The sequence below is a fragment of the Bos indicus x Bos taurus genome, chromosome 13, assembly GCF_003369695.1.
Source record: "Bos indicus x Bos taurus breed Angus x Brahman F1 hybrid chromosome 13, Bos_hybrid_MaternalHap_v2.0, whole genome shotgun sequence".
In the NCBI taxonomy this organism is placed as follows: Eukaryota; Metazoa; Chordata; class Mammalia; order Artiodactyla; family Bovidae; genus Bos; species Bos indicus x Bos taurus.
The window spans coordinates 5,658,211-5,802,389 of NC_040088.1; the positions used below are offsets into that span (position 1 = coordinate 5,658,211).

The 144,179-nt window shown below is 46.2% G+C and overlaps 1 protein-coding gene across 1 annotated transcript; it reads left to right on the forward strand.

Annotated features, from left to right (window-relative positions):
- Positions 1-4,372: 4,372 nt before the first annotated feature.
- On the forward strand, positions 4,373-81,638 carry B4GALT5 (beta-1,4-galactosyltransferase 5). Its single transcript, XM_027558296.1, has 9 exons — positions 4,373-4,626; positions 58,850-58,984; positions 70,269-70,382; positions 71,325-71,449; positions 72,548-72,664; positions 73,351-73,538; positions 74,461-74,583; positions 77,466-77,567; positions 78,452-81,638. Exons 1-9 carry the CDS (start codon positions 4,512-4,514, stop codon positions 78,597-78,599), a joined length of 1,167 nt encoding a protein of 388 aa, XP_027414097.1. The 5' UTR covers positions 4,373-4,511; the 3' UTR covers positions 78,600-81,638.
- The last annotated feature ends 62,541 nt before the right edge of the window (positions 81,639-144,179 follow it).

Genomic DNA, 144,179 nt, shown 5'->3' on the forward strand with positions numbered 1-144,179 from the left:
GTTGACTCGTTGGAAAAGACTCTGATGCTGGGAGGGATTGGGGGCAAGAGGAGAAGGGGACGACAGAGGATGAGATGGCTGGATGGCATCACTGACTCGATGGACGTGAGTTTGAGTGAACTCTGGGAGTTGGTGATGGACAGGGAGGCCTGGCGTGCTGCGATTCATGGGGTCGCAAAGAGTCAGACACGACTGAGCGACTGAACTGAACAGAACTGAAGAAGATAAAGAGTTCTGGGTGGGAGAAGGAAAATATTTTAGAGGAAAATCTCTTGGAGGAGGTAACATGTGAGCAGAGACCAGAAAGCAGTGAGGTTGTTTGACACAGAGACTGGATAGTGAATGAATGAATGAATGCTTGAGTGAGTTGGAAACTTGACTTAGAGATGAAAGGAGGTGTGGAGGAAAGATTTTACCATCTTTCCCCCCCTTCCATTTGAAAAAAGTAACCAATCAATGCTTTGTTATTTCAGATGAATCTGAGTGGAGATTGGTCATCAGTATATAGTCCAGATGTGGGAGGGTCACCCTATCTCTTTTCACGGGGAACAGGGGAATTCCTTGCCCACCTAGGCTAGGGTAGAGATGGATGGTAAGGGAATCCAACTGTGGAGGACACTTGTTCTGAGTCAGCTAGATCCCTGCCACCCACTTCCTAACTGGAGCCCATTTTGGATCTGACTCTTTGCAACCCCATGGACCATATACCGTCAGGGTCCTCTGTCCATGGGATTCTCCAGGCAAGAATACTGGAGTGGGTTGCCATTTCCTCCTCCAGGGGATCTTCCCAACCCAGGGATCTAATGTCTCCTGCATTGGCAGGCAGGCTCTTTACCACTAGCACCCCCTGGGAAGCCCACAGAGGGGCTCTCTTTTTTCCTGTCCCAGCGTGGTTAGAGGTACTCAAGTCCCTGAGATCTTTCCACCTAGCAGCACTCTGAGGAAGTCAGTCCTATGAGTGTCATTTACCAATGTGCAGTGATGCAGGGATGGGTTCCAAATAATTCATCCAAGGATGGTTATTGATCCCACTCACAAATTCAGGGGCACCTCTTCCCTCAGCTTCCAGAACACCCAGCCTCCAACCTCTCTGACTCCTTGGCAGAGTCACAATTTCCTGCTCTGCCATTCAAGGTAGACTTCCTCCAGGCTTGGCCCTAGACACTCCCTTTTTTCCTCTGAACCAGCAGCCAATGTTGTATCAAGGTGTGGTTTTAATTTGTATTTTTCAGATGACAAATAAATGCAAGCATCTTTTCATGGGCTTATTGGCCATTTGCATGTCTTCTAGCTTTTTCCTTCTTTCTTTCTCTTTGGCTGCACCATGGGGCAGGTGGGATCTTAGTACCCAGAATGAACCCATGGCCCCTGCAGTGGAAGTGTGGAGTCTTAACCACTGAATCACGAGGGAAGTCCCAAAGAGATTTTTTAAACCCAGGGGGAAATTTGGGAATTACTGTTGTTGTCCAGTCGCTAAGTCATGTCCAGATCTTTGCAGCCCCATGGACTGCAGCACACCAGGCTTCCCTGTCCAAATTTGGGAATGGATTGGATATTAGAGTTCACTGTAGTATACCTGTTCATTTTCTTAGGTGTAATAATATTTTTGTCGTTATGTAGGAAAATGTACTTTTTCTTAGGATTTCCTGTGGAAGTATTGAAGCATGAAGTACCAATAAGGCAGCGACTAACTTAAATAATTCAGAAAAAAACCTACATGTGAATATAGATAAATCTGAAAAAACAGGGGGAGGGGCAATGTAGGGATGAGGGAGTGGGACGAATAAACTATTGGATGTAAGATAGACTCACAGGTGTATTGTACAAGATGGGGAACAAAGCCAATATTTTGTAATAACTGTAAATGGAAAGTAACATTTAAAAATTGTATACAAATAAATTTGTTTTTAAATCTGGAAAAAGAACAGTCCAGGTGGAGAGTGTACAGTTGTTCCTTGTACTAGTCTTTGAACTTTTCTGTGTGTTTGTAAACATTCATTGAAGACAGAGTTGGGAGGGAGGCAGCGTTGCACGGTCCAAGCAAAAGAAATGGCAGGTCAGAGTATTCCAGTTAGTCTGAGAGTTCTGGTCCAAGGCCTCACCTCTGTACCTCACTTACCCTGCAGTGCATCCCTATAGGCTGGGCACCACTGGGCCCGTTTCACAGGTAGGGAATAGAGGCTCAAGGGGTGAAGTGACTTGCTCAAGGTCATACAGCCAGTTGAGACCAAGTTACGATTTGTATTCATGTCTGTCCGAGTCAAAATATTTGCTTCTCTCTTTTGTTGTTCAAGCCTCTTCTCTCTCATCCCATTTCTCAGGGGTACCGCTCAGCTGAGAACTAGTGTGCATGTATTACCCAAATTCTCACAACAATCTGATGCAGTCCTTACTGATAATATCCACCATTTTACAGAGAGGCAGAGAGGTTAAGTAACTTGCTTAAGGTCGTGTTCAGCTGAGAATGCGGGAGACAGGAGTCGATGGACCAGGACAATCTGACTCTAGAGCCCTCATTTAAAGAGCCAAAGAAACACTGTGAAAAGTATAAACCACTTTAGGAATACAAAGCAGGATAACTGTTGGTTTTCACAGAATCCCTGCAAAGTCCTTTCTTCCTCTGACTGCTCTGGCATTCCAAGGGGATACTTGGCTCCCCAGTTCAGCAGGCAGCCCACTGAGGCTGAGGCAGGTTCTACTGTGCCCACTGCCTCAGAGGCCTTCCAGCCTGAGACTGATTGTAAAGCGTTGTTTGGATATGGCCACATACTATTCTACACAGGAGGATATCAATTTGTCTTCAGGATAGGAATTAGGGTCCAGATGGAATGCTGAGGCACTTAAAATCTACAATCTACTGGTCAAGGGTACCTTGAGAGATGGATCACCTAAAACTTTTTTTATTAATTGATTCATTTTTGGCTTATGCGGGCTCTCTCTAGTTTCGGTGGGAGGGGGCTACTCCCCAGCCGGTGCACCGGCTTCTTGAAAGTGAAAGTGAAGTCGCTCAGTCGTGTCGGACTCTTTGCAACATCTTGGACTGTAGCCTACCAAGCTCCTCTGTCCGTGGGATTTTTCCAGGCAATAGTACTGGAGTGGATTGCCATTTTCTTCTCCAGGCGATCTTCCCGACCCAGGGATCAAACCCAGGTCTCCCGCATTGTAGACAGACGCTTTACCATCTGAGCCACCAGGGAAGTCCTAAATTGTGGTGCACGGGCTTCTTACTGCTGTGGTTTTAGGGCGCGGGCTCAGCAGTTGTCATGCACGGGCGTAATTACCCCACAGCATGTGGAACCTTCCCAAACCAGGGATCAAACCTATGTCCCCTGCATTGGTAGGTGGATTCTCAACCACAGTCCCATCAGGGAAGTCTGAGACCAGTCATTTTTTATTTAATCCCTTACTACAAGGCTTGGGTGGATTGCTTCTCCATCCAGGAGCCTCACTCTTCATTTGTACAATAGGAATAATAAGAGCACACATCTCAAGGTTGTTGGGGTGATTTAATAAGGTAAGTAAAGGCCAGAGTCTCTTAAGGGCAAGTCTTCCCTTTGGTGACTGTTATCATTAAGCTCCTTAGGAGTCTTTGGGATGTGGAATCTGCCCAGAGCTACAACCTGTCCTTGGATTTTATCCATGCTGGTCTTGAGTCAACCTGGGGTCAGATCAAGCTTTTTTAACCTCAGGGCTTTGGCAACTGCTGTTCACCCTTTGATGTGACTCCTTAGGGAGGGCTTCCCTGACGTTAGTCCCCCTCAAACATATTCTCCTGTTTTATTGTGTTCACATCATTTATCAGTACCTGACATTATGAATTGATCTTTCTTTTTCTCCTTCCATTTGAGTGTTAGGTTCAAGAAGACAGAGATTTTGCCTGTTTTGTCCTATGTAGCATCCCGAGCGCCAAGACATGCTCACGCACCCGTCTGACTTGCAATAAACGGTAAACCGAATTGAATTAAAGTGTGTACTGAGCCCCCTTGCCTACAGTCCGCGCTCTCCTGTCGCAGTGGGTGACGAGCCGCGTCAGACATTGCAGACTGTCCCTGGGCTCTCAGATTGGGGGCGTCCGACGGGCACTTCAGCGACGCTCCCCAAAAGCCAGGGCGGCGGCCGTTCCGGTGAGAGGGGCTGTCGCCATTTGGCGACGTTCCCCGAGGGCCGCCGCGGGGGGGCCGCACGGCGGGGCAAGCGCGCGGTGAGCGCGCGCGCGGGTCTTTTGCGACGGTGCCCGGCGGCGCTGGCCCCGCCCCCGCGGCCCGCCCCGCCCCGCCCCCGCCGCTGCGCTCTCCGCCGGGCCGCTCAGGCCCCCGCCCGCTTCATGTGGCCGGGCCCGCGGCGGCCGGCGGCTGGGAGGGCGCGGCGGCGGCAAGAGGCGGCCGGCGAGGCCGGGGAGGAGGAGGCCAAGGCCCGCGCGGCGGCGCCGGCGGCGGCGGCCCGGGAGGCGGCAGACGGGGAGCGGCGGGAGCAGGCCCGGCCCGGCGCCCGAGCGGCGGCCCGGCTGCAGCATGCGCGTCCGCCGGGGGCTGCTGCGGCTGCCGCGCCGCTCGCTGCTCGCCGCGCTCTTCTTCTTCTCGCTGTCGTCTTCGCTGCTCTACTTCGTCTATGTGGCGCCGGGTATAGGTAGGAGGGGGATCCGGGGCCCCGGGGTGGGGGGTACCGCTCTGATCTCCGCGGGGGGGGGGGGACTCCGGGAACCCACCGCCCCGCCCTGGGGGACCCCGGCTTTCGGAGGACACCCGGCTGGGAGGCGACTTGGAGCCTGGCGCTTGGAAGACTACGGGGACTCCGGCCCTATCCTCGGGAGACCCCCCCCCTCTCCCCGCCACACGCCGGGCCCTCGGGGGACCAGGACCTTCCCGCCCTCTGAACCCCGACGGGCTCCGGAGCCTCCACCCCACTCTCAGCCTCCCGCCCACCCTCTGCCCTCCTTCAGTCTCGTATCCCCGCGCTAACCCTACGGTGCCTTCCGCGCGCGCACACACCGACACACACACACACCCTCGTCGTGCTGGGACGCCCCCTGTTCTGGCTCTGGCCTCCCCAGAACCCCCACTTCCCGCTGCTCGCCTCGGGAACTCCCGCCCCGGGGTCTCCTCCAGCCCCGGTTCCCGGCATTCCGCGGACCCCGAACCCCCCAGCCGCCCGCAGCCCGCCCGCCCCTCCCCGCGGAGCCCCGGTGCTGGGGTCTCCGGCGTACCACCATCCCGGTTCCCATCCATCCTTCTCCTCTCCTCTCGCCGGCGACTCTACCGTTTCCTGCTCGCTCCCCCTCCCTGCCCTTTCTTCCCTCCACTTTCCCTCGTTACGTCCTCCTAGTCCTCCGCCCCAACGCACACATCCTCCTCCGAACGGCCAGATCCCTTTCCTCGCCGGGTGCCATCCCCCCGCTCCCCCCGGAATTCCACCCCCATTCAATCTGCAAGCCCCGGAGTGTCCCACGCCGCCACTCCATCCCCTCCCCTGCCCCGCCTACCCCCAAGGGCACACCCTTGTCATTCCCACTCCCTGCCCTTCTGCCTATCTTTCTCCAGCCCTCACCACCCCTCTCTGGTCCTCAGCCAGTTTCTTCTCCACTGAAGTCTTGGGGGAAGGGGTGCTGTGTCGCCTTTTCCTTTCTTCCCTTCTTTCACTTCTGGCCTCTGCTGGCGTTAAGGGTAGAAGGGGACCTGTTCTGGCGCCGGGGCGGGGGTGGACGGCCCTAGAGGAGGAGCTGTGAGGAGAGCCTTGGGGAAATGGTGCAGGTGGGAAGGAGGAGCGTGGAGAAAAGATGGAATGGATACTGATTCTTCTCTCAAAGGCTTAGCCTTTAAAGGAAAGGCGGCTCTGGAGAAACTGAGCCCTGCCCAAGTAGAGGCTGTCTAAGACCACAGAGCAGACATCAGGGAGGAGAAGAAAGATACCAGAAGGAAGAAGCAGGGTGAGGATTAAGGTCAGGGAACTTGGAGGTCAGACTTGGATTCTGGTCCCTTCCCAGTATGACCTTGAGCGAGTTACTTAGCCTCAGCTTTTCTCCTCTGTAAAATGGGGGTGTGCATTAGGATGAAAAAACCTCATAGGGTTTTAAAGCTAGAAGTAGATAAATACCCTTTTAAGGCGCTTACCATTGTACTTGATGCTTAGAGAGTTTTAAAATAAACAACTATCGTATGTAGCTTTTGAGAAAGAAGAGAGTAGATGGAAAGTTTAAGGTATATATGTATGTATTTGCCTGACTTGGCATGACCATGGGGCCATAAGAAAACCTCAGTTTAAGGTGAAAAATGATCAGAAGATGCTGTTGGAAGTGGGGCAGTTTTGCTCTAAAAAGTCTGGATTATTTGGATGTTGGGAAAGGGTTGATGGTTTAACTCTAGAGAAAAACCCTTTAGGATTGTAGTAATGATTAGTGCCTTTCTGTTGACCTGTCAACACTGAACTAGCTGAATAGAGAAATTTCCAGATACAGCAAAAGATTCTTTCCTGATTTTTTTTTTTTTTGAAGAGCATATTTCATTTGGCTAATAGTGATGACTTGAACTGCAAACTTGATCTCGAAGCTAGAACAGTTAACATCAGGGTGCTGTGACAGTGTTCTAGAAGAAGCGTGTCCCTCTGGGAAGGAACTGGGTGGCCGGGTGAGGAGGTAGGAATTTGGGCAGAATAAGAATAGGTGAGTAATTAGGGGAATTAATTGAGAAAAGAGTTCATTAGCATATTGGATATTAGACTGTAAAAAAATGAGTGTAAAATGATGGATTTGAACCCAGAGGCAATCTTGGAGCCATAAGCCCTTTTGTGAAAGAAACAGGTTTTTTCCTGGTGTGGTTGCATATATCAACTATGTCTAAATGGAAAAATATATCCCACTGGGTTGGTAATCACCCTGTTGATTAGAGAGATTAGAAGCAGGATTCTGAAACAAAATGGAACTTATCAACTTAATTAAAATTCTTCAGAGGTAGATTTTCAGGTCATTGGAACCCCAGTGTAAAGCAGTAGGCTCTACCACACTTCAGTTCCTACCTCACTGGTAACTGAAAAAGATGGAAATCACTGAAATAGTCACTAATTTCTCCTTAAGTATAAGTCTTCTAAAGGGCAGATCAATTTAGGATTCAAATTCTGTTAGTCGGAAAAGGGGAGTGGTTGAAAGGATGTGGAGTGATTTTCGGGTTCTCACATTGAGGAGTTTGGTAGTTTTATCTTGGCTTTCCTGTTAACTGACTTAATTTTTTAAAATCAGCTTTGGACAGAAGGTGGCAAATCTTTTCAAAAGGTTAAGGCAAACTAGAGAAAGAGAAGCTTTTTATATGCCTTGGGCTGTGAAGACCTTATTTGAGACAATTATTAAAATGAGCTTAGAAAATAATATTAGATGATATTCATGTGAAATTTCCATTTTTGCAGGTCAAAACCAGTTGTATGTCAGCAGTTTGATGTAGCTCAACCTAATACATTTTCAACTAATGACAATTCTGTGTTCTGGCATAACGGGAAGTATCAGACTTGTGTTTCCTTCCAGGTTTAATTTTTTCCAGTCCTGCTTTTGGTTTGCATTGTATACCCTGTGGCCACGTTGTGCTCAAGGGCTAAAGTGAAGTCCTTAATCCAAGAGTGTGTTACAGCTGTACTCAGAAATAGGCAGACTTGAATTTGAGATGTGAGAAAAATCACGTTAGTTATAAATATTTTAAAGTTGCTCACATGTAATATAGCCCAGCTACAGTTCCAGCATAACTATTGTTAATATTTTTGAGATCTAACGCTGGCTCTCAATATCAGTGACCCGTATAGTCTGAGAGCGAAGGGAAATTTTCCTGGGCTTGAGGGCCATCTGAAATGGGGGTCCTGGTACCATTTGACTTAGAAAATTGGATGTGAGGAGGATCACTAAATAGGGCTATAATGTGTTTGTAACAAATACAGAGTGCTCTTAGCTACTTTGATATCCCCATGCTGATCCGGTTTAAGTAATTTAAAAAGACAGCTTCGTTGGCCATTATGTTTTTGTTATTAAATCAAAAGTAGTGTTTTAACATTAGCAGCTTAAAAGTAGAAATGAAAAGGATGGGGCAGAAGTGTCAGAGAGGTAGGGGTTTTGAAAAAGGAAGAGGAAAGGAATGTGGTTATGAAAGTGCATACGTGCCTCTTTCTCTGCAGCCCCCTGCCCTCTCCAGCCTCAGTGGTTACTGTTGATTTCATCACCTGTCTCACCTGCACTTTTGAAATATCCCTGTTCCTTTCAGAATTCTGAAGAGAACTTTGGACATGTTTATGATCTTTTAACTTAGGAAAAATCCAAGAGCTCAGAGTCCCTCTGTTCCAGTCTGACCAGGTCTTTTGGAAGATAAGTGAAGTATTTATGGATGTACCTTTGAAGGGCTGATTTTTAAACTCTTATGAAGTTTATGGTGCTGTCACACGGGAAGGTTGTTACAGCAGTTACTCACGTTTGCAAATCGTTTCAGTTACTGATTTTGAGACATGCCCCTGCATTGTTAGAGCCGTAGTCTATATACTGAGGACATTTTATTAAAGTTCCTCTGTTTAATTTTGCTTTTGTTGAGGGAAGGAAAGGAGGAGTGATTTTTCCCTTTGGGCCTGCTTAGTTCCAAGACAAGTTTGATGTATGGCTGACTTTTGGAAGGCAGAAATCAGTCATTTCAGTCCCACCTGATTTGACCAGACGACCTTGAGCAAGTTCCCTTGATTCTCTGATCTTATCCTTGGCCACAAAACAAAGCTGTTTGAAAAACTAGAACTGCCTTAGCCAAACTTCTAGTGAGAAGTTTTTTTGTATAGAAAGTTGATAATTCATGCACATTCTATACGAGATTTGGACCTAAGATTCTAGGTAAGATACATGTTTTATATAATCAAATGCAACCTTTTCTAGTAACCCCAGGAAAATTTCAGATCCCCTCCTAAGTGTAGTATGAAAATTGTTGATCCTCACATGCAAGTGGCCTCAAAATGCTTTGGTGCACTTAGTTCCTGAGCTTTTCTGGAGTGAAATACGCACTGTGAATGTGGGTTATTTAGAGAAAAAAGGCATCACCCTGTTAAAGGACCTGCTTCTCCCCACTGGCTGGCTCACTCAGATATTTCCTCTGAGTATTACATTGTATCAGTCTTAGAAGGAAAGCACATTTGGAGAGCAGATTGAGGTTATAAAACTGAACAGCGGCACATTTGACCAGGATTTTGGTGATGTTTTATGTCTTTCTGCAGAAGTTTGCTATGTTGGAAACAAAGTCTTAGGTTTGAAGTTGAAGTCTCTTGAACAGTGAAAATGTGCTGGTTCCAGACAGACTTGGGAAGCAGTGTTCAGACAGTATCAGTTGCCATTCCAGGGCCTCAATACTCCAACCAGTAGCTAATTCTCCTCCGACCCTGACATTTCCCCCAGTGAGCTTGACAGGCCCGTGGGTAATATGGCAGGAAGGAGGGTCTTCTTGTGTGGCCAGGACTCTTTAGAGCTGGAGATCAGCCCTGGGTGTTCTTTGGAAGGAATGATGCTAAAGCTGAAACTCCAGTACTTTGGCCACCTCATGCAAAGAGTTGACTCATTGGAAAAGACTGATGCTGGGAGGGATTGAGGGCAGGAGAAAAAGGGGACGACAAAGGATGAGATGGCTGGATGGCATCACTGACTCGATGGACATGAATTTGAGTGAACTCCGGGAGTTGGACAGGGAGGCCTGGCATGCTGCGGTTCATGGGGTCTCAAAGAGTCGGACACGACTGAGCGACTGAACTGAACTGAACTGAAGACTGTGGAATACCAAAGCCATAGGAGCTGAAGTGCTGCTGATTTACTTGCTTCCTTAAGAATCTGCCTGCAATGCAGGAGACCTGGGTTTGATCCTTGGGTGGAGAAGGTTCCCTTGGAGAAAGGGAATGGCTACCCACTCCAGTATTATTGCCTGGAGAATCCCATGGACAGAGGAGCCTGGCAGGCTACAGTCTATGGGGTTGCAAAAGAGTTGGACACGACTGAGCGACTTCACACTAATTTTGCAGCTTTTATTTTTTTAAAGATTTTTCTGGTGTGGACCATTCTTAAAGTCTTTATTGAATTTGTTACAACCTTGCTTCTGTTTTACCTTTTGGTTGTTTGGCCATGAGGCATGTGGGATCATCTTAGCTCCCCAACCAGCGGTCAAACCCGCATACCTGGCCAGCGGTCGAACCCGCATCCCCGGCACTGGAAGGCGAAGTCTTAACCACTGCACCACCACGGAAGTCCCAGCAGCTTTTTAGATCATGGAATATACGTTGTGCACGTCCAGCTGCACAAAGCAAACAGAACTTCAGCAGGCGAGAAGTGGACACTGTGATGCTGCAGAGGCCTGCCAGAGATGAGAGAGAGCTAGTGGTTAGCACTGGTCAAGATGAAGGCTCGGTTCAGTTCAGTCACTCAGTCACGTCTGGCCCTTTGCGACCCCCACGGACTGCAGCACGCCAGGCCTCCCTGTCCATCACCACCTCCCGGAGTTGAAGGTTAATCAGAAGCAGAAGGCTAAACAGAAGCAAACAGATTGGGTGTTGGCTTCAAAGAAGTTCAAGGAGATAAGAAGAGGCAGGCCTGTGTACACTGTTAGTGAAGAACAGTTATTCTCTCAGTTCTGTTCAGTCGCTCAGTCGTGTCCGACTTTTTGTGACCCCATGGACTGCAGCACACCAGGCCTCCCGGTCCATCACCAACTCCCGGAGTTTACTTATACTCATGTCCATTGAGTCAGTGATGCCATCCAACCATCTCATCCTCTGTCGTCCCCTTCTTCTCCCACCTGCAGTCTTTCCCAGCATCAGGGTCTTTTCAAATGAGTCAGTTCTTCACATCAGACGGCCAAAGTATTGGAGTTTCAGCTTCAACATCAGTTCTTCCAATGAATATTCAAGGCTGATTTCCTTTAGGATGGACTGGTTTGAGTTATTCTTTAGTTTCTAGATTTTTCACTGCTTTATAATCCCAGATTGAGTCATTAATTTGTCCAAAGTTGAGAATTACAAAATATCCCTGAGGCACATACCACATGATTGAAAAGATAAGGTTCATCATGAGAAACACCTAGAGAAAAATTGAAGGTAGTATGTAATCAATTGATGCTTCCCTTGTAGCTCAGTCAGTAAAGAAACTGCCTACAAGGCAGAGAGCCAGGTTTGATTCCTTGATTGGGAAGATCCCCTGGAGAAGGAAGTAGCAACCCACTCCAGTATTCTTGCCTGGAGAATCTCATGGAGAGAGGAGCCTGGCAGGCTACAGTCCATGGGGTTGCAAGAATCGGACATGACTGAGTGAGTAAACCACCGCAACCAGCTAATCAATTTCTATATTCTGTGATGCTAGCTGTTAATGAGGTGGAGTTCCGACATAGGCATTCATTCACTGACTGAATAGGTAGTGTTTTTTGATTGCCGTCCCTCTTGTCAGATACTCTTCTGGGTATTGGGCAGTCTAGAGACGAGTAAGGCGGAACATTTCTGCCATCCTGGCGCTTTCATTCTGGTGGGAGGTTTTTCCTCTCTGTGGTGCTTTTATTCTGGTGGGGAGACAGCCAATATGCAAGGTATTTTTGGATAGTGGTAGGAGTAACTGAGGGTCTATTTTAGACTGAGTGGTTAGGGAAAGCCTCATTAAAGAGGTAATATTTGACTTAAAGGGTAGAACTGCTCACTCTGAGGTCTGGAGATTAGGGTGGTGATGGGGCTGTCAAGCGTATGTGAAGGCCCTGAGGCAGAACCCCTAGTGAAGGTTGGCTGGATTTTTATAAGTGACGGTAAGTGGTAGGAAGTGAGCTTAGAAAGACAGAGGGGTCAGGCCGAATAGGAGCCTGTAGGCTGGGGCAAGGGCCTAGGATGAAGGTGAATTAGAGGCTCAGACAGCAAAGAATCTGCCTCCGAGGAAGGAGACCTGGGTTTGACCCCTGGGTTGGGAAGATCTCCTGGAGAAGGGCATGGCTACCGACCCCAGTATTCTGGCCTGGAGAATTCCGTGGACAGAGGAGCCTGGTGGGCTACAGCCCATGGGGTCACAAAGAGTCGGCCTCCACTAACACTGGAGTTAACTGTTAGACATCAGTCAGACCTGGATTTGAGTCAACTCTGACTGAGTCGGCAAACTATTTTCAGTTTTCTCATCTGCCCAATGGAGGATACCATCTTCCTCAGGGTTGCTGTGAGAATTGAGTGGAATGTGCATGGAAGGGGGCTTGGCACAGAGCTGGGCACAACACTGGATAGGCCCAGAATTGTTACATTTTGTTGCAACCGTAGGAGATGTCGTGTAACAATTGTGTAAATGGTTGTAGCCATAGGAGATGTCCTCTTGGCCTCATGCTAGTGCTAAACTCAGAGGAGGACTGGGTGCCAGCCCAGCTTGACCAGTACCTAGATGGAAGCCTGTGTTTCAGTTTTAGTTTTCCCATCTATAAACTGAGGCAGTGAACTCAAGTACAGATTCCAGGGTCGCTCTCGGACCCGAAGTTCCACCGTTCTGAGCAAGTGTGAGTTGAACCTTTTAGGGGAAGGAGTAATGAGTTCTGTCAAGTAAAGATACCCCGTTTATTAATTAAAAAATTCAGACCTCTCATTCACTTAGTTCCCACCGTTAGTGAAACACTGAGCGGTGGGTTCCGTGAAGTGTCCGTGTAACATCAGACATAGTTGTAAGTGTGTAACCATCATGAGGACAATCTGCCCTGAAAATAAGACTTAGAAACGTCTGCACCAAAGTCTGTCTTTGAAATCATTGTGACAAAGAATGGTCAAAGGGAAAAAAACCCTAAAGAACTCTATGGAAATATCTTTGGGATGTTACAGCTTTTTTTTTTTCCTTCTTTCTTTCTTTTCCCCCTTTTTGTCCCCTGGGTAATCCTTTAAGTTTTAATCTGCTAAATCAGTTTTTTCCCCTCTGGCTTCACACTTTAGCTTTTAAGCATGAAACGGAGCCCTGGACTCATTAGCTTCTGCTCCATCTTCAGTCCTCTAGGTAATTGGATGTTAAATGAAAAATGAATATTACATTTTGACCCAGTGATTCTTTTTAATATTGTGGCTTATAGCGAAGAGCATTCATACCTCCTGCTGATCCCATGAATCCAGTGTTTTCCCAAGCCTGGGAATCACACTGAATAATTTAAAGTGGTGTCTCTTCTCAGATTCCACCCCTTCCCACCCCTTTTGTTAGTTTGAGTCAGTAATTATTAGACTATAAGTAGTGTTCCGCCTCCTTCCCAGGTGACAGAGATACCCAGGTACTTTGCCACGACTGGAAGGAAAGCTGGTCATTGTTCTGAAGTACCTTAGTTACCATCATCAATTATGAGCAGTTCTCTGAGGCAATTAGTAATTATAATGATGAAAAATGTTGTGGAGTGTCACGTACAGGGACGTGTAGATTGTAGGAAAGTTCAGTGTCGTGTTTTAAAACTTAACCTAGAGTTGTGCTAGTGAGCACAGCAGTTTATTATTTTTATTAAAGAGCTGTAAAACATTTAAATATCCATGGAGAAGGAATTTTTTTTCACCCCAAGTGGTCCTAAAAGTATGATTAATAGACACTTAAACTTTTTGCTTTTCAGTGTTGAACAACTGTATACTTGGAAAGATGGAAAAACAGGTTTTTTTTTTTTTTTTTTTTTTACTGCTCATGGAACTGCTAGTTGCCCCATTGTGAGGAGGTGTGCTTTTTAAGCACTAAGCTTAAATTATACTCACGATTGTGATGATTATTAGTATTTTCTGATTGGTAGACTATTGGCTTTTAAAGGTCAGAAAATAGTAGTTTCTTAAATGTTGTGTTGTGGTCTTGTTTGTTTAGTTTAAAAAAAAATAATCCTTTATTCTCTTGCAGAAAAATGAAAAAAAAAATTGCCAATTTAGGAAAGTTAAACCAGGTGGGCCTGAGGCGACAGCAGACTGACCTCAGGCTTCTGGATGTGCTTACTGTAAATCTTTGTGTTTAAATAAACCCATTTAATCATTTAACTTTGAAAGAGAAACTCGTTTTATCCCTGTCTTCGTAATTTCTGGAGTCGTGATGGGGAGGTTCTCTGGACTGCCTTGTCCTTGCGCTCAGCACGCCAGATGCACTGAAATATTAATTGAAATGAATGGAGAAGCTGTCGCGTGGTCAAACTGGCCTCTTGGTTGTTGTATTGCGTTTAACCTGGGGAAAGAGTCGCCTCTTCAGTTAATCCTTATTTTGAGTTTTAACGGGGTTGAGGGGAGGGAGTTGGAGAAGAGACACCAATTTAAATTATTCAGTGATTTTGTGATTTTTATATTCACCTTGCCCGAAACAACTCTGCCCTTTTTTTCCCCTTGCTATTTCTCTGTGGTAAAATATTTCTGACATGAAATTTGCTGGGTATTTTGGTAATTTAGATGTGCAATTCATTGGCATTAATTGCATTCACAATGTTAAGTAACCAGAACCACTATTTCCAAAAATTTCTGTTGCCCCAAACAGAAATTCGCTTCCCATTAAGCAATAACTCCTCATCCACGGGCCCACCCCCCAGTTGCTAATCCGCTGTGAGTGTGGCTGCTCCAGGCGCCTCGTGTAAGTGGAATCTTAGGATATTTGTTGCTTGGTGTCTTCCCTGTTCCCTTGGCAGAATGTCTGCATGGTTCACTCCTAGCATAGCACGTGTCAGAACTGTATTCTTTTTATGTATGAATAATATTGCATCCCGTGTATACCCCATTTTGTTTTCTCATCTGTTGACAAACACTTGAGTTGCTTCCACCTTTTGGCTGTTGTGAACAGCACTGCTGCAAATGTGGGCACACACGTATCTGTTTGAGTCCCTGCTTTCGATTCTTGGAGTCTTTACCTGGGAGTGGAAGGGTTGGGTCCTGTGGTAATTCTAGGGCTTCCCAGGTGGCTCAGTGGTAAAGAATCTGCCTGCCAAGCAAAAGACGTGGGTTCAATCCCTGGGTCAGGAAGATCCCCTGGAGTTATAAATGGCAACTCACTCCAGTATTCTTGCCCGGAAAATTCCATGGACAGAGGAGCCTGGCGGGTTACATTCCATGGTCGCAAAAGAGTTGGACATGAGAGAGCGACTAAACAGTAACCGCACAGCAACAGCGATCCTGTTTAGATCTCTGAGGACTGCCGGACTTTCCCCGGCGCCATCTTGTACTCCCACCAGCAGTGTGTGAGGCTTCTAAGTTCTCCAGTCTTGCAGCCAACACTCATTTTCTGCGTGTGCATTTTTTTAAGTGTAGGGCATCCCTTAGGTGTGAAATGGTAGCTCCATGTAGTTGTGGTTTGCATTTCCTTAGTGAGGAATGAGGTTGAACATCTTTGCGTGTGTTTATTGGCTATTTGTATATCTTGTTTAGTGAAAGGTCTGTTCAGCTTCCCTTACCCTTTTTGTTTATTTATTTATTTATTTTTTTCCTTTTACCCACCTTACATTGGATTGTCTATTGTTAAGAGCGCTTTATATTGTTAAAATATTAAACCATTACAGATACAGGATTTGCAGGGATTTTCTCCCATCCTGCGTGTTGTCTTTGCACTCTACTGGTAGGTGTCATCTGATATGCAAAAGCTTTTAACTTTAATGAGATTCAGATTTATATAATAAATAGAAATTTATTTATATTTTCCCTTTTTACTTTAAGAAATATACTACTTGGTAAGTTTTATGACTTAACTTTTGCTCCCTACATTGTACCCATTTCTTTTATTTATTTTTTGCTTGAGAAAGGTTTCCATAGGCAGCCTGTCAGTAACTTATGGAAGCCTTTCACGAGCAACTGAGCTGATTTTTGAGAAAGCAGGAGGCAAGGTTTTTTGGTTTATCATTCTCTTACTTTCCCCCCCACCCCCTCGTTTAAGTTTGATCTTTGTTTCTTGATTTCTGATTCTTGGTCTTCAAAATGATTACTCTCTTTGCCCAAGTTGACACGCTCTGCAGATTCCATTTGATATTTCAAGTATTTGAAGAGTCCTATGACTCTTCTGATAAAAGGGGGGAATGTAAATCTTTCTGAAGTTTGTTGATTATTTTGCTCAGTAAGACCAAAATGTCATTTGCATTTAAGTATTTTCTGTTTCTAATCGCAGTTCTCTGAAAATCCATGTAAGACAGGGCCAGCTGTTAGAACACCAAATTTTGGTGTTGGGGACAGTACACTTTAGTGGTTAAACATAAGAGTTAGAAGAGAAATTTAGAAAGTATTATAGATTGATAAGCATAGTCCATGAAACACTGGGCTCACTCTTTCTTCCATACAGAAATGAAAGTGTATGTTGATTTTGACGAAAGTGAAAAGTAAACTAAATATCACTTGGCATTTTGTTGGCCTCAGATCTGGATTAATCAGCACTTTTCATGCTTTGCTGTTTAACATGTGGTGATGCTTAGAGCGTAGACCTGGATGCATGGCTTTGAGTTTGATGGTAAATGTGATTTTTTTTTTTTTTTTTTTCCTTCTGATTGTTCGAATACCAGGGGTTCTCTATTCAGGAGAGCACTGTTTCCCCAGTCCTCGGCACAGGCACAGGATGGCAGGCGGTGACGACGAGCGACCTGCCAGGAGGGTGGCCTGGCTGACTAGGAGGTGTGTGATAGGAACACGTGATTTCTTTCTTTCCTGTTTCCTTTATAATATTATCAGAAAACGAAGAGAATGTTTAAGAATGAGGAAATAGAAGAGTCTAACATGTAGAACCTGCTGGACTTCTGCAGCAGTGACATAGTAAAATTTGGCACTTTGAATTTTTTTTTCCCTCTGGTATCAGCTGAGTCTCCAGTGTACTTATCCAAATGTGAGTGATAATGATAGTGACTTAAAACAGGTGGGTCCTTGGGAAATTTTTGTGTTTTGGAGCCTGTAATAAAAGAAAAAATTTACAGACTTGACTTTGCGTTTGTTTGATTTGGCTGTTTTCTTAAAGCTAACTTAATCTCTGTGTTAACTTCTTACTGTGTGCTAGGTCTGAGGATACAGTGATGAATAATCTGAACACCATAGCTCTGTTACTTTTAAATCTTCAACAAGGGAGCATGGCTTCATTTTAGTAAAAGCTTTTCAGAATTTTGAGTGATTTTTATATTCCCAGAGGATGTGTTTAATTAAGGGTCAGTTGATGTTAACATTCCTTAATTGCCAAGAATAATAGTGGATATATTTTATTGTAGATATTTAAGGCAGCAAAATTTTTAAAGAAATTCATGAAGACACATTTCATTTCTTAACACCCTCCCCACCCCACCCACCCCCGGCTGGGCCTATTGGTTGTACCTGGTTTTGGTGGTGTTTATATTTGTTATTCTTTAGTCACTAAGTCACACCAGACTTTTGTGACCCTGTGGACTGTAGCCCTGCCAGGCTCCTCTGTTCATGAGATTTCCCAGTAAAGAATTCTGGAGTGGGTTGCCATTTCTTACTTCAGGGGATCTTCCCAACCCAGGCATCGAGACAGCATTTCCTGCAATGCAGGTAGATTCTTTCCCCTTGAGCCACCCTGGGGTGTTTATATTTAAACATGGAATGTTTCCGATGTTTATCTCCTGAACAGAGTCATGGTGATGGAGGTGAGCAGTGACCACTTCGTTTCTTATAACGAAGTTTCTTAGATGCTCTCGACCAGCAGAGGGAGGATGTGTTTATATGCTGAGGTCTCTTCCTTTCCACCTGGAAGTATCAGTTTTAGAACAGACGTCTGGTACTTTCTCAGTGCCATAGAGAGAAAGTTCTCAGAGAGCATTTGTCAGATAAGGATTAGTCTGTCTTCTACCCTTCAGTGGCTTTCATGGCTTTTAGGATAAAGTTCAGTCTCCTTATGGTAGCTTAGAAAAGTTTTTGTGGTCTGGCTTCTACCTTCTTCTTCAGTTTCATTTATGCCTTTTCTCTCCCTCCAGCCCCATGGACTTCCTGCCTGGTTTCCAGCAAAGACTAGGCTCTTCCCTTAAGCGTTTCTCTGGCTGACGCAAATACTCCTGCCTGTCCTTGGATCTGTAATTCGGTGTCAGATGCACGGGCCTCGTCTTTCTTGTTCACTGTTGTGTCCCTGCCTAGAACGTTGGTTTGGCACACCGTAGTGTTAGCTGCTCAGTCGTGTCCGATCCTCTGCAACCCCATGAACTGTAACCCGTCAGGCTCCTCTGTCCATGGAGTTCTCCAGGCAAGAATACTGGAGTGGGTTGCTATACCCTCCTCCAGGGGATCTTCCTGACCCAGGGATCGAACCTGGGTCTCTTAACATTGCAGGCAGATTCCTTACCGTCTGAGACATCAGGGAAGTAGGTTCTCAATAAATACTGTTTGTTAAATTGATAAAGTAAGGTGGAGGTGGACAGATCTGCGGTCCTAAAAAGTACAATTAGCTGATTCTCTGCTCATTTGGGCATGTTGTGCTATTAAGACCTCAAGGTGAAGAATTAAAAAGGATCAAATGAAAGCACAATGGATTTGTAGAGATATTAATTGTAATAGAAAGTATGATTCCTAGCTGAGTTGCAGATTAATTTGCCCAGTTGAGTCAGATGTCTGATTGGAGCTGGGGGGTGTGGGTGGGTGCTGCTTTGTGGGCAGATGACGAGTGGGCTCTAAAGTTCCCTGTTTGAGGTTCAGTATAGATGACGAGTAGGCTCTAAAGTTTCCCATTTGAGGTTCAGTGTGGACTTTAACCCTTTGAGGCTTCGTATCTTACATGGTATGTGTAGGATAACGCTTCGAACCTGCACATCACAAATGAATGTATTAATGGTTTGTCTTGCTCCTTAACTTGAAATCTAGATGAAAAAATGATAAACAGGGAATTCCCTGGCAGTTCAGTGGTAAAGACTCAGCCCTTTAACTGCTGTGGGCCTGGGTTCAATCCCTGGTTGGGGAACCAAGATCCTGAAATCACATGGCATGGCCAAAAAAATGAAGATAAAATAAAAATCGATAAACAGGAAAACACTCAGTCCTGATTTAGGAAGAAGTAGATACAGTTTCTTGTATATTGCTAAGGGCGTTGTTTCTAATTTTGAATTAGAAAAATATTTAGGTTAGTGGTTTTGGTGTTTTCAAATTTGTGATCAAAGCTATACTTTTTGTTTTGAGTATGCGCATCAGCATTTAATTTGAGAGGTAGTTTTTGCCTAGGCAATGAGAAATTGTTTTATATTTTACTTCTTCCGAGGAGTGATAAGGAAGAAACACTTTCTGAAATTGGCAGTCCATATGGTTGTTATGAAAAGTAAGTCTGTTATTCTTAAGCAGCTAGTCTTGCTGATGGGTGGAAGGTGGAAATAACCTTGCCTCTGTTGCTAAGGTTATTTTGAGCTGACTTGTGTTAGGCTGGCACCCATCATTTGCTTTGTCTGCAAGGGACAACTGGAATCCCAGAGAGAGAGAGAGAGAGAGTGTGTGAATGTGAGTGGGAGGAAGCGAAACATTTAGTTTTGGTATTGGCTTGATTTTTCTGTTTCGCTGTTGACTTGGCATGCCTGGCTTTTTCATTCTGCTTTTAAGTATCCAGAAATCTTCAGGTCTGTGTGAATTGGAAGGTTTGGATTTAATTGAATTTCATTTGGCACTGTGGGAAATTAACTTTAGGTAAGAGTTACTTTTTGGGTTGGCTTAATGGGAAATAGATGGGGAAACAGGGGAAACAGTGTCAGACTTTATTTTGGGGGGCTCCAAAATCACTGCAGATGGTGATTGCAGCCATGAAATTAAAAGACGCTTACTCCTTGGAAGGAAAGTTAGGACCAATCTGTGTGTGTGTGAAGTTGCTCAGTCATGTCCGACTCTTTGAGACCCCGTGGACTGTAGCCCACCAGGCTCCTCTGTCCATGGGATTCTCCAGGCAAGAATACTGCCATTTGCTTCTCTAGGGGATCTTCCCAACCCAGGGATCGAACCCAGGTCTCCTGCATTGCAGGCAGACGCTTATCCTCTGAGCCACCAAGGAAGCCTATTACCAACCTAGATAGCATATTGAAAAGCAGAGATATTACTTTGCCAACAAAGGTCCATCTAGTCAAGGTTATGGTTTTTCCAGTGGTCGTGTATGGTTGTGAGAGTTGGACTGTGAAGAAAGCTGAGTGCCGAAGAATTGATGCTTTTGAACTGTGGTGTTGGAGAAGACTCTTGAGAGTCCCTTGGACTGCAAGGAGATCCAACCAGGATCTGATCCATCCTAAAGGAGATCAGTCCTGGGTGTTCATTGGAAGGACTGATGCTGAAGCTGAAACTCCAATACTTTGGCCACCTCATGAGAAGAGTTGACTCATTGGAAAAGACCCTGATGCTGGGAGGGATTGGGGGCAGGAGGAGAAGGGAATGACAGAGGATAAGATGGCTGAATGGCATCACTGACTCGATGGACATGAGTTTGAGTAAACTCCAGGAGTTGGTGATGGACAGGGAGGCCTGGTGTGCTGTGATTCATGGGGTCGCAAAGAGTCAGACACAACTGAGCAACTGAACTGAACTGAATGACGAAGATATTTTTTCCCTTAATTGTTTTATTTCATTATATACATAATACAACATGTATACAAAAGTAGAGTACATAGTATAATGGACTCCCATGAACAAAGGTGATTTTCGATGTGACCTTTATATTTGTGAAAAATGTGAATGTGAAATGGCCCCTTCCCCCAACAAGACAAAAGCCTAAGCTGAGGCTGATTAATAACCTGTACTTTTAAAACCTTTGGATAATTGAGTTTCATTTTTGTTCAGTTGTTTGCTGATCCAGTTACCTAAATGAGTGTTTCTTGATATATAGAAAGGGAAGACTAGAAGTTTATAAATATAGGCTTATTGAGAGGATTAAAGGAGAGAGTATTTGTCAGAGTTTGCGTGGTTTGGTACCAGGTAGATGCTGAACAGATAATTGTCCCCTTGCCTTCTCAAAGTTCCTCAAACAGTGCTCAACTGGAGTAGGGGGGGGAAGGGACACTGGGTGAACTTGTACCCAGTAGAGAGTTGGTTACAGTGCAGTTTCCAGAGGATTTATCTGTTTTTCTATTATCGCATCCTTCTTTCAAACCCTGGATATTTAGAGCTGGAAGAACAGAGGTCAGATTTTGCCAAGAATAGACCTTTCTGTGCTCTGGTGATACCTCGAAGGCAGCGCTGAGCTTGAGAAGCAGGTGGTGTGGTTGAGGATGCTGAAGTCTCCGAGGTGCCCTGGGAGCAGACGATTGCTGCTCACGTGTATACCACCTGTGTTCTTGTGGGTCTCTTGGCCTGTTTTTCTGAGAATATATTGCTGGGGTTTGCAGCAGCTATTTATGAGTCTGAGTGAACTCCGGGAGTTGGTGATGGACAGGGAGGCCTGGCATGCTGCATTTCATGGGGTCACAAAGAGTCAGACATGACTGAGCAACTGAACTGAACTTGACCAAAGCCAGGTGCCAACCTCACAAAGGAACGAATGGCAAAAATACTACTTTTAGGACTTGTGTTGGCACAGATTTTGTGATTTGTGTTTAGTAACATTCTCCAGTAACCACACACGAACACCACCACTGATTTAATTATAATATTAGTTATATTAATTTATTAGTTCTGTCATTAAAAGAGTAAAACAGTCGGCATAGGTGAAGCCATAGTTTTGGGTTCTGTTGTTTGTGTGAAGAACTGACTCTTCATTGTGAATTTTGAACAAACTCACCAGTAGATTATTTTAATAAGCTTGTGTCATCAGAAGCATTCCAGAATGAATCATGTTTTTTAGGATCTAACAAACGTTACCACCCTTGTTCTGTTGAGCAATATTTTTGAGCTATTTAATCAACTTTAAGGATGATAAAGAAGTTTACCGTAATTTATTCATAATCATCTTTTCATCCCAAGTGTTTTCATGTCATTGTTTCCTTCTCTTTATATACACGAACAGGTATTTAAAAATTTTATACCTTAGGAGTTGCTAGGCTGAGAGAATTGACGTTATAAGGGTGGCGGCAGTTAAATGAATGCTTTGAGTGTTTGTGTTGGAATAATCTTGTACCATCTCTTTGCTGTAATATCTTTTCCTGGTTAGTTCTGTTTCTCTCATTTTAACTAAACATAACGTCTTTATATAAGATTATTTCTGGCAGATGACTCTTGAAAGCTCTGAAGAAAACGTGTGGAAAACTTGATGGGAAGTCCTAGCCCTTGTGACGTCACATCAGTGTGGTCTCATTCCTAAACACTATTAATAAAGTTAAAATAGAAGGACCTCACATTTTATTAAATGTTATAATGTGGCTAATTTAATGAAAAAGCGTAATATTTGCTATGTCTCCTCCTTTGATTGGGTTCTACAAAACAGAAATAAAATCTTTCTTAAAAACCTATTAACGGACTTCCCTGGTGGTCCAGACACTCTTCATTAATGAAGGGGGCCCTGGTTCAGTCCCTGGTCGGGGCGCTAGATCCCGAGTGCTGCAACTGAGACCCAGTGCAGCCAACTAAATAAATAAGTAAAAGAAATATAGAAAAACCCTACTTGTACTTGGTTATTTTTCTCCAGTCTGATGTTTTTTTCTCCAGTTTGTCAAGAGTAACCAATCTTTCTCCACCCTCTTTTTCCCCCATTCCTATATGTACATAAGGGGAACACCATTGATGTCACGCAATTTATTCTTTTTGGTAAAGATGATTATATCAAATGCAGTTAGTTCTGTTGTAACATGACTTACATGTTCCTAAAAATCACTATGCTGTACAAAACTGTTGAATAAAAACCATAGAGCTTATGGGCAAGATAGGGTTAGGCACACAACACTTAAAAACTAAATTAGTGTCGTATTAACAAAAAAAATACGGAACCTAATGAAACCAGCAGTTTTACACAGGTTAAATGGTTAAGAAACACCGAAAAATAGGACACTTTGTTTTGAAAAAGACCTGCAATTTGCTGGTGGAAGTGGGCAATCCGAAGAATTGCAGCTCCAGAGTTCCTGTGAAGTGTGCTGAAAGAGCATCGGATGGTGTAACATCCAGCGTGTATGGGATGCTCGCTCGAGATGAACCGAGGTCGCTGGCAGATGTTAGACATAGGTGTGTGTCTGTTCAGTCGGCTCTCGTTTTCTGGGTATCGCTCATGGACTAAATTGCACATAAGCAACACAAAATTCCAGCTTTCCTCAGGTTGTTCCCAAATACGTCAGTTGTGTTGGAACAAATGTGTGCTTTCAAAATAAGTCTGATAGCGGAACCGACTGTAAGACAAAATAATGATGGAATTTGAATAAATATGTGAAATAAAAAAAGATTTTTTATTGAAGTGCGGTTGATTTGCAATGTTGTGCCAGTCTCTGTTGCACAGCAGAGTGACTCAGTTATACACATACAGACATTCTTTAAAAATATGGTTTTAAAAACGTTTTGAAATCTCAAGCTTCCAAAAGAGTTGCGTGTGTAGTTTAGTGACTTTTTCTTGAACCATCTGGTGACATTATGTCCCCTCACTCCCAAATATCAGAGTGTGTTTTTCAACAAAGAAGGATATTCCAGCCAAGGACAGTCCACCCGTGAACACTGACGCTCTACCTCCGTGGCCATCGACTCCCTGACCCCACTCAGGCTTTGCCAGGCGGCCCCAGTCGTGTCCCTTGTGTCGAAAGGGTGCAGTTCAGCATCACCCACTGTGTCCACGCAGCGTTGCCTTGGTCTCCTTCAGGAAGATCTGGAAGGCTTCCTCAGTTTCTCCTTGAATTTCATGACCTTGACACTTCTGAGGATGACAAGCCAGCTCTTTTGTAGCCTGTCTCTTACTTTGTCTGATGTTTCCTTGTGGTTAGATCCAGGGTCTGCATCTTTGGCGGTAAAATCGCAGAAGTGGTGTGAATGTCCCTGTGATGGGTGTCGGAGGACACAGGAATGTGATTTGCCCCATCGCCGAGGATGTTTGCTCTTATCCCTCGACTGACGAGGTTTCTGAGGAGGGTTTCCACCATAAAGTGACTCTCTTCCCTTCTGTATTCAGTATTCAGTATGTATTTTGTGGGAAGGTCCTTAATAAATTTAAAGGAAAAGAAAGGAAAAAAACTATATAAATATTGTTCTTCATCAGACTTCTCCATGTATTTATTTATATAAATATATATGAAATATATATATGAAAAATGTGTTATCAGCATGGACGTGTGGCTTTAATCTGTTTACTCTTATTATTTGTATTCATGCTCATTTGTCTGATCAGGCCAGGGGGGCTCCCTTGCCCTGGTGTCGGTCCTTCTGTCTCTCTCATTCTCGAGTACTTCCTTACTTTCCGGAATAACAAGTTGTTCTAGGTACACTTTGTGCTTTCTTTATCCCAGACCTGGAATCAGCTATTTATCTAAAACATGGTGCTTTTTAATGGAGAATGGGTTCTTAGAAGCCAGGATCCTGCTTCTGGATGCACTCATTGCTGTTGGAGTGTTGTGACCTCTAGGTTTTCTTATCAATGCATAGAGCTCTGGAATATATGTAGGTACACACACACTGTTACACACCCACACACTACATCTGTATTTATTTCTCCGTGTGTGCGTGTGTGTGTGTGTGTGTGTGTGTGTGTGTGTATAAAATGGTGAGTTCACAGCAGTATCCACAATTTAAACCTAACATCTCAGGGTTCATTTTAGTTTTGTTTTGTTTTTTTTCTTTCCATATTTGTAACTCCTTTCTCTAACAGTGAGAGTCCTAACTCCCGTTTTCCTTGCTGTTATTAAAATTTACTTATTTGATTAATCCCCTGTATGTAACCCTGGCCTTCCCTGGTGGCTCAGACGGTAAAGCGTCTGCCTACAATGCTGGAGACCTGGGTTCGATCCCTGGGTCGGGAAGATCCCCTGGAGAAGGAAATGGCAACCCACTCCAGTATTCTTGCCTGGAAAATTCCATGGATGGAGGAGCTTGGTTGGCTACTGTCCATGGGGTCGCAAAGAGTCGGACACGACTGATCGACTTCACTATCACTATGTAACCCTATATTCCTCTGTGTCCAGTCCCTGTTTGGACATGTTTCTCACCCTGAACATAGTTCAATTCTCTCTCTTGGCTGGGCTGTCTTCCCTCATCATCGCACTAGGGTTCTCTACAAGCCTGCCCCAGGCTACTCCCTCCAGCCCTGCTTGGACTCTGGAACCGCACCCTGGCGTCCCCTCTCCTCTGTTGGATGCTTTTCTCACCCTTCCTGGCTCTGACACTCCGTTCAGAGCAGTGTCCGCACCCTGCTCGGCTCAGACATCCCTCTGTGTCTCCCCTGTCTGTACCTGATACAGGCATCTACGTAGCTCGGTGTGGTGGTGGTGCTCAGTCGTGTCTGACTGTGTGACCCCGGGGACTGCAGCCCACCAGGCTCCTCCGTCCATGGAATTTTCCAGGCAAGAATACTGGAGTGCGGTGCTGTCTCCTTCTCCAGGGGTCTTCCTGACCCAGGGATTGGAACCTGCATCTCCTGCACTGGCAGGCGGATTCTTCACCACGGTGCCATCTGGGAAGTCCCATTTAGCTTGGCCCCATCTAATGGCTTCCCTTAGGACGGAAATTTTTTTTATTTTTATTTTTTAGAAGGAAAGGGAAAGGAGACGGCACTGTATAAAACTTCTTGATAAGTAAATTCACATTTTTTTGGAAAAAATTATTTGCCTTGACCATGTCACCTGAGTTTTGCATACTGAAAATGGTGTCACTATACCTGTCTGGATTTCTTTTTAGACTATTTTCTATGTCTCTTGACGCACAAGCTACTCTTGATTTCTTCCTATAGACTCCACATATGTAGCTAACTAGAGGCTGACGAAATGACATTTAGTCCATGTAATTGTGATGACTCTTCTTTCCCTCTTGAGTGTTTCTTCTGACTGAGGGGCTGGGTGTTGGAGAAACCGTCTTCTGCAGAAGTGACTATCTCTTCAGTAGCTTGTGTTTCTGGCTCACTGTCTCCCAGCTCAGCAGTCCGTCTTTCTCTGTCTCCCAGCCACATGGCAGCAGGTGCCACTTCCATTTGTTGAGCCTTTCTAAAAGTGTTTTGCATTTATTGTCCTCTTAATTGACACTCTAGCTCCATGAGACATAGATGTTTTAGAAATGAGGAGACCAAGGCTTGGAGAGGTTAGATAATCTGTTCAAGGTCATAGAACTTGTTTTGAGGTCACGCCTGCTTTTTCTTTAGAGGTGATGCTCTTGGATAATCCCACGCTGCCAGTGGACATGAATTTGAGCAAACCCCTGGAGATAGTGGAGGACAGAGGAGCCCAGCGCGCCGCTGTCCGTGGGGTCCCAGAGTCCGACATACCCAGCAGCCGTGACGCTGCCCCTAGAGGAGGAAGATGAACTTGATTATACTGAGTTCTCCAGTCATCGTTTTTCATTCCTTTTGATTTAGGAGGAGGAAGTATGAACTTTTTATAGTTCGAAGAAGAGAAATAGATGTCATTAGCTGTGTGGAAATACTGACACTTAAATGACTGTATTACTGGAATAGGCCCACAGAAGTGGTGGGTGTGAAGCCTAGATAAGCCCTCTTTTTTTTTTTTCCCCCTGATCTGGGCACAATTCATCTCTTTGTACTTAGAAAGGGACTTTGAAGTAGGAGGATCAAAACTTCTTGAACTTCTCTTTGGAAACTAATGTGAAAATTAAGGTCTTCAAAGTATACTTTAAACTGTCTGTTGCTTTTTAAGGAAGAGCAGCTTAGACTTCTTACTTATCAGGCCATCTCTGTGCCGTCATTTCTTGGCGAATGGAATGATGTGGCTAATTGTCAGGTTGACAGTGGGTTTCCGTCCTGTGGTTTTGAGTTATTTTCCAGGTACAGAGACTGTTTTGTGCCTTTGTCCCCATTACTCTAGCTCTCCCTCGTGACTGGTGTTAAGTATGAGGAACACGTCAGGAACTGGGGGACTTCCCCTAGGGCTTCCCTGGTGGCTCAGATGGTAAAGAATCTGCCTGCCATGAGGGAGGCCTGGGTTCGATCCCTGGGTGGGGAAGATCCCCTGGAGGAGGGCATGACCACTCACTTCAGTGTTTTTGCCTGGAGAATCCCCTGGCGGGCTGCAGTCCGTGGCATTGCAAAGAGTCGGACACGACTGAGCAACTCAGCACAGCACAGCACTGCACCCCAGGCTCCTCCTCCTGCTCAGAGTTTTTCTGTCTGCAAAGCTGCAGGCCTGCCCTGGGGGTCAGACTGCCACCGTAACCTCGTTTACACTGCTGTCTAACGGCAGAGCACAAGCACAGTCAAGTCAGTCAGGCTTTTGGAAGACGGTGAGGAAAGGAAGCTTGTTTCTTGATAATGTATAACCATGAGACTAGTGAGGATGTTTATACTTAGAATTCCTAGAGCGCTGGCAATCAGGTACAGAATTCGTTCTCTCCTCTCTCTCCCCCTCTTTCTCTCTACTGCTCCTCCCTCCCGCCTCTCTGTCTCTCTCCATCAGCCAGTCAGTCATCTTTCTCACAGCCCTTTAGAAACAGAGTAACACTGTTCCGCCTGCCGTTGTGTCCTGTTTAGGAGGACGAGAATTTGCCTGCCCCGGGAGATACAAACCCACAATGAGTTCTGGAGTCACACCTTCTAAGCTCTTGCCCCACCTCTGCAGTCTGCTGGTTTTGTGACTTCAGGCCAGTTTATTGAACATTCTGTACCTCCTTCAGTTTCCTCGCTGGATAATGTCAGTTTCCTACCTCACAGTGAAGTGCTTAGTGAGGTCCTTGGCGATGGTGAACATGCCCAATAAATGTTAACCAGCTACGATGGTGGATAGTCTGCCTGTTGGGAGATTGTAATCTTGGATGTGTTTTCTGGACTAAGTCACAGTCACAGGGTCAGAGCGTGAAAGAGTGGGAGAGGACGTTCAAGGTCACTGCAGCAGCCTCTGTGTTGCACAAGTGGGGGATGGAATCTGAGAGACGTTACAGGGTTGACTTAGTCTCTCTGCGATACCAAGACTAGAGCTGATTCTCAGTCTCGTAATTCTGGGGACTTTTCATCAGTTTTATCAGGGAGTCTCATAAACATGGCATTGAATGATGGTGCTATGATGATACCAGGATTTTTTTTTTTTCCTTTTTCTTTTTTGGTGGGGGATGAGGCAGAGAGAGGTTTGTGTATAAATAGAAAAAGCACACTCAACATACCTATTGTTTTTTATAATGCAGACTACAGTGAATAAGTTAAAAAAAAACAAAAAAACTTGGCAGGTGGGACTGCACCAAAGATAGAAAGCGTGACTGCAGGGGGACATGGGTGTAAAACAGGTGCATCGCTGCTGCCCCTACAGACATGGGCTAGGTAGGGTGTCATATTGGTTTGCTGCTGGGAGAACCAGGCTATATGCAGGTGAGCAGAAAGATAAAACAGATACAAAGGGCATTGTAGATCTGTAACCAGGGTGAAATGGGGCATTGTTACAGGTCAGTTGCTGCTATAGTTTTTGCTTGTTTTATTTTTTTAAGTATGTATTTATTTTGGATTGTAAAACTAATACATTCACTGTTTAAATCTGGAAGATACAGCAAAGCACAAAGAAAATAAAGACAGCCTAAGATCTCAACCCAAAGATAAAATGCTATTAACATTTTGTGCTATTCTTTCTCTCTCTCTTTTTTTTTTGTATGTGTGTAATATTTTAAAAACATATTCGACCTCATATGATATGTACAGTTTGATATACTAACTTCAAGTGTTAAAACAATCCAGAAGAAAAGTGGCTGTCGTGTCTCAGTCCTGTGAGGAAATCTGGACTTCACCACCTGGCGTGGAAGAACATTCTTTATTGGGTGCTGCATACAGTAGCGACGTCTGAAGTGGCCTGTCTGTACTGCACCTTCGCCTTTATCCGAACGACTCGTATTTCCTCCAGAAATAGATGGGGAAACAGTGGAAACAGTGTCAGACTTTATTATTCTGGGCTCCAAAATCACTACAGATGGTGACTGCAGCCATGAAATTAAAAGACGCTTACTTGTTGGAAGGAAAGTTATGACCAACCTAGATAGCATATTCAAAAGCAGAGACATTACTTTGCCAAAAAAGGTCCGTCTAGTCAAGGCTACGGTTTTTCCTGTGGTCATGTATGGATGTGAGAGTTGGACTGTGAAGAAAGCTGAGTGCCGAAGAATTGATGCTTTTGAACTGTGGTGTTGGAGAAGACTCTTGAGAGTCCCTTGGACTGCAAGGAGATCCAACCAGTCCATCCTGAAGGAGATCAGTCCTGGGATTTCTTTGGAAGGAATGATGCTAAAGCTGAAACTCCAATACTTTGGCCACCTGATGGGAAGAACTGACTCATTGGAAAAGACCCTGATGCTGGGAGGGATTGGGGGCAAGAGGAGAAGGGGACGACAGAGGATGAGATGGCTGGATGGCATCACTGACTCGATGGACATGAGTCTGGGTGAACTCCGGGAGTTGGTGATGGACAGGGAGGCCTGGCGTGCTGCGATTTATGGGATCGCAAAGAGTCGGACACGACTGAGCGACTGATCTGATCTGATCTGATCTGATTGGAAGGCTCAGAAATGAAAAAGATAATCATCCTCAAGGAAGTTTTGCCTGGTTCAACAGGCACCACTTGGTCACTTACTTGCTCAGCTCTTGTCTGCTATCTGTCTAATAATATTCCAGGACCAGAGTACAAGCATAATCTGTTAATTTATGTTAAATTAACTGGTTGCCAGATACCGCCAGGTAGCGCCAGTTCACAGCAGAGAGAGCAATCAGTTCTTGCCACAAGAAATTCGTTTTGGTCACATGCAGAAAGGAAAGCCAAATATTCATGGAATGTACATTATAGATACAATGGAAGTCTGATGGTAAGGATTCTTCCCTAGAATATTTTGTGCTTCCCTAGATTCATAAAAGTAGAATTTTAGAAAACAAGAACGGTTGTTAAATAATGGCTATATACGTTGGACTTGGCAATCAATGTGTCTTCTTTGGAGCTAAATATGATCATACTGAGAGATACTGGCAGTAAATTAGCTATTATTAATATCACACTTTAGTTTATTGGAATTGAAAGATATCACTTTCTTTCCTACTTGTGTAGATACATTTAACTTCAGGAATGTGCTTCCATTTAATATTGTATAATTAAAATATTCATCCTTTTAATTTTTGTCCTTAAAACATTACTGTTCTAAGACTGACTCTTTACACTAGAAGCTTTTGAAGATGTTTAAAATGCAGTTCTGAAAAATAGTGGGTTAAAAGTAGCAGTTGTTCTGGGATTGGGGAGTGAGCATGGGGACTGACTAGGAGGGTCTCAGGGAAACTTGAAGGGTGATGGTTGTGTTTCATATCTTAATAGGGATTTGGGTTACACAGGTATGTGCATCTATGAGAACTCAGCAAGTGACGTGTGCTCATTTTATGGAATATTTATGTCGATATTGATCTCTTATTAATGATATGTATGCTGAAGTATTTAGAGGGCAGTATACTGATTTGTGTAATTTGCTTGGAAATGCATGAAAAAAGAAGATGAATTGATGAATAGGTAGATGGATGTATTTGTGATGAGAAAGTTAAGAGTAAGGGAGGGCAGGGGAGAGATGAACTGAGCATTTGGGATTAGCAGATGCAAACTATAATATGGAGAATGGATAAACAGCAAGACCTTGTTGTATATCACAGGGAACTATCTTCAATACCCTGTAATAAACCATAACGGAAAGGAATATATGCATGTATATATGTATGACTGAATCACTTTGCTGTACACCAGAAACTAATATAACATTGTAAATCAACTATATACTTCAAAAGAAAAAAAAAGTAGAATCAAGATGGTGAGTATCTGGGTGTTCACTGTAAAGTTCAACTTTGCTGCATGTTTGAAATTTTTTGCAGTAAATATTGGTTGGAAATGTTATAAATTGGTATTTTTAAGGTTGTAGTTACCATAGGGCAGAAATGGAGCCATTTGAATCTGACCACTGACTTGATGATTTTAATTTTGAGACCGACGGAGAGCAAGTGAAGAATTGTTAACCTCTGTGTCTTCACCACATGAAAGCACTCACAGTCTCTCTCACTGAGTCCACAGATTATTTTTCTGATTATCCTACTGTCCTGGAAATGGCCAAGTAACATAAACGCTGTATAATTGTCAAAGGTAGCACCAGTGTTCATTTCTACATATAATATCCAGTGGGTTCATAAACACTACTTTGCTAAGGCACTTTCTAAGGCTAGTGCTCAGTTCAAACCTATATTTTTCTAGTCTCTTCCCCTACTTTGCAAGCTTCAGTCTGGATGTTTTCAGTTGTCATGACTTGTAGTTCATTAATTCTCCTTTTGTTTTTGCTGTGTCTATGCTGGGAGGGATTGGGGGCAGGAGGAGAAGGGGACGACAGAGGATGAGATGGTTGGATGGCATCACCGACTCGATGGACGTGAGTTTGAGTGAACTCCGGGAGTTGGTGGTGGACAGGGAGGCCTGGCGTGCTGCAATTCATGGGGTTGCAAAGAGTCGGACACGCCTGAGCGACCGAACTGAACTGAATCCAATATTAAACTCACATAGTAAATTCTTAATTTCTTAGTTTTTGAATTTTTATACTTAAAAAAAAATAGATTCCAATTTATGGTGAAATTCTTTTTTCTCCCCATCTTTTTTCTTAATTTTTTTTCTCTCTTTTCTCAAATGTACTTATTTTGAAAACTCATGACTGATGATTCCAATACCTGTATCCCCTGTGGATTATTTTTCCTGTTGTCTGGTTCTTTTGATATTCAATCATCTGGTGTCCTGTCTCTTGGCATGCCTGATAATTTCAATTGAAAATTGGTTGTTGTGTGTAAAAAACTGTAGTTGGCCTTACATGATTTATCCTATGCCTGGCAAATCTCATGGACGGAGGAGCCTGGTAGGCTGCAGTCCATGGGGTCCCTAGGAGTCGGACACGACTGAGCGACTTCACTTTCACTTTTCACTTTCATGCATTGGAGAAGGAAATGGCAACCCACTCTAGTGTTCTTGCCTGGAGAATCCCAGGGATAGGGGAGCCTGGTGGACTGCCATCTCTGGGGTCGCACGGAGTCGGACACGACTGAAGCGACTTAGCAGCAGCAGCAGCAGAGAAGGCTCTGGAGAAGGAAATGGCACCCAACTCCAGTACTCCTGCCTGGAAAATCCCATGGACAGAGGAGCCTGGCAGGCTGCAGTCCATGTGGTCACTAAGAGTCAGACACGACTGAACGACTTCACTTTCATGCATTGGAGAAGGAAATGGCAACCCACTCCAGTGTTCTTGCCTGGAGAATCCCAGGGATGGAGGAGCCTGGTGGGCTGCCGTCTATAGGGTCGCACAGAGTCGGACACGACTGAAGTGACTTAGCAGCAGCAGCAGCAGCAGAGAAGGCTAGCTTCATTTGCTAGGCAAAGCGGATGGGAGCTGATCCCACTATCCTGCCGGGTACCTAGCTGACCACAGCTAGGGTGGGGTTTACTTCTGCTCACCTGCTCTTAGGTCGTAGTCCTGCAGGAGTTCCAGCTGAGAACCTGGGCTGTTTACCTTGGCCCGTCCTCCACGATGTGGCCTGAACTTTGATCTTTGAATCCTCAGCAGAGGGGATGGATAAAAACCCAGCTGTGCTCTTCAGAAGCTTTCTGCTCTCTCAGCCTCTGGACCTGTGCACCTTTGGGATTCTACTGTGCAAGTCTCTTACAGGGAAAACTGGTGCAGTCTTTTTCACTGGGATCCTGGCCCCTTAAGACTCGATTCTTTAGATCTGAGATAACAGCCAGGAGCTCTGCTGATTCCTCTGCCTCTTCGTGGTGTCTTCGTTCCTTTGCCCAGACTGTCTGCCTCCTTTTTCAGCCGTGTTCTTGGTACCCAGAATTGGCAAATACCCTGAAGAACAAACCAGCTTCACTCTGTTGGGCTCACACTGCCAAGGGGTTCTCCCCTTTCCAGGATTTTGTCTCCTTGAGTCCTGGTTACCTCAGCAACTCTCTGAAGTTTTCAACTTTTTTTTCTTTTTCTTTCTTTTGACTTTTCTAGCTGTTCTCTGAGGAATTCCTGGTCTGAAGTAGCTACTTAGTAATAGTTGGAAGCAGACACTTGTTTATATAAATCTTGCTCAAGTGGTTTTATTTTGTAGAAAAGATGGTATTAGTCTTTGCTCCGTTTAAGGAAGACATGTCCAGTTCAAAGGGAATTGAAAAGAAATATGACCTGTTGATTAATCTAAAAGTGAATATATAAGTAAGTTCTCATCACTAGCGTGCTTTTTGTCTAACAGTATTAATGGTTAATTTAAAAGTGTTTTATTTCAGTTGCTAAGTCCTCTCTGGCTCTTTGTGACCCTAGGGACTGGAGCATGCCAGCCCCTTCTGTCCTCTTCTGTTTCCCAGAGTTTGCTCAGATTCATGTCCATTGAGTCAGTGATGCTCTCTAACCATCTCATGCTCTGCCTCCCACTTTTCCTTTTGCCCTCAGTCTTTCCCAGCATCAGGGTGTTTTCTAGTGAATCAGCTCTTCTCATTAGGTGGCCAAAGTACTGGAGCTTCAGCTTCAGTATCAGACCTTCCAATGAATATTCAGGTTGATTTCCTTTAGGATTGACCAGTTTGATCTCCTTGCAGTCCAAGGGACTCTCAAGAGTCTAATCCAGCACCACAATTCAAAAGCATCAATTCTTTGGTGCTCCGCCTTCTTTAGGGTCCAACTCTCACATCTCTGCATGACTGCCGGAAAAACCATAGTTTTGACTATAAAAAAAGAAAATAAATGTTTTATAACACTTATAAGCATTAATCTTGCTGCTGCTGCTAAGTCACTTCAGTCGTGTCCGACTCTGTTCGACCCCATAGACAGCAGTCCACCAGGCTCCCCTGTCCGTGGGATTCTCAAGGCAAGAACACTGGAGTGGGTTGCCATTTCCTTCTCCAATGCATGAAAGTGAAAAGTGAAAGTGAAGTCGCTCAGTTGTGTCAGACTCGTAGCGACCCCATGGACTGCAGCCTACCAGGCTCCTCCATCCATGGGATTTTTCAGGCAAGAGTATTGGAGTGGGTTGCCATTGCCTTCTCCGAAACATTAGTCTTAGGCACAAACAAGTTAAATGGTTTATGTAAGGCAGAGTTTCTCAATACCTGCACCAGTGACATACTGGGTTGGGTAATTCTTTGTTGCTGGGGGCTGTTCTGTGCAGTTTGGAATGTATAGCAGCGTCTCTGGCGTTTTACTTAGTAAGATCCCCTAGCACCTCCTCCCCCAGCTTGGACAACCCAGAATGTCTCCAGATTCTGCCAGGTGTCCCCTGGAGAGCAAAGTCACTCCTGGTTGGGAGCCACTGGTCTAAGAGGAGGGCTTAGTTATCCTAATTTGATATTTTGCCAGAGAAGTGGAATTGAATTTTGATTTACTGGAGTTATTGTCTTTCACCACTGAACTGTTTTCCAGCTGCATTCTTGCCTAATCATTCAGTGGTAGACCCTGGGGCCCTTAAATGGTTATAAGAAGAAATATGTTCAAGAGGGAGGGGGTATAAGTATACTTGATGGCTGGTTTAGGTCCTGATGTGGCAGAAACCAACACAACATTGTAAAGCAGTTATCCTCCAATTAAAAATAAATATAAAAAATAAGAACATCCACCTAAAAAAGAAAAAGAATATATAGATTTTATCACCCTTGGCTTGCCTGTTGTGACTTGGGAGCATAGGTCACTCTTGAAGACAGACTCTTGACTTGCAGGTGATGGTAAGGGGTCCAGCCTGTGTGTGGTGGCTCCTTGGGCTTCTGCAGAACAGTACTGTGGCCATCTGTTTTAACTGTGATCTCACACGTGGCCAGTCTAATCTGACAGGAGCAAATTAACAGGGAGAAGTCTGCTCAGAATGTAAACAGCCCTTTAGAATCTAAGAGACAAAGGGCACAAAGCGGTCAGAATTAGGGCTGAAACTACGGGGTAAAAGTAGAAAAGACAGCTTAGAAGAAAAGTGAGCTGCAGTGGGCTTTCTGACACTGGCAAAAATGACTTAAGCTCTTTGCTTCTCTTTGTCTTACTTGCAGACATTTTACTGTTTTCCAGTTCATTCTGCTTTGATGCCAAGGCTCTTATTAATAATGCATGGCTTTTTTTCTGGTACTCCCTGCCCATCGAGCCTCTTAGGTGCTGAGTCAGAGAAGATTGTTGCGGCAGCTCAGCGCCGTGGAGAGAAGCCCCGAGGCGGTGCTCAAAGGCTGCCCTCTTCCCTGTAGCCGCTCTCACCTTAATTACTCTAAACCTCCTGTTCAGAGGTTGCTCTTTTCTTTCTCTTAAAGGCTTTCAGAACTATCCGGAAATGTCTATGACAGAAGGTTTTTGAGAGCTCTTAAAAAGCTGGGTCTGAAAAAGAAAAAAAAATTGGTCTGAATGTTAATGTGAACTGCATTTGATTTCTGGGACAATACTGTCCTTTATTTCAGCACTTTTCTAGCTGTTGCCTGGATACGTCGATCCTGAGATCCCTGATATCTGTTTTGTACGATTTAAAATGATATTTTCGCCTAACCTTTTTATAGGCAGCTGCTAGGAGTCAGACAGACGTAAAAGAACGGGACAAGTAATTAATTGCCCGGGGAGCACTCGGGTGCAGGCTTGGAGCCAACATTTTCCTCCCCGCCCTTTGCCAGCCCACGGCCTTCTGGATGGCCACTCAGAGCCTGACCTTTGAGAGCCCAGCCACTGCTGTGCCTGTGGTTGTCAAAGGCAGGTCTGTCCGGGCCACAGTTTTATTTCTGGTCGGTTAGGAAGTGGCCGTGTTGGTATGGGCTCTGCGAACAGAGAAACTGTGGAAGCTGCGGGGTTTGTGGTGCAGGTGGAGGGGAGAGCGAGGGTGCACACCTGCTGCCGCTCTGGTGCAGGCAGTCACGTGGGGAAGGGCTGGCGAGGGCTTGGACATGCCCTGCAGCCTCTTTCTCAAGTCAGCCTTTAAACCACGACACATCTGAACAAACTCGTTAAATCAGTTTATTGACCCGCTGCGGTGCGTTTTTAAATGCTGATTTCCCCAGAATGATCGTCCTCTTTGTTACCCCAGGTTTTAAAGGTAGCTTAGAAGTTATTTACCTCTCTTCACAATCAGAAATAACAATATGGATAAAAAGAATACTCGAGTGTAAACTCACAAATAATCATCACAGTTTTTTTTTTTCTGGAAGATTATCCTAAAACAAAAGGCTTACGAAAATAACAACTGGGACTCATGCGGAAGGCCCACTCCGTTCTAATCGCTAACTTTGGAGTCTGAGATTTGTTCTTTCCAACCTTCAGCAGGCCTGTGAGATGCCCAGTCTTGAGCTGCAGACCACACGGCCGAGCTGGGTGCAGACTCAGCCATTGGTCTTAGCTGAATGGAAGGCTAATCCTACCCCATTTCGCTTCCTCTCTGTTCACAGAGAAAGGAGATAGCGTTATTTGAACAAGCTGCTCTTCAGTGTGTCATTTAAGTCTACACGGAAGCCTTGACCGTTTTCTGTTATAGCACCGATAATATTGCACAGCACATCATTAATTTGCACGCTCATGTTCTTGGTGTTGTATGTGGCCTCCATCAGTTCAGGGACCAATTTTTTTTTTTAATTAAAAGAAATTCTAAGCTAGCATGTGAGTGCCAACCATACACAAGGTCCTGCTCTTCGAGCTTTGTGGGTGTTACTCCTCTTCCTTACCTGATGGGGTAGGTGTTATTTCCTTCATTTTACAGGTGAGGAAACTGAGGTATAGAGAGTCTAGGTGACTTGACCGTGGTTCTTTTTTTCTTTAATTGGTTAATTGTATTTTTGGCTGTGCTGGGTCTTCGTTGCCGTGCGCCGGGCTCTTGTTGCAGTTGTGGACTTCTCTTGTCATGGGTCACGGGCTCCAGGGTTCTCGGGCTTCAGTGGCTGTGGCTCATGGGCTGAGTTGCCCACAGCATGTGGGATCTTCCTGGACCAGGGATCGAACCTGTGTCCTCTGCATTGGCAGGCAGAGGAGTCCTTGATTAAAGTCAGCACGCAAGCCCAGGTTATCTTATTCTGGAGGCCAGGCTCTTAAATGCTAAGATATAGTCCCATTTTAATGTGTTTGGATCCCCATTGCTTTGTAGTACAAGCTTAAATATTGATGAGTGGTTAGATTAAAAAGTTAATGAATATAAAAGCAACTCCTTGGAGGCTGGGGAGAATGAAACTCTGATTTTAGAACATATTTTCCTTTTTCAGGTAGATGAGAGGGTATAAATGCTGGTAAGGACTGGACAGGCCCTGATGAGGATTAGAGTCAATTTAGAAGATGTATTCTGTTGAAAGGGGATAGCCAATAGGCTACGCAGCACTGAAATTTCAAGAGAATCTAGAAATCTGGATTGAATAATAATAATAGCAAATATTTAAATAAATCTAGTGTTTATTATGTTCTGGGCTTTATTCTTAGTATGTGACAAATGTTAACTCATTTAATCCTAAATGAGATAGGAGTATTATTATTCTTATTTTATAGATGAAGAAACTGAGGCACAGAATGGTTTTTTGTTTTTTTTTTTTTAATTTGCCCAAGGTCATTTAGCTGACTGGCAATTATCCCTAGGTAGTTTTCTTCTGAAATTGTTACTTTTAACCACTAAATTGTCTGGCAGTTAAATCACGTTCGAAAGTGAAAGGAAAACCAGAAGACGTCTGATCAGCCAGACAACACGTCTGCGTGTAGATAATTTGCAGCTTCTCATCTGAACCTTAGCTTTTTGTGAGATGAAAACAATTTATTTCTAAGATAATTGCTTTCCTTAATCATTCTTAGTTGGCAATTTTTATCTGTTGTATACAAGCTTACTTCTAAGTCATTTCAGGTATCCTAGTGTTGTTAAATATCAAAACTCTGTTAAACCCTCTACCAGTAGGGCTGGTTTGCTACTGGATAAATTCAAAACCTGGAGTTCTTACAGATTTCAGGTTTCCTTGGTATTTTTGATAGTGGGGGAAAAAAGTTACCATCTTTCTAACATTTTAAACTTTACTTGCAGGATGCATTTTTCTTCTTTAAAATATTGCTTATAAAAACTAGAGTTTCCAATTTTGTTAGCACAGGGTTGGTCGATTTTTTTGTTGGTTTTCTTTTTTTTTTTTTTTGGCGAACGTCACTTCTTTACTTCTTTAAAACAGGATTTTTCTTCCTCTAGTTCTGGTCATTTCAGCTAAAAGGGTGATAATGGAAAGCAATGTTAATGGGCTATTGGAATAGAATAACCAGAAATGTATAAGTTAAGATGTTGATTTTTGAAGTTTAAAAATTGTTTAATAGGATATGAATAAATTGAAGATTTACAGCTTAAAACAGGTTTTGAATTGTGAGCACATATGGTATTTATTACTTAATTGAAACTCTAGGCTGGTGTTTCGATTATTGAGAAATTTAGCTTTAGAAGTATTTGTCTCTGTTTGAAATGTTAGAAGCCAGTGTTGTGTTTCAGATTCTTTTAAAGTATGGATCCTAATTTCCCCCCATCTCTTTTGTTAATTATTTGATTTTTACCCCCAACGATTAGAACAGAAATCTTGAATTTGGCCATAGGCTAACAAACTGTACCACACCTGCTCTTTGAACCATATTTAACAAAATCTTTATTGGGTTGCTACGGTATGCCAGGCACTGTTGTAGACATTGGGATAATAAACAAAACATACCAAAAAAAAAAAATCTCTGCCCTCATGGAGCTAATATTCTAATGTGTAGTTGGTCAAATCAGACAGAAAAAGAAAATCATGAATCAGATGATTAGTGATATGGAGAAAGATAATTGGTGGGGGGGAAGGCGTGGATATGTGGGGGTTTTTTGAGACGGGGGAGGGTTGCCATTTGAAATGAAGTTTGGTTCAGGCAGGTCCTGCCCGAGTTGGATGAGCAAGCCGTGTGGTTGTCTGCTGCAGAGCAGCCCCACCAGAGAGCCACGTGGGCAGGGCTTCAAGGGGCCAGCTTGCCTGGTACCCTTGAAACAGCAAGGAAGCCGCGGTGAGTGAGGCAGAGAGTGAAAAGAGATGGTGGCAGAAGGGTGACGATGAGATGCAGATCTTTGCGAGCCGGGATGGGCCGACTGACTCAGTGAAGGGCCAAGTGTGTGAGTTTTAGGCCTTGTGGTCCCTATGGTAGCCACTCCGCTCCGCCTTGCAGCTTGTAGCACTGAAGCAGCCATAGACAATACAGAAACCAGCTGGCCATGTGCCAGTAATACTTCATTTATAGAAACAGGCAGTGGCCCCCAACATTTGCTGACTCCTGGTTTAGAGCCTTGGAGACCATTGTCCGGAGTTGGACTTCTTCTCAGTGAAATGAGAATTCACTGGAGGGCTTTGAATAGAGAGGAGTGAGATCATTTGACTGCTGTTTCAAAAGGATCCTGCTGCCTGCCTTGACATCCCTGCCTATGAAGGGGTGATGAGGGTGAAAGGGTAGAGTTACCACTAACCAGGATAGGAGGACCACAGTGGAGCAGGTTCGTGGGGGAACGACCGTGCTTTGGCTTTGGACCAGTTGAGTTTGGACATCCAGGTGGAGACGTGGACGATGTAATTGGTATACGAACAAGGTGTTCAGGGAGCGTTCCAGGCTGAACTTACATGTGGTATGTGAGGTCCTGAGGCTGGATAAGCAAAGCAGCATGGTAGCAGCAGTTAGCTTTGTCTGCACTGCTTCGACACTTTGGGAGTTTTGACTCTTTCAACTCTTAAATGATTTGATTTTAATATTGTTTAAAAATTTTTTTTTATTGAGGTGTAGTTGATTTACAGTATCTTGTAGGTTTCAGGTGTATAGCACAGTGATTCAATTGTGTGTGTGTGTGTGTGTGTGTGTGTGTGTGTGTGTGTGCGCGCGCTTTTTCAGATTCTTTTCCCTTATAGGTTGTTACCTAATACTGAGTATATTTCCCTGTGGTATACAGTAGGGAGGGTCCTTCATTGACCTTAAATGAATTTTAGAGAAAACTTGTGCCCCTTTGGTTCGGTTTATTATTTATCACCTATAATTTTATTGTTATAATTCTGCTTTTTTACATACGGCTTTTTAAAAATTGTGATACAAGCAAAGTTAAAATTTACTGTTGTAACCTCCTTAAGTATAAAATCCAGCAGCATTAAGTACCTTCACAGTATTGTGCAGACACCACCACTGTCCATATCCAGAACCTTTTCATCATCCCAGAGACTCCACTCTTGAAACAAGTCCGCAGCCCCACTTTCTGCGGGCCCTTGGTCGTCACATTTCTGCTCTGTTCCTCTGAGTTTGTCTATCCCAGGTACCGCATGTAAGCAGATCATATGGCGTTTGTGGTTTTGTCTCTGACTTAGCGGAATGTTTTCCAGGTTTATCCTTGTCATAGCACGTGTCAGTGCTGTTATTACTTTTTGAAACTTCTTGGAATAGTTAATACAGACTTCTTGTACTGAGTCTTATTTCTAAGAGGAGTTCTTTGCTGCACAGCAGTCTCGAAACCCATCCTTACCATCCAGAACACCCAGGGTCCCTGTGTCTGGAACTTGGAGGGTTGGTGAGTGACTTCTGCAGCCTGTGCAGCCCTCTTTATTTGTGCTAGAGGAAGGACAGTGACCATGGCAGTGCTTAGAGACGGTTTCTCTGTGGCCAACATGACTTGATGATATTGTATGGCATGTTTAATCACAGGTTAAGCTTGTCTCATTTGGAATAGATAGAAAACCTGAAAAAGTGGCACTATAAAGGAAATGGTCAAGATTCCTTCTGGAAGAGGGTGGAGAGGTATTTGAGGGAGTGGAATTCTTCAACTGGCTCCTCTGACAAATTGCTGAGCTTGGGGGCAGGTCCTGTAAGCCTGCCCCTCCCGTCAAAGCAGTTACAGTGTCATTTGCCGCGTCTCCTGAGTTACCTCCTCACTGTTTGCCTGATGACAGCAGTGTTTATGGCACTGTGTGCATTGAGGAAGAATCTGGCTGTCCTTTGGGCTTGGGGGTTAAGTCCACTGTGAGCTCAGCCCACATGTGAGCAAGGTGATATTTGTTTAACCAGCATTAGGTCTCACTCGGAGAAGGCGATGGCACCCCACTCCAGTACTCCTGCCTGGAAAATCCCATGGACAGAGGAGCCTGGTGGGCTGCCGTCTATGGGGTTGTACAGAGTCGGACACGACTGAAGCGACTTAGCAGCAGCCAGCAGCAACAGCAGCAGCAGGTCTCACTGGTAAGGCTCAGTGATGTTCCTGCCTGTAGCAGCAGAGAATGACAGATAGAAGAGAACAATGAAGGATAGAATGAAAATGAATGTTCACCTTGACTTCAGAATTGGCAATTGCAGAAAAGCCTTAAGAACAGATTAGTTTAAAAAAAAAATTGAAGAACAAAATTGGAGACGAGGTCTTTTTCAAGACACAGTCCCAGTTTAGTGGCTACAGCGGATCTTTCAGGTCATTTCCCATAATTCATCCCAGCAGTGCTGAAAACAGTCAGCTATGATGAGAGGTGAAAAGGATGATCACAGTATCCATTGTTCTTTCCTTTTGAATCGTAGTTGGCTTTGGGTCTTGGCCCTGCTGCTGCTGCTGCTGCTAAGTCTCTTCAGTCGTGTCCGACCCCAGAGACGGCAGCCCACCAGGCTCCCCCATCCCTGGGATTCTCCAGGCAAGAACACTGGAGTGGGTTGCCATTTCCTTTTCCAATGCATGAAAGTGAAAAGTGAAAGTGAAGTCGCTCAGTCGTGTCCGACTCTTTGTGACCCCATGGACTGCAGCCCACCAGGCTCCTCCGTCCGTGGGATTTTCCAGGCCATTGCCTTCTCCAGTAGGGTCTTGGCCCTAGGTTTTAAATTTTTTTTTCTTCTTTTATCAAGTGGGCAAAGGATGAAATTATTGTATCTGGCAGGTTGGAGGGGCCTTTGCTTGGGGCTCCAGGAACCCAAGAACTTTTCATTTTTACCCCTGTTGGCAGTAACAGCAGTAACAGCGTGTGTTGAAGAATATATGGAGGCCAAGGGTCTCCACCGTCTTAGTGGCATGATGAATGGGAACTTTTAAGCCAGGTCAGAGCAGTGATGGACTCCCAGGTTGCTTTTCTATAAAATGGAAATACTAATACTTACTTGATCAAAATGAAATGAAACCCTCTGGTCCCTTCATTTTCTTCTCGATCAAAGCTTGTGCAAGGAGGGATTTGGGAGGGAGTGTGTCCTTCTTACCCTGTTGCATCTGTGTCACTTCACCCTTCCAAAGACCTGGGGAGCTCCTGGATGGCTTCCAGGGCTCAGCGATTATGTGTTTTAGCAGCCTTACGTTGGGAGGCATTTTTCAGGACCTCGTGGCCAGCTGATTATAAGTCTTGCCCTTCAGAGGCATGCCCGCCAGTACCAAAGGGTGTATCCATTAAGGATGCCCCGCTGGCGTCTAGCTGATGGCTACACTGGGAACGCACGTGCCTCCTTAGAACAGTAGGCGAAGAAACTCAGAAAGGGCCTAAACTCTTTTTCAGCCCAATTATATTCCACCTGTCCTGGGCTCTAATTAATGCCATGACATGCCTTCCATCCTGTCTGAGTTCCAGGTTCTGCTTTTCTTTCTTGCTTCCCTTGGGCTGTCTCTGGGAAATTAGTAACCAAGTTGACCTTCATCTTCTAATTTAGCCCAGGAGCCCTCGGCTGTATCTGATTGGCATCTGGGCAGGGGTAAGATCTAGGCTCTCTTCCAGTGCCGTCTGATTCTCTACCGGGCCGTTCTTGGCTCTGAAGAAATAAAATTTGTTTATTCTGAGTCCTAGGGTGGAAACGGTCTTTAAAGCACATGATCACATTTGTTTTAAAAGATATTTCTCCTGTCATCAAATCCGTATGTAATTTTGGAGAGTGTGACTTATTTTGTATCGTGTTCTGGTTATATTTTATTCTTTGTGCATAATAAACGATAAAAGGCTGCATAACAATAAAAAAAAGTTTCAACTCTTTTCCTCAGTAGACAGTTCCACTTCAGAAATCAGACAAGGATCAAGTAAAATTAAAAAAGCTTGACTTTAACATAATCACCAAGGGTTTCCACCTAGCATTTAGGATTAGAGATTTGTGTGTTTACGGTCTAAACGGTGTGAAATGGGATTCAGAAAAAGGTAGAAATGTTAGTGCACTTTAGTTAGTGTTGAAGTTGCTGGTGGATTGAAGATTTGTGTTGTCGGAAACACTGCTTTGGGGAAACTAGAGTGGAGTCGCCGTGCTGGGGGGCGGGGAGGGGTGGAAGGACCTCGAGAACCTTTTTCCAGGAGGGCCTACCGTGTGACCTCAGGGCCAGACTCTGGGGAGGGAGACTACTCGAAGAGTTCTCATACCCAGGACGAACTTGTGCTGGAGCTGAGTGTGGATCATCTTCGCACGATAGGTGGTGTGGTTGTGGTCATCTTTGAAGCCGGTGATTCCCTTTCTAGCCCACGCTCCCTGACTGACATCAGAAAGGTATAGCGTTTTCTGGCTGATACTCTTCAAAGTGCCTCTGAAAAGATTGCGTAAATGCCCCTGGGAAAAAAGACGTCATCAAAACTGAAGCATCTTTTTTAAAAAAAATAGGCACGCACACACCTCGTAGGCTGCTATTAGAAGGGCACAGCCCCAGAATTAGAGCGATGATGCCTTTGTGTTGTAGAGGAACATGGAAGTATTATAATTCTCTGCTTTCCTGGATGACTTTCCCTCCTTACTCACCAGAAAGCAGCAGGGACTAGTCATCTTGGAGAATGAATGCCATCGTGGTTCCTTTAAAGGGTGAAGACTATTGTTACTTGGCTTTTTTGTCTCTCCTTCCTTTGAGATGGGGCCAGGACAGGCTGGTCACAGCCTTGTGTCCCTTGCACCTGCCTCCCCTCCAGCCAGCTTCCTACTCGTTCTGCGTGTGGCAGCCCTAGCGCTAGTACAGAGGGCCTTCACAGACCTCACAGCCCCGGCGCAGCTGCCAGGGGCAAACAGTGTGCTCAGGAGAGCAGCGGGGCTTTTTAAAGGAGGAGATCAGTTCGCATGTACAGTCAACACTGGGTCTTGAAGGGACTCATTCATCCTTCTCTCTTTCTCTCTCTCTCTCTGTTTTTTTTTTTGGTGGCGGGCGAAGGTGATAAAGTTGGTACAATCTCCAGTCAGTAGCTTAACTTCATCTCTGCTTTTATTACCACTCCCAGCATAAATTATTTAATGCAAAGGCAGGCATAATCTCATAAAATTACTTAGCATTAGTATCCTGCTGTGAGCATCATATTCTCATGTTGTGCTCTAACCACAGATTAGCAGAAGACACTTTAAGAAATTCTTCTGTGGATCCACTTGGAGAGGTCATATGGGTAGAAGGTGACCATTGGAACTCCTGGATTTTTTTTTTTTCTTTTGGGTGAGTTTTTCTTTTATTCTTATGTAATTCATTGCTCTACTAGAACAGTGTTTTTTTTTTTAACCCACTTCTTACCTGATAATATTTCAATTCCTTAAAAATTTGCCAGTGACCCCATCTGTAGACTTGAGTCATTTTATGAGCAGGGATCCAGAAAGTGCAAGACTTTGTCTGGGGAGCTAGAGTTGGGGTAGGAGGAGGCAAGGCAGTAATAAAACTTCAGTCAAAAGATCCAGGGCCTACGGTTGAGTTCAAGAACTAGGTTTGTTTCAGGGTGGCCTCAGAGTACAGCGACCCTACTCTTAAGATGAAGTCACTCGCTCACTCCTTTAATGATCTGCCTGATTGCTGAAGTCAAGTCTGGAGCTGAAAATTATGCTCCTTTTAACAGGGATCTAATTGTGAAAAGCACAGATGGCCACTGACGGTTTACAAATGTTGGGCATTTGCTGATTTAAAAAATAACTGTGAGAAGGAAAAACCAAGGTGAGAAGAGAGACAGAAAACCAAGTGGGCACATTAGGCTTTGGATTGTCAGACAGCAAAAGACCAAAAAAGAAAACCCAGGCAGTACTGTTCGCTCAGTTAGTTCTCGCTCACGGTTCAGGTTTTCCTCCCGGTACGCTGAACCCCTAGTGCATCCACTGTAATAGTTTTTGGTCAGAGGCACCTACTAACAAATCCACAGGGTCATCAGAGGCACCTACTAACAAATCCACAGGGTCATAAGCAACTCCGAAGGCCTGGAGAGCCTGCGTAGTTGGGCGTGGTGGGAAATGGTAATTGGCCTCTGCTAGGATTCCTATCCCTTGATAAACTTACTCCCTCTGGCAGTCTTGTTAATACTTAAAGTGCTAAATCTATTACAGAGGACAATTTAATTTAATTTAATTTTCATGACATTTCAGTCCTATATGGTTGCCAAGCAGAACTATTGCTGTCTTTCAGTCGCTAAGTCGTGTCTGACTCTTTGCAACCCCAGAGACTGTAGCACGCCAGACTCCTCTGTCCTCCACTATCTCCCAGAGTTTGCTCAGATTGATGTCCACAGAGTCGGTGATACTGTCTAATCATCTCACCCTCTGATGCCCCCTTCTCCTTTTGCCTTCAATCTTTGTCAGTATCAGAGTCTTTTCCAACGAGTCGGCTCTTTGCATCAGGTGGCCAGAGTATTGCAGCTTAGCTTCAACATCAGTCCTTCCAGTGAATATTCAGGTTTGACTTCCTTTAGGATTGACTGGTTTGATCTCCATGCAGTCCAAGGGACTCTCAAGAATCTTCTCCGGCACTACCATTCAAAAGCATCAATTCTTTGACGCTCAGCCTTCTTTATGATCCAACTCTCACAGCACAGAGTCAGTGTCTTAAGGTCTTTGGGGAAAACTGCAGTTTTTTTATTGTGGGGTGTGCACACGTAGCGATTGGCCTAGAGAATAAATCCGATCTCAGAAATTAGTCAATTTTTCATTTGGTGAACCTTCAAATGTAACTGAAGAGAGCCACAATGTGTGAAGGGAGAGGGGAGGCACAGCTGGGTTTGGTCTTCCCTGAAATCTTTTCTCCTCCCCTCCCTATTCACCCCAAACACATGCTTTTTCTCAGTGAAGGTCCAGGCAGTGGAAGCAGCCCTGTCTGAGATCCTGGAGGACTGCTGATGTCCCTTGTGGCTGGAATTGGGGCGTGGCAAGATCTGAAATTGCAGCGACAGGGGACAGGTTTTATGAACACTGAGTCACCTAAGCATAAGGAATTTAGAACTTACCTTAAAGGCTGTGGAAAGCCATTCAGAGATTAAGTGAGGGAGCAACAGGAAGATTTACGTATAATTTCTCTTCGGTTCTCCTGAGATAAAGAATAAGTGCAATTTTGGGTTCCAAAAATAAAGAATTGGGGAGTGAGGGGCATAGAATAGCCACTGAATGCTCTAAGTTTGTATGTGACCATTACCAAGGTATTTATCCCTGTATTATAATTTATGACACGTTTAGAGAATTCTTAGTGCAGTATTACTATAACTTAGATTTAGTTGGCATTTTAGGTACATCCAAAATCAGACTTTGCCCCCAAATTTTTATTATGAAAAAAATTCAAGCATGCAGGAAAGTTAAAAGAATCACACAGTGAACACATGACCCTCCATCTAGAGTCTACAGTTTTTACCACTTTGCTTTTATTTAACTCTGGCTTTCTTTTTCCTCTGAACCATGTAAAATTAAATTGTAAGTAGACATCAAGATATTTAAATACCTCAGCAGACATCTCTTTAAAAAATAAGGATATTCTCCTGTATAACCACACTACTATTACTGCAACTAACACAATTAACAGTACTTTCATAATGTCTTCCAGTGTCTAACCCGTATCCCAACTGCCCCAGTGGTGCTGAAAGTGTTATTTACAGCTGCCCTCCCCCAGTCGCGTATTTTCATATTTGATTATTTATAGCTGCCCTCCCCCAGCCCCCTCCCCCAGTCGCGTATTTTCATATTTGATTATGTCTTTTTGGTCTCAGTCTGTAGCTGCCTGCCCCCTCCTCAACCTCCAGTACATTTTTGAAGAGTCTAGGCCAATTGTTTCATAGAATGTCCTACAATCTGGAACTGCCTGGTGTCCATTTGATGTGTTCCTTAATCCTTTGTATTTTTTATAAACCGGAAGATCGGAACTCTTGATTAGATGTAGGTTAAAAGTTTTTGGCAGGAATACTCTTAAAGGTAATGTTACCTTGTTTTAATGTTAGCGATGCCCACTTTGATCTCTTGGTCAAGAATGCCGGTCGGCTCTCCCCATTGTAAACGTGTATTTTTGCCCTTAGCCATCAGGTGACCTGTGGGAAGTGTGTGTAATGTTCCAGAGTAGTCTCACGAGTTTTGACCGCAGTTGACACGCTACAGCATTCCCTCATGGAGTGGGTTGGCCCTCATGTTTCTGTGGACTTGGTGGGCCTTGCATTGCTGTAGCACGTGAGCGTCACTTAGCTGGAGAAAGAAGAGTTAACGTCTGCTCATCCTGGGTCAAGCGAAAGACAAAGCCGTTATTACAGATGACAGAAAATGAGTGCTCAGAAGACCCCTTTCTAGCACTACAGTTTGAGTTTGCTAAAGACAGACCATCTGGTCTGGAGGAAGGGCGTCATACCCACAGGGTGTTAAGGAAAGACCTTATTCTGCTGAATGTTTATGCCTCCGAGTCAAGGCATTTCCATGTGCTTTCTTTGATAATTTTTGACCTTCTGTAGAAACCACGGCTCTGATTCCATGTATTTGACAACCGGGGTGCTCATTTCAGCTAGAACGTTGCCTTCTGGAAACACTTAAATTCCCAAAGAGTAGATAACCCTATTAGTCTATTACAATCTTCTAGGCTAAAAATAATATGATTATCGTATATTATCCCCATGGGACATGGAGAATAATCTCCTTTCCAAAAGAGGATCAGGAGGGGGGACCAAAGGGCTGTCTGCGGGAAAATACTTTGGGGTCGTGGGCTTGATAGAGAGAACTTGCTCGGTCACGTTATGACTAGAAGCCCCAGAAGTTTTAGGATGATAAAAAATCATTTGGAGGTAGGCGAAAGTAGAATAATGGTTTGGTACTGGAGAAGGCAATGGCACCCCACTCCAGTGCTCTTGCCTGGAAAATCCCACGGATGGAGGAGCCTGGTAGGCTGCAGTCCATGGTGTCACGAAGAGTCGGACACAACTGAGCGACTTGACTTTCACCTTTCCCTTTTATGCATTGGAGAAGGAAATGGCAACCCACTCCAGTGTTCTTGCCTGGAGAATCTCAGGGACGGCGGAGCATGGTGGGCTGCTGTCTATGGGGTCGCACAGAGTCGGACACAACTGAAGCGACTTAGCAGCAGTAGCAGCAACTGGGAAGATTATTTGGGTCTGGAGCAGGAAAAAGGGGGGGATCCTTAATAAGGCAAAAGCTTGGTTCTGTTTTTGTGCGCCTCACCCCATATAAATGTACGATCATTGTTTACAAAAATGAAAGAAAAAGACCATGTCCCAAGGCAGCATTCATTCCTAGAGGCTGTTGTTCCTAGACATTACATAGGTGCTGTGTGAAAAAGGCATTCTCAGTACTTCTGGAAACTTCATAATTTTGGATCAATTTGAACAGATTTGGTTACTGCAAGAATTTCTACCTTTATTCTGTTTATAACATTTCATAGATTTTACTTTTAAGGTTGTACAAGATTCTTCCAGGTATATATATCTGTTCTTTAGTTGTTGCTTTTGAGTTTTTGAGTTTTCCAAGTTTTTGTTTTTAGGAATAACAGAATTAAAACCTTTGTGCGTAGAATGTCCTCGTATTTCAGATAATTGCCTTAAAATTGCTAGATCAGAGAATATGAGTATTTTTACGGCTTTTTGTTGAACTTGCAAATAGTTTTCCCAAAGGGTTATACTGATTTACACTCACACCAGCAAAGTTTGTCAGGTATCAGTTTCATTATGTCATCTCCTGGCTTAGAGAATCTTTCTTGTATGGTTGCAGAAAAACCAGTCTGCTTCTAACTTGAGAAAACAAGGCTCCTCCACCAAATGGCCACAGCAGCAAGCTGTGTGCTGAGCTGTAATTCATTAATTTAATAAACAGATAAGTGTCTCCTATTTATCAGACATTGTAGATGGAGAAGAAGTAAGACAGTCTGTACTGGTAAGGAATTTATAGCCTGCTGGAAGAGATAAGCTCACATTTATAGGGATCATGGTAAGAGTTTATATGTATCAGTTGGGAAAGAATCAAGACCACCCAAGACTAGTCTTGGGGGTGGGATGGTACCAGGAAAACGTACCATTAAAAGCGCCATTAAAAATGAAAAGCGCCATTAAAGCTTCTTTGTGTGAACAGGTGTCACCCAAGCGCATTCGTACAGAGGCCAGGCGTCAGTAGCCACAGGAGGCGCTCTGCTCTCTGGCCGGTGGGACTGAGGCCAGAGAGCCTTGTTCAGGCCCAGGAGGTGGGCAGAGTCAGGCTCCCACCCGGGACACGTCTACTCACTCTGCACATTTACCCCCAGGGCACGGCCACAGTCTGTGCAGGCAACCCAGTGCCAACGGCCCCAGAAAGGTCATTTTTGATCGTCTCTGAGACAAATTTGGACATCCTTGTTTGCTCAGCCTCTCCTGCATGTGTGTGTTTCTGGAGGTTGCTAACTCACCATGCTGTTGAGAATATGGGGGGAGGGACTTCCCTGGTGGTCCAGTGGTTAAGCATCTGCCTGCTAACACAGGGGACACGGGTTCGATCCCTGCTCTGGGAAGCATCCCCCGTGCTTCGGCACTAAGTGCATGTGTCACAACTACTGAGCCTGTGCTCCAGAGCCGTGAGCTGCAGCAAGGGGCGCTGTGGCCACGAGAAGCCCATGCCCCACAGCTCGAGTAGCTGTGCTAGTAGCAGGTCGCCACAACTAGAGAAAACTCGCAGCAACAAAGACCCAGCACAGCCGTAACATAAATAAATACTCTTTTTTTTATTTTTTAAGAACTTAAAATTTTAGAAGAAAAATTGGGGGTGGGAAGCTGAAGTTAAGCGACCACCGTAGGCTACTCAGCTAGCTAATATCTCTCAGGCAGCACTTTCATTTCTAATCTCATGTACAGTTTAATAATTTAACAGATAACAGACTAACAGGTCAGTGGAAATGTTTACAGGGTATTTCAAAGCTGTTAATTTTTTACCACTTGGACTTTTTTTTTTTTGAATAGCTGGGGATAATAATTAGAGAGGGTGGAAAACAAAACCTGTGTTTGATTTGGTGGTTTGTCTGCCTCAAGTGGGAACAACCGGGAAAGCAAAAAATTCATCAAATGAAATTTTTCTCCTCAAATAACTGTTGGGATTCCTTATGGTTAATGTGTCTCATTGCCAGCCCCCCATTTTCTTTAAATACTTTATGTGTGAAAATTGTCACACAGTTGCTCCAGAACATTAAAATAGATGTGCCAAAGGGTGTAAATTTATTGTCAAAAAAAAAATTCCTTGTGTCTTAAAAAAACAGCTTTCTTTTCCTTCTTCAGTGCGTGTCACTGTACCCACAATTTTGGATCTTCATCTCTGTCTGTATAGTATGATTATCCAGCATTTTAAGTAGATCTGAAAAGCAGAAATTTGGGATTCATTCTTGAGCCTCAAACTGGTAACAATTTTAATAAAATGTTAGGGGATGTACCATACTATGCCATAATCAATGGTATCACCACTGAAGTGGAATATTGGAGGCGAGTCACTTATAAGAGTTTGACGTAAAGATTCAGATGGAAAGAATCAGTGAGCAAAGTGTGATGACAGCAGCGTCCCTGGGCGTCTAGAACCTGGGAGACAAGGGAACATATTTGCTAAAAACCTGGATTCTGGAGGCAAAGAGCTGTTGGGAAGTCTTGGCTCCAAATTGTCAAGTTACTTATCCACACCTCAGTCCCTCCATCTATGAAATGAGAGTAATAACCTATTTCTCCGTTTACTGTGAGGATGAGATGAGATAAGGCATGAAGCGTTTAGAAAGGCACTGGCACACAGACTCAAGACACGAATTGCTTTTTACAGGAATCCATCTCTTTATGAGCAGAATAAGTTGGCTCATTCTTCACAGAACACCTGTGTGTGGAGCAGTGGGCACTGACCGTCTGATCTGGGGGGGAGCAGTCAGTTTATTTTTCAGGTTCTGGTTTATCTCAGAAAATCGTGGTCCAGAAAGGCTGTGCGAGTTCTGCAGCTGATCTAGCATGACAGAAAGCAGACGTCAGCGCTCCCGCGACATACTCAGTCCTTGTTTCCCCTTGATTTTTGTTGTGTCTCCTTTGGGTATTTTATGGACGGGGGCAGGAAGAGGGAGGGAGCGGCCTTCCTGACGTCAGCACTCCCGTGACATATTCAGTCCTTGTTTCCCCTTGATTTTTATTGTGTCTCCTTTGGGTATTTTATGGACGGGGGCAGGAAGAGAGAGTGAGCGGCCTTCCTGTTTTCTTCTGTGTACTCCTTTTCTGCTCTGTTCCCTTTATATTCTCTCCCTTTCCCCATCCTTTATTTTGAAGTCACATGAATGTGAATGGGGTACAAGCCTTGGTTCATAGATCTGTTCCATTCTTTTCCTGGAATGTACTTGACCCTGTTAGAAATCACACATTGGGTGGGCTGTAGGAGGTGTTCAGAAGAAAGATGCCAGACGTGAGCCAATCCCCAGAAAACGCCTAGTCTGATGGGCCCACACTGGACACCAGACTCACCTTTGCGCCCCGCCCCCACGAGCTCTCCCCAGCTGTGTATCAGGAGTTGTTGTTCAGTCGTGTCTGACTCTGTGAGCCCGTGGACTGCAGCATGCCAGGCTCCTCTGTCCTTCACTATCTCCTGGAGTTTGCGCAGATTCATGTACATTGAGTCAGTGATGCTCTCTACCATTTCATCTGCTCTCTGCTGCCTACTTCTCCTTTTGCCCTCAGTCTTTCCCAATGAATCAGCTCTGCACATCAGGTGGCCAAAGTATTGGAGCCTCAGCATCAGTCCTTCCAGTGAATATTCAGGGTTGATTTCCTTTAAGATTGACTGGTTGGATCTCCTTGCAGTCCAAGGGGCTCTCAAGAGTCTTCTCCAGCACCACAGTTCCAAAGCATCAATTCTTTGGCCCTCAGCCAAAGTGTCTTTATGGTCCAACTCTCACATCTGCACGTGACTACGGGAAAAATCATAGCTTTGACTAGATGGACCTTTGTCGGCAAACTGATGTGTCTGCTTTTTAATACGCTGTCTAAGTTTGTCATAGAGTTCATTCTAAGGAGCAAGCGTCTTTTAATTTTGTGGCTGCAGTCACCGTCCTCAGTGATTTTGGAGCCCAAGAGAATAAAATCTGTCACTGCTTCCACTTTTTCCCTGTTTTCCATGAAGCGATGGGACCAGTATCAGTAGTACTGGCTTTATATCCTGACGTCTTCCCTCCATCTGCCCACTTCAAGATTTGGCAGACAGAGGAATGATTCCTCCTGCTGCTTCATCTAGAGCGAAAATATATTTTTGGTGAGATTTGGCACCCAACTTGTAGTAACCAAATGGGACTCTGCGTACGGTGCCTTGTTCAGTTCTTCCAAAGCGGTTCCTCCTGTTAAAGAGCTGAGTTCTGTCTGCTGAAAAGCTCAGTCTTTGATTCAGAGCCGTGAGTTTGAGCAGGGAGTGTGTATTCGCTGGTTTTGACTGATTCCTACTAGTTGGCCCCCCTGAAATCTGATCCTGGACTATTTCTTCAATGCCAGGCCCCTAAGTACAGTGCCAAAGCCCTTTGTGATCCGCTCCCCTCTGCTTTCCTCTCCACCCCGCCTACCCCAGCCTCCTGTTTTTGCCATACGTACCCTTCATTCCTGCCATACCCAACTGCTTTTCGTTCCTCAGATGCCTCTTTCTCGCTGTGTGCCCCTGCATCTGTGCCCTTCCCTTCCCTGTTTCAGCGTTCTTTACTTCTAGATCATCTCCTAGAGGTCACCTCTCCTCGGGAGTGTTTTCTGACACCCCGCCACCCTCACGGTGTGAGCTATAGCTCCTCACCCGGGCTCCCTCACAGTGAGCACCGGTTGCAGTTTCCTTGTCTGGCTGTCACTCAAGATTCTGGCAAGGACTGCATCTTATTTATAATTACCATTCTTTTCACATAGTAGAGGGCGGTTCCTGGCACGTGGCAGGGGTATAATGTTTACCTGGTTTGCCTTTCATCTCTTTCTTCCTATAAAATATGTATGTGCCTAAAAGTTCACCGTATTTCTGTATCAGCATAAGACATACATGCATGTGCATGCCCCTGCACACACATACGTACACGCTGTTGCTCTTTGCTTTTTTCCAGGTAACAATATATCCTAGAAATTAGTTCATGGGTTTTCCTCAATCCTTTTTTTTTTTTTTTTGGTAAATTTATCAAAGTGTAGCATACATATTAAATTGTGCACAAATAAATGAACAGCTTGATGACTTTTTCCAAAAGGAGTATACCTGTGAAACCAGTATCCAGGTCAGGAAATAAAAGGCGACCAGAAGCCCCCTCCCAAACCACCCCCCCAACACACCCCCACTCCTGCCCTAGATACCTCTTCCCAGGCTTCTGACACTACAGATTAGTCATGCCTCTTTCAGGCCCTGTGTACATAGAATTCATGTGTTGCATGAGAGACGCATCCGTGTGGTTGCATATAGTTGTAGTTGATCTCTTCTAGTGGCTGTGTCAGAGAAGGCAATGGCACCCCACTCCAGTACTCTTGCCTGGAAAATCCCATGGACGGAGGAGCCTGGTGGGCTGCAGTCCATGGGGTCACAAAGAGTCGGACACGACTGAGCGACTTCACTTTCACTTTTCACTTTCATGCATTGGAGAAGGAAATGGCAACCCACTCCAGTGTTCTTGCCTGGAGAATCCCAGGGATGGGGGAGCCTGGTGGGCTGGCGTCTCTGGGGTTGCACAGAGTCGGACACGACTGAAGTGACTTAGCAGCAGCAGCAGCAGTGCAGTGTGTTAAGGAGCATTACAAAACCAAGCAACTTAGCGGGGACCAAGCATAAGTGAAGTCTCTCAGTTGTGTCCGACTCTTGGCTATACAGTCCTTGAAATTCTGGGGCCAGATTACTGGAGTGGGTAGCCGTTCCCTTCTCCAGGGGATCTTCCCAACCCAGGGATCGAACCCAGGTCTCCCACATTGCAGGTAGATTCTTTACCAGCTGAGCCACCAGAGAAGCCTAAGAATACTGGGGTGGGTAGCCTATCCCTTCCCCAGGGGATCTTCCTGACCCAGGAATTGAAGCGGGGTCTCCTGCATTTTAGGCAGATTCTTTACCAGCTGAGCTACCAGGAGCGAGAGTACCAGAGAACATTTTTAGGGAAAATGTTATCTGTTTGGCAGCTCTGCTCGGTTGGTACAAAGGAATTGCTGAACTTTTCTTCGTGACCAGGTTCATGTAATGAAGCTGGTTAACTCAAAACATTTTAAGTTCCTCTCATAGTGGAGTAGAGAGCTAATCACAAGAGAAAAGCTTGAAATCCCATATCCATGCACAGCTGAGTTCAGAAGGCTCCACTGTTCGTTGTCCCAACTTAGATATTCATGTATTCAAGTACTTATTCTCCATCCTCTGTGTTCCAGACACACTGTTCCTGCCACCAGCGGCATAGATCCTGCCCTCACCGAGCTCACATTCTAGAGGGAGATAACACGACAGATTAAGAAAAGGTGTCATATGTTAAATAAAAGAATAAAGCCGGAAAGGAATGGGGGGTGCACACACACACGTGTTGGGTGTTGGCGTTAAGACACAGATTTTAAAGGGTAGTCAAGAAAAAGGGATGGCTTTCTTAATTCTGTTTACCTTACCCAGCCAGATGTAATGAACATTAACGATACACATTTAGGTTAAAATTATGAGCTTTTTAAGTATATAGACTCCAGTATATAGACTCCTCTAATTGTGTCAATTCCTCTTGGGTTCATTGTGTCAATTTATTTTGCTTTTAAGCTGAAATGTCAGATTTCATTATCTAGTGAGGAATTTTTTATGAGTCAGAGTCATTTATTAACCTGTGTGTTCAAGTGAGAACGGTGTTCCCTGACTCCTAAGGATGTGGAGGCCGCCTGGAATTCTGATGGAGGGAGGAGAGGATGCCTTTCCATTAGGGTGCCCACTGCTCTGCTCCCGGAAGCTCTCCAGTTAAAACCGTGGCCCAAGGCTGCCTCCATGGGCACCTGGATGGAAATTTCCGATTATGTAAACCTGAAAGGGGCTTATTTCTCTCAGCTGAGTTATGATCACAGGAGATACCTCAATCTAGAAGCGGGGGCAGGACAGTAATTACCGTTTCTCATGAAAGTGTAAAAAAGCTACAAGTAAGCCTGAATTTGTAGTAAATGTTATTTTAGCATGTATCACAGGGCAAGGGAGCTGCCCTGGGCAACGGTGGATTAGGTAATTCAGCATCTCTGTCGTAGGATTTCTTTGGCTCTGAGCTGTTGCATATTTGCATCTCCAAGAGGGGGCTCGAATTGTTGACAGCGCTTTGGTAACAGATGGCTCTGGGCCCATCAGACTGCACCTGGCTCACTGTCGGCATGGGCCACACACTCTTCGTCAAGTGTGGACCCCTGGGCTGAAATCCAGAGCAGCCCAGGACAGTGAGTGAAGTCATGGTGATTCCAGGAAGAGAGCGGGTAGGGTGGTTAACAGAGGAAGCGGGGCTGTTTAGCATGAAGTTACAGGTTAGGCGGGGTGGGTGTGAGCCTGGTTGACAGTGTCTGTTTTCCGATATCTGAAGGGTAGGAAAGGAACTTGACTCTTCCGTCAGAGGGCAGGATGAGAACCAGTGCTTAAAAGCGGCTGGAAAACATTTTGGACCCAACCCAAGGTGGAGTTTTTTCTGAAGATGGCTCTAATGTACAGACTGACTGCGTTCTCAGAAGACACAGTTTTTGGGTGGTGTGTCTGAGGAGGTATTGAAAAGTGTTCTTTAAAATCCCATCCAACCCTGAGTCTATGAATCTGTGATTATTTTCTTTGGCAAAAATTTGCTTCTCTGGCTTTTTTTTTTTCAGCCTTTTGCTAATTCCTGTGGAGAGTTTACAAAAAGCATCAATAATATGTGGTTTGTGTAATTTGTTAATTGAATGACAAGATGAACACATGAGACAGTTGTTAGCAAACTAAGACAAAATATAAACAAAAGGCACATTTTTGAATACCACAGAAATCCTAGAAGGGGAAGCCTGGAGAAGTAGCTACACTGGGGTTTGAAGGATTAATGAGATTTGCACGGCCACAGGGAGAGCAGAAGCATTGAGGATCAGCAGAAGCCCAGGCACGAAGGCCAGAGATGCAGAAGGCTTTTGAGGAGGAGCTGTGTGGGTATATCTGTAATTAAGAAAGATCCGCAGCTTTGTGTAGGAGATAAAGACTTGATTGCCATCTTCTTAAGAGCTATAGTTTAAGTCATGTGGGTGTGAAATCTCTGAAGGACAGGTGGCTAGAACACGGATGAGCAAGTTCTTAAGCTTAGCGGTTAGAGCATAGTTAGACCTGGTTCAGATCCATCCCTCAGTGACCTTGGAAAAGCAAGGTGGAGAAACTGAAGCCTAGAAGTCAACCCTGAGTCGGATAGTATTACTTGCCTCTTAGGTTATGAGGATTAAGTGAGATAAAGACTTAAGTGCTCAATATGTGTTACTCACTATTACTGATTATGTAGCTGAAGTTCCCTACCTAGAGCGGTGATTCTGGAAACGTGCTCCTCTGCCCAGCCACATGGGTGTCACCTGTGAGCTTGTTACAAGTGCAAGTTCATGGGCGCCACTCAGACTTAGGGAATTAGGGTCTGGGGGTGGGTGGGAGGTGTAGGAACCGGCTCTCCAGGTGATAGGCAGGGAAAGGTTTGAGAACAGCCCTAGGGGAATCGAACAGAACTAGATAGGGAGGGAGTTGTTGTTTTTCCCCCCTCATTTATTTATTTTTATATTGTATTGTTCTCTGCCATACATCAACATGGATCAGTCATAGGTTTAGAGTTTTTTAAAGAAGGGCTAACAATGGTATTCTTTACAGTGGAGAGGATAAAAAGCTCAGAGAAGATGAAATTTGGGGGAAAAGAGGTAGTGTGTATTTTTTGCAGTGCCTGACAGCTTTACACAGGTGTTCAATAAATATTTGTCTTTATATTATTGAAGACAGCTGGTTTAATAGTATGCTGGGGATGGAAGGAAGATTTGGTGTAATATGTATAATATACATAATATATAGCCTAAGTGATGAAAAAATATATATTTACTGCAGAACCACATGAGAAATACGATACTGGATGAAGTTTAAATCTTAGATTTAACTGCCTGCCTACTGTGGCCAGGCAAGCTGCTCTCTCGTAAATAGAAAGTGAGGTGCTGCTCTTTGTTTGCTGAGGCTTCACAGCATTGTACTTTCTTTGAGGATTTGAAGCTGTTCCTCCCCCGACTCTCCCACCCCCTGCCGCCCCGACCCGGGAAACTTTTTTATGCTACAAGAGAGTTAACACTGTGTCTGATCTCTCTGGCCACGCCAAGAGTTAAGCATGCCCTTGTCTTCCGGTCACTGCCAGGCCTCATGTGAAACTGCTCCCTCATTTCTGAACATTGACTTCTCTTGTTAATTATTCGACGGCTCTGGGTTTACCTTAGAGAAGATCAAAAGCTTTTAGATCCCGGTTACTGTGGGCCGCCTGGGGCTTTCCACATCCAGCGTTGTGCCGGATGACTTGTCCGTCCCCGCCCCCCATCGCCAGCACAAGCACCGACCACGTAGCTGGAAATAAATTGACTTCTAAGCTTCATCCACTTAGTCCTTATTTACTGCCCATTATGTGCAGGACGCTGTGATAATAATGAGACAGTGTCCACAAAACATGTCTTGCTGAAGAGCCAGGACCGCCTGAGGCCGTGTGGATTGAGTCTGGAGGAGAGGCCGGGGCTGTCTGTTGCGTACCTGCCTGGAGCCTGGTTGGAGGTCAGCCAAGTGTTCAGACGAGCCCTAGCACACGCCAGAGTCCAGACTTAGAAACATGCCGTCCCCTCAGCCCCTTTCACAGTGACTGGTGAGGGAAACGTGAATAAATTAGAATGGTTGGTGAAGAAGCTATGTTTATAAACCTTACAGTTTCTTTCAAATACATAGCATTTGAGATTGCAGACAGAGTGCAGGAATTATACTAGAGATGGGCTAATTTCATGCTGTAGAGAGACTTCAGGAAAACCCGAGGGGAGGTTGCTTTCCAAAGATGATGGTGATTGGGCAGTTAATCTGTTGAGTATATGTTTTTGTTTGTTTCGCCTTGTTTTTATTGAGCTGTAACTTGCATATAACATTCTTTTAGTTTCAGATGCACAACATGATGGTTGGATGTTTTTATGTATCATGAAGGAAATCTGTTTTAATTGACACCCAGATCAAGCCACTTGCTCCTTTTCCATTGCTGTGAACTTTGGGGCTGAGGCGGATGGATAGTGAGGACTGCTAGCATTTGCTAGCATTCTTTCATTATCTTCTCTCTCTCCAAATAGTGCAAAAAAAAAAAAAAAAAGTAGCTGGAGCCTTCATCACTGCTTTTAAAAGATAGCCAGGACCAGACCTACATCTAAGTGATTCCAGAAGGCAGGGCAGTTGGTGGTTTCCTTTCTCTGAGGATAACCAGTGAGTCTGAGAATGTGAATTTAAAAAGAGCAGAGATCTTTTTCAGAATGTTTTAATTGATCCAAAAGGTCTTTCTGATCATATCAGGGCTAGAACACTGCTTGGGTATTTGAAGTTCAGGTAGAATATAATTTTTTAAAGCTGTCGAATATGGATAGATATTCCCCTAAGTCCTACTAGCTACCCAAGGAAGATCAGTGCCCTGAAAACTTAGAACCCAGTATGGAAAAGAGAAGTTATGGCCTTGTAGAACCTTAGCGCCTAAAGACGTTTCAGAAAGAAAAGGGGGAAAAGGAAAGAAACTCAGAGTAATGCAGTTTTTTGGTGTGTTTTCTGTTACTGACTGCTTCTGAATTAACCCCCTTTCTGTCCCCTTCTGTTTCCACAGTGAACACCTACCTCTTCATGATGCAGGCCCAAGGCATCCTCATCCGGGACAACATGCGGACCATTGGCGCGCAGGTGTACGAGCAGGTGGTCCGGAGCGCCTACGCCAAGAGGAACAGCAGTGTGAATGACTCAGGTGTGTTTCAGTAAAGGGGGTCTGCTCAGAATGTCTCCTCCCAGAAGAGGGACATGTGTGTCAAATAATTCTCTTCGATGGAAAAAACGTGCATTGTGGAGGAGGGGAAGGTTTGACTGAGTCTTAGGTTATCATCAAAAGAAGCTCTTGCCAAAGGAGTCCTTGTTTGTTCTGTGGACAGTATGTTAAGGGTGACCAGTTGACTCCACTTTCACTTCGTGAAGAGTATCTTTCAAGAGCCCCCCTTTTTGTGTAGTTGCCCTAAGTAGGCAGATTAAGCATGTATCTTTAGGGCACCAGAAAGGCAGGAGCACCAAAAATATTTAGAAAATAATTTGATTTCAAAAAATATATCCATACAGTCTGTGAGGAAAAATAGGTTGGTTGGACTTGACCTGCACATATTTTATGGGTTAGCATCGTGGGGTTCGTTGGTTGGACTTGACCTGCAGTTATCTTACGGGTTAGCGTTGCGGGGTTCGTTGGTTGGACTTGACCTGCAGTTATCTTATGGGTTAGCGCTGCGGGGTTTGTTGGTTGGACTTGACCTGCAGTTATTTTACGGGTTAGCGCTGCGGGGTTCGTTGGTTTTGTTTTCGCGCTCCATGTGGTGCTGGTGTGCCCACGGTGCTTTCAGAGCTAGTCTGGTCCTGGCGGCCACACAGGAAGAATTGCACCATCTCGTCCCTTCCTTCAGATGCTCCTCGAACTTGGCCAGCCCAGTAGGCCCGGTTCACCTTGTTGTGTCTAAATGCTTTAGTTGAAACTTAACAAACTTCCATTTCGTAATCATCAGGCAGTCTGGGACAGGTTCCACAAATTATAAAAGTGACTTCAGGAAGAGAAATTGAATGGATCACCTAGTTTGCCTTCCTTGGTCAGGTGTGATTTTCACCTGGTGGTTGAATGCCAGTTGCATGCCCGTGTTTGGTGGTCAGACTCATTTAGCTTTGAAGAAGGCTTTTCAGATTATTCAGCTTAGCAGCAGTGACAGACCCCAGACTGAACATTTCCGCCTCAGTTTTTGGAACTTGGACCTGTAGCTTTTATTATCTTTTAAGTGCTAATTATGTAACAAGAGAAAAAGAACACCAAGGTTAGATGGCTTGCCTAACATTATATTGTTAGAACTTGAACCTGAATTGTAGGTTTGACTTTAGCTATTTTTTACAAAAGACTATACATAGCAAGTTCTTTTTGAGAGAAAGCTGTCTTTTTTTATGTCTTTTTAACTCTTCCAAAAATTGAACAGAGGAAGTATTTCCAGATGGTTAAATGGGTCTTCGTGAAGCATCTCCAATCTCCAGCCAGGGATGGTTTTTATTTAGAAAATGGATTTTGAAATTTCAGTTTACTTCGAATTCATGATTTACCTCTTATTTCTTTAACTGAGGACTAATGTGCTTTCCCTGCGGCTTCTTACTGATCTCACTCAAGCCTAGAATTATAAAACACATACATTTTTCAAAACACTTTGCTCCAACTCAACCCTTTGTTCCTCTCTAGTAAGTTCTAAGATTATCCGGAACTCACTGAAGAATGTGTAATTGCTTTGCAAATGTTGCAAATGAGAATTCTGTGGTGTTGGGATCTCAAGAGGAAGCACTGCCTCTGAAAGGGAAGTTCAGTCCTGAGAACTGACCACGTCCTAATGTATCAGTCTGCCCTGCTGGCCGGTTTAGCAGTGACCAAGCACCACAGATTAGTAAACTGATAAGCTTCGATACTTCCTTTCTTCTGGCGTGCATGCTGAAAGTCGCTTTAGAGATGTCCGACTCTTTGCAACCCCACGGACTCTAGCCCATCAGGCTCCTCTGCCCATGGGGATTCTCCAGGCAAGGATACTGGAGTGGGTTGCCATGCCCTCCTTCAGGGGGTCTTCCCAACCCAGGGATCCAACCTGTGGTTCTTAGGTCTCCTACGCTGGCAGGTGGGTTCTTTACCACTAACCACCACCTGGGAAGCCCTTCTTTCTTCTTAAAAGTTTGCAAAGAGCAGGCCGTCAACTTTTCAGAACTTTCCAGCCACGTTATGGCCTCAGGACGAATGGCCTGAGGCCTGCCCCGTGCCTAGAAGAGGAGTCACTGTAGCTCCTGAAGTCAAGGGAAAAGCTGAGCACGGTTCATCGTTTGTGGCACTCAGTGTGAAAAAGATCCCACACTCATCGTCTCGCTTGATTTGCATATGGTTCCCTTGGGTAGGCAGGATTTTACTTCCATTTTTCCCATGTACACGTAATCTTGGGGGTGTTGGTGTGGTTTGGTCACGTGACTGTCCCTAAATCCCGCCCCAAACCTGCTTCTGGTTGTGTGATGACTCTCTTGACTGAAGAATGAAGCCATTCAGAGCTCTTTCCCCATGTCACTCTGGATAACGAAGCGAGTATGGTATCCTGACCTTTACTCTGTCCGAGTATTCAGGCCTCTCCAAGGGCAGAGCGTGCTGGGGCTTCTCGCTGGGCCATTGACGAGCTGGTCTGCTTTCTCTCAAAGTTAGAGGGCGTGGAGCAGGTCTCTGTCCCCCCGCCACTGCCGGTCTTGCAACACAAGCTCATGTTAATTCCCTGAGGGCTTGTCACCCTAGAAGCTGAGCAGAGAGTGAGTTAGCCTCTTGGAAAGCTTATCCAGGGACCCATTATTATTTGAACTTGCACGTGTTTATCTTCAAATTCAGTTCAGTTCAGTCGCTCAGTCGTGTCCGACTCTTTGCGACCCCATGAATCGCAGCACACCAGGCCTCCCTGTCCATCACCAACTCCCGGAGTTCACTCAAACTCATGTCCATCGAGTCAGTGATGCCATCCAGCCATCTCATCCTCTGTCGTCCCCTTCTCCTCCCGCCCCCAATCCCTCCCAGCATCAGGGTCTTTTCCAGTGAGTCAGCTCTTCACATGAGGTGGCCAAAGTTCTGGAGCTTCAGCTTCAGTATCATTCCTTCTAAAGAACCATCCGCTAAAATCACTCTTCCCGGCATCACTTGGGTCAGACTAGGTAAGCATCCATTTTGAGTTTAACGTGTCTCTTTTCCTCGTAAATTGTAAGTCTTTGTCGTTGGGACCTGATTATGATGGGGTTCACACTTTGTTTGCATTATCTCATGGCCTCCTCACGAGAGCTCAGGAAGATAACTGCCGTGTCCCCATTTTAGGGGCAAAGGGGTCAGAGCATGCGAGTTTTAGGACTCCACGCCATGGCGGGGTTGGGACTCACTGACCTCTGAACCCCAGCAGCGCCCTCCTTGCCTGTGTCGTCTTTGTGCCCCCTGTGCCTGGTACCCTGCCTCAGGAGGCACAGAGTAAATGATTTTTGAGTGCACGAGTGGATAGATTTAACAAGGAAACCCACCTTTAAATGTTGTAACCTAGATCTGAGATTACCATCTTGATTGGCCTCTGCGTTATTGGCACATCCTTGGTGACTAAATGTTGAAGAGGAAACATCATTTCATTGCAGCTTATCCAGTAAAAACCAACTCTTTTTTAAAATTCATTTCAAAGTCGTTTTCTGCCTAGCACAGTCAGAGAGAGCGTTTGGGACCTAAAGCTGCTGAGATAGCCAGATGACCATCACTGCTGACCCAGCCACTCTCGCCAGGGGCTTGGTGAGAGTGGCCTGGCTGAGATAGTTGTGAACTGTGTTGACCCACCCCGAAAAAAGTGCTGTTGAACACATCCACGTTCAGAGGTCTTCAGGAGGCCAAGTGTGGCTGAAAAGCTTAGTGTATAGTTGAAGTAATGCCAGCTTTCTTTACCCTTGAAAGCAAACAAGGCTGCTGCCAAAAAAGAACATACCTTAAGAGATCAGGACCGTGACCTGGAAATAGCCTGAAATAGGGCTTCCCTGGTGGCTCAGTGGGTAAAGAACCCACCTGCAATGCAGGAGACCCGGATTCTATCCCTGGGTCGGGAAGATCCCCTAGAGGTGGGAGTGGCCACTGCCCCAGTATTCTTGCCTGGAGAATTCCACAGACAGAGGAGCCTGGTGGGCTGGAGTCTATGGGGTCGCAGAAGATGGGGCATGACTAAAACGACTGCGTATGCACGGAATGACGTGGAGAAGCTTCTTGTCACCGAAAGCCATGGGTATGTGAGACTGCGAGTCTGGCACGGTTTGCTCTGGGTGGTTGAGAGAGATGCTCAGGAGACTGTTGGCATCAGGAGAGAATTCTCTGGGTTCATCCAGGCCAGCCACTTTACTCATGTGTTTGAGGTGAGTGGTGGGGTGGCCTGGCATTTCTCATTCTTAAATACAAATTCCCAAGCACCATTCTACCCAGAGAGACAGTTCTTCCCTTTGTATACACGAGCACATACACACCAACCTCCCCACACTGATGACCTGAGTCCCCACACTGATGACCTGAGTCCCCTTGTGGTTACATACTCAGAAAAACGTCCTCTTGCCCACATCCTTCAAAACAGGTCTGTTGTTGTAGACAGATAAAGTCATTGCCAGGATGTTTTGTACTGTATTCAAGTAGGTGGATGTTCTTAACTTCCTTCTCTCTGGTTTTGGGTGGTCAATCCATAGTCGTAATGTCTCCTGTCCCAGCAGGTAGTCATTCTTAAGTGGGCTAAATCCCAAAGAATGCAGATTCTTTGTATATTACAAGTACTTTTAAAGATGTCCGGATGACATCTTTCTAAGTGTGAGTGTATGTGTATTCCACCCCCCCCCCAACTTTTTTCAAACAGAGAGGTGCTTGGCCTTTTCGCAAATGGGAAGAGAAAGTAGTGATTCCTCCTGGATCTGTTGGTTAGCACTGTGAAGTCCCCACTCAGCTGGATTTGGTAGTTTGAGGGAGAAAGCAGAATTTTAGCACCCCCACATATTGGGGTAGCCACATAAACCTGAGTGCATATTGGACTTCCCTGGGGGCTTTACAAAATACCGATGTCTGCACCTCACGCCCAGAGTTCTTATTTAATAAGTCTAGGGTATAGCCTGGGCACAAGGATATTTAAGAAGCTTCCTGCTGCTAAGCTGCTAAGTCACTTCAGTCAAGTCCGACTCTGTGCGACCCCATAGACGGCAGCCCACTAGGCTCCTCTGTCCCTGGGATTCTCCAGGCAAGAACACTGGAGTGGGTTGCCATTTCCTTCTCCAATGCATGAAAGTGAAAAGTGAAAGTAAAGTCGCTCAGTCGTGCCCGACTCTTAGTGACCCCATGGACTGCAGCCTACCAGGCTCCTCCATCCATGGGATTTTCCAGGCAAGAGTACTGGAGTGGGTAAAAAGCTTCCTAGATGATTCTAATATTCAGCCAGGACTGCCAAACCACTGATGTAAAGCAGAGTTGACCAAGTAGGCTGTTTGAATCTACAGGTAGGAAGCATGTCCTCTGTTATAAAAACAGTTGCCTTCTTTGGTGCCTACCTCCCTTGCTTGAAGAACATGTTTTGGTTCAATATGGTTTAGATTTAAATTAAAAAGTAAAATCATGGTCATAGAAATTCAGCAGGCTGGCTTTTTCTCTCAACGATTCCCTCATTCAGTTGGGTTGTACTTTAGAAGACCAAGAAATTGGTGTTTGGAACCCCTGAGGAGAGTAGGCAATATAGTCCTCCCATTTCCAGGCAGCTGGAGGAAGAGAACTAGGGCCCCACAGTAAGCAGACACAGTTTTTACCATGGCGTGCGTGCGTGCGTGCGTGTGAAGTGGCTTCAGTCATGTCTGATTCTTTGCCATGTCATGAGCAATTAATTTTCTCTGCCTCTTCCACTTTAAAAGGCTTCTACTGCTAGTGGGAAGGTAGATTTTGTTTAAATTTTTACGTAAAGAATTGAAAATTAGAATTGATGGAATTAGGGTTTGGTGGGGTGGGGGTTCTCCAAGGTGTAGGGCAAGGTTATGGACTTTCAATTAGGACTTGTATATTTGAGGCTTTCTTAACAATGACATTATTAATTTAGTAGCTGGAAGAAAAAAAATAAGTGGTCTTTTGTTTCCTGCTTGCTGCTGATGAAACAGGAGGGAAGGGGGCAGGGCACAGCCTTTAGAAGAATGACATAGCTGTTGAATACGACATAAACTGGTTAGAACCAACTGGATCCAAGACGGTGGATGAGTCGACTTGCGCTAGACTTTGAGCCTCAGTGTGGTTCATTGTAACTCATCAGCAAGCTGAATGACAAACCATGGGTACCATGACAGTTCTGGGGCTGAGCATAAAAGGTCAAAAAGTGGGCAGTGACCCAGTTCCTGAAAATCTCCACCCCTTCCCGAAAATAGTTGCAATAATCCTCCCATTCATTAGCCCATGAAATACCAAGCCCATAAAAACTAACCACCACGTATTTTGGGGCCTCTCATCTTCTGAGATGGGACTTGCCTGGTGGCTCACTGGTAAAGAATGTAGAAGGTGCAAGTTCAGTCCCTGGGTTGGGAAGATCTCCTGGAGAAGGAAATGGCAACGCACTCCAGTATTCTTGCCTGGGAAACCCTGTGAACAGAGGGGCCTGGTGGGCTACAGTCCACAGGGGTCACAAAATTGTCAGACACAGCGAGCAACTAAACAATAGGGACAAATGTCAAGGTCATCAACCCATAGTTTAATCAGGTCTCAGACTCGCACCAGGCACGTCTCCTCATAGGAGTTCTGTATACAGTGCCTCACTTTCCTTATCTGTAAAAAGATAAGAGATTGGAGGACCCCCTTCATACCTCCCTCTAGAAAAAAGGCATTTGCAATAAAGACATCACTGAAATAACAGTAGATATTGTGTGTATGTATGTGTGTTTAGTGCTGTAAACCCTTAAAAATGAGAAGCGCAAGAAAGGAGACCACCTCAAAAAATGATGGAAGTTGGAAAGCAGATGGACCAGTGATAAAGGGCTTAACAGACCTGAGAAAACTCACTGCTAATGTGCAACAAGGAAAGCCAACCACCCCATAGTTGATACCGCAGAATCGCTCAGAAGCTCAGAAGTTAGAATATCAGGTATTTCTGGAGATAAAAATAAAGGTGGCAACTAAGTTAAAGATGGGTTGAAAGCTGTTTAAAAAGCAGCCCGATATTCTATCCCCCAGCCTGGCAAAGTACTGGAGACTTGATAACCCCCAGCCAGAGATCATAAAACAGAGGGCCTGTCAGCTGGGGCACCTGGCTTTTTTCAGGGTGCCCCCAGCTTTTCCTCCTCCTGTTTCAGGATGCTTGTAACAAAGACTGTACCATTCTGGCAGGAGATTAGAATGACTTCTCTGGGAAACCTGACCGGACCAAGAAGAAAGATCCAAAGATACTGACCCTGGAGGTTTCCCATCCAAACCTCTGACCAGAACACCCTCCAAAGAAGAACCTCCATCCAGACGCTTCCAGTTAGCTGATTCCGAGCCCCACTCTTAAATGTTAGCAGATGGCCAAGCGTCACTGTGCTGGCGATCAAAACAAGTAACAAATTGGAAGAAACAGTTTGCTGGGAGGAGAAAACTTAACCAGCACACATGTTCTCAAGGGTCAGAGGAAAAGGATTGTAAACATGGAACAAGATATAGAAAAAGATGTACCTTCGGAAAATTAAAAGGACACTTAGAAATAAAAAAAAAAGCAGGAAATGATAATTAAAAGGACTAGATAAAATTGAGGAAATCTCTCTGAAGGTAGAGCAGAAAAATGGCAGGATAGAAAGTCAGGTAGAAAAGATGAGAAAATTATAGGGCCAGGAGGCCCAACATCTAAGTCATATTTCTGTTTCTAGAAAGAGAGCCCAGAGTACAGAAGGCAGGAAATCGTCACCACAGTGATACCTCCGAAAAATTCTTGCACAGGACTTGAATCCCCAGACTTCAGAGGCCACTACATTGCCAACGCAGTGGGGCAGGCACACCAATATCAAATTTCCTGAACAAAGAGAAAGTTCTTCACGCTTCCAGAAAGAAATTACTGTTACCTTTTACAAAGAATGGGAATTGGAATGACTTTGGACTTACAGGCCCAGGGGACTGTAGAAGGAAGTGGAACAGCACCTTTACAATTCCAAAGGAAAATTTATCTCCAGCCTAGAATTCTGTAAAACCCATGTATCAAGTGAGGAAGAATAAAAATAATCAGATATCCAAGGTTTCAAAATCACTTCCGTTTCCCCGCTTTTAGGAAGCCACTGGAAGACTGTGCTTTACCAAGTGAAAACAAAGAAGTTGAAGTTAGGAAAACTGAGGTTCGACACTCTAGGGAGATGAATGGACTCCCCTGGCCACTGATGAAGGGAGATCCCAGAGTAGCCCGAGTGAATCACGCTCCCAGGAACACCCGTCCACGTTGGAGTGGGTTGGGAGGCGCTGGACCTTCATAGCAAGAGGAAGACCCGATGCCTGTGTCTTGAGGGGAAGTGAAGTGGCGAAGGGCAAGACACCCACTGTCATCATTCCACGTAAAACAGAGCAAACAGGAAAACAAGACAGTCCGGGAGGGAGGGGGGGGAACTGCAGGAAAGGAAATGTAATCATCCTTTCCACATTTCTCAGCAACAGAGAATGCGTATTGAATCATCATAATAGAAATACTGAAGATTGTCCTAACCACAATCAGCATGTCTGACTGCAGGGTTACTGGAGGATAGGAAGGGCATGTGTGTGGTGGCGGCAGGGGAGGAAGGGTACGAAATCTTCATCCCCCATAGTGAGAAGTTAACAGACCTAAAAACAAAGCATCGAGATCAACTGTATACCGTAAAAAAGAACAGAACTGTGCCATTTGTAGAGATGTGGATAGACCTAGAGACTGTCATACAAAGTGAAGTCAGGCAGAAAATAAACAAGTATCGTACGTTATGAACACATATATGTGGAATCTAGAAAAGAATGGTACTGATCATCTTATTTGCAAAGCAGAAATAGAGACATAGAATAAATAAATAAATAAATAAATATATATATATATATATATATCAGATGAGTCGCTCAGTCATGTCCGACTCTTTTCGACCCCATGAATTGCAGCACGCCAGGCCTCCCTGTCCATCACCAACTCCCGGAGTTCACCCAGACTCACGTCCATCGAGTCAGTGATGCCATCCAGCCATCTCATCCTCTGTTGTCCCCTTCTCCTCCTGCCCCCAATCCCTCCCAGCATCAGGGTCTTTTCCAATGAATCAACTCTTTGCATGAGGTGGCCAAAGTACTGGAGTTTCAGCTTTAGCATCATTCCTTCCAAAGAAAACCCAGGGCTGATCTCCTTCAGAATGGACTGGTTGCATCTCCTTGCAGTCCAAGGGACTCTCAAGAGTCTTCTCCAACACCACAGTTCAAAAGCATCAATTCTTCGGCACTCAGCCTTCTTCACAGTCCAACTCTCACATCCATACATGACCACAGGAAAAACCATAGCCTTGACTAGACGAACCTTTGTTGGCAAAGTAATATCTCTGCTTTTCAATATGCTATCTAGGTTGGTCATAACTTTCCTTCCAAGGAGTAAGTGTCTTTTAATTTCATGGCTGCAGTCACCATCTTCAGTGATTTTGGAGCCCAGAAAAATAAAGTCTGACACTGTTTCCCCATCTATTTCCCATGAAGTGGTGGGACCAGATGCCATGATCTTTGTTTTCTGAATGTTGAGCTTTAAGCCAACTTTTTCACTCTCCATTTTCACTTTCATCAAGAGACTTTTTAGTTCCTCTTCACTTTCTGCCATAAGGGTGGTGTCATCTGCATATATGAGGTTATTGATGTTTCTCCTGGCAATCTTAGATTCCAGCTTGTGTTTCTTCCAGCCCAGCGTTTCTCATGATGTACTCTGCATTATAAGTTAAATAAACAGGGTGACAATATACAGCCTTGACGAACTCCTTTTCCTATTTGGAACCAGTCTGTTGTTCCCTGTCCAGTTCTAACTGTTGCTTCCTGACCTGCATACAAATTTCTCAAGAGGCAGATCAGGTGGTCTGGTATTCCCATCTCTTTCAGAATTTTCCACAGTTTATTGTGATCCACACAGTCAAAGGCTTTGGCATAGTCAATAAAGTAGAAATAGATGTTTTTCTGGAACTTTCTTGCTTTTTTGATGATTCAGCAGATGTTGGCAATTTGATCTCTGGTTCCTCTGCCTTTTCTAAAACCAGCTTGAACATCAGGAAGTTCACGGTTCACATATTGCTGAAGCCTGGCTTGGAGAATTTTGAGCATTACTTTACTAGCGTGTGAGATGAGTGCAATTGTGCAGTAATTTGAGCATTCTTTGGCATTGCCTTTCTTTGAGATTGGAATGAACACTGACCTTTTCCAGTCCTGTGGCCACTGCTGAGTTTTCCAAATTTGCTGGCATATTGAGTGCAGCACTTTCACAGCATCATCTTTCAGGATTTGGAATAGCTCAACTGGAATTCCATCACCTCCACTAGCTTTGTTCGTAGTGAGGCTTTCTAAGGCGCACTGACTTCACGTTCCAGGATGTCTGGCTCTAGGTGAGTGATATACATACACACCAAGGTGGGTGTGGGTGGACTGAGAGACCCGGGATTGCCACGTACACACTGCTGATAACTAGGCATGAAATGGATGACTGTGAAGCACAGGGAGCGCTGCTCAGTGCTCTGTGCTGAACTAAATGGGAAGGAATCCATAAAAAGAAGGGATATATGTAAATGGGTACCTGGTTGACTTTGCTGTTCAGCAGAAACTAACACAACTTTGTAAAGCAAGTATACCGCAATAAAGAAAAAAAGGACACTGCCCAAAAAAGAAAAGATTGGCTGTATAGGCTGATGGAGATAAATACTAAGGTATGCATATACGTACATGTTGGTTGCTCAGCTGTGTCCGACTGTTTGTGACCCCATAGACTGTAGCCCACCAGGCTCCTCTGTCCGTGGGATCCTCCAGGCAAGAATACTAGAGTGAGTAGCCATTCTCTTCTCCAGGGAATCTTCCCAACCCAGGGATCGAACACAAGTCTCTTGCATTGCAGGCAGATTCTTTACCATCTGAGCCATCAGGGAAGCCCCAAATACTAAGGTAGTTGATGAACAGAAGTGAGGACATTTCCTTTCAGAAAGACATGGGAGGTGATGCTGGTTTCTCTTTTTTATTTATGTTGCAAGGTTGTTTGACTATGAACTGACTGCATATAAAACTATAATAACAGTAAGAATAGAAACACTGGTGAAATAGTATCATCTGATTAACATTTCTATTGATGTATTGAAATTTTAGCTGAAGGGCTAAGTCAGCATCCTGCCTCACCGAAAGATAATGACTTAGAAAAATCCTTGTTTGGTGGACATCTGAGAATTGCAGAGATGATGACTTGTACCAATCGGAGCTGCCTTTTCTTTTCTTTCCTCTCTAGATTATCCTCTCGACTTGAACCACAGCGAATCCTTCCTACAGACCACGACTTTTCTTCCTGAAGACTTCACCTACTTTGCAAACCATACCTGTCCCGAAAGGCTCCCTTCCATGAGTGAGTAGAGTGCTTGCTTATCTTCCTCTGCGTTTAAAACCGATGTCCTTCTGTTTGATTAAAATAAAAGGGAGAGTGTTCCTGATCTCTCGATATGTCTACTTACAGAGAGATTATAAACTCCTGGCCCTTGGAAATAGGAACTATGAAGGTTGCATGTGTCCTGGCTCCTCTCCAGCCCTTCTGCAGGGCTGCCTATGTTCCTGGTGCCATTTCCCACCACATTTTTCACTCTTTGCTTTGTAACTTGAGGTCTGTTAAGATATCCTTGAGAAAGTGTAGGCAACCAGCTTTGTCTTTTACTATAAATCTCACACTGATTGTATAACTCATTTAATATGAGGGAAGTTATTTTCTTAACAAAGTGCTGGTTAAGAAAAATTCTTGCATCTTTTTTTTCTCTTCCTTTTTCCTCTTCCCCTTCCCTTCCTCTTTCCTTCAGAATCTCGTGTGTAACCTAAAGCAATGACAGTGTACTGTTACACCTTTCCTGTGCTTTGGGGCTTCTTGGACTATCTTCTTCCTGACTTGAGTTCGAGATGATGCATGTTCTGAGTTTGGCCATGACCAGTTAGGGTCACTGATCAGTGAATCGGGCAGCATGTCTGCACTCGGCTCAGGAGCACACAGAGATGCTACCAAGCTCAGCTGCTTTTCTCCTTCCTCTTTGAGAAGTTCAGCTGCTGTTGTACTTGGTCTTCATTTCTTTCTACATCCTTGGCAGAAGCAGAACTTCCAAGTCTTTATTTCCTGATTTGCTGCTTTACCCAGTAATAGGGATGAACTGAAACCCACTGGGTTGGGAAGCAGACGTAGGGACCCCCCCATCCTTGTTAAAAAACACAGCCCACTGAAGAAGCACTGAACCACTCCAGAGATTACAGCCCTGAATGTAGGAATTTCGTGGCCTCTTACTAATTTTTTTCCCCCATCTCTGTTCAGAGGGCCCGATAGACATAAACATGAGTGAGATTGGAATGGATGCCATCCATGAACTCTTCTCTAAAGACCCAACCATCAAGCTTGGCGGTCACTGGAAGCCATCAGATTGTGTGCCTCGGTGGAAGGTAGGGTGGGGTCAGACCCCAGGTGCTGGGAAGCCTCCCTGGCACTTGCTGTCATGTGAATCACCATGGATTTCACTCTGACATTTGGTAATTTGCACCCTACTTACCACTTATTGCAAAGGATTTGCATCTGATGGAAACATATTGGAGGAGTGGGTTTCCCTGAGGACTTTGCTGTAGCCGCAGACATACGCATTGTTCTGATCACTGAACCAGGACCCTTTTTCTTCCTTCCAGGAATATTGGCTAAGCAGTGGGGGGAGGCGGGTGGTGGGTCTCTCCTGATAGATTTGCAGAAGCCATCTTCACAAATTCAGCGCTTTATGCTTTATTTGGCATTGTTGCCATGAATTTAGTGGAGTAAAAAGCAGAACTATCTAGCCTGACTATGAGAATTGTTTAGTTTTTTTCTGCATGACTGTAATCAGGAGACATCAGTAGTGTGGCTCAAGCTTATGACAGTGGCTTAAGTCAATTCTTTGAACAAGTGTTGCGTAAAGTGCTTATTCCGTGCCAGCCCTGTGGATGCTATAGCGCAGCAGTGATCAAAGTGGATCTGGAACAAAGCAGTGTTTCCACCCCATCACTGGGATGTAAAGTCAATTTAATGATCAACGTTAAATATATATATATAAGTGTTTTTTTATGTCGGTTAAAAGTATTCATTTAGTACATGTGTTGATAATATGGGGCTTCCCAGGTGGCTCAGATGGTAAAGAATCCACCTGCAATGTGGGACAACCCCTGGGTTGGGAAGATGCCCTAGAGAAGGGAATGGCTACCCACTCCAGTATTCTTTCCTGGAGAATATACAAGACACAGAACAAGGCTTTGCTCTGATGTAAAGGAGTGTTAAGACATCTCACCTCCCCTCCTAATCTCTTAGTTAGTGGTTGGGACAAGCACACCCACGTTGTTCTAAAACAAGCTGCGCTAGAATAGAGAGACAGGAGATACTATTGACAAAAGGGCGACTGCAGAGAAGTGGAGGGTAAGGCAGCTTGCCGGAGCCCCCCAAGCGGGCCGGGCCCCAGTGCTGTGGGAGTAGTCGAGGGAGCTCGCTGACTGGGCGGCCTCTGTCACTGTGACCCGCTGCAGGTGGCCATCCTCGTCCCCTTCCGGAACCGCCACGAGCACCTCCCGGTCCTGCTCCGACACCTCATTCCCATGCTCCAGCGCCAGCGCCTGCGGTTTGCGTTTTATGTGGTGGAGCAAGTGAGTGGCTCTTTCTTCCCTCTTCTTTCTTTTCCAAGACTACAGTTGAGAGAGCTTCAGGCTGATCCATCCTTGGGGTTAAGAGCCCATAAGATGGAAAACTCACAATTGAGTGGCCCTGTGGGGGCAGGGAGCAGAGGGCGTCCTGCGCTCCTCCGTGGAGACGTTCAGTACCAGCAGGTCTGCGTGCTGCCTGGAACCTCGTTTGCGCTTGAACAGAGGCCTCTTGTGGGCTGGTGGAGATGTTCAGGACCAGCAGGTCTGCGTGCTGCCTGGAACCTCGTTACCCTTGAACAGAGGCCTCTTGTGGGCTGCTTTTCCTGGAACTGCTTTGGGTATTGTCTTCACATTTCAGACCCAGGAGATAAGGGGCTGCAGGTAGAGATGGCCATGTTGTTCTTCCTTTCGTGTAGGGGGCTGGGTACCCTTCTAAATGCCGTTACACAGCTGACTGTGCCTTCAAACGGCCTTGGAGAGAGAGGCTTAGGTTTATCCTTATCACCCTTTTTTATTCCTGAGGAAGTTGAGGCCAGAGGTCAAGTGATGGTGAGTCAGTGATGAACCAGGCAGGACCCACCTCCCTTCCAGCCCAGTGATCTCTCAATAAGGTCTCCTTTAGGCAGGGCTGAGGCAGCAAAGATTCTTCTTCAAGAGTCCTTTTAAAAATAAAGTTCTGCTTCTTTTAGGTTGGCACCCAACCCTTTAATCGAGCCATGCTTTTTAATGTGGGTTTTCAAGAAGCAATGAAGGACTTGGACTGGGACTGCCTAATTTTTCACGACGTGGATCACATACCAGAAAGTGATCGTAACTATTACGGATGTGGACAGATGCCAAGGCATTTTGCGACTAAACTGGATAAGTATATGTATCTGTGAGTTTCATTTCCTTTTAATTAAAGAGGTTAAATTTAGAAGGATGATGAAAGATCCAAGGATGACCAAATCAAATTAGCTCCAACGTGAATCGCAATCTACTGATGAATGGATAAACGAAATGTAGTATATCCATTCATATGATGGAATGCTATTTGGCAATAAGAAGAAATGAAGTACTGATACATGTGACAGCCTAGATGAACCTATATGCTCAGTGAAAGAAAACTAGCTACAAAAGACCGAGTATTATATGATTCAGTTTGTATGAAATGTCCAGAATAGGCAAATCTGCAGAGACAGAAGGAAGAACAGTGGTTGCATAGGGTTGAGGAGAGTAGGGAGAAATGAGTGACTGATGACGGGTGCAAGGCTGCTTGGTGGGGGGGCGGTGATGAAATTGATTAACACTGATTGTGGCCATGGTTGCAAATCTCCATGAATATATATAAAAAAAACCCCATTGAATTTACACCTTACATAAGTAAATTAGGGACTTCTCTGGTGGTCTAGTGGCTAAGACTCCATGCCCCCAATGTGGGGGACCAAGGTTTGATCCTTGGTCAGGAGACTAGATTCCGCATACTTCAACAAAGATCAAAGACCCCACCTGCCACACTCAGACCAAACCAATCAATCAATAAATATTTTTTTTAAAATAATAAATGGGTAAGTTGTATGGTATGTCAATTCTGTCTCAATAAAGCTGTGATTTAAAAAAAAAATGAGAAAAGAAATTTAATTAGCTACTTGGGTTGATGCATTTGGCCCGAGGAAACCATTTCAGGTGGTTTGGGGCAGTAGCACAGAGAGTATTGCTTTACTTAAGACTTAGTTCTCCCATGAGATGGCCTGTTCTAGGGGGAAAAAAGAGAACACCCTTTCATGCACGGATAATTGATGCCATACATCTCCTTTTAGGCTTCCTTATACTGAGTTCTTTGGCGGAGTGAGCGGCTTAACAGTGGAACAGTTTCGGAAGATCAACGGCTTTCCTAACGCGTTCTGGGGGTGGGGTGGAGAAGACGACGACCTGTGGAACAGGTATTGCCCTTCTTCTGATGTCTTCTAGAAACACTCCCTTAGGCTCTCCAGACCAGCACTGTCTAGTAGGAATATGACGCATTAAGCCATGTATTTAATTTTCAATGTTCTAGTAGCTCTATTTAGAAAGATTTTAAAAAAGGAAAAAGGTGAAATTAATTTATTATATTAATAAAAATATTTTAACAATTATACTTACTGCAGTATATCCAAAACAATACCATTTCAACATGCAATCCATATAAAATTTATTTTAATATAAAATATTAATGAGATATTCTGCATTCCTTTTTTTTTCTTACTAAATCTTAGAAATCTGGTGTGTACTTTACACACATAGCCCATTGCACTGAAACCTTCCCAAACCAGAGGTCAGATATGAGTTATACAGATTTATCCATGCCATCAGGTACGGCTCGTATTTTAAGTTTGTAGGAACAATCTCATGTGTGAGTAGTGTCAAATAGTATTTTTGTACAGTAAGTAAATAGTAGGGGCTTCCCTGGTGGCTCAGCAGTAAAGAATCCACCTGCCAGTGCAGGAGATGCCAGTTCAATCTGTGGGTCGGGAAGATCCCCTGGAGAAGGAAAAGGTAACCCACTCCAGTGTTCTTGCCTGGGAAATTCCGTAAACAGAGGAGCCTGATGGGCTACAGTCCATGGGGTCACAAAGAGTTGGACACAACTGAGCCACTAAATAGCAGCCCAGCAACTATGCCATTTTTACATAAGGGATTTGGGCATTCTCGGATTTTAGTAACTGCAGGGCGGGTGCTGGAACCAGTCCCCCCACGTGGAAACTGAGGAACGACTATATATCACAATGAGAGTATAAGTTGGATTCAGAGGAGGCTGGTAAAAATTCAGATAATACAGAAGTGTATAAACAAAAGGGGCTTCCCTGGTGGCTCAACGGTAAAGAATCCACCTGCAATGCAGGAGTCGTAGGAAATGCAGGTTTGACCCCTGGGTCGAGAAGATCCCCTGGAGGAGGGCATGGTGACCCACTCCATGGACAGAGGAGCTTGGTGGGCTACAGTCCATAGGGTCGCCAAGAATTGGACACAACTGAAGTGACTTAGCATGCACGCACGCATATAAACAAAAGAGTGTAAGTCCTAATCCCCATTGATATCCTGTTTCCTTCCCAGGAAGTAGCCATTTCAACAAGCAGTTTCTTTATAGTTCTTTCTATTCATACATAAACAGCCCAGACACATCCCTTCTCCCCTTCTAATCATGTCAGTACAGAGAGCCATTTCATTGTTATTACAATTATGTGGTATTTCCTTGTGTAGACAGACAGCAATTTATTTTTAATCCTGTCCTGTTGATGAACAGTGTTGTTTAATTTTGAGCATCTTCTGTTCACATGTGCAAATATTTCTGTAGGTTAATTTCCTGGTCGCAGAACTGCAGAGTCAAGAAGTAAATGCACTTTAAAAATTTTGATAGTTATTGTCTGATTTTCCTTCAGAAAAGATTGCAAAAGTATTGTGACCAACAGTACATAAGCGTACAAATTTTCTTAGCACACCACCTGCTTTTGGATATAAACGACCATTGAAATTTGTGCCCATTTCAGCACAGCAGCTCCTGGACAATTCTTTCTCGGTCTGTTAGGTAAAAATGGCATCTCATCCTTTTAATTTGGGTTTCTTAGGAACCTGGTGAGGATGAGCAGCCTTTCCATACTGGTTTGACTGGTTTCTGAATCTAGTTGGGCTCCCCTAGGACATCTGTTGGAGAACGCAATGGCACCCCACTCCAGTACTCTTGCCTGGAAAATCCCATGGACAGAGGAGCCTGGTAGGCTGCAGTCCATGGGGTCGCTAAGAGTTGGACATGACTGAGCGACTTCACTTTAACTTTTCACTTTCATGCATTGGAGGAGGAAATGGCAACCCACTCCAGTGTTCTTGCCTAGAGAATCCCATGGACAGAGGAGCCTGGTGGGCTGCCGTCTATGGGGTCACACAGAGTCAGACACGACTGAAGCGACGCAGCAGCAGCAGCAGCAGGACATCTGTTCTGCCGGCTCATCCTGTTCTTTCTCCAGCTCAGCAAGGAGTCCCTCAGGCCAGGAATGTGTGACTGTTTCCCCAGCACCCCACATAATTCCAGGCACACAGTAGGCATCTCATACATGGTTATCAAATGAGAGGGAGAACACATCTTCACCCTGTCAGCCCTCCACACCCGCGGGTTCTGAATTTGAGGATTCAACCAACTGTGGATTGGGGGGTGGGGTGCGGAATTCCGAAAAGTTCCAAAAATCAAAACTTGCTTGCTCCCCATAAGCAACTATTTACATAGCGTTGACGCTAGAGGTGATGTAAGGTCTGCTGGAGGATGTGGGGGTCATATGCAGATACTGTGCCACTTTGGGCTTCCCAGGTGGCTCAGAGGGTAAAGAATCCACCTGCCAATTCAGGAGACGTAAGAGACACAGGTTCCATCCCTGGGTCAGGAAGATCCCCTGGAGAAGGAAATGGCAACCCACTCCAGTACTCTTGCCTGGGAAAGTGTGTGGACAGAGGAGCCTGGTGGGTTACAGTCCATGGGGTCACAAACGAGTCAGACACGACTCAGCGACTAAACAACAAACAAGCTGACCGGGGGCGGGGGGGGAGGGCATGTGTGCACACATGGTTGCACCTGTCACTGAGACCCCATGTCAAACCTCGGGAATTTTTAATTTCTCTTCTTTTTCAAAACTTTTCATATTGTAGACTTCTTTTCTAAAACCATGAACTTATCCAGAGGGAAAGTGACTTGAATATATAGATGCAAAAGAAGCACTGTTGTTCAGCTTGGCGTTCCTCAGCCTTGGTCTCACCTGTCAGACTTGATCATTTTACCCATCTTCTTTGTCTTGGACAGAGTCCAGAATGCAGGCTATTCTGTGAGTCGGCCAGAAGGTGACACAGGGAAGTACAAGTCCATTCCTCATCACCATCGAGGAGAGGTCCAGTTTCTTGGAAGGTTGGTGCAGTTTGTTTATTCCTCATACAAAAGTCCTGTATTTCCAGGGTCCTCAAGCATTGCAGTCCCCGGGCTTGCTACTCACCCCTTCCAAGGTCTTGTTCAGACAGCTGTTTGAGAGTTCCTGTTTATCACTCACTGAAGTGTGAGGCAGGTGTTTGGGGGCAAAATGATACTATTGGTGAAAAATGTGATTGTAAGATCTTTTAAGGAAATCACTTCTCCTTAAGCTTTGTAGTTGTCTGCGCTGTAGCCTTCAGGGAGTTGGAGAAAAACCCATTCGGGTCAAAGTCTGTGTAACTGACGCTCATGTGACAGAGTTTGGCACCCTCTCTGCAAGCTCAGTTCTGGAAGGGTGTCCCTGAGCCTCTGTGTGGCTGCAGCTGCTGTATCACCCTGTACACCTTCAAGGAAAAGAACTCCAGGTCAGGCTGAGCAGAGGCGAGTGCATGGCGTGCATCTCCAGGTCCTCGGGAGTGGCTCTTTCTGTCTTTTGTTAATCGTTGGGAGGACTGTCCTCACGACAGTCGATCTGACTGCATGAACTGTTTTCCTGGGGAGTAAGAGGGCACTGAATACAGACGGAACTTTCTCGTCCCGCCATTTAACATCTTACCTCCGCTTCCCCGCTCAGTGAGTGATCTCGAGCGAGCCAGTTAGGACTGTGACCCTCGGTTTCCTCCTCTGCCGAGGGGCAGGCGCGTTAAATAAAGTCCAGCAGCTCGCGTGAAATAGGAGGTGTTTCCAGGTCTGATAATGGCGCGCAGCCTGGAGGAGCCGAACGGCAGATGACCCGCCCTGCGGGGCCGGGCAGGAGCGTGGTCTCCCCGGGTCGTGCTGCTCGGCCCCTCGCTCAGAGCCGCCCCTGTGCCCCCGCTTCACAGGTACGCTCTGCTGAGGAAGTCCAAGGAGCGGCAAGCGGTGGACGGCCTCAACAACTTGAACTACTTCGCGAACGTCACGTACGACGCCTTGTATAAAAACATTACCGTCAACTTGACACCCGAGCTGGCTCAGGTGACTGAGTACTGAGAGGAGGAGGGAACAGTCGTTGGCTTCCCCCACCGCCCCCGGGACAGCAGCCCGCCGACGCGTCTCGGGGGGCGCGCCGCAGAGGAAGAGAACAGGAAACCCAGCGCCTCCTGAAGGATCACAGGGTTCAAGGAAAAAAAAAATGTGAACAGAGCACACGCACAAAAACGCCTTCCCCGTCCGGACCCGCCGGGGTGGAGGGAGGCGCCCGGGAACTGACCGACGCCTGTCCTGCTGCCCTCCTCCCCGGCCTCCCGCCCCGTCTCAGCCACGGGCCTCCGCAAGCGGAACCGGAGCCGCCCCGGAGCCTCTTCCCCCGCGAGAACGGCCTGGGCAGCTTCTTGGCCTCCAGAGCAGAGAGGCAGACCCGCGCAGGGCAGCTGTGTTTTAGGAAGAGCAAAAGGAAACTCCACACAACTATCCTTCTACATATCTGGTGTTCCCTCTCTCTCTCTCTTTTTCTAAATTACCTGCTTTGGGTGGGGATTGAGGGTGGAGGGGGAGGGCTTGGGGAAGAGAAATAGACATGCAACAATCACTTCTTGAAGAAGTATAATTGTAAATAAGCCATGTAAAATGCCTTTTTTTTTTTTTTTTTTAATTTTCTAGCCGGCTCCAACTCAAACCGAGGGTTTATATATCAGATCCTGTATTGGTTTGGCAGATGCAGGAACTCGGCTAAAAGGGAACGACAGCCATCTCCCCGGTTGCTGTCACTGTGGAAGGGAGTGGACATAGAGCATGTCACAGCAGAACAAAACAGCCCAGTCATTATCACCAGTGGCCAGCTGCTTCTGCCTCACCTCGCGTCCCCTTTTCCGAAAGCGTTGCTCTTGACTTTGGCTTTGGTTTTCTCTTCCCTGTTGGGCAGTCCTTCCCGGTCCCAGCCTTGTGCTGAACAGGAAGCTGTGTTAGGATAGTGCTGTCCTGCTTGAAGCAAACCCTTCAGGTGGGCCCAGTGCACACCACTGGGTCTCTCACCTTGGTGTCTCATCCTTTCCTCGGCATCAGGAGAGAGTGGGGGTGTTGGTTTTTCCTACTTTCTGTTTCTCTCTCTCTCTTTCGCTTGCTCTTGTGGACCGTGGCCACAGTTTTTGAAATCTGTGCCTAAATTACCAACCAGCTTCAATGATTCCTCTGAATATTCCCCTTTTTGGTTTCTGGAAAGGTTTTTTTTTTTGTTGTTAACATTATTAACTAGTGTTGGGTTGGCCAAAAAGCTTGCTTGGGTCATTCTGTACCATCGTACGGGAAAGCCCAAATGAACTTCTTGGCCAGCCCAATATATAGAATCATGAGCAACTGAATGATGTGGAACTTAGCCAGGGAGCAGGTGACACTTGTGTGCTGCGGGTCAACTGGGATCCAGGCTAGACCAAATCAGAGCTTTGGGATTAGCTTAACAAAGCTGCCGGACAGACAGACACAGGAGCCCACATGCTCCTTTCACACCCCCATGTGCTTTTTTGAAGTCAGATTCTAAATTGCATTTGAATTTGTGCCTCTCTGTTTCCCTTGAGCCAAATCCCTCACCTCATAGTTCCCTTTGGCTCCTGCAGAATTCTGAGGAATACCAGGTTTCCCCCATCCTTTTCCATAAAACATATTTATGTATCCATACTAAAGAGTACTTTCTGAGGAGTACTTCATAGTTTTTTTTTTTAATTGCCTTGTTTGCCTTCAGTTTCCTTAATTTTCATGGTTTACATGGATGTGTGTGTAGGGGCTATATTTGTGTATATACACGTGGGTTGGGGTTTTTGCATGTGTGGGTTCCATGGACGTATGATCCCCACAAGCTGTGGGAGTGATTGGCCAGGCCTTGTTTTTTTAATGTGTGTTTTTGTTTTTTCGAAGAAGAGGATGCTATTTAGAAAAGAAACCGCATTGCAAACCTCTTACCAGCTCATATGAGAGAGCAGATTCCTGCCCTTGAGCACGCTGGTAAGTTGTTATCATAAATGTTTTAAAAGAGTTTTGAGCATTTCATGCTTTAAAAGACCTTCACAGGGAATATGACACACAAAGTTCTTTTGGTTTTCCTTTGACGTAAGGTGCATAAAGCAATAAAAATTTCTTTCCCCCTTCCTCCATGCGCCCCCAGGCCTCGTGCTGGCCTGGCCTCTTCTTTCTCTGAGAGCTGTGAGCTGCTTTCAGTGTGACAAAATTACTATGTCCTTTGGAAGAATTTGCCAGGGCAGACTGATCATTGGTCAGGGATGGCCCGTGTTTGAAGCCTTTCATTAGCATATTTGCCGTAAGAACAAATGCTGGCAGAAAGCTAACAACACCTAATTTGACAAAGAAAATGCTGGCTTGAGGACAAAAGGAAAAAGTCTTTCCAGGGCTGGAAGTTGGGTAACTTAAATCATCTTGCAATCATGTGTGAGTTTGTTTTATCTGTGTGAAGTCTCTTACTGTGCACTGTTAAATCATTTATCCACTAAACTGAGTGGGGAAACGTAAAAGAAAAAATGAAAAACCACAGCCAGCCCCACGTGCTGTTGATAGCGTGTTGATAGCGTGAAATTATCATGTTAAACAACAAGAACCAAGTGTGACCTTGCGCGTATTTTGGCAGCTGAAATTCCTTAAGGCTACCAAACGGATGACCCCTTAAATCAGCCTTGCCTTTCGATTGCAGTGTGCAAGGAAAAGTCTTCTTTCACACTGATTTTTTTGGCGGGGAGGGAGTGTCCACAAAGCTATTCATATTGACAACACAGGGCCTCCCCTAAGCCGCTCCACCACGGACACCTATAGCTGAACGACAGCCACGTGGACTGATGGTATCCACTCACCAATGACGATGACATTGAACTAGCTTGTTTCCATCACTACGATTTTTTGAGCTTGCTCTTATGTTTTAAGAGGTGCCAGGGGTACATTTTTGCACTGAAATCTAAAGATGTTTTAAAAAACACTTTTCACAAGAATATAGTCCTTTGTCATTACATTATTTACTCATGTGTTTGTACATTTTTGTATGTTAATTTATGAATGATTTTTTCAGTAAAAAATACATATTCAAGAACCAAACCTTGGTGGTTGTCTCTCTTTGTCCAGGACAGTTTGACTTCTTAGAGTCTTGGCTTCTGCTTTAGCCGAGCTGACCTCAAGGTGGTCCTGAGAGGAATACTGCAACCCAAGCCCTGCAGTCAGGCCAGTTGAGTGAAAAATGCTGCTGATGTAACCAAAGCGTTGAACCCCCTGTGCTATGGGGCATCTGCCCACACTTGGGTCTTCATTCAAGAACTGGCCCAGGAAGGGGATTCCCTGGTTAGGATTTCATGTTTCCACTGAAGGGGCCTCAGGTCCAATCCCTGGTTGCAGAGCTAATATCCTGTGTGCCAAGTGACCACAACAGCAAAAGATTTAAAAAGGGGCTTCTCTGGAGGCCTGAGCTTCCCTGGTGGCTCAGATGGTAAAGAATTGCCTGCAGTGCAAAAGACCTGGGTTTGATCCCTGGGTTGGGAAGATCTCTTGGAGAAGGGAATGGCGACCCACTCCGGTATTCTTGCCTACAGAATCCCACAGACAAAGGAGTCCATGGGTTCGCAAAGAGTCGGACACAACTGAGCAACTTAACGCTTTTATTTTCCCTGGTGATCTAGTTGTTGACTCCACACTTCCTCGCAGGGAGCACAGTTCCCTGATCCCTGGTCAGGGAACTAAAATCCTATGTGCCCAGAGGTGTGGCCAAAAAAAAAAAAAAAAGGAATTGGCCCAGGTAATGCCCATTAAGTCAAATCAGACACCTGGAGGGATAGGGGAGGGTCGATGGAGTTTGCCTCCAGAAGGTCCTCGGGCCAGTCCAGAGTTTGCCGTCTGTCTGTGCCTACTTGGAGGTTGTAATCGTAGCTCTTTTTTGTTGAAGGTTTACCGCTGACTAATATTCTGTGGAAAGTTCTGTGTTCAGGTCCTAGGGATATAACGATTAGCAAAATAATAGGTCAGCGGCCTCATAAAGCTTACTTGTCCATTTCTCCTCCTGCACTCCTGATGGAAGGTAGGATTTAAATGACAACACAGTAAGTGCCATAAGGGAGGTAACTGCAGACCGTGAGTGCACGGTAGGGAAGGCATCCCTGAGGTGCAGCAGGTGAGCTGAGCCGAGGTGAACAGGTAACCTGGTGAGGAGAGGGCAGAGAGGGCAAAGGGTACAGCGGGCAGTGTTGGGCTGGGGCAGTGGACAGGGCCAGACTGCAGTGCAGGCCCTGGGAGCCAAGGTAAAGCATTTGGGTTTGATCTTTACAGCAGTGAGTTCAAGCATTTCCAGTAAGTAAGGCTGTGTGATGTAAAGTGAAAAAGAAAACCAGGGAACGTGTTAGACACTCAGTCGTGTTGGACTCTTTGCGACCCCATGGACTGTAACCCGCCAGGGTCATCTGTTCATGAGATGTCCCAGGCCAAGAATACTGGCGTGGGTAGACATTTCCTTCTCCAGGGGGTCTACCCCACCCAGGGATCGAACCCGCATCTCCCGCATTGCAGGTGGACTCTTTACCGTCTGATCCACCAGGGAAGCTGATGTGATGTAAGTAGAGGGTAATTTGAACAGATGGCTGGCAGCAGGGAGAATGGCATATTATAGAGGAACACAGGAGACATGAGGGGACCGACAGGAGAATGCCGTCCTGGTGGGGGCGGGGTGTGTGGGATGGAAGGATGCTGACGTCATCCAGGATCCAGGCGCACGTTGCTGTTGGGGTGGAGGGATCCACGTCTGGCTTCCCCGCTTGTATGGATGGCAGGGCCATTTTCATGAGACAAGGGCAGTGGAATTGGACCAGTTTCATGACGAAGATGACAAGATCAATCACGAGTGTGTTGACTTCAGGGAGTTTTGAGAAAACCAAACCAAAACAGCTAACAGGCTGTTCTACATTTGCTGGTTTGGGTGGCTCAAAGGAATGGTCAGGACCACAGATGGATTTTTGCGTCTCTGGACTAGGAGGAAAGTGAAGATCCTGGCAGACTACCGTCCACGGGGCTGCAAAGAGTCGATCACTACTGAGCATGCGTGCAAGGAGTGGGTGAGACTGCTTAGCGAAGGAGTAGAGCAGGATGGGCAGAGGGAGAATAGTGTGGCCTTGACCCAGGCCTCTAAGATCTCCGTTAACAGTTGGGAAGAAGAGATTGAATGAGCAAGGCAGACAGGAAGAGTGGTAGGAGGAAAACAGGAGTGGCCAAGACAGGAGGTCAAGGGAGATGTTCAAGGCAGTGGTCAGCAGTACTGCATGAAGCAAAGAAGTGAAGCAAGATGAGGCGTGAAGATGAATGATGATCAGTGGGGAGGATGCTGGTCCAGGCCAGAGCCAACTTGCTGAATCGAGTCTGTGAGGGACGCCACCCTGGAGAAGACCAAGAAAGGAGGAGATGGAGTACCAGCAAATGTAGGCATTTCTTGAATTTCATGTATGGGGGTGAAAAAAGAAGGCTGGGGGCTGGAGGAAGTATGTGAGGCTCAGGGCAGGCTTTGATTTTCCAAGAGAAACTTGAGTGTGTCTTTGAACCCTAGGGAGATGCCCACCTAAGAAAGGTAGTTGAATATATGAGACAGAGAATAATGCAGCAGGAATGCTCCTGAACTAGTAACAGGTGAGTGAGACCAAAGCAAAAGCCCAAACCAGGAGGAATTAGAAGTCCTTCCAAGGCATCGCCAATAAGGTCTCCTGTGAAGACCTATTGCTATTAACAAGGATCCAGGGTCCAGTCCAGTGAGTCACCAGAATCGGAATTCAGCTGAATTGATCTCTGGTTCTACCACTTCCTCCCCACTGAAAGTTTTTTTTAATTTAGGGGAAGTCCAGTTGTAAAAATAGTAGTTCCCATTTATTGAGCACCGCTTCTGTGCCAGGGTCTGTGCTAATTAAGTGCCTTTTGCCCTCTCAGTCTTCAGACCTCCAAGGTGAACTCTGCCCTTTTTCAGAACGCGGTTTCTCAATCTCGCCTCTGGACCCTGACCTTTGGGGCCAGATAATTCCTTGGGCTTGATGGAGCAGGGAAGGAGGGTTGGCGTCCTCTCTGCAATGTAGCCGCACTGTGACCTCTACCGTTTAGAGGCTCGTGGCATAGCATGCCCTGCTCCCAATTGTGACAACCAAAAATGTCACCAGACATTTCGAGGAGACCACAGGGAGAGCAAAATCCCCCAGCTTTGAACCCCTGCTCTAGAGTTGAGGAATGAAAGCCACTAAAGCCACCGCTTGCCTGAGGTCACAAAACTAGCCAATGGAGCCCCCAGCATTTCAACCCCGTGTGGTTTTTACCCCAAGGTAATTGCTCTGAACCCCCAGGCTATTTCTGATGCAACTTCTTTTTTTAGTTCTTGCTAAATACTCTTACTAGCTTTTGTTCACAAACACACCTCACAGATATTTTTATTGTAAAAGTAATGCCTGAACACATGTTTGCTGAAAAGTCTTAGAAACTCCCTTTAGGTTAGCAGTTTAGCTCATGTCTGTATGCACCTAGATACCTATGTGCAAGTATAGGGAGATAAAGACAGGTATATTTTTAAAGAAATATAAATTGTAATTACTTTGGGCTTTCTACCTTACTATTTCCTGGAGATCTCGTCTCTATAATGAAGAGCTTTCGCACGTAAAGTTCAAATACCACCTCCTCCAGGAAGCGGTGCATGGGCACCCAGTCTGCAGTGCCTCGGGCCTCACTCACCTTTCTTTTGCTTCTCAAATTTCCTCTGAATCGTACTGTGTGCTTGTTCACGCTTTGTTCATTGACTGTCGACCCCATTCCAATGTAATCTCCGTGAAGGTAGAGACTGTTGTTCCCTGCTCTAGCCCAGGCCTGGCACATAGTAGGTGCTCAATGAATACCTGTTGAAGGAATGAATGAACACATCCGTATTATCTCTTTGAATGGTTGCATGTGGTAACCTATCATATGGATGGGTGTGATTTATTTAGCTCTTCTGCTCCTGATGGACGTGGCAGCTGTGTCCAGTTTTCCACGGTCACATTATATACCACAGTGAACAGCCACATGTAAATTTGGGTGCACCTATGTAAGCAAAGCCAAAGAATGCTCAAACTACCGCACAATTGCACTCATCTCACACGCTAGTAAAGTAATGCTCAAAATTCTCCAAGCCAGGCTTCAGCAATATGTGAACCGTGAACTTCCTGATGTTCAAGCTGGTTTTAGAAAAGGCAGAGGAGCCAGAGATCAAATTGCCAACATCTGCTGAATCATCAAAAAAGCAAGAGAGTTCCAGAAAAACATCTATTTCTGCTTTATTGACTATGCCAAAGCCTTTGACTGTGTGGATCACAATAAACTGTGGAAAATTCTGAAAGATGGGAATACCAGACCACCTGACCTACCTCTTGAGAAATTTGTATGCAGATCAGGAAGCAACAGTTAGAACTGGACATGGAACAACAGACTGGTTCCAAATAGGAAAAGGAGTACGTCAAGGCTGTATATTGTCACCCTGTTTATTTAACTTATATGCAGAGTACATCATGAGAAACGCTGGACTGGAAGAAACACAAGCTGGAATCAAGATTGCCGGGAGAAATATCAATAACCTCAGATATGCAGATGACACCACCCTTATGGCAGAAAGTGAAGAGGAACTCAAAAGCCTCTTGATGAAAGTGAAAGAGGAGAGTGAAAAAGTTGGCTTAAAGCTCAACATTCAGAAAACAAAGATCATGGCATCCAGTCCCATCACTTCATGGCAAATAGATGGGGAAACAGTGGAAACAGTGTCAGACTTTATTTTTCTGGGCTCCAAAATCACTGCAGATGGTGACTGTAGCCATGAAATTAAAAGAGACTTACTCCTTGGAAGGAAAGTTATGACCAAGCTAGATAGCATATTGAAAAGCAGAGACATTACTTTGCCAACAAAGGTTCGTCTAGTCAAGGCTATGGTTTTTCCAGTGGTCATGTATGGATGTGAGAGTTGGACTGTGAAGAAGGCTGAGCACCGAAGAATTGATGCTTTTGAACTGTGGTGTTGGAGAAGACTCTTGAGAGTCCCTTGGACTGCAAGGAGATCCAACCAGTCCATTCTAAAGGAGATCAGCCCTGGGTGTTCTTTGGAAGGAATGATGCTAAAGCTGAAACTCCAGTACTTTGGCCACCTCATGCGAAGAGTTGACTCATTGGAAAAGATTCTGATGCTGGGAGGGATTGGGGGCAGGAGGAGAAGGGAACGACAGAGGATGAGATGGCTGGATGGCATCACTGACTCGATGGACATGAGTCTGGGTGAACTCCGGGAGTTGGTGATGGACAGGGAGGCCTGGCGTGCTGCGATTCATGGGATCTCGAAGAGTCGGACACGACTGAGTGACTGAACTGAACTGATGTAAGCAGGTCAACTTGAGAGTCCAAAAAGTGAAATTGCTAGGTGAGGGGTTTGCATATTTTAGATGTTGATGGAACACACCAAACTGTCCTACAAAAAGGCAGCTTGGGGACTCCCCTGGTGGTCCAAGTGGCCAAGACTCCAAGCTCTCAATGCAGGGGGCCTGGGTTCAATCCCTGGACAGGGAACTAGATCCTGCGTGCCACAACGAGAGACCCTGCGTGCCACGACGAGATTGAAAAGCCCACGTGTTGTAACCAAGACCTGACGCAGCCAAATAAATGAATATATTCTTAAAGGCATTTTGGATTAATCCTTCTACCATCTGTGCATGACCATGCCCTTTGTATCTTGGTGTGTGTGTGCTAAGTCGCTTCAGTCATGTCTGACTCTTTGCAACCCCACGGGCTGTTACCCATGGGGTTCTCCAGACCAGAACACTGCAGTGGGCTACCATGCCCTCCTCTGGTATCTCCCCGACCCAGGATCCAGCCTGTGTCTCTTGCCTCTCCTGCGTTGGTGGGTGTTTGCCTTCCCACTAGCACCACCTGGGAAGATCGTAATCCCGTGAAGCTGATTTTGTGTGTGAGGTGAGATGGGGGGAAGGGCCAGGTTTTTTTTTTCTTTTTCTGAATGGACTGTTAATTGTCCCCATAACATTTGTTATAATATGTAATTTCCTCATTTTTGGAAATATGTCTCAGACATTAAATTCATTAGCAAGATTCTTGCATTCCACCAAGCTCTTTGTCTCATTCTGCTTTACATGGTTATATTTATCCCTACAATATATTTTAATGAGACAAGTGCCTCTCATTTTCCATTCGCTCCTCCAAACTTTTAGATGTAAGCTTTCTAGAAGTGGAATATACATACAGAGAAGTCCATAAATATATGTGAATAACTCTTTGAATTGTTAGAGTGACCATAACCATATAACCTCATCATTGTTAATTACTAAACATTTCTTGGCTATTTTTATGTATATTTTTATTTTGGATTGGGGTATAGCCAACTAACAAATGATGTTGTCATAGTTTCAGGCTAACAGCAAAGGGACTCAGCCATACATATACATGAATCCATCCTCCCTAAGTCCTCCTCCCATCCAGGCTGCCATGTAACCTTGAGCAGAATTCCCTGTGCTATATAATAGGTCTTTGTTGGTCATCCATCTTAAATATAACAGCGTGTACATGTCCATCCCAGACTCCCTAACTATCCTTTCCCCCTATCCTTCTTCCTGGCAAAATCACAAGTTTGTTTTCTAAGTCTTTTTCTCTGTGTATTGTAAGTAAGTTCATTGTATCCTGTCTTTTCAGATTCCATATATAAGGGATGTCATGTGATACTTCTCTTTCTCTGACTTACTTCACTCAGTATGACACTCTCTAGGCCCATTCATGTTGCTGCAAATGGCATTATTTCATTCTTTTTATGGCCGAATAATATCCCACTGTGTGTATGTACCACATCTTCTTTATCCATTCCTCTGCTGATGGACACTTAGGTTGCTTCCATGCTTGGCTACTGTAAACACTGCTGCAATGAATATTGGGGTGCCTGAATCCTTTCAGATCATGTTTTTCTCTAGATATACGCCCAGGTGTGGGATTACAGGGTCATATGCTAGGTCTGTTTTTAGTTTTTTAAGGAGCCTCCATACTTGCATTTTCTTAATTCAGTGAAATTTAGATTCATTTTGTCAAATTCTATTAAAAAATTATTGTGGGATTACAACTGACCTGACATTGAAGTATTAATTCGGGAAGACTTAGTATCTTTACAATATTAAATCTAATCTCCAGAATTACTAAATCCTTTTGCTCAGAGGAAACATGAACTATTCCCTCTAGCTGTGACCAAGTCATGACCCCACAACTGCGTTTTTACTAGTCGGTGGATTCACAACCAAAATCCCGTGAAAGAAAGAAAAGCCCCCAGGACTTCCCTGGTGGCCCACTTGTCGAGACTGTGCGTTTCCAGTGCAGGGGGCCCAGGTTTGATCCCTGGTTGGGAAACTAGAGCCCACGTGCCACACCGAAGACCCGGCGTGGCCAAGTAAATAAATAAAAACATTTTTTAAAAAAGAAAAATTCCTAAACGATAGGAAAGCAAATCTGATGGCATCTTTCTATTTTGTTGTATTATTTTCTATTTCATTCCATTCCAATTACTCTTTTGACAAAAATATCCACGATCTTTTCACCAACTAGAAATCCCGGCTCCAAGTACTTCTCTTGTAGGTGAGTTGGTCTTAAGAAGCAGGCTTTACTAATCGTAAGAGTGCCTTAGATTTATATATCCGCTTTATAGTGAAGCTGCCGTGATGAAGGAGGCTCTGTGGGCTGACCACTGACTATGTGACAAGCGCTGTGCTAAGTAACTCAGCTACATCTTTGCACTTACTCTTCAAAATGACCTCATATGGAAAGTACTGTCCTCTCCTTTTGCAAAAGAGAAAACGATCATAGATATGTGACTTCACTTAGGGCCCTACTGAGTGGGATTCAGTGCTAAGTGTGTCAGGCTCTTTCTACATCCAGCCTATCTCACCTCGTTCTTTCTCTGTCAAATTGAGATGGTTCATTTTTTTTTTGTTCACTCAGCAAATATTTGAGCACCTACACAATACCTTAGGTCCTGCCGTATACACGTCCTGGACTGAGTACTGGGGATCGAACAGTGTGAAAAACAGAATCCTTATTCTCCAGTACAGTTGGGAAGAAAGACAAACACAAACAGAACCTACTTCATAGTATCAGTTCAGTTCAGTCGCTCAGTCGTGTCTGACTCTTTGCAACCCCATGGTGTATATATATATATATATATATATATATATATATATCAATATATCATGTCAGGGAGTGCCAGGGTGCAGCTGAGGTTTCAGTTGTAAGCTGTTCTGCCTCCACTAAGTGTTAACAGGGATGTGGAGAAACCTGCAGCCCGTGGGCGTTGGTGGGAATGTAAAATGAAGCAAATGGTACGGACAACAGTCTTTCTTTGAAAAATTAAAAATAGATTCCCACGTAATCCAGCAATTCCACTTCTGAGTATACATAGCCGGAAGAATTGACAGTCTCGGAGAAAGAGTTGTACGCCCATGCTCATAGCAGTTTTGTTCACAGTAGCCAAAAGGTGGAAGCAACCCATGTCCCTCGACAGAGGACTGGATTAGTGAACTGTGGTATGTATAACGGAATATTATTCAGCCTTAAAAAGAAAGGAAATTCTGACACATGCTACAAAATGGATGAATCTTGAGGATGTTATGCTAAGGGAAATAAGCCAGTCATGTCGCAGATTTTGAGAATGAGCTTATGGTTGCTGGTGGGGAAGAGGAGTGGGAAGGGATGGTTAAGGGGTTTGGGATGGGCATGTACACACTGCTGTATTTAACATGGATGACCAACAAGGACCTGCTGTATAGCATATGGAACTCTGTTCATTCTTATGTGGCCCCCTGGATTGGAAGGGGAGTTTGGGGGAGAATGGATTCGTGTGTATGTACGGCTGAGTCCCTTCACCACCTGAAACCATCACAACATTGTTTGTTAACTGGCTACACCCCAATACAAAATAAAAAGTTTAAAAAAAAAAGAAGCCAGTCACAAAAAGACAAATACTCCATGTATATGAGCTTCCTGGAGTAGACAAAATCAGAGACCAGGGGTAGTTCCCAGAGACTGAGGGGATGGGAAAATGAAATTTTGTTGTTCAGTGATAACAGACTTTTCATTTTCACAAGATGAAAAGTTCTGGACATGGTGGCCCAGCACTCTGGATCTACTCAACAGTACTGAACTCTTCATGGGAAAATGGTTAGATGGTAATTTTTACATTATGTATATTTTACCACAATTAAAAATTTTTTAAAATAATTATCAAATTCTGCTTCTCTTTAACCTCATCCCATGGGAACTGCGACTATTCCCCACTCCAAGTCATGGTAGCCCTTAACATAGTAGGTCCTTGTTAAATATTTATTGAGTCAACTTGTAAGTTAAAAAAGAAAGACTGCTTGGGCTGTGTTCTGTTTTTGATCATCTGTTCAGATGAGAAACATAAACGTTTGTCAGACATCGAATGACAGACACAAAAATGCCATGGCCCCCATGGTCTGAAGCTCTGCTTAGCTCTCCCCAGCCGCCGGCCAGGACGGAAGAAAGGGCGGTCTCACTGTGATGGGCAGGCCTTCCTGCGGTGTGCCCTTTCTCCGCTGTCAGGCTTGCTTTTCCGTTTCTGTGTTATCTGTCAGTCTTCATTGTCACTTCCTCTTCCTTTGTGGAGACAGAGCCTAGTGTGTCTGGCTGCTCTTGCTGACTTCCTTCCATGGGATTGCTATTGTTACCTGGTGAAAAACCGGCCAGCACACGTTGTTGGCTTTATTTTTCCCGCACTCCTTTTGTATTCTGTGATCCTCCTTCATCATTCATATTTACCCTACTTCAAGGGTTGGCAAACTCTGGCCAGCTGGCCAGCCTCCGGTTTTTATAAATAAAGTTTTATTGGCACATAGTCATTCCCATTGGTTACAAAGACAGAACTGAGTGGTTGAATTGCAACAGGGACTACGTATGGCAAAGTCTAAAATATTTACTATCTAACCCTTTACAGGAAACATTTTGCCAGTCTCACGCCTAATTAATTCAGTTAAAAAAAATTACATTTAGTAGGTGAGTCTGGCATATCTTAGGTATCAATAACCTCAGATATGCAGATGACACCACCCTTATGGCAGAAAGCGAAGAAGAACTAAAGAGCCTCTTGATGAAAGTGAAAGAGGAGAGTGAAAAAGTAGGCGTAAAGCTCAACATTCAGAAAACGAAGATCATGGCATCCGGTCCCATCACTTCATGGCAAGTAGATGGGGAAACAGTGGAAACAGTGGCTGACTACTTTTGGGGGCTCCAAAATCACAGCAGATGGTGACTGCAGCCATGAAATTAAAAGAGGCTTCCTCCTAGGCAGGAAAGTTATGACCAACCTAGACAGCATATTAAAAAGCAGAGACGTTACTTTGCCAACAAACGTCCATCTAGTCAAGGCTATGGTTTTTCCAATAGTCATGTATAGATGTGAGAGTTGGACTGTGAAGAAAGCTGAGCACCGAAGAATTGTTACTTTTGAACTGTGGTGTTGGAGAAGACTCTTGAGAGTCCCTTGGACTGCAAGGAGATCCAACCAGTCCATCCTAAAGGAAATCAGTCCTGAGTATCCATTGGAAGGACTGATGTTGAAGCTGAAACTCCAATACTTGAGCCACCTGATTCGAAGAGCTGACTCATTTGAAAAGACCCTGATGCTGAGAAAGATTGAAGGCAGGAGGAGAAGGGGACAACAGAGGATGAGATGGCTGGATGGCATCACCGATTCAGTGGACATGAGTTTGGGTGGACTCCGGGAGTTGGTGATGGACAGGGAGGCTTGGCATGCTGTGGTTCATGGGGTTGCAGAGTCGGACACGACTGAGCAACTGAGCTGAACTGAACTGAACAAAGACCCATAGCCCTGGCAGCGAAGCTTGTTGGGACTGACGGTCTTGCTGGCCTTCTGGTCTTTGCAGACCTCTCAGGCCCTTTCAAATCTCTTGGTGTGCAGGCGAGATGAGAGCAGAGCTGTGATGGAAGAGAAGCAGCTCTCTGAAGCTGCCTTGGCTCAGCAAACTTACTATGTTATGTTGAGTGTTTATCTGGAGTGGCTTTGAGGGTGTTGAAGTTACAGGGAAGAGACAAGGCACTTCTCACAGCCCTGACGCTCTCACTAACCGTGATAACACCCCGGGCCTGAAGTGACAGATGCCAATGCTTTCTCCTAACCTGGCCCCAGGACCCAACACTATAGTAGGGACAAGCTGTTTCTTTAGTGACCCTGATGGCTGAGTAATGATTCATATTCACTGTCACCTGTTAATTAGTCTCTCGAGGAAAGACTGTTGCGGGTAATCTATGCCTCTTGTGAAATGAATTCTGCTCCTCGTTCTGGCAGAACACTTCCCTGGGAGGTTATGAGCTGTGCAGCTCCAGACAGCACAGGTCTGCGTTCTTCTCTCCTTCTTCGCCATCGCAGCTCCTGCTTTGTGGGGAGGCTGGGAGGGGTGGGTGGGGGAGGAAGAGGGGAGAAAGAGACTTAAATCTGCTGCTCTTCATTCTAGAAAGAAGGGTGAGGAGAGAGGCTCTATACCTGGATCCCGCTTCTACAGAACTCCGCAGCCTGTGAACTCTCGTGAGACTCCATTTCCTTAACAGGTTCATAGATAGATAGATCGATGTAGGGCTTCCCAGGTGGTGCTAGTGGTAAAGAACCTGCCTGCCAATGCAGGGGATGCCAATGCAGGAGACACAAGAGACGTGGGTTTGATCCCTGGGTCTGGAAGATCCCTTGGAGGAGGAAATGTCAACCCACTCCCATGCTCTTGCCTGGGGAATCCCATGGACAGAGGAGCCTGGCGGGCTATGACCCATGGAATCACAAAGGAGACACAACTGAAGTGGTTTAGTGCATGTGCGTGCACACACGCACACACTCACACACGTGTGTGTGTGCTAGGTCTTAGTCGCAGCATGTGGGATCTAGTTCCCTAACCAGGGATCAAACTCAGGCCCCCTGCATGGGGAGCAGGGAGTCTTGGCCACTGGAGCCCCAGGAAAGTGCCCATATTTTTATAAGAAGGACAAATTGAAAAGTCAAGAAGTCTGGATAGCTGGATAGGCCTCTCTCTCTCTCAGTCAACACATATTTTAAAACAATCTACTGCCACACCCTTCCCTGGAGGGCAAGGAGACCTGAGAGTCTTGCCCTCGAGAAGTTTACAGTGTAGAGAGGGAAGGAAGACAGTAAACCAGTGAACATACGGATTCATCTAGTGATGCGACGTAAAGAAAGATAACACAGAACTGGGACAGTCGGCTGCTCCGAGCAGGGCGTTCAGGGATGACAGCTGAGATTGAGGGCGTGCTCCCAGCAGAGGGAGGAGCAACCCTTCAAAACTAACATTCCAGTGTCAGCTTCAAATGCTTTCCAATTCCCATCTCCTTTAGGATGGACGGGTTGGATCTCCTTGCAGTCCAAGGGACTCTCAAGAGTCTTCTCCAACACCACAGTTCAAAAGCATCAATTCTTCAACGCTCAGCCTTCTTCACAGTCCAACTCTCACATCCATACATGACCACAGGAAAAACCATAGCCTTGACTAGACGGACCTTGGTTGGCAAAGTAACGTCTCTGCTTTTTAATATGCTGTCTAGGTTGGTCATAACTTTCCTACCAGAGGAAGCCTCTTTTAATTTCATGGCTGCAGTCGCCATCTGCTGTGATTTTGGAGCCCCCCCAAAATAAAGTCAGCCACTGTTTCCACTGTTTCCCTATCTATTTGCCATGAAGTGATGGGACCAGATGCCATGATCTTCGTTTTCTGAATGTTGAGCTTTATGCCTACTTTTTCACTCTCCTCTTTCACTTTCATCAAGAGGCTCTTTAGTTCTTCTTTGCTTTCTGTCATGAGGGTGGTGTCATCTGCATATCTGCAGTTATTGATATTTCTCCTGGCAATCTTGATTCCAGCTTGTGCTTCTTCCAGCCCAACGTTTCTCATGATGTGCTCTGCATATAAGTAAAATAAGCAGGGTGACAATTACAGCCTTGATGTACTCCTTTTCCTATTTGGAACCAGTCTGTTGTTCCGTGTCCAGTTTTAACTGTTGCTTCCTGACCTGCGTACATACATACAGGCTATGGGTCTTCGTGGTTTGGGTCAAAATCACGTGAGAGTGTGTTTTTACTAATCTGATGCTGCACAGCTCTTAGAATTGAAGGATCTGATCATTATCATTCAAATCAGCCCTTCCTGAGAGACACTGCTGGCTGATTGCTGGTAGGTTTCAAATTTTCTCTGTTATCACAGAGCCCTACCTTGACAAACACTTCTGAAACCCCGACCAGGACCTGAAACAGTGAAACTCCTCCTGTGTTCTAAATTTGGAAAAGTGCAGTTCTCAGTCTGAAGCCTCTAGGTCCTGAGCCCTCTCACTTGCTGGCTTCTCGAGTCACGCTCACTCAGTCTCTATTTCTTGCATTTCTTCATCAAACATCTCTGATGCGGCTGACCAGGGGCTAAATGCCAATAGACCAAGATGAAGATTCCCAAGACCCCAGTTGGCTTGTGGCCGGGTGGGGGAGGCAGGTAGACAGCCAGCCAGTCCACTTCCTAATGGGTCAATATGAATGATTTCTGGGTGTGCAGTGAGCACCCAGTCTGGGACCAGTTCAGAAACCCTTGAAAGTCACAAAGAAGAGTTTGCTCTCTTTTCTATAGATGGTGGGAAGCCAAGGAAGATTCTTGAGCAGGAGAGTGGCAGGATTATGACTTCCCTGGTGGCTCAGACAGTAAAAGCGGCTGCTTACAATGCGGGAGACCCTGCAATGGGTTCGATCCTGGTTCAGGAAGATCCCCTGGAGAAGGAAATGGTAACCCACTCCAGTACTCTTGCCTAGAAAATCCCATGGATGGAGGAGCCTGGTGGGCTACAGACCATGTGGTCACAGAGTCAGACATGACTGAGCGACTTCACTTTCTCTCACTTTCATTTTCTAGGTTGATTTGTCTCGCTACGTATGAATTCATCCATCCCTCCACCCGTGCAACAGATGTTTGCTAAGCATCTACTCTGTGCTACACACGGCTCTGGGTACCCGGCTTCCATCTACAACAGCAAACAAGGCAGATGAATCCCTGCCTTCACGGAACCAACTTTCTGGGAAGGACGAGTGGACAATTAACAAGTGAGCAAATATATGACTGAGTTCTGGATCTGCTAAGAGCTGGGAAGGAAATGACAGGGAGGTGGGGTTGAGAATGAGCAGGACGCCTGGTGGGGCTGTTTCGATTGGATGGTCAGGAAAGACACCCCCTGGGAAAGTGGTGATTCCCCTGGGGTTTAAAAGAAAGGCAGTTAATGACAAGACCCAGGAAAGAGAGTCTCAGGAAGAGAAAAGAGGAAGTGCAAAGGCTCTGAGGCAGCAGAGAATTTGGCTTGTTGGAAAAAGTAGAAGGAAGCCAGAGTAGCTGAAGGGGAGCGGGGGAGGCAAAGGCGGGGCCTTGCCAGCCTCAGCGAGAGCTGGGACGATGCCAAAGGCCAGCCAGGAGCCATTGGAAGGTTTTGGCAGGCGGGTGACACGTCTGGATTTACGTTTCTGAAAGTTCCCTCTTGGGGATTCCCTGGCGGCCCAGTGGTTAGGACTCTGCAGTTTCACTGCTGAGGGCCCAGGTTCAATCCCTGGTTAGGGAACTAACATCCCACAGGCTGTGCAGCATGGCCAAAAATGTTTTTTTTTTAAATACAAGTTCCTCTGGCTTACTATGGGGAGCAGAGTGGCCAGCAGAGACCAGCAAGGAGGCTGCAGGTGAGGGTGGTCATGGCTTGGAGCAAGGCGGTGGCCGCGGAGGTGGACAGAAGAGGACGATTCAGGACCCCTTTTGGAGGTGGTGGTGGTGAGGGGTGGGGAGGGATCCAGAGCGATGTCTAACTTTGGAGCCTCAGCCATCCGGGGGGTGTTTGAGGAGCAGAGACTGCAGGTTGGGGGCGGGGATGGCAGAGGAACAGTGTTTGGAGAGACGCACGATGTCTTTTTAGGATATTTCAGGCTGGCAATTAGATATGCAAGTCCAGAGCCTGGGAGGCATCAGGGTGCCTACGGAAATGTGAGATTCATCACGCGTGTTTACCGAAGGCTGTGGAATGGGTGAGGTCACCCAGGCAGGGGGCAGAGCATCGCTGGCAGGGGATCCGGGAGCATGGATGCCATGCTCAGACTTGGCAGCAGGGGTCGTGACGTCAAGGACCCTTTTGGGGGCACGGAGGCTGGAAGCCTGGCTGGGGGACAACAAGGAGGGGCTGTGGACGTGGGCAGGGAGTGCGGATGCTTCTCAGGTGTGGGGATGGGGATGAGGGAGGGGGCGCTCACGGGAAGATGCTGGGGTCGAGGAAGACACTTTATGCTTTTTAACGCAAGAGGTCCTGGGAGGGGGGGAAACTGAGGCTGCATCTACCCCATGGCCTAGTGGGGGTGATTTTATCCCTATTTCACAGAAGACACCGAAGCACAGAGGGGTTTGGTAACTTGTTGAAGGATACACAGCTAATGTAGAGGACTTGAACCCAGCAGACTGACCCAGATGCTTTCTTCTGCCATATCAGCCATTTAGCCGGTCCTTTCCAGAAACCCTTCCCGTTATCGGGGGACATCCTTTACCCTTCCCACCTGCCCTCCGGAGGCTTCCCTCTGAACCCACTTCTGTAACCAGAGTTCCCCATCCTTGGGACTTCACAGTCAATCGTCCTGTGTGCTGCTCTCATTATCCCGGTGCTGCAGGTGGGGAAACTGAGGCAAGGAGCAGGGCGATCACACCTGCCCCAGGCTGGAAAGCCGGAGATCTGGGTCAAACTCAGGCTGTCTGATCCAGAAAACCATGCTCCCCTACTGGTCTTCATACTTCGTCCTAGCATGGCCGGCCTGCTATCAACACCCGGGTTCCCCAGCGCCTCACTGTAAGGTCGGTCCTGTATTTCACCCTATTTTATTCATTTATTTGTTTGTTTGCACCGGGTCATAGTGGCGGCATTCAAACTTTTAGTTGCAGGATGCGAGATCTAGTTCCCTGACCAGGGATGGAACCCAAGGCACCTGCATTAAGAGCTCAGAGTCTTAGCCACTGGACCAGCAGGGAAGTTCTGGTGGTTCACCCCATGTTAGATAGAGGTGAGGGAACTGAAGCTCGGAGAGTGGGATGATGTGGCCAAGGTCACTCAGCTGGGGGTGGGGGCGGGGGCTGGACTTACAGTGGGGCCATGGGACCTCAAAGCCTTCACATGACTGCCCTGTGTGTCCAGGTGCCTGGGCCGCATGCATTTCTCTCCCCCATCCGGGGAAACTTAAGTCTCCTGGGAAGCTCCCGACTTTCAAATGTTGCCGGCCAGTGCTTCCTGGGAGCTGATAAGAAGGAGCTGCCTTCTTGGGCTGCCCTGGGTCCTTCCCATCTGGCTGTGAATGAGCCTTTGTGTGGCAGGTCCAGCCCAGCCCCTGTCTACAGGACACAGCTTCCTGATGACTCAAGGGCTCCTAGCCAGCAGCTGTGCCTGGCCCGGGAGCCCACACCCCAAATGAGCAGACAGGCCTGCTTGAAGTCAGGCACTAGGGCCTGAGCAGAGCCCCAGGGGTCTTCGCAAATGCTATTGCCTCTGTCAGGAACCAGCCCCTTCTCGTCCTTCAAGTCACAACTCAAAGCCACCATTCCAAAGAGAGGCCCTTCCCGACCATCTGGCTCACCAGAACATGTGCTCTAAGAGGGCAGGGATTCGCTATGCAAAGAAATTAACATTTTGATAAGATCTTTTCTGCTAGTGATACGTGGGGTAAAAATATTCAGGCAATTGGGTAGAGAGTGTCTGAAACAGGGAGTCTCTGAGGTGGTGATAGTTGAGCAGAGACTGGAAGGAAAGGAGCAGCCCTGCCGATATCTGGGGGAAACAGCAAGTGCAAAGGTTCTGTGGCAGGGATATGCAGATGAGTGGGAGGAGCTTCGAGGAGGCCAGTGTGTCCAGCACAGAGTGGCTAAGAGAAGAGCAGGGCTGGATTTTTCCCTCTAGGGCATGACCTGGCAATGTCTGAAGACAATTTTGGTGGTCACACAAGGGAGTTAATATTCCCTTGTGGCTCAGCTGGCAAAGAATCCACCTGCAATGCAGGAGACCTGGATTCGATCCCTGGGTGGGGAAGATCCCCTGGAGAAGGGTAAGGCTACCCACTCCAGTGTTCTGGCCTGGAGAATTCCATGGACTGTATAGGCCATGGGGTCGCAAAGAGTCGGACACAACTTTCACTTTCACTAGGGAGTGAGGGTATGCGGCTGACATTGAGTGAGTGGAGGCCAGAGATGCCTCAGTGCACTGGACACCTCTGGCCACAGAGGCCTTGTCCAGAAGTGGCTAGCTGAGAGAGGCTGGCCTCAGGGGTGAGGGCGGAGCCCACTGTGTCCCCCGAAGGCAGCCTCGGGTCTGCCTGCTGTGTGCTGGTGCCACCTGGTGGTCTCATGACACACTGCACCAGCTTGCGGCGGCGCTGAGCCTCCCGGCCACAGTGACACCAGTAACATCCGTGCAGTGCTTGCCAGTGACTCGCAGTGTGCCAGGTCAGTGCAGGATATTTTACTCCGATGAGCTCAGACTCCACATCCCCACTCCCTGAGCCTGCCCCAGAAGCGCAGGGAGTCCGTCATACCCAGCCCCTCTCTGTCTGTCACCCCTGCGTCCCTCTCCTGCTCAGAACATGGCTCCCACTTCTCATTCACAGAAAAAACCAAAGTCCCTAGATGGCTCCAAAGGCCCCTGCCCTCCTACTGAAAGTCAAAACACACTGCAGCCTGCTTTCCCCTCCTTCTCACTCTTACTTTTTTATATACAACGAGAATCACCAAGCGGCATATATTTGGCTTATTTATCTTGGAGAAGGCAATGGCACCCCACTGCAGTGCTCTTGCCTGGAGAATCCCATGGATGGAGGAGCCTGGTAGGCTACAGTCAATGGGGTCGCTAAGAGTCGGACACGACTGAGCAACTTCACCTTCACTTTTCACTTTCATGCATTGGAGAAGGAAATGGCAACCCACTCCAGTATTCTTGCCTGGAGAATCCCAGGGACAGAGGAGCCTGTTGGGCAGCCGTCTATGGGGTCGCACAGAGTCGGACATGACTGACGTGACTTAGCAGTAGCAGTATCTTGCCCATCTCCTCTAGGTGAACAGCTCCCTGGGGGCAGGAGCTGTCTGTTTGTTCACTGGTCTCTCTCTGGCACTCAGCCCCACACCTGGTACACAGTAGGTGTGCAACAAACATTTGTTGAATGGACAGGGATGGATCTGCCCAACCTTTCCCGCCTGGCACTTGGAACTTTGTGGGTTTTAATCTCACCTCCATCACCAAGGCTGTGTCACCTTGATCAGGCTCATTAACCACTCTGGGCCTCAGCTTCCTAAGAATAAAAACAGTACCCTCCTCACTGCATTCTGAAAGCCTGAGGTGCATTCCTCCACAAGGGTTTACAACAGTGTGGCGCCCAGTGGGTGCTTAATAAGGGGGCAGTCCTGTACCTCTGACCCCATTCCTGGCCCGCATCCCCTCCCCTGTCCACCCCAAAGGGAAAGGCCCGAGTCTCAGTCCCCTTCTTTAGTCCTCTGCGCAGTAGGTGCTCCTTAAATCCTGCATTGAGAGAAGGACGCTGACGATTGAGGGGCCTCCTGTTTGCCATGCACTATGAGACAAGCTCTCCTGCCCTGGTTTATGGGTGAAGAAACTGAGGCTTCCACAGCAGCAGAAGCAGGACCTGTCCCTCAAAGCTGGCGAGGTGACTTCCTTCCATCCAGCTCTGAGGGTGCAGTGTTAGTTGCTCAGTCGTGTCCGACTCTTGGCAACCCCATGGAGTGTAGCCCGCCAGGCTCCTCTGTCCGTGGGATTCTCCAGGCAGGAATCCTGAAGTGGGTAGCCATTCCCTTCTCCAGGGGATCTTCCCGACCCAGGGATTGAACCTGGGTGCCCCGCATTGCAGGCAGATTCTTTACTACTGGGCCACCTGGGTGAAGTCAGGGACCTTTGGGGGCAGAGGAAAGAAGTGTCATTCTGAGGAGTGATCAGCAGGGGGCAGCAGACATCCGGGTTCCTTTGCAACTCCCAGCATCTCTGGGTCTGCACCGTCCTGAGATGGAGCCCTCCTTACATTTCATACCCTAAGCACCTCACTAGCCTCGCCCTAGTCCCAGCCCTGATCTGAGAGGTCCCTTCTACTGAGAGATATCTTTCTCCTGCCCTGCGTTGAGCAGTGTGCTCAGAGCTTCCCACACACATTAACCCTCGCGGCAGTCAGAATGAAGTGGCTACGGTTATCGCCTCATTATTCAGAACTGAGACCAGAGAGCTGAGGCCATTGGCCAGAGGCAGTGCTGTTCCACAATGTGTATTTGGTGCATGGAGGCAGATCGCACGCCTTTGGATCATAAGCCGTGACTGTGTGTATCAGATATTTGCATGGTCTCCTTTGGGGAAGGGGTGAGGGCTTCTGCTGAGGAAAGGGAGGCCGATATTATGCCCAAGAGAGAATTACTTGTTTGCAGCGTTCATGGGTCCTCCATATGAGAAAATGGAGGAGCTGGGATGGCCCTGAGAGAGGAAGCTTGGCCCGGCCTCAGGGGATGCTTCAGGGAGGGCAGGAAGCCTACCTGATTTTCCCAGGAGAAGCAAAGGTACCCACCTGGAAGCAGCAGGATATTTCAGACTGAAGGAACCATGTACACAAAAGCCCCAGAGTGGCTCAAGGAACCTCAACAGCCAAGTTTGGCTGAAAGAGCATCAAGAAGGTGGGGTGTGGGGAGTCAGGAACAGGTGGAGAGATGTTGGGGTGCAATTCACTGAGGCCGAGAGGCAGGGATGGACCCAGGACATGCAGGGTGCCGTGGGGTCCCTGAAGGCACCTCCCACTTCCTGCAGGAACCTCAAGGGACTGCCAGTGGCCCCCTTTGACAGATGGGAAGCTGAGGCTCCGAGGTGATGAGGAGCCGGGAGCAGCAAGGGAGCTTTTCCCTGAAGTGCTCAGAGCAGCTGATTGAAGAGGATCCTTGTGGAGAAAACTCCTGCCTCTCTGGGACTCGACGCCCCACGTGACCTAGAACAGCCCACAGGCGTCAAGTCTCCCTGCGGCTCAGCCCCAGCTCCAAAGCCTTCTCCACTGTTCATCCAACCTGCCCCTCCCCGGGCCCTGCAGCCAGAGGCCACGCATCCAGGGTGGGATGGGTGATGCAGGGGACAGGGCCCAACTGTCCTCACCGTCTGCGCCTTCCGAGCAGAGTCCCCCAAGGAGGATATACAGCTGGCACTCAGCCAGACCTCTAGAGCCTGGCTGGCAGGAACTCAGCATCCAGTGTTTGGTCTCGTTTTGTTGTTTTTAATAGAAAAATGTTCCCTGCACCACCAACTCTTTCCTGGGCAGGGTTTGGAAACCATCTCCAGATGGGGAATAATTTTAGGGGAGAGGAACGGCTAAAATTACGGGCCAGTTTGCTGCCAGCTCCCACCGGGACGAGCCAGCCTTGGCCCTGGAACTTTCCGGAGGTGGGGCGGCTGGGTCTGAGCTGCGGAGAGAAGGGAGGGTGGATGGCTGAGCCTGGGTGAGCTGTGGTCTGGTCACAGGGGCACCTTGGGGAACCTTCCACCCACGCCAGGCTCCTCACCCATCCTTATTCCTCACGAACATCCCTAAACATCTGCACTTGACTGCCATTTTGCAGCAAATGCCAAGGCTAGAGCGTGTTGCCATCAGCCCCAGGGAAACTGACGAGTCAGACGGCCCAGGCTCTGCCACAGATAAACCACAGGGAAAAGGAACGAATGGCAGGGGAAGCAGACATTGAAAGACTGAACAGATATCAGTTTTGTTTTGGCCTCGCTGGCTTGTGGCATTGTAGTTTCCCCCAGCAGGGATCGAACCAGGGCCCTCAGCTGTGAAAGTACAGACTCCTAACCACCAGGGAATTCCTCATCAAAAAATTTTTTTAATGGGCAAGACAAAATATAGTCTAGGGATACATGCGGAAGTGATAAAACTATAAAGAAACACAAACGTTGACTCTAGAAGTCAGGGTCCTTCTGGAAGGAGGGAGGGGCTGTCCCTGAGTGGGACAGGGCTCCTGTGGGGGCTTCTGGGGTAACTGCCCGAGTTCTGCTCTTCCCCTGGAGATGGTCACAGGGACGTCCAGCTGCCTTATCAGAATCACGCAGGTACGTGTTTGCACCGTGTGCTTTTCTGTATCTGTGTTTTATTAAAAAAAAAAGATTGAAGGGAAAGACTGAAGGCAGGAGGAGAAGGGGACAACAGAGGATGAGGTGGTTGGATGGCATCACCGACTCAGTGGACATGGGTTTGGCTGGACTCCGGGAGTTGATGATGGACAGGGAGGCCTGGCATGCTGCAGTCCATGGGGTCGCAAAGAGTCGGACACGACTGAGCGACTGAACTGAAAAAAAAAAGTTTTTTTTTTTTTTTTAATGGAAATGTCCCCATGCAGATCAAGGAAGGGAGGCTTGGCGGAGTGGAGTGGCTTTCCCAGGGGTGAGTAGAGACCTGAGATCGGAACCCAGCCTGTAATCCAAAGGTCTGTGCCGGGGCCTGGGGGTGAGAGAGAGGCGCTCCCACCTCCCAGCACTGGGAGGATGAGCAGTGGGGCCGATCAGGAGTCTCTCCCACCAGGACACCCAGAGATTCTGGATAAAACATTGTACGGAGCCTTGTAAGGGGATGACTAGGCTGGCAGAATTGAAGGGAAATACCTCTTCAGGGGCTACTGGCTGGGGGTGGTCTAGTAGCTAGGTTGAGCCTGACTCTTGACCCCGTGGACTGTAGCCAGCCAGGCTCCTCTGTCCATGGGATTTCCTCGGCAAGAATACTGAAGTGGATAGCCATTTTCTTCTACAGGGTATAATTCCCTGTGCTACACAGACCTTGTTCATTTCATCCCTTTTCATCTGAGATTCTGTCCTTAATCTTGATAGTTTTTGAGGAGTACAGGCCAGTTATTGAAATAATTATTAATCATCATTAACATTTACTAGTGATGTTCAGTTTGATCAGCTGATGGCTGGTGAGGGTGCTGAGGGTGGAAGCAGGGAGGCTGAAGAGGAAGCTTATGGAAGTTGTCCATGCAGTGGTGGCAGGAGAGGTGCAGGGACTGAGGAAGGTTAGATTTGGGACTCTGGGGGAAGGGACCTCCTTTGGGCTCAGGGGTGCATCCTGCCTGCCCCCTGCATCTCCCATAAGCTGTGAGTTGGGCAAGTTACTTCTTCTGTGACTTAGTTTTCTCATCTGTGAAATGGGGATGATGGCACCTCTCTAGAGGCAGTTATTAACACATCTAAAGCACGTGGCTTCTAGTAAGTGCTAGGAAGTGTCCGCTGCTGTTACTCATTATTAGAATCTTATCATCTCCCTCCAACATCCCAGCTGCGAATTCAGCCTCCAGAACTCCGTGTAAACCTGGAGTTTAACTCTTGAAACTGAGTTTCTCATCCACGAAACTTGCTCTGACCCTGAAGGTCCCAGCCCCTAAATCCAGGACTCCTCGAGCCCCGTGACCCCCATCACTGAGCTTCTGACCCTGACTCCAGTCTCCTGTGTCCTGACGGAGACCAGCGCGTTGGTGTCCACTGGACGTGGGATCACGGCACGTCTTCCCTTCTGTCCCTACCCGCCTGCACACTTGTCCCTGATACTTGTCTTCCGCCACTGGCCACTTCACTGTCTCCACGGCCTGTCCAGGTCAACATCTTTCCTCACCTTTATTACTACAAACAGTTCCTTGCCCATTATCTTGAGTTAAAAAGAAAGTGGTTGTATGTTTAACTTCAAGTCATGGTACCTCTCATACATACAGAAGCATGTCAGCATTTAAGTTGTCGTTCATTTGCCGCATCGTGTCCGACTCTTTGTGACCCCATGGACTGCAGCTCGCCAGGCTTCCCTGTCCTTCACCATCTCCCAGAGTTTGCTCAAATTCATGTCCATCAAGTCCATGATGCCATCCAACATCTCATCCTCTGTTCTCCCCTTCTCCTCCTGCCTTTAATCTTTCCTGGCATCAGGGTCTTTTCCGAGTCAGCTCTTTGCATCAGGTGGCCAAAGTATTGGAGATTCAGTTTCAGCATCAGTCCCTCCAATGAATATTCAGGACTGATTTCCTCTAGGATCGACTGGTTTGATATCCTTGCAGTCCAGGGGATTTTCAAGGGTCTTCTCCAACATCACAATTTAAGATCATATATTAAATCTGAAAAGTCATTAACGGTAGTGATGTGTGTGTGTGTGCAAGGTGGGGAGGTACATGCATATATTTTCCTATGATTCCACTTTCCCACTTAATTTCCAGAGCCCAAATAGGGGTCAAGAGACATGAGGAGGTCCTCCTTTACTGGAATCTTGGTCAGGCTGCCACTTTTTGCTCTTGTGTCAACGTGTATCATCTTTTTTAGGTTCCATGCGTAAGCGGTATCATATGTTCGTCTTTGTCTTAAATCCCATGTAAACTTACTTCACCCAGTATGACAGTCTTTAGGCCCATCCACATCACTGCAAGTGGCATGACCCCATTCTTTTTTATGGCTGAGTAATATTCCATTGTGTATATGTGCTGCACCTTCTTTATCCATTCATCCATTGATGGACATTAAGGTTGCTTCCATGTCCTGGCTGTTATAGTAAACTTCTGTTTTGACCAGGGGTTCCCTGATAACTCAGCTGGTAAAGAATCTGCCTATAATGCAGGAGACCCCGGTTTGATGCCTGGGTCAGGAAGATCCACTGAAGAAGGGATAGGTTACCCACTCCAGTATTCTTGGGCTTCCCTGGAGGCTCAGCTGGTAAAGAATCTGCCTACAATGCAGGAGACCTGGGTTCCATCCCTGGGTTGGGAAGATCCCCTGGAGAAGGGAACAGCTACCCACTCCAGTATTCTGGCCTGGAGAATTCCATGGACTGTCTAGTCCATGGGGTCACAAAGAGTCAGACATGACTGAGCGACTTTCACTTTTCTGTTTTTAAATTGAGAGTGAGGCAGACACCTTTTATTTGTTGAGTTAAACATGCTATTATTGGTTTGTAGCAGGGATCTCCATGGCTTTACTTTGTTTTGTTGTGTTTTCTCCCCTCATCCTTAAAACCCAGGACCATGACAGCTGTCTCTGGTTGTGTATGTGCTTTTGTAAAACAAGTAGCATTATTTTATGCATGGGTGTTTTTAATTTAGAGACAAGTTCTTCTGTTTTCTCTCCTCTTTCATTCAACATTCTGTCTCCAAGATCTCTGCGTGCTGCTATGCTGAAAAGTCATTTATTTCTGCTTCCTTCCTTTGCTCATGTCCTTTGGCGCAGAACATTTTTTTGTCATGAGAAAACCTGGGCCCTGAGCCTGCCTCCTTTGAAGCCAGGAGGGCGCGCATCGCTGGGAGGAGGAGAAATCTCCAGCTGCTACGTGACTAATGGCGTCCTGCTGGGCCAGGGCAGCTGTCTGCACCCGCTGGAGGCCGTGGGAGGGGGCTTCGGGAGGATTATGGGGTCAAGCAGAGATGGGGTCAGGGCCGGGACAATCCGCCCTCAGAGCTGCCCAGACCTCCGGCCTTCTCTCTGGGCCTGGCAGAGCCACGAGCAGCCGGTCCAGGAATGGGCAGAGCCAAGCGGTGAGGGAGGGAGACCACGCACACCCATCCCCTCTTTGTAGGGTCGGGATGACTTCGCGGGACGCGCTCTGGTGGGTATCGCGAGGCCAGGGGCTAAGTCACGGTGCCCAGCCCTAAGTGCGTGGGCTTCCTCTGGACCAAGGTCTCCTGAGTAAGATAGGGAGGACCCCTGGGTGTCCGAGTCGCCTCCCCCGCCTCCCTTTCCTTCATTTCCCCATAGTCTGCTCCATTCGGCCATCTACTCACCAAATGTTATTGAGCTCTGATTAAGCACCGCACACTGGGCATAAAGTAGTAAACCAGATGGACAGCAATCTGTGTCCTCCTGGAGCTCTGCTGCATGTGTGTGTGTGTGTGTGTGCGTGTGTGTGTAGTAGGTAGACCAATAGTCATCTCACCCCCATCCATGTCCTAATCCCTGGAACCAGCAAATACGTGAGGTCACAGGGGGAGTTAAGGCGGCAGGTAGAATTAAGGTTGTTGTGCAGCTCACCTTGAGCTGGGAGATGGTCCTGGATTATCTACTGGGCCCTGTTTTTATTTATTTACTTTAAATATTTCTGTATTTGGCTGTGCCAGGTCTTAGTTGCTGCACATGAGATCTTCGATCTTTGCTGCAGCGTGCGGGATCTTTAGTTGCAGCACGTGGCGTCTAGTTCCCTGACCAGGCATCAAACCCTGATCCCCTGCGTTGGGAGCGTGGAGTCCTAGCCACGGACCAAGGGAAATCCCTACTGGGCCCAATTTAATTGCAAGAGTCCTTGTAATCCAAGAAGGAAGGAGGAGAGTCAGAGCCAGAGGGACGCAGCAGGAGACAGACCGGACCGCCTCTGAGCTCTGAGGACGGAGGTGGGGCCACGAGCCCAGGAACGCAGGCAGCCTGGAGAAGACGGAAAAAACACAGAAGCAGACGTTTCTCTCTGAATCTCCCCGAGGAGCTCAACCCTGCCCCTTAATGGTGGCCAAAGAAGATCTCACTTGAACTTCTGACCTCCAGAATAAGATAAATAAATAAGATAAATTTGTATTGTTTTAAGCAACCAAATTGTGATGCGTTACAGCTGCAAAAGGAAACTCATACCCAACAAACACATGAGGCATCTGATACATGAGATGGTGGTAAGTGCTGTGGGGGAAAATAAAGCCAGGTGGAGGACAGGGGATGTCAGCATGGTTTGCAGTTTTGAGCAGAGGGAACAGGCAGGCGGGGCCTCCCTGAAAAGGTCACACTTCACGGAGGCCTGAAGGAGGTAAGGACGTGAGCCAGGCGGTTAATGGGGGAAATGGTACCAGCTGGAGGGACAGGCAGGTGCAAAGGCCCTGAGGTGGGAGTGAGCTTGGTATGTTCGAGGCACAGCAGGGCAGCCACCGTGAAGGTGGCAGAGTGAGCTGGGGGGATGGAGGTAGGGGAGGTCAGGGGGATTGTGGGCGGCCAAGTGACCTCTGGTGAGGGGGCTTGGCATGTAGGAGCCGCCCTCCCTGGTTTGAAAAGATCCCACATGACACAGAGTAACTAAGCCTGTTGGCTGCAACTATTAAGCCTGTGCTCTGGCCCAGGAGCTGCTACTACCGAAGCCTGCATGCCCTAGAGCCTGTGCCCCACAACCAAGAGCAGCGTCAGCTCGTGGCAACTAGAGGAAGTCCGTGAGCAGCAACAAAGACCCAGCACAGCCAAAAATAATGAATTAATTAATTAAAAAGAAAAGATCAGCCTCTTTCCCAGGTCTGCCCAGGCTGCTGCCATGATTTTCCGCTCACTAAAGTGAAGAAGGAACGTGCCCACCCCCTATGCCATCATCCCATCCCAGGTCTTGCTTCCTAGGTCAGCCTGTTGCTTGGAATCCTTCTCTGAATCTCAGTGCCTGATACAGCCTGGTCTAGGCGGGGTGGGCAGAGACACCGTGCCCTCCATCTCACCCTAGAACTGCCAGGCCTGGGAGGAGACGGCTGCATTGCCTCCCTTGGGATCAAGGCCAAGCAGGACCACCTGTGCCCTGGGCTTGAGCAGCTGGGCTGGCGATCAGAGGATGAGAGTCACCAGCCACCTCCCCTCCACTGTCTGTGCTCCATGACCTGGGGCTGGTGGCTCACCCTCTCTGGGCCCCAGTCCCCACATCCAAGGGCAAAAGAGATTGGATTAATCAGGGGTCTTGAGCTGACAGCCTGTAGCCACATCCTGCCCACAGACGTGTTTACGTGTTCTAGATTAATGGTCAGCACTTCAGAGTTGAGAAACTTCTCGTAAACTCCAGATTCCTGGCTTCTTTTAAGAAATGAGAAGGTCTGGCAGGTGGTGCCTGGAGCTGACTCTGGGCTATCATGGTCAGCGCCCCACCCACTCCGTCATTTCTGACTTGTGTGTTGAGATGCTGGGATGTCTGAGTTTACAGCCCTGGATGCTGCGGCCCTTCCAGCTCCAATTTCGTTCACTCAACAGCTATTCCTTGAGCATTTAGTATGTGTAGGACCTACGAGAGAAGCCTGACAAGCCCGTTTTACAGACGAGGGAAGTGAAGATCAGGGAAGGGGGGACTGTGGTTTACTAGGCTCACGGAGTCGGCATTGAGGTTGCATCTGAGCCACAAATGATTGACAACTGATCCCAAAGATCTTTCGCCAAAATGTATTAAGTACTGACACGGGCCGGGGCCATGGCCCTGAACTGGACAGACCAGGTCCTGGCTTCATGGGCTGATGTAATTCCTGGAGCCACAGCGATCAACCAGGAAAACCTGGAATTCCAGGAGAAAGGTAGATGAGCAGGGGGGTGGCAGGCCCAGGAGGGAGGAGGTGATGCTGGAGCTGCTTCCCATGGAGCAAGGGCTTGAGGCTCGAGCCCTGAGGTCCCCCTTCCTCTTCCTGTGACCATCATGGACACTTCGCTGAGACCCAACCCTCTCCAGGCACCGACTTTCCACTAAGATTCTGGTGACATGTGGCTCTGGAGTCCCACACTCACTGCTTACCTGCTGTGTGAACTTTAACAAGGGGCTTAGCCTTTCTGTGCCTCAGTTTCCAAGTCTGTAAAATGGAGACAGCATGGGTATCTACTACCCAAGGGCGTTGGTGGTGATACAAAATGACAAATTACAGTCGCCTAGGATGTAGCTGGGGCTCAGTAATCAGGAACTGTGATCAGAAAGTCCTTCCACTAGGGAGAGTCCGGAGGCTAAATAGACTACAGAGTATCTGCTCCCTGGAGGATGGGGTAGTGGGAGGAAGACGGGGTTGCAGGACACATTCCCAGGGAACCCCATGCACAACAGTGGGATCGGAACCCACCACTGACTCTACCTGTGGGAATTTTCCATCCAGAGGAGGGGCCCGGGCAGCCCCTTGGGCAGACAGGAGGCTGGGGTCTGGTTGGGACCCTCTGCTGTTCACTCCCACCAGGAAGGTGCCGGAGGAAATGTTTTCACCACCCATGTTTTTACCTTCAGTGTCCCAGGAGCCCAGCCCCACTGGCCTCAGGCTTGGGAAGCAAATGCAGGTTTCCACCTTTTCCATGTGCTGAGAGGGGCCAGGACCTCTGCAGAGAGACACCATGAAGCTCTGACGCAGCCTCCCGCAGCTCCTCCTAGTCCCCGGGTCTCCCGGGACAGGGATTCTCCCAAGGAGAGGATGGAAGCAGAGATGACGGGGGTGGGGCTGAGAAAGGCCTGTGTAGTCCCCACCTCTTTCACAGAGTGCAGACACATAGTAGGTCTTCAACAATGTTCCAGCAATGGATGGATGGGTGGGAGGGAGAGTGAGAGGGTGGATGGATGGATGGATGGATGGTTAGGACTTAATCCTGAGAACACTGATCTTGGAGGAAAGTTACTGGGTCATCACGATCCTGACCACAGACTCATTGAGACCAAGGGCAACTCCCCTCCCTCCTGGCTCCCTCAAGTCCAAGCACCTCTCGGTGCACCTCCCTTTGGAGACTGAGCCATGTGCTGCCCTGGGTCCTGTGTGGGTTTTAACTCCCCTTGATGCTCAGTGCAGTGCGTTTGTGCCTGTGACATGCTGAATAAACAAACACACGTGGAGCCCACAAGCTTAATCAGGCAGCTCTGGTGCCCAGGTGTCAGTCACAGGGGCGTCTAATCACAGCCAGCCCATGAGAGGTGAGATTACTGACATTCTGCAGGTGGAGCAAGTTGAGCCTCAGCGATCTCACTAGGAAGGGATTTTAAAAATAAATAAATTTTTTTAAAGAATGAAAAGTCACTCAGTTGTGTCTGACTGTTTGAGACCCCATAGACTGTAGCCCACCAGGCTTCTCTGTTCATGGGATTCTCCAGGCAAGAACACTGGAGTGGGTAGCCATTCCCTTCTCCAGGGGATCTAGGGATGAGCTCTTTCAGCTGTGTCTGCTGGTCTCAGAATGACTTCAAGACGAGGTCTGCTCTTTTAGGCGAGGGAAGGGGAGCCATATAAGCAATCACAATGGTGTTGGTATTTCTTGAGCATTTGTTTTGTGCCAGACTTTCTAAGTATTATTTATCCTTCCTGAGTCAGTCAGGGCCCACCAAGACACAGAATGTATCAAATAGATGAATAAATGATTCCGTAATGAATGAAAAACCTCCATCCCAGTCCTCCCCATCCCCCAGACCTGGGGGACTGGCGCTACCAGGATCTAGTGGGTAGAAGCCACGGATGTTTCTAAACGTTCTGAAAGCCCAGGACAGTCCCCAGTGGAAAATTATCTGTCCCAGATTGTGTCCCAGTTGAGAAACTTAGCCTAATTCTTATTCTGTGCAGCCACAAAAATGTATACAGACATGTAGAAGATACAAAGATTTTTTTTTTGGTGGGTGTTTTAAAATAAGTGGCATAATACTGTATCTATCATTCTGAGATTGATTTTCTTGCTTAAAAATACATTTTGGAGATTTTTTTGGATCCGCATATGCAAACTTTCCCAATCTTTTTTTTTTTTTAAACAGCAGGACACATGAAGATTGGTTCCAGTTTGGGATTATTACAAACATTGCTTCAATAAATATTTTTGGATTTCTCATTTCTATGAGGCAATAAGTCACTAAAAATTTTTTTCTGCTTTGGCTGGGTTGAGCTAAGATTTTTGCTCTTACCACTAAAGCACCTGGAACTCTAGGGAGGGTTGAGGAGATTATTTCAAAGATCCTTCAAGTGTAGACATTTCCTGAAGCCTTAAGTGGAGTGCATACCAGCTGGAGGAGATGCCCTGTATAAGAAGGTAGGGAGCTCACGGAGAGGTTTAGCAGAGAAAGAGAGGGCATGCCAGGCAGCAGGGGCACAAGAAGCATGCTTGGTAACCAATGATAAAACTTGCCCTGGCAATGACCTCAAGCTTCAAGCCAGGTGCTAAGGCACCCACCCACCCCTCCAGGTGCAGCATGAGCCCTGCCTAAGAGCCTATTGGAAAGGCAGAATCTCCTGCTCTGCTGCAGATCTACTGAGTCAGCTCTGCTTTTAACAAAACCCCTAAGAACTTCCCTGGTGGTCCAGCATCTGCCTTCCCGTATGGAGGAAACAGGTTCAATCCCTGGTAAGGCAACAAGAATCCCGCATGCAGCAGGTGTGTGCCATAACGCAATGAAGACCCAGAGCAGCCAAAATTAAAAACAAAACAAAACTGAGTCCTCCAGTCCAATGCACTTAAAAGATGGAGAAGGACCAGTTTCGGTTCAGAAACCTCCAGAATCATGCTTTTATTCTATAAGAGAGAAGAGTGGACTGAATTGCAGTGTCTCTCTGTTTTCACACCTCTCAAACACCTTTCAACATTTTCCACTTTGGTGGAAGAACAGAGAAAGAAAAGAAGATGCAGACACAGTCACCTGTGTGCCTGTGGACATGCACGCATGCACACAATGCAGGCAACGTCACCACCACTCACGTGATGGCTAACAGGCGCCTATTTCTTTAATGAACACCATTTCCTACCGAAGTAAGTGCAACGCTTCGTGCATTCTCCCACCAAGATCGTCAAGCTCTGGGAGTCACCCCAGGTGAGAAGTCAGAGGTGATGCTTCAGACACTTAAAGGACGGTCATGGTAAAACCGATAGCATGAAGGCCCTTTTCAGTCTTTTCATCGCCTGGAAGGACAACCCAGTGGCTGGGTCTGTCATCTCTGACGGAGGGCACAGCCCACTGTATCTTTCATTGTCAGGACCTTGACTCTAATTACTCAACTCACCCGAAGGCCCCTCCATCATAAATCCACCTTCTTCAACAGCTCAGAGTCACGTCTTGTATGGCAACCATCTGTATAAACAAAGTATTTTGGGGTCAAGAAAAGTGGTTCTTCTCTGTGCACCATTTTTTAGTATAATTGTCCCCTCACTTCTAACTCCCTGCAAGACTGGGCTTAAAGAAACATATCATTTTCTTCCACATCTCTTAAGAAAACAAAAACAATTTGAATTCCACAGCTCCCTGAGGGAGGTGACCGCTGGCACCCAGTTCTGCCCTGGAAGGCTTTGGATGTCAAACAGAGAAACAGACGTTTTTTCCCGGTCTCCAGTCTCCTGGCCTCTGGCCTCAGCTCTTTTTCCTTTCCCTGGATTCTGTCTCCCCAAATCTCCTGGACCACCTCTAAGTCTCCATCTGTCCACCCAGGAAGGAAAAGAGAGTTTACATTGTAAATATTTAGCCTGAAGGTCTCGGACAGAGTTTGGGGGAGGGCCCTAGCAGCAAGGTTCCAGGCTAGGACACCCTCACTGTTCTCCCAACAGCCTCATCTTGGTCCTCCCCCTGTCTTCATCTCCCTCGGCCCCATCATCCAGGGCAACCTAGAGGATGCTTGGTGATGATGGGTGAATCTGGCTCCCCTATAATCTGTATCACTGCTCCCAAAGCCAGCCCCATAAGCATACAGTCTAAGTTGTGACTCACCTCCCCAGCAGGCTAACCCTAGATCACCTCCCAGACCACTGCCCCCGAGACAGTCAATTCCTAGGCAGGTTGATAAGAAGTCCAGGGGTCCCCAAGGAGAGAGAGGTCTGGAATTCTCAAGGAGGAAGAAAGGACCATCGTTTTTTTTCTCTCTACATTCCTTAGGATTATATAACAAAATGTATCCTGCTTGAGGACAGTCTCTGGAAAAAACTGTCTGGCTAATCCTGTTATCTTAAAATGTAAATTATGGGAGTGGGTCTAGTGAGGTCTTTACAACCTCCAGGCATTCTTTTGATTCACTGTAATAAGTAATTAAAAAATATATAACTCTGTTGCTAACACTAGTGAGGGGGTACTCTTTCTGCCCCCTTCTGATGTCAATGTCAGAAGCTTTCTCTATCTCCTTTATACTTTAATAAAACTCTATTACACAAAAGCTCTGAGCGATCAAGCCTCATCTCCGGCCCCAGATTGAATTCTTCTCCTCCGGAGGCCAGGAATCCCAGTATCTTTTGTGATTCAGCAGCAACCTTTCATCCTGGGGGCTCATCCGGGATTCTTCAGGACAAGGTAAGGATGCTTGAAGCTCTGGATCTTTGTTCTCCTAGCAAACATGTTTTCTGCTGTACTTTACTAACTTCCCTGGTGGCTCAGAGGTTAAAGTGTCTGCCTGCAATGCGGGAGACCTGGGTTCGACCCCTGGGTTGGGAAGATCCCCTGGAGAAGGAAACGGCAACCCATTCTAGTACTCTTGCCTGGAGAATCCCACGGACGGAGTAGCCTGGTAGGCTACAGTCCATGGGGTCGCAAAGAGTCAGACACGACTGAGAGACTTCACTTTCACTTTCACTTACACCTACTAACTCTACAGTGTGCTTGTGTGAATGAATGACACGCCCTGCGCGAAGCAAGTGAGGAGCCCCGCTCTGCTGTTCCATGGTGACCTCATACGGCTTACGGCAGAAACCCGTCGGGGTTTATACTGACCTACCAATACCAAGAGACACCCAATGTCTCTTTCGGGGACTGACCAGAAATGGGCAAAGCATGTGGACCGAACTCTCCTTTCTCGGTCAAACTATCTGGTTTCTTTGACCATTTCGTAACTCCTTGGGAATTAGAACTACTAATCTAATCTGTTGGATCACAGACTTTCAAGGGACGTGTGATCTATGCTGTTAATGGACCGAACTCTCCTTTCTTGGTCAAACTATCTGGTTTCTTTGACCATTTCGTAACTCCTTGGGAATTAGAACTACTAATCTAATCTGTTGGATCACAGACTTTCAAGGGACTTGTGATCTATGCTGTTAGTGTGTACTGTTACTTAGGTCCCAAACTTGGGTTGGTAGTCAGGAAGCGCCTAGCCTCGCTAGGAATCGAAAGTTCGGAAGCTAGATGGAGCTCTAGCTCTAAGAGCATCTCAGAGGTTAAAGGTTACTCAAATTGGACGTGCAATGGGTTTCTTCCTTTGGTAATGCTAGCTCTTAGTGGACCAGAGGAGGCTTTCCAGTGGATTTTGTCCCAAACTCCTTAGATATTCTTTTTGTGGGATCTGTGGGAATGAACTGGAAGGACTGGCCCTAAAAAAACTCGAGGACAAAAATCGCTTTTTCCTCACTGGCCAGCCGTTCTCTTTTGCTATCGTTCATACTGGTATGGTAATCCTTGGAAGGAACATCTCAGTTTTATGTTCGTACTGGTCTTACTGTGGTCAGGAATATACTCAGGGTTGTGAACACACACTCAGGTGACGAATGTTTCCCCCAGCGGTCTTAGCTGGGGAGGCATTCCAGAAGGTTACTCTGATTGCACCCCGGGTGGCATCAGAGGCAAGCAAGGTTTTAATGGTGAGGAGCTAGGCATCAGTCTGGGATGCCATCAGGTCTACCCCTGATTCATCTCCACCCCGTCTCGTTGGTAGAACCGGGAGGAACAAGTACAGCACCTGTGTCGGTAAGGGACAAAGTGCTACCAGGGAAGGAAAGCTTTGGTGTAAAGTCTGTCTACACCCCCATCTAGAGCAGGGAGAGACGCCTCCGGTAGAATGATGGCGCTGGTCACTTTTTTTCTCTCTTACAGATGGGAGCTAACAATTCCAGCCTCACTCATTTGAACTGTGTCCTGAAAAACTGGGATAGATTTGATCCCCAGAGCTTAAAGAAGACACGCCTGGTCTTCCTATGTGATACTGCATGGCGGTGGTACCCACTGGAGGATGGCGAACGGTGGCCAGTTGGAGGGTCTCTTAATTATAAGACTGTTTTACAATTAGACTGGTTCTGTAGAAAACAAGGGAAATGGGTAGAAGTAGCATATTTGTTGTCCTTTTTCTCTCTTCAAAATATGCCAGACTTATGTCTTAAGGGTATAAATTTCAGTTGTTCTTTAAGCTATAACTGGGACTCTGTGCTATTTTCTGATCTTCTGATTTTCTGAGTTTCTGAACATGCCAGAGTCTCCCTCACCCCTTTTGGGAAGGGATATACTGAGCAAGGTCCATGCCTCATGGATTTCATGAATATGGACCCCTCCCTTTCTCTCCCTTTAATTGAACAAAATGTAAATCCTAAAGTACGGGCTGATGGAAAATCTGTGGGTCGAGCACAAAATGCTAGTTGTCAAGCTCAAAGACCCCCACTTATTTCCACATAAGAAGCAATATCTACCGAAACCTGAGGTTAAGGAAGGGTTAAAACCCATCGTCAAGAATTTAAAGGAGCAGGGACTATTAACTCCCTGTAACAGTCTATGCAACACTCCCATTTTGGGTATAAAGAAATCAAATGGTAAATGGAGACTAGTTCAAGATTTACAAATAATAAATGAGGCTGTAGTTCCTTTACACCCCGTGGTGCCTATTATACTCTATTGTCTGAAATTCCTGAATGAGCCAAATACTTCTCAGTAATTGATTTAAAAGATGCCTTCTATTCAGTGCCTTTGGCGGAGGAAAGTCAATTTCTATTTGCCTTTGAAGACCCTACAGAGCCAGCTTCTCAGTTAACCTGGACAGTTTTGCCCCAGGGATTTCGTGACAGCTCTCACTTATTTGGACAAAGTTTGTTACAGGATCTACAAAACTTTAATAGCTCTGAAGCAGTGGTACTACAATATGTAGATGATATTCTGCTCTGTGCTGAGACAGAGGAAGCTTGTTCACAAGCCTCAGAAGATTTCTTAAACTTTCTGACAGGCTGCAGTTACCAGGCATCAAGAGAAAAGGCTCAGCTTTGTCAACAATCTGTTAGATATCTGGGCCTAATTGTATCAGAAGGGATGAGGGCCATAGGCCCCAAGAAGATTAAACCTATACTAAATCATCCCCTACCTATGACTTTAAGACAATTCAGAGGATTTTGGGGAATCACAGGCTACTGTTGCATTGGATTCCGGGTTATGGGGAACTTGCCCGGCCTTTGTATAAACTGGTAGCTAAGACTCAGCAGTCCCAGACCAACGGACTGGTTTGGTCTCCAGATACTCAAAAGGCTTTTAAGATTCTTCAGACTGCTCTCCTACAAGCTCCCACTTTGAGCTTGCCCACAGGGTCAGAATTTAATTTGTTAGTCACTGAAAGAAAAGGTATGGCCTTAGGAGTTTTGACACAACCCCGAGGGCCTCACCTGCAACCTATTTCTTGTCTAAGCAGAGAATTAGACGTAATTTGTAATTTCACGTGGGTGGCTACACTGTCCAAGAATAATTGGGGCAACGGCTTTATTAACTCCTGAAGCTTTAAAAATAATCCATGCATGAGATCTTTCTGTATTGACTTCTCATGATGTGAGTGGAATCTTAAATTCTAAGGTTAATACTTGGATGAGAGACAGTAGGCTTCTTAAATATCAGTCATTGTTGTTAGAAGGACCAGTAACTAAGCTTAAAGTTTGTGTAAATTTAAATCCTGCCACTTTCCTTCCTGAGAAGGAAAATGAAACACCTCATCATGATTGTTCCCAATTCCTAACTTTATGCAGCTCAGGAAGACCTAATGGATACCCCGTTAGACAATCCTGACATGGAAATATTTACAGATGCCAGTTTTTTTGTTTGTGAGGGGAAGTGTAAAGCAGGTTACGCAGTGGTGATGGCTGAACAGGTTTTAGAAGCAAAATCTCTCCCGCAGGGAACCAAAGCTCAGCAGGCAGAGCTTGTGGCTCTGACCCGAGCTCTAGAGTTAAGCGAAGGGCAGCGGGTAAATATCTACACTGATTCTAAGTATGTTTATTTGACTTTACATGCTCATGCTGCAACATGGAAAGAAAGAGTTCAAAATGGCAACAGGAGAAGCTATTAATCATTTCAGAGAGCTTGAGAGACTTTTAACTGCTAAATATTGTCCTAAAGAAGTAGCTGTTATGCATTGCAAAGGGCACAGCAGGGATGCGAGTAAAGAAGCCAAAGGTAATCAGCTGGCTGACTGTCAAGCCAGAAAAGCGGCATTTTACTAAACCCCTTCACTCCAGATGCCTTTGAACTGGACAGGTCCTGTGGAACAGGAAAAACCACAATATACCGAGGAAGAATTAGAAAGATACTGTAGGAGGAAACGGACAGAACAGGCTCCATCTTGAAAGCAGGACTCCATCCTGGGCCAGAGTCCATCTTGGACTTTGAGCTATATGCCCAGTATCTATGGAAACGACATACCAACTGGAAAACCAGGCCCCCCAGATGGAAGAACCCCAGGGCTCATACCTAGACTCTCCATTGCCTAAAAGAATACCCTAATTATCTGTGTAACCAAATAGAATCATAAATTCTATTATGCTTATTGGGGTATGACCACAGGCCTATTGATAATTGTCCACTTGAAAAAGGAATTCACAGGGCCTGGACCCAATCTCAGGCCTGTTCATGCTGATCATGCTCTGCCACCTCTCCAATGGACTCTGGACTCTGTGCTTAGTGCCTATGGAAACTACAACAGAAGGATAAGACCCCTTCTGGACAGGGGAATCTTGAAGATCACATCCAGGTTACTCATTGCCTAAGAGAACACATACTCTAATCACCCCTGCCTCTGGACAGGTCATAAATGTTTTCTTTACCTTTTTTTTTTTTTGAGGCCAAATAATAATATTTAATAGTTTAGTCATTAAACAAAAGTCAGGGACCTTAAGTTCCTCATCAGGGGCTATAGATAATATTCTTTTTTAAAATTTAAATTTATTTATTTTAATTGGAGGCTAATTACTTTACAATATTGTATTGGTTTTGCCATACATCAACATGAATCCACCACGGGTGTACACGTGTTCCCCATCCTGAACCCCCCTCCCATCTCCCTTCCCGTACCATCCCTCTGGGTCATCCCGGTGCACCAGCCCCAAGCATCCTGTATTCTGCATCGAATCTGGACTGGCGATTCATTTCTTATATGATATTATACATGTTTCAATGCCATTCTCCCAAATCATCCCACCCTCTCCCTCTCCCACAGAGTCCAAAAGACTGTTCTATACATCTGTGTCTCTTTTGCTGTCTCGCATACAGGGTTATTGTTATCATCTTTCTAACTTCCATATATATGCGTTAGTTAGTTAGTTCAGTCGCTCAGTTGTGTCCAACTCTTTGCGACCCCATGAATTGCAGCATGCCAGGCCTCCCTGTCCATCACCAAATCCTGGAGTTCACTCAGACTCACTGGTTTTCTTTCTGGCTTACTTCACTCTGTATAATAGGCTCCAGTTTCATCCACCTCATTAGAAGTGATTCAAATGTATTCTTTTTAATGGCTGAGTAATACTCCATTGTGTATATGTACCACAGCTTTCTTATCCATTCATCTGCTGATGGACATCTAGGTTGCTTCCATGTCCTGGCTATTATAAACAGTGCTGCGATGAACATTGGGGTACATGTGTCTCTTTCAATTCTGGTTTCCTCGGTGTGTATGCCCAGCAGCGGGATTGCTGGGTCATAAGGCAGTTCTATATCCAGTTTTTTAAGGAATCTCCACACTGTTCTCCATAGTGGCTGTACTAGTTTGCATTCCCACCAACAGTGTAAGAGGGTTCCATTTTCTTCACACCCTCTCCAGCATTTATTGCTTGTAGAGTTTTGGATCACAGCCATTCTGACTGGCATAAAATGGTACCTCATTGTGGTTTTGATTTGCATTTCTCTGATAATGAGTGATGTTGAGCATCTTTTCATGTGTTTGTTAGCCATCTGTATGTCTTCTTTGGAGAAATGTCTATTTAGTTCTTTGGCCCATTTTTTGATTGGGTCATTTATTTTTCTGGACCTGAGCTGCAGGAGTTGCTTGTATATTTTTGAGATTAGTTCTTTGTCAGTTGCTTCATTTGCTATTATTTTCTCCCATTCTGAAGGCTGTCTTTTCACCTTGCTTATAGTTTCCTTTGTTGTGCAGAAGCTTTTAATTTTAATTAGGTCCCATTTGTTTATTTTTGCTTTTATTTCCAATATTCTGGGAGGTGGGTCATAGAGGATCCTGCTGTGATTTATATCAGAGAGTGTTTTGCCTATGTTCTCCTCTAGGAGTTTTATAGTTTCTGGTCTTAGGTTTAGATCTTTAATCCATATTTAGTTTATTTTTGTGTATGGTGTTAGAAAGTGTTCTAGTTTCATTCTTTTACAAGTGGTTGACCAGTTTTCCCAGCACCACTTGTTAAAGAGATTGTCTTTTCTCCATTGTATATTCTTGCCTCCTTTGTCAAAGATAAGGTGTCCATAGGTGTATGGATTTATCTCTGGGCTTTCTATTTTGTTCCATTGATCTATATTTCTGTCTTTGTGCCAGTACCATACTGTCTTGATGATTGTGGCTTTGTAGTAGAGCCTGAAGTTAGGCAGGTTGATTCCTCCAGTTCCATTCTTCTTTCTCAAGATTGCTTTGGCTATTCGAGGTTTTTTGTATTTCCATACAAATTGTGAAGTTATTTGTTCTAGCTCTGTGAAAAATACCGTTGGTAGCTTGATAGGGATTGCATTGAATCTATAGATTGCTTTGGGTAGTATACTCATTTTCACTATATTGATTCTTCCGATCCATTAACATGGTATATTTCTCCATCTATTAGTGTCCTCTTTGATTTCTTTCACCAGTGTTTTATAGTTTTCTATATATAGAAATTATTTAGTTTCTTTAGGTAGATATATTCCTAAGTATTTTATTGTTTTCATTGCAATGGTGAATGGAATTGTTTCCTTAATTTCTCTTTCTATTTTTTCATTATTAGTGTATCGGAATGCAAGGGGTTTCTGTGTGTTGATTTTATATCCTGCAACTTTACTATATTCGTTGATTAGCTCTAGTAATTTTCTGGTGGAGTTTTTAGGATTTTCTATGTAGAGGATCACGTCATCTGCAAACACTGAGAGTTTTACTTTTTCTTTCCCAATTTGGATTCCTTCTATTTCTTTTTCTGCTCTGATTGCTGTGGCCAAAACTTCCAAAACTATGTTGAATAGTAATGGTGAAAGTGGGCACCCTTGTCTTGTTCCTGACTTTAGAGGAAATGCTTTCAATTTTTCACCATTGAGGATAAAGTTTGCTGTGGGTTTGTCATATATAGCTTTTATTACATTGAGGTATGTTCCTTTCTATTCCTGCTTTCTGGAGAGTTTTTATCATAAATGGATGTTGAATTTTGTCAAAGGCTTTCTCTGCATCTTTTGAGATAATCATATGGCTTTTATTTTTCAATTTGTTAATGTGGTATATTACATTGATTGATTTGCAGATATTGAAGAATCCTTGCATCCCTGGGATAAAGCCCACTTGGTCATGGTGTATGATCTTTTTAATGTATTTTTGGATTCTGATTGCTAGAATTTTGTTAAGGATTTTTGCATCTATGTTTATCAGTGATATTGGCCTATAGTTTTCTTTTTTTGTGGCATCTTTGTCAGGTTTTGGTATTAGGGTGATGGTGGCCTCATAGAATGAGTTTGGAAGTTTACCTTCCTCTGCAATCTTCTGGAAGAGTTTGAGTAGGATAGGTGTTAGCTCTTCTCTAAATTTTTGGTAGAATTCAGCTGTGAAGCCGTCTGGACCTGGGCTTTTGTTTGCTGGAAGATTTCTGGTTACAGTTTCAATTTCCGTGCTTGTGATGGGTCTGTTAAGATTTTCTATTTCTTCCTGATGTAGTTTTGTAAAGTTGTACTTTTCTAATAATTTGTCCATTTCTTCAACATTGTCCATTTTTATTCATATAATTGCTGATAGTAGTCTTTTATGATCCTTTGTATTTCTATGTTGTCTGTTGTGATCTCTCCATTTTCATTTCTAATTTTATTGATTTGATTTTTCTCCCTTTGTTTCTTGATGAGTCTGGCTAATGGTTTGTCAATTTTATTTATCCTTTTGGCTTTGTTGATTTTTGCTATGGTCTCTTTTGTTTCTTTTGCATTTATTTCTGCCCTAATTTTAAAGATTTCTTTCCTTCTACTAACCCTGGGGTTCTTCATTTCTTCCTTTTCTAGTTGCTTTAGGTGTAGAGTTAGGTTATTTATTTGACTTTTTCCTTGTTTCTTGAGGTATGCCTGTATTGCTATGAACTTTCCCCTTAGCACTGCTTTTACAGTGTCCCACAGGTTTTGGGTTGTTTTCATTCATTTCTATGCATATTTTGATTTTTTTTAACTTCTTCTGTGATTTGTTGGTTATTCAGCAGCGTGTTGTTCAGCCTCCATATGTTGGAATTTTTAATAGTTTTTCTCCTGTAAGTGAAGTCACTCAGTCGTATCCGACTCTTTGCGACCCCATGGACTGTAGCTTACCATGCTCCTCCGTCTGTGGGATTCTCCAGGCAAGAATACTGGAGTGGGTTGCCATTTCCTTCCCCAGGAGATCTTCCCAACCCAGGGATCGAACCGGGGTCTCCTGCATTGCAGGTAGATGCTTTACCATCTGAGCCACCAGGGAAGCTCTCTTTCTCCTGTAATTGAAATCTAATCTTACTGCATTGTGGTTGGAAAAAATGTTTGGAATGATTTCAATTTTTTTGAATTTACCAAGGCTAGATTTATGGCCCAAGATGTGATCTATCCTGGAGAAGTTTCCATGTGCACTTGAGAAAAAGGTGAAATTCATTGTTTGGGGGTGAAATGTCCTATAGCTATCAATTAGGTCTAACTGGTGTATTGTGTAATTTAAAGTTTGTGTTTCCTTGTTAATTTTCTGTTTAGTTGATCTATCCATAGGTGTGAGTGGGGTATTAAAGTCTCCCACTATTATTGTGTTATTGTTAATTTCCCCTTTCATACTTGTTAGCATTTGTCTTACATATTTCGGTGCCCCTATGTTGGGTGCACATATATTTATAATTGTTATATCTTCTTCTTGGATTGATCCTTTGATCATTATGTAGTGTCCTTCTTTGTCTCTTTTCACAGCCTTTGTTTTAAAGTCTATTTTATCTAATATGAGTATTGGTACTCCTGCTTTCTTTTGGTCTCTATTTGCGTGGAATATCTTTTTCCAGCCCTTCACTTTCAGTCTGTATGTGTCCCCTGTTTTGAGGTGGGTCTCTTGTAGACAACATATATAGGGGTCTTGTTTTTGTATCCATTCAGCCAGTCTTTGTCTTTTGGTTGGGGCATTCAACCCATTTACGTTTAAGGTAATTATTGATAAGTATGATCCTGTTGCCATTTACTTTATTGTTTTGGGTTCGAGTTTATACACCCTTTTTGTGTTTCTTGTCTAGAGAGTATCCTTTAGTATCTGTTGGAGAGCTGGTTTGGTGGTGCTGAATTCTCAGCTTTTGCTTGTCTGTAAAGCTTTTGATTTCTCCTTCATATTTGAATGAGATCCTTGCTGGGTACAGTAATCTGGGCTGTAGGTTATATTCTTTCATCACTTTAAGTATGTCTTGCCATTCCCTCCTGGTCTGAAGAGTTTCTACTGAAAGATCAGCTGTTATTCTTATGGGAATCTCCTTGTGTGTTATTTGTTGTTTTTCCCTTGCTGCTTTTAATATTTGTTCTTTGTGTTTGATTTTTGTTAATTTGATTAATATGTGTCTTGGGGTGTTTTGCCTTGGGTTTATCCTGTTTGGGACTCTCTGGGTTTCTTGGACTTGGGTGATTATTTCCTTCCCCATTTTAGGGACGTTTTCAACAATTATCTCCTCAAGTATTTTCTCATGGTCTTTCTTTTTGTCTTCTTCTGGGACTCCTATGATTCGAATGTTGGGGCATTTAAAATTGTCCTGGAGGTCTCTGAGATTGTCCTCATTTCTTTTAATTCGTTTTTCTTTTATCCTCTCTGATGCATTTATTTCTACCATTCTATCTTCTACTTCACTAATCCTATCTTCTGCCTCCATTATTCAACTATTTGTTGCCTCCAGAGTGTTTTTGATCTCATTTATTGCATTATTCATTATATATTGACTCTTTTTTATTTCTTCTAGGTCCTTGTTAAACCTTTCTTGCATCTTCTCAATCCTTGTCTCCAGGCTGTTTATCTGTGATTGCATTTTGATTTCAAGGTTTTGGATCATTTTCACTATCATTATTTGGAATTCTTTATCATGTAGATTCCCTATCTCTTCCTCTTTTGTTTGGTTTGGTGGGCATTTATCCTGTCCCTTTACCTCCTGGGTATTCCTCTGTCTCTTCATCTTGTTTATATTGCTGAATTTGGGGTGGCCTTTCTGTATTCTGGCAGTTTGTGGAGTTCTCCTTATTGTGGAGTTTCCTCACTATGGGTGGGGTTGTACGGGTGGCTTGTCAAGGTTTCTTAGTTACGGAAGCTTGTGTCGGTGTTCTGGTGGGTGGAGCTGGATTTCTTCTCTCTGGAGTGCAATGAAGTGTCCCGTAATATGTTACGAGATGTCAGTGGGTTTGGAGTGACTTTGGGCAGCTGTATATTGAAGCTCAGGGCTATGTTCCTGTGTTGCTGGAGAATGTGCGTGGTATGTCTTGCTCTGGAACTTGTTGGCCCTTGGGTGGTGCTTGGTTTCAGTGTAGGTATGGAGGCGTTTGATGAGCTCCTGTTGATTAATGTTTCCTGGAATCAGGAGTTCTCTGATGTTCTCAGGATTTGAACTTAAGCCTCCTGCTTCTGGTTTTCAGTCTTATTTTTACAGTAGCCTCAAGACTTCTCGATCTATACAGCACCATTGATAAAACATCTAGGTTAAAGATGAAAAGTTTCTCCACAGTGAGGGACACCCAGAGAGGTTCACAGAGTTACATGGAGAAGAGAAGAGGGAGGAGGGAGTTAGAGGTGACCCGAATGAGATGAGGTGGAATCAAAAGAGGAGAGAGCAAGCTAGCCAGTAATCACTTCCTTATGTGCGCTCCACAGTCTGGACCACTCAGAGATGTTCACGGAGTTATACAGAGAAGAGAAGAGGGAGGAAAGAGACAGAGGTGGCCAGGAGGATAAAAGGGGGGAATCAAAAGGAGAGAGATGGATCTAGCCAGTAATCAGTTCCCTAAGTGTTCTCCACTGTCTGGAACACACAGAGATTCACAGAGTTGGATAGAGAAGAGAAGGGGCAGGGAGGAGACAGAGGCGACCTGGTGGAGAAAAAGGAGAGTCCAAAGGGGGAGAGAGCAGTCAAGCCAGTAATCTTGCTCCCAAGTAAAAATGGGTACTGAAGATTGGGTTCTTAAAGGTACAAAATTGATAACAAATACCAAAAAGCAAAGATTAAAAATCTAGAGTAGAGGTTGGATTTTCAAAAATACAATATTAAAGAAAAGAAGAAAAAAAAAGTCACAAAAATTATAAATATATATACATATACATATGAAGTTTGCTTTAAAAAATAGGATCTTTTTTTGCAAAGTAATAGTAGGTTATAAAAATGAAAATTAAAGGAGTAATAGAGGACTTAAAATTTTTTTTTAAATTAAAAAAAAGAATGATCATAAAAATAGTAAAAATATACCTAGGACTTTCTCTGGTGTTGTTGTGGGCAGTGTGGGGTCAGTTCATTTTCGGATAGTTCCTTCAGTTCAGTCCAGTCACTCAGTCATGTCTGACTCTTCACGACCCCATGAATCACAGCACGCCAGGCCTCCCTGTCCATCATCAACTCCCAGAGTTCACTCAAACTCACATCCATCGAGTCAGTGATGCCATCCAGCCATCTCATTCTCTGTCGTCCCCTTCTCCTCCTGCCCCCAATCCCTCCCAGCATCAGAATCTTTTCCAATGAGTCAACTCTTCGCATGAGGTGGCCAAAGTACTGGAGTTTCAGCTTTAGCATCATTCCTTCCAAAGAAATCCCAGGGCTGATCTCCTTCAGAATGGACTGGTTGGATCTCCTTGCAGTCCAAGGGACTCTCAAGAGTCTTCTCCAACACCACAGTTCAAAAGCATCAATTCCTCGGCACTCAGATTTCTTCACAGTCCAACTCTTGCATCCATACATGACCACCGGAAAAACCATAGCCTTGACTAGATGGACCTTTGTTGGCAAAGTAATGTCTCTGCTTTTCAATATACTATCTAGGTTGGTCATAACTTTTCTTCCAAGGAGTAAGCATCTTTTAATTTCATGGCTTGGTCCGGCTTATATTTCTCAAGATCTATAGGCCCCTTCCTATGCAGTCAGTACTAACTACAGGGTTTTAATCTACTGCATCTGTCACTTCCAAGGCAGTTCCCTCTGTTTTAGCTTCTACTGTTTGCTGGTCTCTTCAGTGTCTGATTTCCGCCCTGACACAGGGGGCGGTGGTGGACACTTTTCTAGGCTCCCTTGTTCAGTTGCGCAGTAGGGAGGGAGGGACGCTGCAAACAAATAACACTGGCGTGTGCTCACAGTGTCTCAGCTGCATTGGGCCTGCCCCCACTCACAGCGCGTGTGCCCTCCCTGCCCACACTGCTCAGGCTTTAGGTTGCTCCACTGGGAACCCTCCAAGGCCAGCCCTGGACTGCATGCACCTCCCAGGTCTAAGCCGCTCAGGTTCAGGCGCTCGGGGAGTCCTCAGAGGCAGAGACTCGGTTGCGCTGGCGTTTTGTGTCCGAGCAGCTCAGGTGATGAGGTGTTTGGCGAGCACGGTCGCTGTGACTTATCGCCTCCCCCATCCCTGCCACTCGGTTTTCTGGGTGTACAACCGGTGCACCTTCGCAGGCAGATGTCCAGAACCCCAAGAAGTCTTAGTTAGCAAAGAAGCCTGCTTGCAGTTTGGTAGATAATGTCTCTCTGGGGCTGCAAGTGCTCCCTTCCGGCTCTGGCTACCTGTCACCGGAGGAGGATGGTCTGCAGCCGGCTAGCTCAGTTCAGTCCTTTGTTTTGTGCTCTGGCCTGGCGGTGTCTTAGATTAGGGATTTGTGCGTGGTAGCTATCCCGCAGTCTGGTTTGCTAGCCCAAGTTAGTTAGCTCAGATTGCCCTCGGGGCATTCAGGCCTGGTCCTTACTCTAAGCAATGCAGCCCGCACCTCCCTGCAAAGCCCCCACTTGCTAGTGGTGGGTGCAGGCATCTGCGCTGCTTCTCCACTGGGGGAGTTACAATTGGGCTGGTAATCTGTGGGTTTTAATTATTTATTTATTTTTCCTCCCTGTTATGTTGCCCTCTGTGCTTCCAAGGCTCGCCACAGATTCGGCAGTGAGAGTGTTTCCTCGTGTTTGGAAACTTCTCTCTTTTTAAGACTCCCTTCCTGGGATGGAGCTCCGTCCCTCCCTCTTTTGTCTCTTTTTTTGTCTTTATATTTTTGCCTACCTCCTTTCGAAGACAATGGGCTGCTTTTCTGGGTGTCTGATGTCCTCTGCTGGCATTCAGAAGTTGTTTTGTGGAATTTACTCAGCGTTTCAATGTTCTTTTGATGAATTTGTGGGGGAGAAAGTGGTCTCCACGTCCTATTCCGACACCATCTTGGGACCGCCTTCATAAATCTTTTCTGTATCTATTGGAATGTAACCACAGGCTTATTGATTATTAACTGGTTGGAATGTAACCACGAGCTTATTGATTATTAACTGTCTGAACACATAAGACATGAATGATGGGGTTATTGTGATTGTGATTGTATTTACCCTTCCTTTGTTTATGTAAGTCTCAAGGAATTTGTGGTGGTGGGTTTCGACATGTATACATGGGGTATAAAAAATTTTCACAAATACTGGTCGGGGTCCTTGACTAAGAGGAGACTAAGAGGAGACTAAGAGGTCCAATGCCTTGGGTCTGCTGGTATACTAAACTGCATTCCACTATCTGCATTGTCCTTCTGAGTCAGTTTGCTTCCCGGAATGCATGGCTGTAACATTTGGTGCATTGGCTGGGAAACTCCTCGCTTTGAGGGACAGGTCTCATTTGAGGCCACCCTGAGGCTTTGAGGCTTGAATCTCCTAGAGGGGGGAAGGCGCCTTGCCCTGTGTAAGAATTCGGCCTTTCAATGCCCCATTTCTTCGCTTTGGCAGGTAGTGAATGGCAGCAAGGGAACTGAGCACTCAGGTGGGGAGGAGCCCAGCTGGCAGGGTGGAAGAGGGGGCCTGATCACCCCCCTGGGAGGGACCAGAAGGGAGACGCATAGGAAACTGGTTTCGGTTGGCGACAATAGCTGCTCGGCACTCAGGTCGACAGCTGTGCCAGGGATAAAGAAAGGGAACTTTAGGTTTAAGAAAGCCAGTTAGGAGGTGTGTCCACGCCGTCTTAGGGAACATGCCGAGCTGTCACCACAGGGTTTTAGAAAGAGGCCATCAATTTCCGCCGCTCACATTCTGCCCTCCCTAGGAGGTACCCATCTGCTGCGTGACCCATCATCTCCCCTGCCAGTGAAAAGGTAGATTGGCTTCTGGGGAAGGCCCTGGGACGTGGGAATCCAAGGGTTAAAAAATGGGAGGAAACGAATCTAAGGCCACTGTATTGGAGAATATGATTAAGAATTTTAAGAAAGGATTTGATGGAGATGATGGGAGGAAAATGACGCCCAGCTGGCTCCGTACGCTTTGTGAAGTCGAATGGCCTTCAGTGGGAGTTAGCAGGCCATCAGAGGGAATTATGGACTTAAATGTCATAAAGGCAGTCTATGGTAGAGTTACGGGAAAGCGTGGACACCCCGACCAGTTCCTGTACATAGACTCTTGGCTGGGAATAGCCCAAGAACCACCCCCTGCCCCCCTGCCCCAAATGGGCCTGTTTTTACACTCATGGCGGGGAAGGAAAAATCTTGATGGCCCAAAAGGTAACCAAGGATGAAGAGGAAATTTTCAGTCAGTTGAGTCACTCAGTCGTGTCCAACTCTTTGCGACCCCATGAATCGCAGCACGCCAGGCCTCCCTGTCCACCACCAACTCCTGGAGTTCACCCAGACTCACGTGATGCCATCCAGCCATCTCACCCTCTGTCGTCCCCTTCTCCTCCTGCCCCCAGTCCCTCCCAGCATCAGAGTCTTTTCCAATGAGTCAACTCTTCGCATGAGGTGGCCAAAGTACTGGAGTTTCAGCTTTAGCATCATTCCTTCCAAAGAAATCCCAGGGCTGATCTCCTTCAGAATGGACTGGTTGCATCTCCTTGCAGTCCAAGGGACTCTCAAGAGTCTTCTCCAACAGCACAGTTCAAAAGCATCAATTCTTCGGTGCTCAGCCTTCTTCACAGTCCAACTCTCACATCCATACATGACCACTGGAAAAACTATACCCTTGACTAGACGGACCTTTGTTGTCAAAGTAATGTCTCTGCTTTTGAATATGCTATCTAGGTTGGTCATAACTTTTCTTCCAAGGAGTAAGCATCTTTTAATTTCATGACTGCAGTCAACATCTGCAGTGATTTTGGAGCTCAAAAAAATAAAGTCTAACACTGTTTCCACTGTTTCCCCATCTATTTCCCATGAAGTGATGGGACCAGATACCATGATCTTCGTTTTCTGAATGTTGAGTTTTAAGCCAACATTTTCACTCTCCTCTTTCACCTTCATCAAGAGGCTTTTTAGTTCCTCTTCATTTTCTGCCATAAGGGTGGTGTCATCTGCATATCTGAGGTTATTGATATTTCTCCCAGCATCTTGATTGCAGCTTATGCTTCTTCCAGCCCAGCACTTCTCATGATGTACTCTGAAGGACCCTGAAGGAGATGAGCTTCCCCCACCTCGTATTGGATGATGGTTCTGCCAGCTAGTAGCACCGTGGCCACCAGAGGCCCATCCGGAGGAACCAGCCCCGGACCGGTAAGCCTCCCAGACTCCTCAACAGTCCCAAAGCTCCACAGATTGTAGAGCTGCAGCGCCGCACCCCCCCCCCCCCAACCCACCCAACAGGCTCCAGCCTCAGCTGGAGGGACAATGAGCCCACCGGACTCTACAAGCCCAGATGCTGCCCCTACGTTCCCTAAACTCTACCCTCCACTCCTGGTAAGTACTCCCAGACAAGGGGGAGGAACCACTGGGATTAAACAAAGGCTCCGCTCTGCCAAAGAGCCAGAGGAAAACATACCCTTGCAGATGCCCCTCAGAGAAGCTCAGCAACCCCCAGTGATCGGGGAGGACGTAACTATCACAAGCCCCTGTAACCTGTTACTATCAGCCCTTTTCATCACCGATACACTGAACTGGCAAAAGCATACCCCCTCTTACTCGGTGGAACTCCAGGGCGTGACTAGACTAATGGAGACCATTTTCCTCACTCATTGACCAACCTGGGACGATATAATGCAATTACTAGCATCTCTCTTCAGTACAGAAGAGAGATATAGGATCAACACTGAGGCAAGGAAATGGTTACAGGAGATGGTTCCTGAGGGCACTGCTAACCCACAGAGGTGGATAGAGCAAGGCTTCCCCACTGACAGACCTATTTGGGATTTCAATACAGAGGAAGGAAAAATCCAATTAGACAGACCGTACGATGATTACACAAGGACTTAAAAGGGGAGACTGGAGGCTGATGGACATGTCTAAACCGGCCGGAATAGTTCAGAAGGGAAACGAGTCACCTTCCGAATTTTACGAGAGACTTTGTGAGGCCTACAGACTCTATACACCCATAGGTCCAGAAGCTACGGGCTCCCAGATTGTTATCAATTCAGCATTTATCTCGCAAGCATGTCCTGACAAAAAACAAACGCTTCAAAAGCCCGAGGGAGTTCTATCCATGTCTAGTTCTCGGCTGATTGAAATAGCAGATAAGGTGTTTCAGAATAGGGACACGGAAATAGAAAAGAAATACGAGAAAAGGTATAAAGACGAGCAGAGGAGAACAGACGAGAGGTTTGCAATGTTGGCTGCTGTGCTTGGAAAGTCTTCCGAAGACTTTTCCACTGCCCAAGCAAAGAAACCCCCCCAGCTTCGAGGTCAGGACAGCCCTCCAACTGGTCCCAATGGAGGCCACTGGCTTCATTACAGCCAAATCAATGCGCCTGATGCCGTGGGTTCAGTCATTGGAAGAATGAGTGCCCATCAGGAAGAAGGGAGAATAAATCCCTCCCGGTTGCAGAACTCACTAACATAGAGACTGAATAGGGATGCCGGGGCTCAAAGACTTCAGGTCCCTGAGAGCCCATGGTAACTTTAAAAATTGGGAACTAAGACATTGACCTTATGGTGGACACCGGGCAGAATTGTCCGTGGTAACTAAAGCCGTGGCGCCACTGTCTAAAAGGACCGCCGCCGTAACTGGGTTTCGGGAGAAGAAATGGTTAAGTCGCTTTGCCAGCCCAGGAAATGTCAGATGGGGGTCACCAAGTGATGCATGAGGTCCTCTATATCCCTGAGTGCCCACTGCCCCTGCCGGGGAGAGACTTACTCTCCAAACTGGGAGCACAAGTGACTTTCTCTCCTGAAGAGAGGCCCACTTTTCGGGTGGGCACACCAACCTACTTACTCTCCCTCTCTGTGCCCCCTCAAGACAAATGGAGGCTACGTGAGCCCCCTGGAGATAAACAGGCCAGGAGACAGAGTTGAAGAGAAGGCTAACTCAGCTGTTCCCTGAGGTCTGGGGTGAAGATAACCACCCTGGGCTAGCTAGACACCAAGCCCCTGTAATAATAGAACTCAAAGCTGGCACCACCCTGGTGAGAAAGCATCAATACCCAATACCCAAAGGAGCCCGAATCGGGATTCTGCCTCACATCAGCAGGCTAAAACAGGCAGGCATCCTGGTGGAATGTCAAACAGCCTGGAACACACCAATCTTACCGGTAAAGAAGGAAGGAGGACAAGACTATAGGCCCGTACAGGACCTCAGATTGGTCAGTCAGGCCACTGTAACTCTGCACCTGTCTGTCCCAAAGCCCTATACCTTACTTAGCCTCCTCCCACCTAAGACAAGGATCTATACTTGCTTGGACCTCACAGAGGCCTTTTCCCGTATACGCCTAGCACCTGCATCACAACCCATTTTTGCCTTTGAATGGGAGGACCCAATCGGAGGCAATAAGCAGCAGCTCACTTGGACACACCTCTCGCAAGGATTCAAAACACACCAAACATCTTTGGAGAAGCCTTGGCCTCAGACCTGGAGCCTTTCCAGCCTGAAAGGTATGGATGTTGTCTCCTGCAATATGTGGACGACGTGTTGCTAGCCGCTGAGCCCTGGGTAGAATGCTGTGAAGGGACCCCAGGCTCCTCCACTTGCGGGCAGAGGCAGGATCCCGAGTGTCGAGGAAAAAGGCACAAATCTGCAAGGAGGAGGTAAGGTATTTGGGGTTTGTCTTAAGGGGAGGCACAAGGTTGCTAGACCAATCTAGAAAAGAAGTAATTCTGAGGCCCCGCACACCTAAGACTCACTGGCAAGTCAGGGAGGTCCTAGGGGCCACTGGATTCTGCAGGATTTGGATTCCAAGGTATTCTCAAATAGCCCAGCCCCTATTTGAGCTCCTGACAGGGCCTGAAGAAAATCCAATAAACTGGACTGAGAAACAGCAGAAAGCCTTTGAGGAGCTAAGACTAGCATTCACCTCTGCCTGCGCCTTGGGATTGCCAGACCTCCCCAAACCGTTCACCTTGTATATGACCGGGAAAGATGAACAGCCATGGGGGTTTTGACTCAGACCTTGGGAACATGGGACAGGCCAATAGCTTACCTTTCAAAGTGACTTGATAACGTTGCCACCGGGTGGCCTAGCTGTCTGCGGGCAGTGGCTACGGTCGCCTTACTGGTACGTGAAGCTGCAAAGCTGACTTTCGGCCAGGACCTGATTGTAAAGTTCCCACGTGAAGTCAACACCCTCCTTTGAGGAGACCCCCCAAAATGGCTGTCAAACCCCCGAATTATTCAATACCAGGGACTGCTATGCGAAAACCCCAATGTCCATATTGAGCCTTGCCAATGGGAAAGGTGGACCTACCCACGATTGCAAGAAGTCTTAGAGGAGGTCTATGCTAGGCGTCCAGACCTCTGAGCAGGCCAATTTCAAATCCTGACTGGACTCTGTACACTGATGGCACCAGCCTGGTAAAGCTAGGACAGTGACTGTCAGGCTATGCTGTAGTCGCAGAGAGGACTGTTATCGAGGCCAGCTCCTTACCACAGCACTGGTCAGCCCAGCGAGCAGAGTTATGGGCCTTAATCCAGGCACTGCAATTGTCAGAGGGTAAGAGAGTGAACATCTACACCGACTCCCAGTATGCTTTCGCTATGCTCCATGGACATGGGGTGCTATACCGGGAGGGAGGCCTTCTAACAGCCAATGGAAAGGACATTAAGAATAAGAAGGAGATTCTGACTCTGCTAGACACTGTCTGGAGCCCCACAGAGATAGCAGTCATGCACTGCCGTGGGCATCAGAAGGAAGACACCCCACAGGCTCAAGAAAATAGGCTGGCTGACAAGACCCCCAGATGGGCAGCTGAGGACAGAAATGAATGCAGGGAAATCCCCATGAGAACATTTGTCCTAGCTGAGCTACCTAAGCTGGCCCTAGACTCCCCGACATACACTGAGGCTCAAACCCAACTAGCTGAAGCGGAGGGAGCCACCAAAACAGACAAAGGATGGCGGGAGCTACCAGGTGGTGATCTGCTAGTGCCCGAGGAGATGGCCCCCTCTCTGGTGAGCCAAGCCCATCGTTCGACTTACCTAGGACATGACAAATTGGAGGAATTGATCCAAAGGTATTTTCTGGTTCCTCGCCTTGCCTCTCTGTGTAGAACGGAATCCCCAAATTGCAACACCTGCTCTCAGATTAACACCGCTCCAGGCTGCAGGCCAAACCCTCCAGGCATCCAATTAAAAGGTACCCTTCCTTTTGAACACCTGAAAGTGGACTTCACTGAGATGAAACCATATCGCCATTTTCGTTACCTGTTGGTCTTGGTATGTACATTCTCGGGATGGGTGGTGGCCTTCCCACCTGAACTGAAAGAGCATCAGAAGTGGCTCGGAGCCTCCTTAGGGAAATAGTTCCTCGATTTGGATTCCCCACCAGCACAGGATCAGATAACGGCCCAGCCTTCATATCAGCTCTGATACAACAAGTAAGTAAAGCCATGAAGATAAATGGACGTTACACACTGCCTAGTGGCCTCAGAATTCCGGAATGGTAGAACGAACTAACCGGACACTAAAGGAGACACTTTCTAAATGGATTATAGAAACTGACTGTTCCTGTGTAGATGTACTTCCCACGGCCTTGCTCAAACTCAGGATGACCGCACGGTCCCATGGCTACTCTCCCTACGAAATTGTATATGGGAGGCCTCCTCCCATAATAAGACAGGTAACAACTGATGTACTTCAGGTAAGAGGAGATGGGATATCACAGCAGACGGAACAACTAGGTAAGGTAATTAATCAAGTAACTAAGTTTGTGCAAGAAAGAATACCGTCCCCCTGGGGGAGCAAATGTGTGAGTTTATACCCGGGGACCAGGTATGGGTGAAAGACTGGAAACACGACCCACTAGCCCCAGGGGACAGGTCCTTATACTCTCGTTTTAACCACCGCTGCCACAATCAAAGTTGCAGGCATTGCCTCTTGGATCCATCACACCAGAGCGAAGAAGGCATACAACGCTGACCTGGAAGACGCCGAGTGGACCACCCAGAAGGACCCTACCGACCCACGGGAAACCAAGATCATTCTGAAGAGGAAGAAGAAAAGGAGGTCCCAGACGAGCCCTCTATAGGATGGAGCTGGGTAAGCGACTCCTGCTACTTGGCTTCACCAACGCAATTCTGAACCTGACCACTGTCCCAGTACAGGGCAACATCTTCATCTCATGGGCACATTCTTACGCGAACTTCCACAACTCCTCCAATTGTTGGGTATGTGGGGCTATGCCCCTGTCAGTAATGGACGGACTCCCCTGGTGGGTATCGCCACTTCATGATGGAGACTTTCTACCACTGTGTTCTTTCTTGGAACAACAGAAAGGAACTTTCATTTCTCTCAGCAATCATGATCTTTCTTTGCTCCCCTGGTGTAAGAAAGAGCCATCAATGGGCCTGGGACATGGGGTTACATTTAGCATGAACGCTAGTCTTAAGGCACTAACAAGTGCTTATAACTCATATATGAGCAATGGACAGAAGAACAGCACCCCTACAAAAGAGGAACAGACCTTCCGGTACCATGAGGTATACTACCAGGTCTGGGATGAATATTTCTGGATGACTTCTGAGAGAGGACAGGTGATTACTCGCGCTACAATTTGCTGGGAACAAAAAGAACACAAAATTGGATTTGGAGACCACCCCCTAAACCCAAAAGATTTAAAATATATGGGTTATTTGTCCGCTGAACAATGTAAACAAATCTTGGACGTAACCTATCACCCCAGTCGGTCTGCTCAGTGGCCCGGTTCCGACTGGAAATATAGTCCCGGAATCCGCTGGGTAGCCCCCAACGGGACCAAGTGGCTCTGTGGGCCTAACTTATGGCCATGGTTACCAGTTGGCTGGGTAGGGCGTTGCACACTAGGGTTTGTTTTCGCCCCTGGCAGAATTAAGCCTAGCCTACACCATCCTCCAGCAAACCTGCCCTATCTGCATGCGAGATGGACACGATCCACGTTCCAATGGTATGACTATCTTGCTGGCTTCTTTGTACCCTCTATAGGGACAGCGGATATCATGGTTAAGGTAGAGGCCTTAAATAATTTCACTAAACAGGCCCTCTTAGACAGTAAAAAAGCCATTGAAGCTTTGAACGAAGAACAATCTCAGATGAGGAAGGCAGTAATGCAAAATAGGATGGCATTAGACATACTCACAGCAGCCCAGGGGGGAACTTGTGCCATAATTAAAGTCGAATGTTGTGTATACATCCCTGACCTGTCTGGAAATGTATCTGCTGCCATGGAGGATATGCAAAAACAAGTGAAAGCCATGTCTGGTGAAAATATTCCTTTTTGGACTTTGATCCTGTCCTGGGTAAAGGGAGACTGGTGGAAAACTATTGTAAATGTTGTTATAGTATTCTTAATGATACTGGTTTGTGGGCCCTGCTTGTTACAATGCCTTGTGAATTTTGTAACCCAGAGGTTGGTAGCATTCTCTCATGTGGTTGCCCATAGGACTAACGTACAATCTACCTCTAAATGAATGATGCTCGTTACGGAAACTAAGAGCATCAAGAGTGGGGAATGAAGAAGGAATTCACAGGGCCTGGACCCCATCTCAGGCCTGTTTGTGCTGATCGTGCCTGGCCACCTCTCCAGTGGACTCTGGACTCTGTGCTTAGTGCCTATGGAAACTACAACAGAAGGATAACATCCTCTGGACAGGGGAATCTTGAAGATCACATCCAGGTTACTCATCGCCTAAGAGAAAACATAATCTAATCACCCCCGCCTCCGGACAGGTCATAAATCTTTTCTGTATCTATCGGAATGTAACCACAAGCTTATCGATTATTAACTGCTTGGAATGTAACCGCGAGCTTATTGATTATTAACTGTCTGAACACATAAGACATGAATGATGGGTTATTGTGATTGTATTTACCCTTCCTTTGTTTATGTAAGTCTCAAGGAATTTGGGGTGGTGGGTTTCGACACGTACACATGGGGTATAAAAGATTTTCACAAATGCTGGTCGGGGTCCTTGACTAAGAGGAGACCGTGCCTTGGGCCCGCTGGTGTAATAAACTGCACTCCACTATCTGCATTGTCGTTCTGAGTGAGTTAGTTTCCCGGAACGTGTGGCTACAACATTTGGTGCATTGGCCGGGAAACTCCTCACTTTGAGGAGACAGGTCTCATCTGAGGCTACCCTGAGGCCTTGTGGCTTGAATGTCCTAGAGGGGGGAAGGCGCCTTACCCCTCTTGAAGAATTTGGCCTTTCAACGCCCAGTTTCTTCACTTTGGCAGGTAGTGAATGGCAGCAAGGGAACTGAGCGCTCAGGTGGGGAGGAGCCCAGCCGGCAGGGTGGAAGAGGGGGCCTGATCACCCCCCTGGGAGGGACCAGAAGGGAGACGCATAGGAAACTGGTTTCGGTTGGCGACAATAGGTGCTCGGCACTCAGGTCGACAGCTGTGCCAGGGATAAAGAAAGGGAACTTTAGGTTTAAGACAGCCAGTTAGGAGGTGTGTCCACGCTGTCTTAGGGAATGTGCTGAGCTGTCGCCACAGGCTTATAGAAAGAGGCTTGATTTCTGCCGCTCATATTCTGCCCTCCCCAGGAGGTACCCATCTGCTGCATGACCCATCATCTCCCCTGCCAGTGAAAAGGTAGATTGGCTTCTGGGGAAAGCCCTGGGACGTGGGAATCTAGAGGTAAGAAAATGGGAGGAAGCGGATCTAAGGCCACTGTATTGGAGAATAGGACGCAGAATTTTAAGAAAGGATTCGATGGAGACGATGGGAGGAAAATGACACCCGGTCGGCTCTGTACCCTTTGTGAAGTTGAATGGCCTTCAGTGGGCGTTGGCAGGCCACCAGAGGGAACTATGGACTTAAATGTCATAAAAGCAGTTTATGCTATAGTTATGGGAAAGCTCGGACACCCCAACCAGTTCCCGTACATAGACTCTTGGCTGGGAATAGCCTAAGACCCCCTCCAAATGGGCCCGTTTTTATGCTCATGGCAGGGAAGGAAAAGTCTTGATGGCCTAAAAGGTAAGCAAGGATGAGGAGGAAATTTTACAGGACCCTGCAGGAGATGAGCTTCCCCCACCTCGTACTGGATGATGGTTCCGCCAGCTAGTAGCACCATGGCCACCAGAGGCCCATCCGGAGGAACCAGCCCCGGACCGGTAAGCCTCCCAGACTCCTCAACAGTCCCAAAACCCACCCCCGCCCCCACCCCGGCAGGCTCCAGCCTCAGCTGGAGGGACAATGAGCCCACCAGACTCTACAAGCCCAGATGCTGCCCCTACGTTCCCTAGACTCTACCCTCCACTCCCGGTAAGTACTCCCGGACAAGGGGGAGGAACCACTGGGATTAAACAAAGGCTCCGCTCTGCCAAAGAGCCAGAGGAAAAAATGCCCTTGCAGATGCCCCTCAGAGAAGCTCGGCAATCCCCAGTGACAGGGGAGGATGCAACTATCACAAGCCCCTGTAACCTGTTACTATCAGCCCTTTTCATCACCGATACACTGAACTGGCAAAAGCACACCCCCTCTTACTCGGTGGAACCCCAGGGCGTGACTAGACTAATGGAGACCATTTTCCTCACTCATTGACCAACCTGGGACGATATAATGCAATTACTAGCATCTCTCTTCAGTACAGAAGAGAGATATAGGATCAACACTGAGGCAAGGAAATGGCTACAGGAGATGGTTCCTGAGGGCACTGCTAACCCACAGAGGTGGATAGAGCAAGCCTTCCCCACTGACAGACCTATTTGGGATTTCAATACAGAGGAAGGAAAAATCCAATTAGACAGAACGTACGACGATTACACAAGGACTTAAAAGTGGAGACCAGAGGCTGATGGACATGTCTAAACCGGCCGGAATAGTTCAGAAGGGAAACGAGTCACCTTCCGAATTTTACGAGAGACTTTGTGAGGCCTACAGACTCTATACACCCATAGGTCCAGAAGCTACGGGCTCCCAGATTGTTATCAATTCAGCATTTATCTCGCAGGCATGTCCTGACAAAAAACAAACGCTTCAAAAGCCCGAGGGAGTTCTATCCATGTCTAGTTCTCGGCTGATTGAAATAGCAGATAAGGTGTTTCAGAATAGGGACACGGAAATAGAAAAGAAATACGAGAAAAGGTATAAAGACGAGCAGAGGAGAACAGACGAGAGGTTTGCAATGTTGGCTGCTGCGCTTGGAAAGTCTTCCGAAGACTTTTCCACCGCCCAAGCAAAGAAACCCCCCCAGCTTTGAGGTCAGGACAGCCCTCCAACTGGTCCCAACGGAGGCCACGGGCTTCATTACAGCCAAATCAATGCGCCTGATGCCGTGGGTTCAGTCATTGGAAGAATGAGTGCCCAGCAGGAAGAAGGGAGAATAAATCCCTCCCGGTTGCAGAACTCACTAACATAGAGACTGAATAGGGATGCCGGGGCTCGAAGACTTCAGGTCCCTGAGAGCCCATGGTAACTTTAAAAATTGGGAACTAAGACATTGACCTTATGGTGGACACCGGGCAGAATTGTCCGTGGTAACTAAAGCCGTGGCGCCACTGTCTAAAAGGACCGCCGCCGTAACTGGGTTTCGGGAGAAGAAATGGTTAAGTCGCTTTGCCAGCCCAGGAAACATCAGGGGGGTCACCAAGTGATTCATGAGTTCCTCTGTATCCCTGAGTGCCCACTGCCCCTGCCGGGGAGAGACTTACTCTCCAAACTGGGAGTACAGGTGACTTTCTCTCCTGAAGAGAGGCCCACTTTTCGGGTGGGCACACCAACCAACTTACTCTCCCTCTCTGTGACCCCTCAAGACAAATGGAGGCTACGTGAGCCCCCTGGAGATAAACAAGGCCAGGCGACAGAGGTGGAAAGAAGGCTAACTCAGCTGTTCCCTGAGGTCTGGGGTGAAGATAACCCCCCTGGGCTAGCTAGACACCAAGCCCCTATGATAATAGAACTCAAAGCTTGTGCCACCCTGGTGAGAAAGTGTCAATACCCAATACCCAGAGGAGCCCGAATCGGGATTCTGCCTCACATCAGCAGGCTAAAACAGGCAGGCATCCTGGTGGAATGTCAAACAGCCTGGAACACACCAATCTTACCAGTAAAGAAGGAAGGAGGACAAGACTATAGGCCCGTACAGGACCTCAGATTGGTCAGTCAGGCCACTGTGACTCTGCACCTGTCTGTCCCAAAGCCCTATACCTTACTTAGCCTCCTCCCACCTAAGACAAGGATCTATACTTGCTTGGACCTCACAGAGGCCTTTTCCCGTATATGCCTAGCACCTGCGTCACAACCCATTTTTGCCTTTGAATGGGACGACCCAATCGGAGGCAATAAGCAGCAGCTCACTTGGACACACCTCTCGCAAGGATTCAAAAACACACCAAACATCTTTGGAGAAGCCTTGGCCTCAGACCTGGAGCCTTTCCAGCCTGAAAGGTATGGATGTTGTCTCCTGCAATATGTGGACGACGGGTTGCTAGCTGCTGAGACCTGGGTAGAATGCTGTGAAGGGACCCCAGTGCTCCTCCACTTGCGGGCAGAGGCAGGATCCCGAGTGTCGAGGAAAAAGGCACAAATCTGCAAGGAGGAGATAAGGTATTTGGGGTTTGTCTTAAGGGGAGGCACAAGGTTGCTAGACCAATCTAGAAAAGAAGTAATTCTGAGGCCCCACACGCCTAAGACTCACCGGCAAGTCAGGGAGGTCCTAGGGGCCACTGGATTCTGCAGGATTTGGATTCCAAGGTATTCTCAAATAGCCCAGCCCCTATTTGAGCTCCTGACAGGGCCTGAAGAAAATCCAATAAACTGGACTGAGAAACAGCAGAAAGCCTTTGAGGAGCTAAGACTAGCATTCACCTCTGCCTGCGCCTTGGTATTGCCAGACCTCCCCAAACCATTCACCTTGTATGTGACCGGGAAAGATGAACAGCCATGGGGGTTTTGACTCAGACCTTGGGAACATGGGACAGGCCAATAGCTTACCTTTCAAAGTGACTTGATAACGTTGCCACTGGGTGGCCTAGCTGTCTGCGGGCAGTGGCCACAGTCGCCTTACTGGTACGTGAAGCTGCAAAGCTGACTTTCGGCCAGGACCTGATCGTAAAGGTCCCACATGAAGTCAACACCCTCCTTTGAGGAGACCCCCCAAAATGGCTGTCAAACCCCCGAATTATTCAATACCAGGGACTGCTATGCGAAAACCCCAATGTCCATATCGAGCCTTGCCAGGGTTTAAACCTAGCAACGCTTCTCCCAACGGGAGAAGGTGGACCTACCCACGATTGCAAGAAGTCTTAGAGGAGGTCTATGCTAGGGGCCCAGACCTCCAAGACAGGCCAATTTCAAATCCTGACTGGACTCTGTACACTGATGGCACCAGCCTGGTAAAGCTAGGACAGCGACTGCCAGGCTATACTGTAGTCACAGAGAGGACTGTTATTGAGGCCAGCTCCTGACCACAGCACTGGTCAGCCCAGTGAGCAGAGTTATGGGCCTTAGTCCGGGCACTGCAATTGTCAAAGGGTAAGAGAGTGAATGTGTACACCGATTCCTGGTATGCTTTCGCTATGCTCCACGGACATGGGGTGCTATACCGGGAGGGAAGCCTTCTAACAGCCAATGGAAAGGACATTAAGAATAAGGAGGAGATTCTGACTCTGCTAGATGCTGTCTGGAGCCCCACGGAGGTAGCAGTCATGCACTGCCGTGGGCATCAGAAGGAAGACACCCCACAGGCTCGAGGAAATAGGCTGGCTGCCGCGACCCCCAGACGGGCAGCCGAGGACAGAAAGGAATGCAGGGAAATCCCCATGAGAACATTTGTCCTAGCTGAGCTACCCGAGCTGGCCCTAGACTCCCCGACATACACTGAGGCTCAAACCCAACTAGCTGAAGCGGAGGGAGCCACCAAAACAGACAAAGGATGGCAGGAGCTACCAGGTGGTGATCTGCTAGTGCCCGAGGAGATGGCCCCCTCTCTGGTGAGCCAAGCCCATCGTACAATTTATCTAGGACATGACAATTTGGAGGTATTGATCCGAAGGTATTTTCTGGTTCCTGGCCTCCCCTCTCTGTAGAACGGAATCCCAAAATTGCAACACCTGCTCTCAGATTAACACCGCTCCAGGCTGCAGGCCAAACCCTCCAGGCATCCAATTAAAAGGTACCCTTCCTTTTGAACACCTGGAAGTGGACTTCACTGAGATGAAACCATATCGCCATTTTCGTTACCTGTTGGTCTTGGTATGTACATTCTCGGGATGGGTGGTGGCCTTCCCACCTGAACTGAAAGAGCATCAGAAGTGGCTCGGAGCCTCCTTAGGGAAATAGTTCCTCGATTTGGATTCCCCACCAGCACAGGATCAGATAACGGCCCAGCCTTCATATCAGCTCTGATACAACAAGTAAGTAAAGCCATGAAGATAAATGGACGTTACACACTGCCTAGTGGCCTCAGAATTCCGGAATGGTAGAACGAACTAACCGGACACTAAAGGAGACACTTTCTAAATGGATTATAGAAACTGACTGTTCCTATGTAGATGTACTTCCCACGGCCTTGCTCAAACTCAGGATGACCGCACGGTCCCATGGCTACTCTCCCTACGAAATTGTATATGGGAGGCCTCCTCCCATAATAAGACAGGTAACAACTGATATACTTCAGGTAAGAGGAGATGGGATATCACAGCAGACGGAACAACTAGGTAAGGTAATTAATCAAGTAACTGTTTGTGCAAGGAAGAATACCGTTCCCCCTGGGGGAGCAAATGCATGAGTTTATACCAGGGGACCAGGTATGGGTGAAAGATTGGAAACATGACCCACTAGCCCCCAGTGGAAAGGTCCTTATACTCTTGTTTTAACCACCCCTGCCACAATTAAAGTTGCAGGCATTGCCTCTTGGGTCCATCACACCAGAGCGAAGAAGGCATACAACGCTGACCTGGAAGACACCGAGTGGACTACCCAGAAGGACCCTACCGACCCAGGGGAAACCAAGATCATTCTGAAGAGGAAGAAGAAAAGGAGGTCCCGGACGAGCCCTCTATAGGATGGAGCTGGGTAAGCGACTCCTGCTACTCGGCTTCACCAACGCAATTCTGAACCTGACCACTGTCCCGGTACAGGGCAACATCTTCATCTCATGGGCACATTCTTACGTGAACTTCCACAACTCCTCCAATTGTTGGGTATGTGGGGCTATGCCCCTGTCAGTAATGGACGGACTCCCCTGGTGAAAGTCCACTTCATGATGGAGACTTTCTACCACTGTGCTCCTTCTTGGAACAACAGAAAGGAACTTTCGTTTCTCTCAGCAATCATGATCCTTCTTTGGTCTCCTGCTGTAACAAAGAGGCATCAAATCACCTGGGACATAGCGTTACATTTCATATGAACACTAGTCTTAACGTGGGTAACAAGGGCTTATACGTCATATATGAAAATTAAAAAGGTGAATGGCACCCTTACAAAAGGGGGACAGGGTTCCCAGTACCTTGAGCAATACTACCAGGTCTGGGATGAACATTTCTGGATGAGTCCTGAGAAAGGACAGTTGATTGCTCCTGCAACAATTTGCTGGGAACAAAAAGAACACAAAGTTGGGTTTGGAGACCACCCCCCAGACCCAAAAGAACTAAAACATATGGGTTATTTGTCTGCTGAACAATGTCAAGAAATCTTGGAAGTAACCTGTCACCCCAATCGGTCTGTTGAGTGGCCCGGTTCCAACTGGAAACATAATCCCAATATCTGCTGGGTAGCCCCCAAGGGACCAAGTGGCTCTGTGGGCCTAACTTATGGCCATGGTTACCAGTGGGCTGGGTAGGGCGTTGCACACTAGGGTTTGTTTTCGCCCCTGGCAGAATTAAGCCTAGCCTACACCATCCTCCAGCAAACCTGCCCTATCTGCATGCAAGATGGACACGATCCACGTTCCAATGGTATGACTATCTTGCTGGCTTCTTTGTACCCTCTATAGGGACAGCGGATATCATGGTTAAGGTAGAGGCCTTAAATAATTTCACTAAACAGGCCCTCTTAGACAGTAAAAAAGCCATTGAAGCTTTGAACGAAGAACAATCTCAGATGAGGAAGGCAGTAATGCAAAATAGGATGGCATTAGACATACTCACAGCAGCCCAAGGTGGGGAACTTGTGCCATAATTAAACTTGAATGTTGTGTATACATCCCTGACCTGTCTAGAAATGTGTCTGCTGCCTTGGAGGATATGCAAAATCAAGTGAAAGCCATGTCTAATGAAAATATTCCCTTTTGGACTTCAATCCTGTCCTAGGTAAAGGGAGACTGGTGGAAAACCATTGTAAATGTTGTTATAGTATTCTTAATCATACTGGTTTGTGGGCCCTGCTTGTTACAATGCCTTGTGAATTTTGTAACCCAGAGGTTGGTAGCATTCTCTCATGTGGTTGCCCATAGGACTAACGTACAATCTACCTCTCAATGAATGATGCTCGTTACAGAAACTAAGAGCATCAAGAGGGGGGAATGAAGAAGGAATTCACAGGGCCTGGACCCCATCTCAGGCCTGTTCGTGCTGATCGTGCCCGGCCACCTCTCCAGTGGACTCTGGACTCTGTGCTTAGTGCCTATGGAAACTACAACAGAAGGATAACATCCTCTGGACAGGGGAATCTTGAAGATCACATCCAGGTTACTCATCGCCTAAGAGAAAACATACTCTAATCACCCCCGCCTCCGGACAGGTCATAAATCTTTTCTGTATCTATCGGAATGTAACCACAGGCTTATCGATTATTAACTGCTTGGAATGTAACCACGAGCTTATTGATTGTTAACTGTCTGAACACATAAGACATGAATGATGGGTTATTGTGATTGTATTTACCCTTCCTTTGTTTATGTAAGTCTCAAGGCATTTGGGGTGGTGGGTTTGGACACGTACACATGGGGTATAAAAGATTTTCACAAATGCTGGTCGGGGTCCACCGTGCCTTGGGCCTGCTGGTGTAATAAACTGCACTCCACTATCTGCATTGTCGTTCTGAGTGAGTTAGTTTCCCGGAACGCGTGGCTGTAACATTTGGTGCATTGGCTGGGAAACTCCTCGCTTTGAGGAGACAGGTCTCATCTGAGGCCACCCCGAGGCCTTGTGGCTTGAATCTCCTAGAAGGGGGAAGGCGACTTGCCCCTCTTGAAAAATTCA

Coding starts and splice junctions, on each gene's coding strand:
- B4GALT5 (XM_027558296.1), top strand. CDS start 4,512: ATGCGCGTCCGCCGGGGGCTGCTGCGGCTGCCGCGCCGCTCGCTGCTC. Junction 70,383..71,324: donor CGAAAGGCTCCCTTCCATGA/GTGAGTAGAGTG, acceptor ATCTCTGTTCAG/AGGGCCCGATAGACATAAAC. Junction 77,568..78,451: donor GAGGTCCAGTTTCTTGGAAG/GTTGGTGCAGTT, acceptor CCCGCTTCACAG/GTACGCTCTGCTGAGGAAGT.